At 31.4% G+C, this 109755-nt stretch overlaps 3 protein-coding genes across 15 annotated transcripts; 2 read left to right on the forward strand and 1 right to left on the reverse strand.

Moving 5' to 3' along the window:
• Positions 1–1650: 1650 nt before the first annotated feature.
• On the reverse strand, positions 1651–9032 carry LOC139500239 (uncharacterized). Its single transcript, XM_071288983.1, has 5 exons — positions 8851–9032; positions 5458–5605; positions 4784–4978; positions 2932–3014; positions 1651–2247 (listed from the first exon to the last, which is right to left on the reverse strand). Exons 2-5 carry the CDS (start codon positions 5594–5596, stop codon positions 2209–2211), a joined length of 456 nt encoding a protein of 151 aa, XP_071145084.1. The 5' UTR covers positions 5597–5605; positions 8851–9032; the 3' UTR covers positions 1651–2208.
• Positions 9033–9111: 79 nt separating this feature from the next.
• On the forward strand, positions 9112–32711 carry LOC139500225 (ATP-dependent RNA helicase DDX24-like). Of its 2 annotated transcripts, none has more exons than XM_071288968.1 (17): positions 9112–9474; positions 13263–13584; positions 13856–14002; positions 14351–14499; positions 15294–15617; positions 17417–17590; positions 17810–17920; positions 19449–19567; positions 22205–22329; positions 22558–22676; positions 25681–25858; positions 28436–28539; positions 29144–29261; positions 29426–29522; positions 30876–30956; positions 31685–31848; positions 32532–32711. In XM_071288968.1, exons 1-17 carry the CDS (start codon positions 9307–9309, stop codon positions 32705–32707), a joined length of 2676 nt encoding a protein of 891 aa, XP_071145069.1. In that variant the 5' UTR covers positions 9112–9306; the 3' UTR covers positions 32708–32711. The 2 variants fall into 2 exon arrangements, with proteins under 2 accessions (XP_071145069.1, XP_071145074.1); XM_071288973.1 differs by having other exon boundaries at positions 9289–9474; positions 13269–13584.
• A 7344-nt stretch (positions 32712–40055) lies between these two features.
• On the forward strand, positions 40056–106953 carry LOC139500484 (adhesion G protein-coupled receptor L3-like). Of its 12 annotated transcripts, XM_071289225.1 has the most exons (31): positions 40056–40073; positions 43696–43768; positions 48764–48857; positions 50689–50823; positions 67883–68065; positions 74739–74985; positions 78795–78898; positions 82563–82667; positions 86255–86383; positions 86822–86956; positions 87587–87802; positions 87997–88091; positions 88456–88527; positions 89478–89672; positions 90101–90281; positions 91284–91421; positions 91977–92203; positions 92747–92799; positions 93309–93429; positions 93976–94079; positions 94488–94590; positions 94836–94989; positions 96317–96383; positions 96855–96921; positions 97219–97325; positions 97889–97963; positions 99028–99196; positions 100876–101001; positions 101627–101699; positions 103763–106036; positions 106589–106953. In XM_071289225.1, the coding sequence occupies exons 5-30, from the start codon at positions 67996–67998 to the stop codon at positions 104521–104523; spliced, it is 3894 nt and encodes a 1297-aa protein (XP_071145326.1). In that variant the 5' UTR covers positions 40056–40073; positions 43696–43768; positions 48764–48857; positions 50689–50823; positions 67883–67995; the 3' UTR covers positions 104524–106036; positions 106589–106953. The 12 variants fall into 12 exon arrangements, with proteins under 12 accessions (XP_071145326.1, XP_071145364.1, XP_071145387.1 ...); XM_071289263.1 differs by lacking the exons at positions 40056–40073; positions 78795–78898; positions 88456–88527 and adding exons at positions 40083–40268; positions 80602–80711; XM_071289232.1 differs by lacking the exons at positions 40056–40073; positions 43696–43768; positions 48764–48857; positions 50689–50823; positions 78795–78898 and adding exons at positions 50853–50993; positions 80602–80711.
• Positions 106954–109755: the final 2802 nt, after the last annotated feature.

A 109755-nucleotide genomic window follows, 5' to 3' on the forward strand; every position in this document is an offset into this window, starting at 1 on the left:
TTATCTAATTTGGCATTAAAATTAGAAAGATCATATCGTAAGCAACAAGTGTACTAAGTTTCAAGTTGATTGGACTTCAGCTTCATCAAAAACTACCTTGAACAAAAACTTTAACCTGAAACTCCCACTTTCATTTTCTATGTTCAGTGGACTGTGAAATTGGGGTCAAAAGTATAATTTGGCTTAAAAATTAGAAAGATCATCTCATAAGCAACAAGTGTACAAAGTTTCAAGTTGATTGGACTTCAGCTTCATCAAAAACTACCTTGACCAAAAACTTTAACCTGGACGGTCGGACGGACGAACAGAGCCACAGACCAGAAAACATAATGCCCCTCTACTATCGTAGGTGGGGCATAAAAATGTGGTGCACACTGAATAACGTGCGAAGCGGGTTATTTAACAGTGTGCACCACAATTTTTATGTTATTTCGAATAGACAGAAAAAATATTACAGTCATTCCTTAAATGAATTAAAATACCCAGCCATGAAAGATGAGACAATTATCAAAATATAATTAATTGATAAAAGTTATTTATCAGCCAACTATTGTACAAATAAATTCTCTTGTTTTTCTCCTTCCATATTGAGTATACAGAATATATTTCGGTGTGCATACATAAAAAATAGAAGATGTGGTATGATTACCAATGAGACAACTCTTCACAACACACCAAATGACACAGAAATTAACAACTATAGGTCCCCATATGGGGTTCAATCTGCCCGCCACGATTCAACTATAGTTTGGTGTTTTTTTTTGGGGGGGGGGGGGAAATCAGAGACAACTATTTGGATTTTTACAACTTAAAATCTTAAGTCCTGGGTATAAATTAATGGATAAAAAGATATATGTACATTGTCCAAAATAAAAATTTATTTGTATTTGTACTCACTTCTAAACAGGAGAAAAGCTTATACAACTGTACAAATAAATTTTCTATTTTCCAACAATGTACAGATATTGTATATGTAAAAAGATTATAAACTGCTTTACATAGAGATACATTCAACCAATTTGACAACAAATATATATACATGTATATTGAGACAACAGTAGTTTATATAAAAGAAGACAAAAAACAAGGTAACATATAAAATCTTAGGAAATTATTAACATAAAAAATTAAGGAATGTTTTGGAAAAATTTGATTTTACATTGACGTGACTTCTTATTTAATTACAGACACTTTTGTATAGTACAATAACTTAAATACATAAAACTACAACTTGATGAAAATATAAAAATATATAACATAGTAGCCAGCTAGATAATAACAATGGTAAGTATTTCAGCATTTTTTGGGTAGACCACAAATCTAGGGTGCTCGCATAATGCAGATTAACTGCATAAAAACATAATATAATATCCTGTTCACCTTTTAAAAATGAAAAAAGCACCTTTCCCTTGGCAAGGATTTGAGCAATTAAGACAATAATAATTATTATTGAATCATAAATTTGGTTTGAGCTATTAAAGTAGAAAAAAGTTAAGTAGGTAAATGTTTTGATATGCAAATCTTTAAGAAAAAAATCTGTGTTCAGTGTAATATAAGTTAACAGATTCTGATAAACATTCCCACAGTCTTTCAAAATCAATATCACAAATAACAAATGTACAATATCATTGTGCCATATCAGTTGCATAATTTTTTCCCCAGCATAAAGCCATTTTGATATTTATCATATCACAATATTTAAAACAACAACAATATCATCACATGTGTAGTCAACTCTTTTCATAAAAAAGTAATTAAAACTTTATAAAATGACTTCATAGTTAAATATAAAAATATTTCAATATCATGTGATCCACTTGTAAAACTGTTTTCATCATAAAATAAATGAGCATGTCTTCATGATTCTTTTAAAATTAAACATGTAAAAAACAGTCACCAAATGAAGTGCCACCATGAACTGTAAAAATTAAACATTACAAAATTCTTATATCAATAAAAGTTTGCGTAAACTGCCACTATTATTAAGTTTTTAAGTAAGCAAAATGTACATTAAAAAGTCATAGCACAGCTCTTTACATCTTCTGTAAGCACAGCAAGGTGCTCCACATCATTTTTATATATAAAACAAAATATGAAACATCTTCCAGTCACTGTACAGCTATTTAGATGATAGATAAACACATTATTAGGCTCCAGAATGGACACACAACTGCACATTTAAAGCTGCCACAGAGAGACTTAAACATTTCAACTTGTGTACAGATGATTGATAACAACTGAAAAATCCTACAAGACAAAAACGTTTCATCTATGTATTCTAATTATGAACAAAAACCTAACGAAAAAAAGTTCAACTACTGTATTCAATAAAATTATTGTGTCACTTATTGAGCACAAGAATATTTACTTTCAATTCAATTCAAATTCTAATCATTTAATAAATTTTACTAACAAACTTTACAAATTGTTTTGTGCTGCAAAAGTTTTTTTATTATAGTGAAAGTGCAACCAATTCTCAGTAATACATCAAGACATACATACATGGACAAATTCAGAAGCAACTTATGTTACAGGTAATTGAATATACATGGCCCACAGAAAAGGTAAATATCCAAATTGTTTTATCCTTAAAGGCTATTTCCCTGAGAGCACAGCCCAAAGTAAACTAATTTTTAATGGTTAACATTTTGAATATTCATTGAAGTCACAATTGTTTTATAATACCTTGCTAACAGTAGAAGTGCCTTTTGGACCATTAAATAAGCATTTACCTGATTGTAGTAATAGATTAACAGAAAAATTATGTTAGAAAATTATTTTGTGGCTAAAAATTTCTCTTATGTAGAACTAAGGTTGACTATTCTGTAAAATATTGATGGACCTGATTTTGTTGCCTTACTTTACATAAAAGAAAATAAGACAGCATATAGTTTGTTGATACTAATATTTAGATCAATAGTATGTACAAACCTGTGGACTTGTAAACAAGAAAGATTCTGCAACAAAGTAGTCTTTCTCTGACATGCAATATTTCCATAGGTGTAAAACTTTACCTGAAATAAGAAGATTACACTACAAGATATTTTTTTCTTCTTAAAGCTAAAAAAAAAATTACAAGCTCCACGTCTGCAGGCATTACAGAAAAAAACCCCACCAAACCAAGAACAATTTGAAGGTCCAAGGCCTGTACTTCTACCAAAATGCAGTGAAGAGGAATGAAAAGCAGACTTGATATTTAAGTCATATACCAAAATATAAAATCAGTTTTAACAAAATAATAAACACTGACTGGCAGGGGCATACAATTCTAAACATATACACAATGTATTTTCCCCATTGTTGGCACATTCAATACATTTATAGTTAATAAGAAAACATCTACAGTAAGTCTTTTAATGAAGAAATTATAGTAAGCAACCAATAATAAGGCCTATTGCAGTAGAAAAAATTAAAAAAAAAAAAAAGATAATAAAAAAGGGAAAATCTCCAGAAGTTTTTTGTCACGTTTTTTAATTCCTGCATTTGCGAAGACTGCAGAAATCTACTTCCTTCTTCTGGTCTTGTTGTCATGCGACTTTGAGTAGTCTAGTAAAATATAGGAACTCAAGGAACATAAAAAAAATTCATAAGGGTTCCACGGAACCCAGTGTCTCGCCTACTTTTGCTGTTAATCGCAGACTCAACAAAAATGAGGAAAAACATCAATAAAAATTTCCCTCTCGATACTGTCTTTTGATTGAAAGAAGCTTCCAAGTTTGGTAAAAAAATCCAGGATAGTTTATGAATCTAATAAATGTTTTATAAACTTTAACTGCAGACTGTATGTAATGTTAACTGGAAGAAAAACTAAGTCTATTTATAAGTAAAATACGGAAAAAGTGAATTTTTTTTTTACAAAATTTACTTCTGAATAATATCTTATGATCAGAAACAAGCTTTTGTCTAAGTTTGGTAGAAATCAAGGATAGTTTAAGAACATTATAAAAATTTTAAAAACTTAAACCACAGAGTGAATGTTTTGTTTCTGGCAAAAAAACTAAGTCCATTTATAAGGAAAATACGGAAAAGTGGAAATTTATTTTTACAAAATTTTCTTCTTGATACTATCTTATGATCATAAACAAGCTTCTGTCCAAGTTTGGTACAAATCAAGGATAGTTTATGAAAGTTATTAAAATTTTAAAAACTTTAACCACAGAGTGAATGTAATGTTTCCTCGCAGAAAAACTAAGTCCATTTATAAGTAAAATACGGAAAAAATGGAATTTTATTTTTACAAAATTTACTTCTGGATACTTTCTTATGATCATAAACAAGCTTCTGTCCAAGTTTAGTAGAAATTCAGTATAGTTTAAGAAAGTTATTAAAATTTCAAAAACTTTAACCACAGAGTGAATATTTGTGGACGCCGCCGCCGCCGACACCGACGACGACGGAATGTAGGATCGCTTAGTCTCGCTTTTTCGACTAAAGTCGAAGGCTCGACAAAAAACAATTTCATTTTTAATAATTCTTTGTCTTTGTTATGAATAAACGTTAACTGATGATCGCGTTTCTTTGTTTACATTGAACATGAGGTCATAACTTTAATGATGTCACAAGTAAAATCCCTAACAATAGATTCAAAGTCGGAAACGTTACGGTATTTCGGTTTCTTTTTTAACAGATTTTAAAGTTATAAAAAATAATTCTTGCAGACTTTGTCCCCTTCACAGGTAATGACTGCCTCATATTAATTGATTCAATCAACAACGAAATATTTTCCATGGACATTATGACCTACATGTGCAATTCTAACATAGTTATCTTCCTTCACCCATACCTGTAACAGATCTTGAGTAATTTCCTGCATCGTCTGCAATGAAGTAGCTTCCGTCAGCAACTGTTATCTGTTCATATTTTTGTAGATTGACAAATGTGTCCCCTTTCAATGGAAGGAATAATGAGGTTCCAGTGAGTTTCCAATCTGTTGTGACATAGGTACTGCTGTTCCTTGGAAGTAAAACAAACTGTCTTCCTGAAAATTATAGGCATTTTCCTTTCATATCATTTATTGCAAAAACAATTATAAACTATAATCTATACTAACTTATAGTGAAATAAGAAGAAAAATTAACAATTTCATCTATTTCACTAAATAGCAATGCAAGACTCAGGGAACATGTTGAATATAATGATTTTTTGTATTATAAAGTTATCAAATTCTCAACTTTTTCTCCACATCCGAGACTATTGTACCTATTGGTGGTCTTAGGCTGCTGATAACTCTTTGGTCAGGTTGTTTTCTCTTTGACACATTCCCCATTTTTGGTCAGGTTGTTTTCTCATGGACACATTCCCCATTTCCATTCTCAATTTTATGATTTGTATTCTATTTTGTCTTCAGTTGTAGATTAATTGATTTGAAGTAAGCATGTAAAACTAACTTTTCATCTTTTGTCGACTCTTACTGAGATCTTTCTTTATAAGTGTGTTCAAATTGATGATTTTACAAACCTGACATGATAGCTGATGTCACATTTTCTGTTGTCATTTCAAATTTTCTCTTCTTTGTTTGTATTTCCATATTAGCACAAAAATCCATGTCAATTGTGTTGTTATTATCAAAATGATAATCAGTGTCACTTGACTGCATCTCTTCTATCTGAAGATAAAAAATATAACTACAGTCGCATTCATGATTGATATAGAGTTTTAATTCCAATTCCTTCCTTTTTATCTTAACTTTTTGCTATTTGAAAAATTGACTAGGACTCAGTACTAATTTGGAACAAAAAGTCTAACAACTTAATACAGAGTTCACTTTCCATGCCCCATTATCATAAAGAATTCTGAATCTTGCTTGTTGAAAATTTAGTGTTATCCTTGAAAGTATCTTTCTTTATATCATTTTGACACTACTTTTATGCTGATTCTCATTAATTAGTGTTAACTATACCAAGAAAGATAACACCAGAATGAAATGTGATGAACTAACAAAATTATTATTCAATTTTTTTTTATTGTATTATTTCATGAAGGTATGTCATAATCAGATGATATCGGACATTTTACGAGTGTTAAAAAGTTTTCATGCAAAATAAAGAACATTTTAAAAATGTAACTAAATGACTGTTAAAGAAAGAAGTTAATAAATTATTATGAAGGAAGGAAAATTTTAACAACTGCAGTATATTATCTAGATAAAAGAACTTAGATTACAGGTGTTATAATAAACAACGGCATGCAGGATGTTCCAATTTGCAGGTATAATATATCATGTATCAATGATAAGCTAATTTGTCTCTGGTCTTACATACTTTTAAGATGTTAAAAATTAATAATGTCGAGCTCACCTGTTAATTAATGCTAAATTATGCAGAGATGCAATAAATTTTCTAATTAGAAACAGTTCAAACTTTCCCACATTCGCATTTTATTTATTTTAACACCAAAGGAATACTTTTGCGGCCTATAGACTACTGCTCTGGGAGAAAAAGGAAGGAACAGTTTTGCTGTTTCGTATGGTAATTTGCGGCAACGCTTTATAATGGCAAACTGCATTCTAAACAACGATTTAGTATCTAAAGCAGCATTTGACAAAAAAACTTGAAATGCATAACATCGTACATGGTATATTAAGGCACAATAAATCCCAATCGTGTGTCTTTTATATATATCTTGTCTGTTATTTCAAACAAAATGGCGTCAATGTGAAATATAAACATGGGATTTTGAAAAATCATAGCTAATTCGTTTTTATCACCATTTTCATAAAATGAACACTATGCGATAGAAAAAAGACTAAGCTTTTAAATTATATGTCAATGTCACATCTATTTCAAGTAGTTATTTAACTTATACCAAAATACAAAGTGTCGATGTATTTGTTGACGCACAACTTCAAATTTTCAACATGTTTCGAAATAAAATCATATATATTGTACCAATTACATTTAGCATTCGTAATTTAGATCAAACTGTAGAAAAATATTCCTTCTTTAAAATGATATCTCATTTTCTCACTTTTTTCTTTCTACTTTCCAATATAATAAAGAAATCGTAGTGCACTCCCAGATTGATAGACATATTTTGACAGAATATTGAAACTCAAAACTGAAATTTCGAAAAATCGTAGAAAATTCTTAAAAGTTACAAGAAACTTCAAAAAGAGCCTAAGCGATAGAATAAGGTTTCAGCTTCATAATGATATCAACTGTTTTGTTTTGCACTTCGCAGTTTTCAAGTTTTTAGAAAAAAATCAAAACACAGTATTTTTTGTTTAGTAATCCGGATGAAACTCCCTCAATTTTCAAGACCGAGGTCTATTCTAATGAGAATTTACTCAATACAATATTACAAACGTATGTTTGATGAGGCATTAAAATGATACCCAAGGCCTTACTTTTTGCTAGGAATAAAAGTTTATTCTTGATTTCGGGTTTCTCTCTCATTTATATCGTCTCAAGCAAGATGACCCCGTGAATTAAAAGACCGATTTATATGACAGGAAATGGAACTCCGTCATGATTTTTTATATTATTCATCATACTTCCGCCTGAGCCAGACATGGTTTATAACTCTGCGGGTGCGCTGTTGGTATCCCGATTGATCTCGAGCCGCGTTTCCATTCCTTTTAAATATACAATTCCTTGCTGAAACTAATGAAGAGAAGAAACTATTGAAAAAGTAAGTCGTTCTGGTTGAAAAGTACTCCAATTTTATGATGACTGACTGTTCAAAAAGGGTCATGGCACAATTAATAAGCAAATATTTTTCTATATTTTATGAACATTGATAAAATCAACAACTCCTGTGGTCAATAATTTCAGGTAACTTGAAACTTTGATTTGGGTATTGACCAAATCCTTGTTTTCTTTTCATGAATGAGTAACACTGGTTGACTCAGGGTCAGCCAGCATAGATGATGTCGTTTAGCAATTGATAACTTTCCAATTTCAGTTTTAAGGATGAACAAGGCTGTTCCTGTTGATTTGGGTTCTGGTTCATTTGGGGAAAAACTTAGTCGTCGGACATCACAACTAAAAGATTTTTTTTTTGTAACATCAATGCATGTTTTTTGTGAAAAGTCCACTAATTTAATTAAAAGGTTGTGTATAGACTCTCACTTTGACGAATTGATAAAAGCAATATGACAGGAAAAGGTTGAAATGTGAGAGTCGTCTATAACTGTTACATTCAACAAAATTAAGTTTCTCATTTGAAGAACTATTTAAACATTTAAACTTAATTCAATTAATGAAGCTTGGCACAGGCACTTGTTTCTATATATTTACGTTGATAGTGGGTCTTCCCATGGATAGAAACAAGTGCCTGTGAAGCTAGGCCTGAGTTAATCAAAATAATTATGACATATTGTAAGGCGTCAAAGCAAAAAAGCATAGTCGCCTTAATTTGTGTTTTCTTTATTGAGTTAAGCCTTCCAATTGATATTTTATAGTGTTTTTTTATGTTGTGATGTTATACTATTGTTTTAGAAAAGGGAGGAGGTTTGGTACCATTAAAATGTTTGCACCTGTTTAAGTCAGGAATCTGATGTACAGTAGTTGTCGTATGTTAATGTATAGTTCATACGTGTTTCTCGTTTTTCAATTTTATATACATTAGACCATTGGTTTTTTTTGTCGAAAGGTTTTACACTGGTAATTTTTTGGGCCCTTTATCAGTCTTATAGCTTGCTGTTTGGTGTGAGCTAAGGCTCCATGTTGAAGGCCGTATCTTGACCTATAATGGTTTACTTTTATAATTGTCATTTGGATGGAGAGTTGTCTCATTGGCACTCATACCACATCTCCCTATATCTATTTCAAGACCTCAAAATAATTTAATATTTGGACTGGATAAAGTCAAAGACAACTTTGGGAAGTTTCATTGTCAAATTGTCATCACCTTCTCTGCTATTTTCTATGTGTATTGGGATGCTTAGGTGTAAAATATCTTCTTTTTCCTACACCAGTGTTACATTTTATTGGAATGTCACTGATTTTGTTTCCTATGGTGTAAAACGAAAGAAGACAAAAAACGTCAACAATAAATAATCTGGAACCTACAACTGTCAACTAAAGCTTTATAAGAATGTTTGTGTTATTGTAACCAGTTGTAATATTTTTAACCTGGGTTCCTGTTTAAATTCAATCTCTACTATACGTCCAGACCTTGAATAATGGGAACCCAGACTATACTTTTAATCTCAAAACAATACAAAATAGGAATGAATAAGCTGTATGGAATAGATAGATAAATAAAAAAAGATGATAAAAATAATTCTATTTTAAAACAGATAGTTTTCATATTTTATTTGTCTTGATGACTTTATGAGATTTGTTTACATTTAGAGAGTAAAAAATGGCGACTTCCATGCACGTGAAAACCAAAGGAAAGTGGAAACCAGTGAAAATTGACTATAATCTTTTATCTCAAAATGATTTCGATTCTTTAATTTCAATAGAAGAACTTACGGATTACGAACTTATCAAAGATTATACCTCTGGAAACCCTGGAAAATCAAAAAAGGTAATAAAGTGTGGTCCATAAATCAATGGCATGGGCAATTTTAGGCACCCAGTTCTCACGGCAGTAGTCAAATCGGCACCTGGTTAAGGATGTTCGCTCCTCTACATTTTGAATTTTTGCTAGATTTTCGAAATCCTCTGGTTTTATCCATGTATCAACATTAAAAAAAATTGCCCAATAACCCCTACTTTTCTTTTCATATTTTTATTACATATTATTTAAAAAGCCATATTTCAAAATCTTATGAAATCCTTGTTATTTTTCCATAGTTTTTAAAACAAAAAAGGTGACAATGTTAAGTGAAAGAAAAATCTAGAGAGAATTATTTCCCGCCAAATTTTCAATGGCTTATATCTCGAAAACAAACACACGGACCCTCCATTTTTTTCTGCTTTTTTAGTTTCTTTATATATATACTTTCAATGTATAACAGTTTTTTAAAAAGCTTGTTATTTTTCAACAGAGTAGCGAACATCCTTAAATCGGCACCCAGTAGTCAAATCGACACTTGGTTAAATCGGCACCACTACTGGATATCACACAGGTTCACGTAAAATTTTGACGTCATAAAACAAAATATCTGACGCCACAATGGAAAAGTGATTGTTGTATGCGTCAAAAGTTCAAGCGGCATGGTCAGCCGGGATTAGCGATAAGGTATATTTGTTGCTGACGAGATTTTCACTTTAATATGTAACTTTTGCGTTTGACTGATAAGCGATCTATAAACAGATAAATATGTGGACATTATCGAGTGCAAATTAACATACCTTTTTGCTTATAACTGTGTTAACACATGCGAAAGAAGATCTCATGAATGTTTTGCGGCAATCTCCCATGCAGATTTATCGGTCCTTACTCACTCTCTCAGAGCAAGGAGCGATAACTCTGCATGGGAGATTGGTTTAGCAGGAAAATTGAATGCCTACTCAAATCCAATCTATTAATAAAATCCATTTTTCACAGAAGAGCGTCTGTCATGCACTTGCACTGCACTATTATTAATATATTAGAAGGAAGCAGGACAAATCGCCCCACTGGCAAAACCGCCCCACACCAAATCGCCCCACTTTTTCACCAACCTGCCCCACTATTAAAAAAAATAAAAAAATCGCCCCAACCTGGTTAACCAACTCGCCCCACTTTTTAAAAAAATGATTAATCGCCTCACTTTTGAAAAGGGTTAAATCCAGTTAATTTTTCCCCTGTCAACTCGCCCCACTTATTGAAAAAAGGAAAAATCTACTTCTATTATATGTAATTTTCAGGTCTACCAACTAGCCGCACTTAAATGAAAACTTATTTTGATTTTTGTGATCTACACAGAATACAAAAAAAAAAAAATTGAAATCAGTTTATTAAACTTTTTTAACATTCTTAAAATATAATTGCAAAGACATTTTTGTATCATTATTGGAGAATAACTTTATACTTGTAAGCTTAGTTATTTGTATAACAATTGAAAAGAAACCTGTTAATTGTATCATAATCACACAATTAATTGATGCGTGATTAACATTTATATATAACTTTATTGCAAAAACAGAGTTTTTAACAGCAATTTGATGTTATAGCACTTCACTTAGGTTTTCAAAGGTATTGACGTGGGCAGGGACAAAGATATACAACGGGATTGCATCTTTTTTATAAGTGGTTTATCTATTTGTCATGAGTGGGGCCAGTTGACAGCTGACCGTATTTCAGCGGGATTTTAACCCTTTTCATAAGGGGGGCATGTTATCATACCTATTTGCAATGGGAGTTTACCCTTTTCATAATGGGGCGAGTTGGTAAACAAGAGTGGGGCGTTTTTTTTAGAAAGTGGGGCGAGTTTGTGAAAGAGTGGGGCGATTTGCCAGTGGGGCGATTTGTCATGGATTCTATTAGAATAGAATGATATTCAAATGGGTGAGAATTATATATAGAAAAGTAAGTAAGTAAGTAAATTTTATTTATAGTCCGGCATGATATGTACAATTTAACAAGGTAAACATGAGCTCTGTAGAGCTCTTAACCGACTTGATACTTAAAACAAATAACAAATTATCAGCACAGACTACACATACAAATAAAACACATGCATAATATAATAGCAAAGCAAACATGCATAAATCAAAGCAAGCAAGCTAAAAGAAAGGAAAAGCAAATTTTGCTTTAACTGGCACAATGACATACATTGTAAGCTAAGCAAATAAATAAAATAAAAGCAAACAATAAACAGAACACAGGGCCAGAAGATCCAGCTCTGAGAACAGCAAAGTTAATATCTACATGAGCTACAGAAGCAGTTTTCTGAAGAGCACCATGAAGAAATAAAATGTTTGAACTTTACCAAAGTTGAGGGGCTCCATGCATGGTTAGGCAGGGAGTTCCACAACTTTGCTGCCGACAAAGCTAAAACTCCTTTTGCCATACCTTGTAGTTCTTGGTTGTGGTAAATCAACTGTGAGTTTATATCTAAAATTATATGAGTTATCTTTAAAATTTAATATATTGTGTAAAAACTCAGGACTGGATTTTGTTAAAATTTTGTAAGTTTCTAATGCCATGCTTCTCATGCGACTGATTTTAAGAATTGGTAATTTAGATTGTTCAAGTAGTTGTTCATATGATTTATTGTAGTCATTGTAGATGAATCTGAGCGCTCGTTCTTGCATACATATATACATGTAACTGTTATACTTAGGCCAAATAAAATAATATGTGTGCTTCCTATCTATGATATCTTGAAAAAAATAGGGTAGGTAGCTAGGTACTTCTTTTTATTTTATAATTTTATTTTTTCATTGAGTCAATGGGAGAGAGATTCTGACTTTAAAGGGGCACTAGCTGTCAAATTCATGTTCACCGATTTTAATCAAATTCTCATATTTGATTTACATGTATAACAATGTAAAACTTTTATTAAAACTATTAAAAGACTGAAATAAGCAACAGGGCACTGGCATGAAAATATGTAGCTTAGCTTCGAGTGTATTTGAGTCTAGACGCAATCTAATTAGCTATCGAGTTGACCCCTAAAGTCATCCGATGACCATTTAAGCAATGTAAACTTAAATATAGATATAAATAGATTAAACAAACTCGTGCTGTTGGATTTTTCTAGGTCCATTTCATTTCATATTATAGATAATGATGAAAAATTAATGTTAATCATTATTTTTACCTGTATAAGAAAGTTTTATGTAAATCGAATTAGTCAAATGATTTACCTTTGTTTCACATTCAATATTGATATTCTTATTCTTTAAATAACTACGCATACAATTCATGTGTTAACCACCTCAAGCTTAGGGGTTAATATAAAGTTCACATGAATACAGATTCAATGAGGTCGAATTATTCACTTGCAAGTGAATAATTCATAATCAATGTTTTAAGCTTATTTTGACAAAATTGAATCATACTGGCTGCTAAAAGCAAATTAGTATGTCACTTTTTGCATTTCATTAATTCATGTAATTACACTGTATAATGATTGAGAAAAAAAATTATATATTAGATTTTTTATATATTTTGTATCTAGTGCCCCTCTAACAAGTGCTTAATGAAAAATGACAAAAAAAACGTTAAGGTAGGCTATTTTTAAGCTTAAAATATCACTTATATCAGGAAGGTAGGGAAATAGAAAACATACTATAATTTAATTTGGCCTTATATGAAAATATAACAGCAAGCGAAAGTATACTGATGTTTACTTTTACTTATTATGGGTACTGATTTGAAGATGGAATTGTTACGTATACTGATCAGCTGAAATATCTAATATATATGGTCTTTTTTTTTAGAAACAGAAACCTGAAGAAAAGGAAACCAGTTCCAAGAAACAGAATGAAGCAAAAGCTGCCAAGAAAGAAAAGAAAAAGAAAGGAAAAAAAGAAGTGTCCTTGACTAATGAACAAAATTTGAAAGGAAATAGTAAGGAATCTCATGTAGAACTAGACACAAAAAAGAAGAAAAAAGGAGAGTTAAAGAAGAATAAAAAGGGTAAATTAGTACAAATGGACTCTCAGATAGTAGATGTGAATCAACAGATTGAAGAAGAGGATAAGATAGAAAACAGTAACAAACAGGGAAAGAAAGGACAGAAGAGAAAGAAGACAACTGAAGGTAGGCAAAAAAGGAGTCAAATGTTCTTTCACATTTTACATAGTTATATCAGATGGATGATTAAATGTTTTAACATCACCTCGGGTCCATTGTAGGTTACAATCATCTGTTTTCTGCCTGTGGCTAGCATATATCATGTATATATCTTAACACATTAGGCCTTTATGACCAATCTAGGCCATTCAAACCATACTTGCCCCAAAAAATATATATTTTATTTTGCTTTATTAAAATTTCTTTTTTTTCTAATAAAACTATTTTTACATTTCAGATAACTCTCCAAGTAAGAAATTAAAACAAAGCATACCAGATATGGCATCTGAAGATACTGGTACCGATAACGCAGCTTCTGAAGAAATAAACCCTGAGAACACAGATTCTGCAATACCAGTAAATAATAAGAAAGATGTTATGAAAGGTAAAAAATTCAATAAACTTGAATAGATGATTTCATATAATTTTAAAAAGAAAAATGTTCAATTACAAAGTTAATAAAATTCCCATTGAAAGGGAAATCAAGGAAAATGAAGTCTGTTGGTTGCAGTGAAGACTCCATTTTTACAGAAAGTGACATTTACCCCAAATTCTTTACAAATTCTTTGCAAAGATGTACTTGGTAAACACATGCACTCCCTTTTCTATTTTTTTATTCAGACAATTTTCATTTTTATTTCACGCACCCTGTCAATTTTTTTTTAAAGATTTATACAAAAAAATATAATTTTAAAAAAGTTTTACTGTTATGTATTCATATTGACAATTTTAGAAATGGTACAATGGAAAGATTTATATGTACCAGAAGAGGTCCTACTGGCTTTACTTGATAGTAAATTTATCACTCCTACACACATACAGTCACTGACACTACCCCATGCCATCAGAGACAGATTAGATATAGTTGGTGCTGCAGAAACAGTGAGTAAATCCCTTGTATTATATCTTTATGAGTTGATTTTATGGAGAACACAACATACTTACATGTTTGAATGAGTAATTGAGTAACAGTGAATTCACAGAATTTAATCAACATTGTACAAACAGATGACAACTGTCAAAAATATTAAGATTCTCACTCTGTTGAAGTTTAACCAAAGAGTTACACTATTACTTTATTTGAATAAGCTTTATTTGTATTTTGAATAATCAACTTACAAACTTTGAAAAGTGTTAATATTTGTTTATCAAGTTTGAAGACAAAATGTACCCCAAAAGTATCAGTATAACTTTGTTTTTTTTTGTTAGTAGTACCCAATTTCATATCTCAAAGACTTGTAAAAGTAGTTAAAGGGTAGTTGTGTCACCTTATATTTTGCTATGTAAGCTGAAAGTAATGTAATATTTAAAAATGAATTATTGCCTTTCACATCTTATGAAATTTAAAAAAAAAAAAATTGCATGCTGACAAAGTTATAAAAAAATTCCAAGGACAGACACTCATGTACCTACAAATGGCAGAAGATTATCTACTAACTTACTTAAGAACTGCAAAGTGTTCTAGTCATTTACTATTATCATATGGGCATTTTAAACTGACATAAACAAGAGTTTTTGTTACACTGGTTTTTAAGTAAGTCATTTAAATAGATTTACCTGTACTTTTACTGACCCTTACAGTTTTGGAGTATTTTAAAAAAAAAGTCCCCTGCAGTTTTTCAATTGTTAAGTTTCTTTTGTTGTCCATGTTTGTAGCAGTTTTCTTCTGATTACAGGGAAGTGGTAAGACATTAGCCTTTGGAATACCTGTCATTCATAAAATATTGAAATATAAAAAGGAAAAATTAAACAAGGAATTACAAACTGATGGCGAGGAAGAAGATAATGAGACAGAGGAAATAATTAAAAATGAAAGTTTAGAGGAAGGTGTTGAGGGAGATGAAAGTAATGAAGACTACCATAGTGATAGTGAAGATGAACTTGAGTGGGAAAGTGATGAGGAAAATGAAGATAGTAATTCTGATGAGAGTCTGACTGACGAAAATGAAGATAGTGAATTCGAAGATGAAGAAATGCAGGAGAGTTCAGATGGACAGCAGGTTATTGAATATTTTAAGAAGGAATATTGAAATGAACCTTTTTCTTACAAATTTTGATAAATATTTTCTGAGGACTAAATGGTCATCATCAAAATAAATGACAAAATTATGTCCTCAAATTCAATATACTAATAACACCCAAATCACAGCTAAATAATCACTGCTTGGGTATCTAAAGCAGATTTCATGTGGGTACATATATTTCAAACGAACCTTTACCTTCACTTTTGACAGTATTTATGGAACATTGACAAATACATGTACAAATGTTTTCTTGAACAAAAACTTTTAAAAGCTATTTCAGAGTTCAAGTTACCGGACGTTGGCAGTATTTTATTTATACCCCATGGCAAACACCTATTATATAAAATGTTCAATTTACAAATATTTATTACAAAGTTCCAAGGAAAATGCAACCACCCACAGGTAATTAATTTGAGTGCCTCCAATCCTCCTCCCCACTTAATTTTAGATCTGCCTAAATGGGAACAAAAGAAGTCAAAAGGGTTACAGGACTCACGCTACCAGGCGACTTGGGCGAAGAAGTCGCCTTCCCGACCGTCACTTCGCTTTCTTCAACCCCCAAAAGCGAAATCAAGTCGCCCTGTTCTTGACGATACCCGCTTTCAGTCGCTTCCGTCATCGGACATAATAATTTTTCAATTTTTACCAAGTTGATGAAACATCAATTTTTTATTGATAATTAAAGAAATTCAGACATAAACGATTCATTATCTTTAGAAAAGAGGTTGAAGCATTGTCTTCGCAGTGTGTAGCAGGTTATTTGATAAAAATACAACTTTTTATCACTTCATGCATTTTCGCAAGTTCCGGTGCTTGTTACTCGAAAACGTACATCAACCTAAATTTCGGCGGCAAAATAAGTTTGTTACTTCATTTAAACGTGATAAAAGTTGCCTCCAGTAAATGTTTAATCCATTTATTGCATTAAAAACGTCATGTTCCTTTTCAAATAACTTGTCAAACATCGTTTATTTTTGTAAATTTTCTTGCATTCGTCCGCCATTGACCGATTTTTAAACTACGGATCGGAACCGGACCAGCTATGACCGAAATCCGTACTTTTACAATAATTACTACGGACGGAACAGCTGACAGAAGAATATTGAGCCCAAAGGGAAAAATTACGCATTCCACACACATTAAGAGACTTTTGGTTACATCTAATTGATTGTTGTATATAATTCCCTATATTTTTTATGGATTGTTTCAAACTATTGATTAAAGTTGCTTAACTCTGAGACTATTATACTAATTTCAATATATTATGGCCCAGCTTAATAACTTTTATATTTTTTTATGAGAAACACTGAATTTCATACACAAGATAATTTTTAATTAAATTGTAATAATGATATATTATAATTTCTTTACATCTTTTAAAATAATTTTTTTTTTTAGTGCTAGATATTTAGTTGGAATAAGTTTCTCACAAGAACCTTAGTAAAACTTAAACAACTTTTAATTTCAACTGTTACTTTAATTGTATTTTTTTTACTCAGATATGAATTGAACAATATAAAAAGAACATTATTTACATATGGCCCTTTATACTATTGTAAAATCCAAACATTGTAGCACACCGCGCGAATGAGCACTTCTCTTTCAAATCTCACCACTTCTCCCTATCAGTTTCAAAAAGAGAAGTCACTTCTCCCTATAATTCTGAAGTAGTGTGAGCCCTGGGTTAAGTAAAAGTTTTTGTGCATAAAATATATATCAAATCTATAACAACCATCCTGTCTTTCTAACTTTATGGTATAATTATATTTTGACAGGAGATGGGATGTGTGACTGTGGTAGATGATGCAGATTTTTCATCATTAGGTATTACAGAGATTAAACCATCGACAAATGACCATCCATTTGCACTAATTTTGGAACCAACAAGAGAACTGGCAGTTCAAGTCAGAAACCATTTACTGGCTGTTCTTAAATATACAGATATACAGGTAAATGTGGCAAACCTTTATAGTTGTATATGGTAATTAAGTAACTCCTTTATAGTACAATAGTTTTAAGGTAAATCAGAGTCCTCTAACTGAATTTTTTGGAAGAAGTCAACATGGAAATTACTGAATAATGACGGAGAAGCATTTATTTTTGTCCTATTGTTCTTTTGTAATTAGTAGTTCTGGGATAAAATATTAGCAAATTGATTTTTATTGTAGGTGGCAACTCTAGTTGGTGGAATGTCATTACAGAAACAACAGCGAGTTTTGAAAAGGCGGCCAGAGATTTTAGTGGCTACACCAGGAAGATTGTGGGAACTGTTTCAAATGGTATGTTTACACATTAGATTACTGTAAGCAGGGAAATTTTCGCGGCAGTTTTATTTTCGCTATTTTCACTCTAACAATTGAAACGCGAAAATAAAACGATTCTGAAAATATCAAGGAAACTCTTTTTATTACATTTACTTAGACTACAAGTTGTGACTTGGATGGAGAGTTACCTTATTGACACTCATACCACATCTTCATATATCTATGTATATGAATAGAATATATATATAGGACTACTGTACGTATAAGACTGATTTTATAGACGACACATATATAACTGAAATCATAACTGTACATCGTACTGAAAAGCAATGCTAGAAGTAATGAATTTAATGCAAATCAATACACCATAAACACTGAAGCAAACATTACGGATATTGTTATTTAAACAACACTCATTACAATTATGTTAATGATACATGTCAATCAGTAATAAAAGTATCACCTTGTTGAATCTACTACACAGTTTAATCAAATCAAAAGATCGATTAATTAGCATTAATCCTGACAACATTTTATTTTAATTCAATCCTAATTAGGTGTACTTTTCTGTATTGTGTATGTGTTTTTACAAGCAAACATGACAAACTTAGCACATACTTACAACTTCTCGTCCAATCAAAGCCCCTCGCTCTAATTTTCATAGTATATACCTTTCTATACAATAACCGAGACTTATAATCTTCTTTAACATTAATGAACCGAAAACTAAAGATTTCTGATTGATTTTATCACTTGGTTTTTATATATATATGTAAAGCTCATCACTTTCCAAATCATTTATGAAAATAGTTATATGGGCCAATTGACAATCGCGAATTCAAAATGGCGCAAATTTGGATTGTGTTAGTAAAAATTTCCCGGTTTTCTGTGATGTTTATATCACATTCCAGTGAAGTAAACAATTTATTTTTTCAAAAAATCAGAATGTTTGATGTACCCTTTAAAAAAAAACAGAAATATTTAGCTTGTCTTTGAATTTTTTTACTGATAAACTTCTTTGCCGATTCCCCTGGTAGTGTGAATCCTGAATGTGTGTCCATCTTTTAGTCAGTCTCGTACCAGGCTAAAGATTTTGTTCTAGGCAGTCAACTTTGAATTGTGGTGAAACAGAATCATTATGGTGCAAACTTTCTAAATCATATGCCAAATTACAATTTTGACTCTGATTTCATGTTAAGTGAACATGGCTCATGATAGTGCAAGCAAGACACGATGTTCTATGTAGTATTGAATATAACAGGTAAACAACTAATGCTTGATTGGTTATTGCTCTATTAACAACTTTATTGTAACAAGAGCCCCATATCATTATTTAAGAGACAAGTACATTTTTTAAATCAGTGAAAAGGGCTTTTTGTTAGAACTGGTGTTAGAACAATATTGCTTATAAATATATAAATGAAAAATCTTAGTAGTTATTATGTCCACAGACAATATAATTTTGATCGGATATATTATTATTATGATCTAACATATAAATTGAATACAACCTTGTGATTGAGTGGTTAATTTGTTATTTCAGGGAGATCCATATTTGGTAAACATTGATCAAATCCACAGCTTGGTGATTGATGAAGCTGACAGAATGGTAGAAAAGGGCCATTTTGAGGAATTGGAGAAGCTATGTCAACATATTAATAAGTAAATACATGTATAAACATAGTTAGTCAGTAACCAAATCATAGTTTGATTGATTTTTATACGACCGCAAAAATATTTTTTGATCGTATAATGGTATGATGTTGTTGTCTGCATTGTCTGTGTTTTCCGGACAATAGCTTTAGTTTAAATAAATGGATCTCTATGAAATTTAATAAGAAGGTTCAATACCACAAAAGGAAGGTTGGGATTGATTTTGAAGGTTATGGTCCAAAAGGTTTAGGAAAAAGGGGCCAAAAAAGGGGCCCAAATAAGTGCTTTTGTAGTTACCAGTCAATAACTTGTGTTAAAGTGTATTCAATCTCTCTGAAATTATACCTCAAGTTTCCACACTACAACGGAATGTTGGGTGGGAGGGGGGAGGGGGTTATGGCTCAAATCATTTAGCAACTAGGGGCAAAAACAAGGGTTTTTCTATTCAAAGGACATTTTAAACAATTTAAAAGCAGTGTAAGGGAGAGAACTCAATTCCATTTTAAAGAATACTGTTTAATATATATATTTATATCAGACTTGGGGTAATTGTAATCGTTAATCAGCTGTAATTGATTACTTTTTTTTCAAGTAATCAGTGTAATCATTAATCAGCCAAAAAATCTGATTACATGTAATTTAATTTAATCAATTACTTTTCAAAATACCCTGTAATCATGATTACTTTTTGATTACATTCTGATTACAATGAAAAAAATCTAAATTGTGTTTTTGGTCATTAAATGAATCTCTTTGTTATTCATATATGATAAATTTTTTGTCAACTTTGAATTGACAGGTAGGAGACTAATTAATGTTTGTTTTTATTGCAATTACCAATTGAGTATAGCTGATGGGGAATATAAATGATAAAAGATAAATCAGACATGAAAATTTATCTAATTAGCACAGATTAAATTAAAAGTTGGACAAATGTGTTGTTTAATTTTTTTTGTATTTGGACTGGACATGTAAAATGCAATGATTTTTAGTACTTACATATTGTTTACAATTTGATTAAACATTTCTATTAAAATTTAACATAGTTTTAACTGGTAACTTTATTTCATCCACTTTTAAACTTCCATAAACTGCAACTTGGAATACATATACATTATGAAAGAGGTCAGAAGACAAACAAAAAAACTCTTGATTATGAAATATCGTTATTAAATTTAATTCAAAATAATTCAGAGATCATTGGTGATGAAGTGTAATGTATATATATGTAGTGAAATTTGGTGTTTATTTAAATAAATGAAGTTTAATTTGAAGTTATCATTTTATAATTGAACCAAATAAAATACTTTCTCAAAAATGCTATAGTTATATTGAACGTTTATTCATTCAAATCATTCAAAATGTTTTGTTTTTAAATTCATTGTAATCAGATGTAATCATGATTACTTTGCCAATGTAATCATTAATTTAATCAGATACTTTCAGAAATGATGTAATCATTAATTTAATTTAATCGTACAAATGACAAAGTAATTGTAATTTAATCAATTACTTTGAAAGTAATCGGACCCATCTCTGATTTATATACAACTTGTCTAAACATCAACCCAACAATGTTAGATCTGAAAATTTTTGTTCTTCCCTCGCCGGGATTCGGACCCATGCTACTGAAATATTGTGACACCAAATCGCCTGCACTGTAACTGGCGCGCTAGACCACACGACCAATATGTATGTATGTTTGGTTACCTCCCTTACACTGCTTGAAATTATGTATTAAGAAATGATGATTGTCTTGAGATTATTGATAAGCTGTAAAACATTTTTTAGAAGTTACTATTAATTAATAGTTTGACCATGACTGTATGTCATTTCATATTTTTATATTTTATGTATTTAAATGAGTGGTTATTGTTGCAAACTCCATTAGAAATTTGAATTGAGATTATTTTTGGAATAAGGGAAAGGCGGATGTGGAAAAAATGGGGGGGGGGGGGGGGGGGTGAATAAGAATTTGTGGGTGGGAACACAATTTTTCTCATTCCAGATTTCAGAAATCAAAAAGAAAACTTTTTTCAAATATTTTTTTTGAGGGGATCAATATTCAACAGCATAGTGTATTGCTCAAAAGCAAAAAGAAAATTTTAAGTTCATTAGACCACATTCATTTTGTGTCAGGAACCTATGCTGTGTCAACACTATTTAATCAAAATCCAAATTCAGAGCTATATCCAGCTTGAATTTTATGTCCATACTTGCCCCAACTATTCAGGGTTCGACCTCTGTGGTCGTATAAAGCTGTGCCCTGCGGAGCACCTGGTTTTATTATTATTATATCCTTACCCAATTATGATTTTGGAGGAGGATGTGTGGATTTCATATATTCATTTATTTATTTTCTGTCTGTCCTTGTAAAGTTTTGCCAATTTTTTTTCAAAATTTAAAAAACGTGAAGTCACAATTCAAAAGTGATTGTTGCTTGACACTTCACAATTCAAAAGTGATTGTTGCTTGACATCAAAAGGTTGCTCAGAGACAAAATTCAGTCAAATACTAAAATGTTTATGATTGCTGACAAACATAAATTTCATTTCAAAATTACATGAGGAGTTCTTTTATATGTCTTAAATGAGCTAATACATTAACTTGTTTAAATTATTTCAAAGTATATGTTTTATTTTATAGGGACGAGCAAAAGAGAAAAAAAAGACAAAATTTTGTATATTCTGCAACTTTGACCATGATTCATGTTGGATCATACCGACCTACAAAGAAAAAGAGAGTCAAAATGACAGAGACAGAAAAATTAGGTATAAATTGTGCTGATAATTTTGTTACAGAAAAAAATTTTGTAGCATCGTTTTTGATTGGACAAGATATATTTTGTTTCCAGCAATGACAAATAAGGAATTAAGTTTACATTTTGACCATACCATTGGAATGAATATAATAGAGTTTGAAATCCATCAGATATTTGACTGATATTTTAAATAACATGATATAAACCTGTTGCCTCTATATTATTATTTATTTTATAGAATCTCTGATGGAAAGAATAGGATTGAGACATAAACCTAAAGTGATTGATTTATCAAGAAAGACGGGCACTGTAGAAACTTTAACAGAGGCTAGGATTAACTGTACAAAGGAAGAAAAGGTATTCTTTCTACATCTACACAAGTGCACATTCTCTGTATTCTATGTTCCATAAGTTTACACATGACATTTAATGAGCAAGTAGTCTGCAATGTGACAAATAAAACTGCTTAGTTTACAGCACTTCTATAAAAGCATGCAAAACAAATCATTGATTAACTTGCTTGCTATATTTGTTTGGATATTTGTAGAGAGTCTTATTACAACAACATTTTGGGGACTGCTGCAGAAATTTATTGATCGACATGTTTCGGTGCAAAATCGGAAACAACCCGATTTTGTACTTCAACAGGATTTTATGTATTGTTTTTATCCTGATGACGGTGCCCTAGGTACTGAAACATGTCGATCAATAAATTTCTGCAGCAGTCCCTAAGTGTTGTTGTTATAAGACTCTCTACATTTTATGTTTTTTATCATAACGACCCTGCATACCGTCGGGTATCCACTTTATGGACTCTACCGTACTACAGACTCACCAGGCGTTGGTTCACTTTCGTTTGTAATTGTTTGGATATTTGTTTACTATTTACTGGAATTTGATTGGAAAATAAACATTAAATTCATTTCATGTTAATTCTCATTGTCCAATCAAATCCCAGTATATATAAAAACTGACCGAAACTCTGCCTACCTATTGTTTGCAAACAACCAAGCAAACAAAGCAAGCAAGTTGATCAATGTTTTGTTTTGCATGCTTTTTTAGAAGAACTGTAATCAGCATCCTCATTTTGCTTGTTATTGGTGACATGTGCATGTGTCAGGTTTTTTTTCAGTATCTCTAAACCTCTGGTAAGTTTAAATAAAAAAGTAAACACTGAAAGAATATTTCTGATGAGAACTATATCTGAAGACCCTGGTTGCCATTTTAATATACATGAATATGATATATCTATCAATAATATAGATTTTACAAGTATGATTTTTCAAGAAATGTATGGTATATTTTTATACGACAGCAAAAATTTTAATTTTTTGGTCGTATATTGCTATCACGTTGGCGTCGTCGTCGTCGTTGTCGTCCTGCGTCGTCATCGTCGTCCGAATACTTTGAGTTTTTGCACTCTAACTTGAGTAAAAGTGAATAGAAATCAATGAAATTTTAACACAAGGTTTATGACCACAAAAAGAAGGTTGGGATTGATTTTGGGAGTTTTGGTTTCAACAGTTTAGGAATTAAGGGCCAAAAAAGGGCCCAAATAAGCATTATTCTTGGTTTTCGCACAATAAATTTAGTATAAGTAAATAGAAATCAATGAAATTTAAACACAAGGTTTATGACCACAAAAGGAAGGTTGGGATTGATTTTTGGAGTTGAGGTCACAACAGTTTATGAATTAGGGGCCAAAAAGGGGCCCAAATAAGCATTATTTTTGGTTTTTGCACCATAACTTTAGTATAAGTAAATAGAAATCTATGAAATTTAAACACAAGGTTTATGACCATAAAAGGAAGGTTGGGTTTGATTTTGGGAGTTTTGGTCCCCATAAAAGGAAGGTTGGGTTTGATTTTGGGAGTTTTGGTCCCCATAAAAGGAAGGTTGGGTTTGATTTTGGGAGTTTTGGTCCCAACAGTTTAGGAATAAGGGGCCCAAAGGGTCCAAAATTGAACTTTGTGTGATTTCATCAAAAATTGAATAATTGGGGTTCTTTGATATGCCGAATCTAACTATGTATGTAGATTCTTAATTTTTGGTCCCGTTTTCAAATTGGTCTACATTAAGGTCCAAAGGGTCCAAAATTAAACTTAGTTTGATTTTAACAAAAATTGAATCCTTGGGGTTCTTTGATATGCTGAATTTAAAAATGTACTTAGATTTTTAATTATTGGCCTTGTTTTCAAGTTGGTCCAAATGGGGGTCCAAAATTAAACTTTGTTTGATTTTATCATAAATTGAATAAATGGGTTCTTTGATATGCCAAATCTAACTGTGTATGTAGATTCTTAATTTTTGGTCCAGTTTTCAAATTGGTCTACATTAAGGTCCAAAGGGTCCAAAATTAAACTAAGTTTGATTTTAACAAAAATTAGATTATTGGGCTTATTTGATATGCTTTATCTAAACATGTACTTTGATTTTTGATTATGGGCCCAGTTTTTAAGTTGGTCCAAATCAGGATTCCATATCAAGTATTGTGCAATAGCAAGAAATTTTCAATTGCACAGTATTGCACAATAGCAAGAAATATCTAATTGCACAATATTGTGCAATAGCAATTAATTGTCAATTAGAGTTATCTTTCTTTGTATAGAATAGTAGTTGATAATATATGTTGCCAATAACTTTATGTAAATAACTTCATTGGAAATTTGCCAATATAAAATGTTGCTGATGAAGCTTTTTTTCCTTATCTTATCTAAAATGTTTTTAGATAATGTATGTTGGACATTTGCCAGACATGACTATGATGTCATTTTCTATTTTTATATGCCAATAACTTTATGTAAATGACTTCATTGGAAATTTGCCAATATAAAATATTGCTGATGAAGTTTTTTTTTCCTTATCTTATCTTAAATATTTTTAGCTTAAAAGTTGTGCCCATACTTGTTCTCATTTCAGATTTCATAAATAAAAAGAAAATTTCTTCAAACATTTTTTTGACAGGATTAATATTCAACAGCATAGTGAATTGCTCAAAGGCAAAAACATTTTTAAGTTCATTAGACCACATTCATTTTGTGTCAGAAACCTATGCTGTGTCAACTATTTGATTTTAGATTTAAATAAGTTTGAAGAAGAAATCTTTAATTGATTTGTAAAATCTTGACATTTGTTTTGTGTAAAAAACCCATATAATGTCAAAAATTTGATCACAATCCAAATTCAGAGCTGTATCACGCTAAATGTTTTGTCCATACCTGCCCCAACTGTTCAGGGATCGACCTATGCGGTCGTATAAAGCTGCGCCCTGCAGAGCACCTAGTTGTAGAATCTTATTTTATTTACCTGTCCATACTATAAATGTTGGAAACATTATGTTCAATAATTTCTATAATTTCAGGATCTTTTTCTCTACTACTTCCTGCAGCAATTTCCTGGTAGAACTTTAGTGTTTGCAAACAGTAAAGATTGTATCCGAAGATTGGTGTCTATTTTCACTCTCTTACAAACTAAACCACTACCACTACATGCTGATATGCACCAGAAACAAAGGTTAAAAAATCTGGAGAAGTTCACAGGTAATTTACCATCCATCTTTTAGCTTTTAATGAGATCCTTGCTGTGTAATTGACTGGCTCACTGATATGGATTTTTTAAGCTCACAAGGAAACTGTCCCCCAAAAAAACATTTTGCTCTACATCAACACAATACCCTGAATCTGAGCTGTCCAGTCATAGTTCTAATAATGTTTAATGCTGGTTGCTTGGTAGAACAGCAAAACACACCAATTTGAAAACTATGATATATTTTGATAGGTAATTAATTCATTTGAATTTTTTCAGTAAAGCCTATATAACAGTTCTTTTTGGCATCGGATTAAGAAGTAATAGTAATAGTTAACTTTACCTTTTCAGCTAATTTTAATAGTTTGTTTTAGCATCATATGTAGTAGTTAAGGCCGTTTTTATTAAATAAGTTGGTTTACGGATCCGCCGACCCGAATTTTCGCTAATTCAAATAAAAATAAACGCACATTTGCCCTTAAAAATTATTTCCGCCGACCTCATATTTATCGATTTACTAAGAAAATTTTAAACGGTATTTTTGTGTTTACGTTTCGTAATTCTGGTTCCTATTACTGCATTAAAAAATCGTGAACCAGTGCACCGGAAACGTGACTGGTTAGCTGTTCACGTGTTTGCGCATCCTTAAACCCTGACTTCCGTTTAGGAACCAGACGATATCAGGGCATGGTTTGTTTACTATGAATGAACCAGTGTACATCCATCTGGATGTGGACATCCTAAACAATTCAATATTATCAGACAAAAAAAATTTGTGAAATGCCTTCGTCATGAAACCATAGGTCAAGTCATTATAATGAACAATTAGAAAACTTTAATGTTGTGATTGAAGAAATAAGGGCCGGCAGTAGTGACCACGGCAAAAAAAATGACAATGGAACCGTTACATCTGAAACTACACCGGTGGACGTTCTTATCAACTTTAATACCAAGTACCTTATGATAAAATGCCGGGAAATTCAAGAAACACCGGATAAATAAAAAGTCCTTAATCCTCCAGCCCAGGATGCATTCCATATTCTTATTTTGGTCTTTTGTGGATAGTTGTCTCATTGGCAACCATACCACATCTTCTTTTTTATATTTGTTTGTTTGGTTCTATTGTCTTGAATGGTTAGCACCAAATAGTGATTCAGTGTCTGTCCATTGATACAAAAGTTTTCTATGTCATCATGGTCATAGGATAAAAAAAATTCTTTGAACATTTTTACAATATTGTAAAAAAAGAACACTTGTTTGCCAATGAGATGATTTTTCATAAAGAGACCAAATGACACAGAAATTAATAACTATAGATCACTGTACAGCCTTCTTCAATGAGCAAAGCCCATACCGCATAAGCTATAAAAGGCCCCAAAATGACAAATGTAAAACAATTTACGTGAGAAAACAAACAGCCTAATTAAATGTAAAAAAATGTACTAAAAAAAATTAACAAATATGTAACACACCAACAAACAATATTAAACCACTGAATTACAGGCTCCTGACAGTAAATTTCTGTTTATACTTTTAAATACTGTCTGATATGCTCTGTCCTTATAGGTGTTGACATGCAATATGCTCTTAGATTTGCCTTTGTCTTTTAATATTGACTTTCTCTATGTGATGTGTTTTTGTTGTCGCATTTATTAATTCCACAAAACCTACAAAAGATGCTGAATAAAAGGTATTATCAAAAGGCTTTTCAAGTTTTACAGAACTATAAATAAGTCTTTTCAATCAAGTTTAAATTATTTTTTTTTTTCCTCCTACCCTATTTTTTTGTGGCTGATATCCGTAAACCAAGTAAAAAAACAAAAACTGGAAAGATCTAGTTTAAATTTATTTTTTTCCCCTCCTCCTACCCGAAGTTTTTTGGGCTGATGTCCGTAAACCAACTTATTAAAAAAAAACGGCCTAAGTTATCTCCACTTTTTTCAGCAAGGTGTTAACATTTTGTTATAAGAGATGTTTTTTAGACTGATCGTAACAGTTTGTTATTTAGCATCAGATGTAGCATGTAGAGTTATCTCCACTTGTTTTTTTCAGCTGATCCTAACAATTTGTTATTAGCATCAGATGTAGTATTAGAGTTATCTCCACTTGTTTTTCCAGCAGTGCCTAACAGATTGTTACTAGCATCAGATGTAGTTTTTAGAGTTATCTCCACCTATATTTTTAGCTGATCCTAACAGTTTGTTACTAGCATCAGATGTAGTATTTAGAGTTATCTTCACTTGTTTATTTCAGCAGTGCCTAACAGATTGTTACTAGCATCAGATGTAGTTTTTAGAGTTATCTCCACCTATATTTTTAGCTGATCATAACAGTTTGTTACTAGCATCAGATGTAGTTTTTAGAGTTATCTTCACTTGTTTATTTCAGCTGATCCTAACAGTTTGTTATTAGCATCAGATGTAGTATTTAGAGTTATCTTCACTTGTTTATTTCAGCTGATCCTAACAGATTGTTACTAGCATCAGATGTAGTTTTTAGAGTTATCTCCACCTATATTTTTAACTGATCCTAACAGTTTGTTACTAGCATCAGATGAAGTATTTAGAGTTATCTTCACTTGTTTATTTCAGCTGATCCTAACAGTTTGTTATTAGCATCAGATGTAGCAGCTAGAGGATTAGATATACCAAATGTTCAGCATGTCTTTCACTATCAAGTTCCATTAACAGTTGAGGTGAGAATATTATCAAATTCTTATATGTTGTTGAAATTCTAGCAAGATGTAATTAAAATCCTCTCTTGACCCTTTCCTCTAATGGATGTTTTTTTTAAAAGTTATTTTGCTAAAGGATATTTAAACAGAATTTTAGAAATAAAACTTTTTTTGTTAAATTTTTTCGCTTATGATATTTTGATAGAATGTCAGAAATAAGATTACTGTGTGAAATAGAAACTGCCAAAAACAATTTGTGACAGATTATCAATGGATGCCAAAATCAATTTATTTCAATATCTAAATGCAGGTCAGATATTCCAGATTAGATACTTTTTATATTGAATACAAATTGGATAAAGTCTGATAAACTGTTCCCTGAAGGCCAGACACATTTAAAGAAGAGTGATTTTTTAAAGATGTTATCCTAATGCTAGTAAGTTAAAGGTTAGGTTGACTTTAGTACTTTCTTGTGTTATTCCCCTACTGACGAAGTTGAAGGGACTTTAGGTTTGCACTCCATCTGTCTGTCTGTCCATCCGTCAGTCCTTTAAATCAGTTTTCCATACTTCTTTTACTAGTTGCAAGCATCAGATTGTATTTATAGCTGTTTTATTTATTTCAGAATTATGTACATAGAAGTGGTAGAACAGCTCGGGCCAGTAAGGAAGGAATTAGTGTTATGTTGATTGGACCAGATGATGTTAAAAACTACAGGAAAATTATACACACTCTCAATAGAAGTAAGTGTTTGATCATTTGAAGAACATTTACTGCCTCAATAAAGCTCATATAGTTTAGATAATATGATTTTAAAAGAATACTTTTGACATGCAGACACCTTTTTAAACTGCATGTAATTTTCATTATTACCTAATTTCTTAATTTATATGTTTTTTTGTTGTAGATGAAGACCTACCCATGATTCCAGTGGATTATCAAATGCTTCCTTCTTTGAAACAAAGATTAAGTTTGGCTTTAAAGATAGATGTCACTGATTATAGGTAAAACTTCAAAATGCATTTTTTTTGTTGAATTTCTAGCTACCAAAGATAAATTCTTTGTCACACAGAAAAGTCATTGTTTCATTTGTTCTTGATTTCAAGGTTACATCATTGCTTTTTTTCAGTTTCAGAATTTTTGCATTTAACCCCCACAAAATGTAAAACAACAACAAATAATATCAATAACCCAGAAATACAAAAATGAAAGAAAAAATAAGGAGATCTGTACAAAAAAGATAGCATTTTTGGGTGATATTAGTCACATGTTATTTTAACCTCCAAACAGATCTAGTAACTGCTGGACTTCATCTGTCATTCCATCAATCCATCCAAAATTCCTTTGGTAGAAAACTTCCATTTAAAGTGTTCTTGGCTTTTATATTTCATATTTGGATAATGTTGAGTTGTATTGTATTATCAATTTTAACATTTGCTGTGTAGCAACTTCCTCTTTGCTGATGGTTTGAAAGTTGCATTACTTATTGTGCAATGAAAATTTTCTTCAAATTTTTCTTGGCTTCTATGAAAGGGAATGATTTTATATTTCGTCTCAAGCTTGGTAATATTAAGCTACTTGATGTAAATCTCAGTTCAGACTATGCATGAATTTATTTCCCAAAAGATTCATGTCAGTTTTATATACAATATAAATAACCAATACCCTTGATATGTGTGCATATTACCTTAATACATCCTGTTGGAAAGATACGTGGTTCCGTCTTCAGGTGAATCCTCCTTCCTCGGCTGTTTCGGCGCTGTCCACTACAACTTCCAGAGGTGCGCCGACTGGGGTGATCAAGTCCCAGCCCGAAACCACATGGCTATCCATCCCTGCCTCTACACTTTACTGCTTCCACTGTTTTGACCTTTTTCTCCATAACCACAGTGATGCTGCCTCTGCCTCTTTACACAAGTTACCAATCAGCTTAACTTCTTTCCCCTCCAACAATACCAAGTGCTCTCAATGCTCGCCACATAGACTGTCCAACAAACCCTCTGCTTCCCACTTCCACTGGAAATAACCAAACCCTCCATCCATTGTCTCTACATTCTGCCAGTAGGTCTTGATACTTCAATCTCTTTCTTTCGTTGGCATCTTCTATTCTTTCTTCCCATGGCACGGTTAGTTCCAGCAGGATTGCCTGTTTTGTTGAGGCGGACCAAATGACGATGTCAGGTCTCTGGTTTGTTACTGCAATCTGTGGCGGGAATTGTAACTTCTGCTTCAGATCCACCAACATTTGCCAAATCAGTTGCTGTTACCAGTAAACAACTGTATAACTATGTTATAAGATAATAATTTAAAAAAAATAAAATACACTACATTAAATTTATGCAAATCAACTTTTTCAGATTTGAGAAGAAAAAAAGACAGAATAACTGGTTTATAAAAGCAGCAAATGAAATGGACATTGAACTAGATGATCGACATTTGTATCCTATTTTTAAATCAGAAAAAAATAATACTTCTGGGGTTGGTTTCACAAAAAAAACTTCGGACTAAGATTGGTCTTAAGTCATGAACAAATCAGTATACTTACGATTAATCTTAGTCTTAATTTTTTTTGTGAAATTGACTTCTGAACATTAAGCATCAATTTTTAAATACAATGCTCAACTTTTGCTATGTATATGAAACAAAGCCATGTTTTATTCCAATAGTACATAGGGGGCACATCATTTTTATTTTGAACAGAGTTGGAGATCAATATGGACATTTTTGTTAGTGTTGCATGTGTAGGAAGTTAGATTAAATCATTATAAAAGAAAGTTTAATCACTCTTGCAGAAATGTAGGTCAAAGTAACCCAAAAGAAGTTAAAATGTGTTTTATTTTGTCAAAGGATGATTGTAGTGAAATATTAAAGAACAAAAGAACTGAATTTTCCTATAAGAATTGAAATGATTATCATGCCATGCTGTCTACTTTATACTGAGCATAAGCAAGGTTTCAAATATTGACAAATAAAATATAATGCCTTTCTATTTTAAGACGAGCATAGAGCATGGCATAAAATTTCTTAAATAATCAACAAATTTAAAGTCTTAAAATGAATAGGGAGACACTGTGCTACTTTAATGAAAGTTAAAGAAAAGGTGTACCTAGCTTAGATTTGATTAAAAATATAATTGTTCTGTTAAAACCTTAACCACTAATAACAGATTGAATGATATAGGGGACAGTCAGGAGCAATCTCAACATAAACATCATATGAAACAACTGAAACAGGAATTGAATTCACTACTGCATTCAACCTTGACCTCCAAGACATTTTCTGGCAAATACCCAACAAAAACTGGGAAGCTTATGATGCCTGAGGAGTCCAGTAAGTATCTTTAAATTCAGAAATTATTGCGATGTTTTTATTAATGCGAAAAATGCGACAGGTTTATAATTGCAATAATTTAAGCTCATATTTTTCAATTTTATGAATAATAAAACAGAATTTTTCTCAATATCGCAAAAATTAAAATTGCATTTTAGTCTAAATGACAAAATTGCAATAATAATAGCACGCATTAATTTCAATATTTACAGTGTGTAATCCTTATCATCTTTACAGACTGGTACTTTTTTCACATTTGAGGTAATTTAGAGATATTCGAAACTTTGAGAACTTTAGTCAAAGACCAAGCTGCTATCAAACATGGATGCCAGTACTTAAAATAGAAACAAGAATGTCGTCGTAACTTGCATAGGTATTGCTATCAAACTGTGGTAAAGACCAATCCAATTTAAATAAATGCACAGTACTGTATTAATACTATAGTATAGAAACCAGCCTGGTATGCCAATGATTAATTAGACATAAGACAGGTGCAAACAAATGCAGGCGCCAACCTTCACACCACTATACCAGTTTTACAGTTAGCAAATATTAGCAACAGCCTTGTAACCATAACTTTCATTTTATGATTATTTTACTAGTACTTTTAAAAATCTTATGACAAAATTTTCAATATATCATGAATTAACAGTTAAAAAAATGATATTGTGTTTATTTTACAGAAAAAGGAAGCGATGCTATCTCATCTGTGAAGAAAGATAAGAAATCACAAGAGAAGCTCATACAACAGATACAGAAGGAAAGAATATTAATGTCAAAGGCATTGGACAATAAAAAGAAAGAAAAACAATCTAAAAGACAACAAAAGAAAAACAAAAGAAAAAATAAAGAGTCTTAAACAATTTTTTTTCTATGAATATTATTTCTCACATAGTTTACATTTTAAAGTTGTCGCATAACTATTGCAACAAAGATGAGCATGTATCATAATGTAAATGCTCACTTCTAATTTTAGAGTTAATATGAAAATAAGGGGATAAAGTATGATTGCTAATGAAACAACTATCCACCAAAGATCAAATGAAGAAGATAAAAGCAATTTGTAAAAAAAATCCTTTTTCTAAAATTAAAGGTGATTCAATCATTGTTTATCTAACTGGTGCATGTTTGCCTTGATACAGAGTTCGAGAACTTGCAAAGGATTCTTATATTGTTGATACTGGTACATATTTTAAGAACACACATTTGTCTAAAATTTGTTGTTTTCCTTATAAGCCTATTAATTATGTATGAAGAGGGCATTGTAGTGATTAAACTGGCATTTGGACAGTAGTATTGACTTGAACTTTGTAAATGACGTTTGTCTGTATCTTAGGGATCATTGTATGGTCAGGTCCTGATCAGTGGTGGATCCAGAAATCTTTACAAGTGGGGGCCCACTGACTGCCTAAGAGGGGGCCCTCTCCAGTCATGCTTCACTGATTCCCTATATAAGCAACCAAATTTTCCCCAGAAAAGGGGGGGGTAGGCCTCCTGAAAAACCCTATAAATCCACTTCTGCTGATAATGCTACTTTCCTAGTCGTATAAGTTACTATCATGTTATTCATAATATTCAAAAGGCTAAAGTTCCAACCAATAAGTCTTTGAAGTACACAACTCAAACTTTAATTGCTCCTAATGATATGAATATGAACAAATCAGTTAAAGGGGTACTAGCTACAAGATATATGAAAATTCTAATATATTAATTTTTTTGGCTTAATCATTAATAAGGTAAATAGTGAAATAACAATTCCCTTTTAGCAGCCAATATGGTTCAATTTTGTTAAAATCATCCAAAAACATTGATTACGAAATTATTCACTTGCAAGTGAATAATTCAACCTCATTGAATCTGTATTCATGTGAACTTCAATTTAACCCCTTACCTTGAGATGGACAACACATGAATTGTATGTGTAAAGAGAATGTCAACATTGAAAGTGAAACAAAAAAAATCATTTGATTGACTGATTCGATCCACAAAAAAAATATTCTTATGCAGGTAAAAAAGATGATAAACATTTATTTGCTATCTATAATATGAAATTAAATATACCTAGAATAATTAAACAGCACGAATTTGCTTAATCTATTTATATCTATATTTATATTTATGTTTACATCGCTTATATGGTCATCGTATGACTTAAGAGGTAATTTGATAATTAATTAGATGGCATATAGACTAAAATACACATGAAAGGAAGCTACCTATTATCATGCCCGTGCCTTGTAAATTGTTTGATTTAGACTTTTAATAGTTTTGATAAATGTTTTACATCGTTATAAATCAATTATGAGAATTTGATTAAAATCGGTGAACATGAATTTGACAGCTAGTGCCCCTACTCAAATTACTTCAATATAAAAGAATGCCATTATTTTTTTACTGAAAATTCAGAAATTATCGTGTCATATATTACTGTGATTTTTAGAGAGTGATAAAAAAATTCCAGATTATTTATTTGATCGAGAAAAATTTTATGGCATCTGAAGGTCACTGCATATATATGCTTGTTAGATTCAGGCAAGTTCAAGATTGATCTAGGATAGCACATTAAAGGATAATAGCATATACATGTACCAGAAATATTGGGCCATGCACACCAATCATAAACACTGACAAGGACAACAAAAAAAGCATTGCATGGCCCAACTTGGTACAGGCATAAAATGTGATAGGGTTGATCCTGTTTTACATGTACACAAACCTCCCCATTTGCCTATCTAGGCCATATTATGTAGTAGTGAAACATACGATAAAAAACCTACACAGTCTAGCTACCAACAGATCACTAACTAGGAGAAGAATAAATGATGACATATTGTTGGGAAGGCATGGTCTTGGCTTACTACTGTATGAAGCTAGCCTAGGTAGCATCTAGCATGTCAAGTGATTGTGTAAGAAGAGATTGAAACTAGTCAAATACTAAAACTAATTAGAAACAAAGTGACTAAAAAACAAAATTCACAACATAATTTTAATTTGTAAGATCATCATCCGATGACGATTAACAGCAAAGGGTAAACAGTCAACATCAGAATAGAAATTAGATCTGTATCTATAATGGGGAAACTTTATAGCTCCCAATAACCATATGTTGTTAAGGTCAAGGAACAGTAAATAGGCAATGTCGCAGATTTTTCTAAAATTTTGCATACAACCATGACTTGTTGAAATGCATTTTTTTTTTTTTTATCTGAAATATTACAGATTGATTTTTTTTCAATATGAGTGAATAATTGAATAGATAGCATATAAAATTGGAGAAAAATCTTCTAAAATGTTAATCTCTAAATCTACTCCATAGATTTTTTTCTTAAAGAACTATATTGTGTTGACAAATACATTTCTGTTTTATTGATTTGAAATAATGATATGGTCACCAACTTCCTTTTTTGTCTATTAATCAATTTGTTACCTTGTTGGTAGTAAAAAACCTCAAAAATCAACATTTTATGGACTGTAACAAATGACGTTACAATTTTTTCGACGCTTTGAGGCCTTTTTTCACCAGGAACACGACTGTGAATGATGTATACCATAAAAACAAAGTCGGTAACCCTATCTTTATTTTGCACCATTCAAACGGAAATTTATGTATCAACAACATATAGTTTTTTAAGAAAAATCTATGAAGTAGATTTGATGATTTAAAGACAAATTCTCGAAGGGTTTTTGCCGCTTTTATGTGCTTTCTTTACAAATGTTCACCCATTTTGAAAGAATTAAATCAGTAAAAATTCAAATGATAAATGAGATAAATGCATTATTTTTACAATTTTCGGTTGTAGTTCAAAGAGCCAAAGTTTTACGTAAATCAGTGACATTTACTGTATCTTGACCTTAAGGAATAAGTATTTTGTTTAATCCTGTCCAAAATGTTTTGAAGTAAACTGTAGCTGAAGTTTTACATTTCGTTAATTTCTATAATTAAAATTCAGGATATTCGGAAATATTTTTTGATGCTCATACCACATCTAAGCTCACTGTTTTGAATGCAGGAAACATACTTTGTCTTGATCCAATTTAAAGAATCAAAGAATAAAAATGCAAATAAACAACAAAAGAAACATTTAAATATTTGAAAATTGAAGAAAGAAAGGTCTAGTACATAGCAGGGTATTATCAGCTATCATTGGTAAACGTTGTCAAGCTAAATTTGCCACTTAATGTTGCCAATCAAATGATCCTTATTTACCAATTCATTTAATTATAGACCAATAAAGGAACCCTGTGGTACTCCTTTAAAGTCTTCTATCACACAACTTTTTTCCTTTCAGCAAGCCAATGAATTCATGACCTATCTAACCTCAAATGTGGGGCAGTTCATTACATATATATGTTACAGTGAATTTGTATAATCAGTGATTATGTAGAATCCCTGATTTTTCAGGGATTATGTAGAATCACTAAAATCATTAGTGATTATACAGATTCCCTGAAAATTACCAGTGATTTCACATAATCACTGATAATTTTAATTAGTATTCTACAAATTCCCTAATTATGATTTCAGTGATTATCAATAATTAAAAGCTCCAAAGATGATGAAACAAATTATCATAGACAAATTATCATTTTTTTCTTATTCCTTGAAAGTTTAAGTAAACATGGAGTTTTCCTTCCTGATCTACTATTTGATTCTTAAGTGATGAGTTTTTTCCTTTATATTTTGTCCAAGTGTTGAACCTCATTATGCTGCTAACAAATAAGCTTGGCACAGGCACAGGTGTTGCTTGGGTTGAAGAAAAACGTATGCTCAAAAGTTAATGCAAATTGCAGAGGAAAAACAACATATATCTCAAACCAATTCCACAAGTGGTTCCAGGAAAGGGAGATCCTTGCCATATAGCAATGGACTCCTGCTCGGATCTTTAATACAAGACATCAGTTTGACGTTGCTGATTTCCCTTCATTGGTACCTTCAGATGTTTGTGCTGAAAACTCTATTTCTCTGAGACGTGCCGTAAAATATGATTGGACATGGAGGACAAGGTTTTTTAAATGTTGATATTGTGGTAAAAACAAATATGAATTTAATAGATATACATGTAAAAAGACAGGACAAATGTGTAATAGTCGATGCCATCCAAATCTAGTTTGTAAATAAAATGTTTATTTTTAAAATATTGTGCATAAAATTAACATTTATCAAAAAGATTGTACGCGTAAAAATAGTTTTGATGACAATTTCAGTTTAATCCATATCTCAACGTAAAAACAATTGCTAAAACAATACGATAAAAAAAATAATCATTATGCCATTTAATCATGTTAATATTTTAATACTAACTTCATCAACCCACCCTTGTGGGCTCGCTTGATATTATTAATACTGATACAGTAAATATCAAAAAGGGCTCGCTTGATATTATTGCTGATAAAGTCAGCTAGTATTAAAAACAAAACATCAATTATTCAATATATATTTTGCTTATCATTTAATTATATTGTGCTTATCATTTAATTATATTGTGCTTATCATTTAATTATATTGTGTTTATCATTTAAATATTTTTGTGTCTTTCATATTAATATATTACCGGTATGCCTAACGTTATACAATATTAAGGGTATTAGTCTGATATGATCCAGTCCATGAGAAAAGGTACACAAACGAAAATTTTACGAAATTCTAAAAAGTGTGCATAATTATTGGTAGTAGACTTGTGATTTATAAAACACATTTACTTTTCCTCATATCCTTAAGCTGTGAGCTACACACACCTGCAAGTGTTGAGATAGATATAGGAAGATGTGGTGTGAGTGCCAATGAGACAACTCTCCATACAAATAACAATTTAAAAAGTAAACCATTATAGGTTAAAGTACGGCCTTCAACACGGAGCCTTGGCTCACACAGACCCCCCTTTAGTTTTATCAAGATTTTTAATGACTTATTTCATATATTTCAATCATTTTCAAAGTACAGTTTAAATGGCTTGATTTGCCAATGTTAACCCCGGTAGCAGTGGGGATAAGGCTCTCACTAACGATGCAGGTATCAATGCAATCAGACCGGGCAATGGTACGAGTCCGGTGCAACGACGGTTGATTTATATAATGTTAAATAACTTAGCTTAACTTAACTTCGGTTGATTTATATAATATTAAATAACTTGACTTAAGTTAAGTTAAATTTCAATTTCTAAAACACAAGAGGTCATAGTTTTTGTATTCTCCCTCATGTTTTAATATTGTCTTACTTTCCTTAAACCGGTAAAACTGAAGAAAATTATTGACTTTTGTCTCTCTAGTGACTCTAGTGTCATAAAATGTTAAGTTTCTGGTCGGTATAGCAATAGTCTGGGGAACAAATGATTTCACACTTGCTCAAATACCAAAACATTCAGATATTTCTACGCCTTTTGCTGTTTTAATTGACAAATTTGGGATAGAATTGACAATCTTATGAATGTTTACATTAATGTAATATATATATATATTTTAAATAATATAAAACATACAGGAACAAATTTACTGTCAAATTTTAGAAAGACACCTTATTATTACTAAACAAACAACCCAATAATTAACAAAAATAAAAAAAAATTAAAAGTTGGATAAATGGGAAGACACCGTTATATATCTTAGTATCATTTCAGTTATTCTGTATAATCCCTGACGTTTTTTCTAGTGATTATACATAATCCCTGAAAATTATAGTGATTATATATAATCCCTAACTAACCAGTGATTATACATAATCCCTGAAAATTTTAGGCCCTAAAATTTTCAGGGATTATGTAATCCCTGATTATACAAATTCACTGTAACATATATAGATATTGGATATGTGCCAATGACACAGAAAAAAAACATGGAAAAAAAAAGAAAAAGGTTGACACCAAGCTTGTCTTCAGCAATATATATATAGTCAAGTATCTGTTCCACAAGTCTAGCCCTTAGTGTTGATAAAAAGATATGTGAATATTTCAAGATACTTCAAAATATCTGCCATCAACACCAACTTTTTAGAAGGACTATCAATACTAAGATGTGATACTTGTAACACCTTTTTATGCCCCACCTACAATAGTAGAGGGGCATTATGTTTTCTGGTCTGTGGCTCCGTTCGTCCGTCCGTCAAGTTAAAGTTTTTGGTCAAGGTAGTTTTTGATGAAGTTGAAGTCCAATCTACTTGAAACTTAGTACACTTGTTAATTATGATATGATCTTTCTAATTTTAAAGCCAAATTAGACTTTTGACCCCAATTTCACGGTCCAATAAACATAGAAAATGAAAGTGGAAGTTTCAGGTTAAAGTTTTTGGTCATGGTAGTTTTTGATGTAGTTGAAGTCCAAACAACTTGAAACTTAGTACACATATTCCCTATGGTATGATCTTTCTAATTTTAATGCCAAATTAGATTTTATACCCAATTTTACGGTCCATTAAACATGAAAAATGATAGTGCGAGTGGGGCATCCGTGTACTTAGGACACATTCTTGTTACCTATACTTTCAAAATATTAAAAATCAATCATAGTCAGTGATTTTAGAAGAAGGGGCATTTCCGTGTATGCACTCTTGTTCATTTTAAAGTTTGAACAAGAGTGCATACATTGAAATGCCCCTTTTTCCATGTTTTTATTTTCTGTGTTACAAGTATCACATAAACTTAACATTATCAATGATCCCTAAAAATGAGGTCAAGGTCAGATATACACTGACAGACAGACATGCACTATCATTCCATTCATCAAATATAGTACAGTAACACATTGCTAATAATATCCATGAAATAGACAAAACCATGAAAAATTAATACAGACCAATGAACTTAGTATAAAAATGAGGTCATGGTCACTGAGCATATGATACATACCAGACATGTAGACCTTACAATATTTCCCTACACGTAACAAAAAAAAAAATGGTTGACCTATCGCTTAATATGAACAATAAACAATGAATCTAAAGCTTAAATAAATCCTGGCAGACAGACATGTACACATTTTATAATCATTCCGACACCAAATATAGTTGACCTATTGTAGTATCTGAAAAGAGGACCAAACTATTGACAAATGAACAAAATATGTTGCTGAACATTAAATGTAGATTACATATAAATACAATAAACTGTAAACAGCTATCATGATCATTTTATCACAAAAATGTGAAAAACCGAAAAAAAGTATTGCCGGAATTCCTCACGGCGTCTTCTCCGGGTTTGTACAGCATTTATTAAGTTCCCGCGAAAATTGCGCAGGTAAGTTGAAGTAAGGTAAACACTAAAACATGATGTTGTAGTTTAAAATCATTTCAATCGAGATACAAGATGTGTTTTCATGATAAACTCCTTTCTTTTCAATTATGTCACATGTATATTATGAAATATTGAGAACGACACCCGTTTTCTGTCGCATGAACAGCCACAGGAGTTTGAAATCCTTTCAATAAGGGGGTAAAAATATACCAAAGGTGTGATGTTAAAACCCTCCCCAAGAAGGGGGAGGGCCCTTTACCATTGCATTGTATGAAACATTACAATATGTCTGCTGTAATGTTTTTAATGAACAGTTGTATTATGGGAATGAATCAAACAACATCTCCATATTAATAATAATTAAGGTTGGTTTAATCAAGATGCTGTTTAAAATGGTTTGACAATGTCTTGAGATAAATAGTAAAATCGTTTATGTATCTGTTCACTATTTGACAGATCATCACAAGGCCGTAGCTAGGCATCTTATGTTAGTGAGGCAAAATAATTGAGCCGAGCGAAGCGATGCGAATTTTTTTTTTAGAGGGTATGAAATGAATGGTGCAAAATCCTGCATTCTAGGCATTTTTAGAGAGTTTGATAATGTTTTGAATTTGGACACTTTTTATATATTTTTTTTTATATTTTAAGACTTTTACTAACACCAAATTTTTAACAACTTTATTTAAATTTATATGTAAGATAATCATCCAAATATCACTGATTTGAGTCTGCTGCCAGAACATAGAACAAACATCGATTCAGTAGAGTTTGCCAAATTTTTCTATGGCCGGTTCAGTCAACTCGTTTCAGAATCATAATTTGGTCTGCTGATATCCTTATCGCGATGAACATGGCAAGCCCACACAATCTCTCGCCACTCATGCATGCTCTTTTCCAAGTTTTCAGTCGTTTCAGGGCAGTTTGTGTTTCTAAAGGAAGCACATTATCATCAACACAATGATCAATGTCTTCTTCCAATTCCTTCTCCATCAGCAATTAGGTAGCAGCATCGGTAGTAACAGTTTTGTTTGCAAAAGGGAATTAAGCTTTCCTGTAAGCACCATCATACAGTTGCAGTTACAAAATATTAAACTCGCTTTTATGCTGACAAAGAGTAGACAAACTAGGGATAGAATGAGATAAGATAAATGTATATGATTCTATCTATAGAGTATATATGATATGGGTACAGGGGAATTGGAATGGAGTTTTTGACGTTTACATGTAGGTCTATAATTTCAAATTATTCCTGGAAATAGTTGGTGGTATTTTAGTTCCAGATTCTATAAATTTAGGGGTTAGAGGTATGGGGTGTCCGATTCCGAAACCCAGAATATAAAGAAATTAAATTCCGTAGTCCCGAATAAGTAAAGACAAAATCCTGTGTTAAAGGTTCTACCATTCCTCAATAATATCAAATTGGAATATGGGATATTCTTTCAATTTTTAAGGTTTTTAAGGACTGCCCCCTTGCGATGACTTGATTTGTCAAAAGTTGGTTAAACGAAGAAATGAATACGCAGACAGAACTTCCCCCTTCCGAATACCAGTACTTGATTTGTCAGTCTACTTATCGTTTTTGGATTGTTCTAATGAAGTTATATACAATACTCAGACTCTGTTCACAAAAAACTAGTTTACTAGAATTATTCCTTCTTTACCTTCAGTGTCGCTTTTCCTTTTCTGCAAGAGCCTGTTTTTAACTAGAGATCCATGATGATTATCATTACTAGGTTAATGTTATCGAGAAACATCACCCGTTGAGATGCTGAGTTATATCCAGGAAGAATAGTTTAAAAGGAATGATGACAAGTTATATAGAAATTAAGGTTGAGACAGAACAACAAATGACTATTATATTGATATGTATAAAAAAAATAATCAGTGTCGAAATTTTAGTTAGACAATTGCCTCACTTGCCTCAAGGGTAGCTACGGCCTTGTCATCAGATAAAACACATTAAAATAACATGTTCATTTATGAAGCAGAACCCAATAGGATTTGTGATTTTCAATCTTTATTTTTCCATTTCACCTGTTCTTATACACCTTATCGCTATTTATTCCATCCCGGATAAGTTCTAAAATTACACAACTTTTTCATCCAGTTGAAGCTATCTGGGACCCTGTTTAAACAATTCACCATGCATGATACTTTTTAATGAGACCTGTTTAAACTACCGTAAATGCTTCAAACAAAATATTTTTTTACTTTAATTTTAATTTCGAAAAAAGTGGATCATATTCTATCAAAGTTTCTTGATGATCACTTTCTAAAGTTTTTCCTCCCTCATCTCACTTCTGATGACCTCTATTTTCGGCGGCATGACCCAAACAGGAAGTTGTATAAATGACTGTTTTTCACTGATTGGACTAAATAGCGATAAGGTGTATTTGAACCTCCCCTAAACTTCAACAATGGTGTAACTGAACAAAATAAGAACAAACTGTAAAAATCAGTTGGAAATGGCTATACTGATCAGCACAGCATGAAACATAAAAAATTTTTTTTTACCTAAAGACAAAACGGCACCAAGTACAAATCTTAAGAGTACTCACAGTTGCTGAAACCTTTTTCAAAGCCAATAACAGCTAATAAATAAACCATGTTTGCCCAGCCTAAAGTGTCATTCAGCAAACAGCCAATTGATTAAATTAAGTGTAAAGACGTCAGAACAGTCTCAGAAAAGCATTTCCTTGTGTAATGCTAAAATATAAGTACATTATAAGTCTCAGCATCACCAACAAACGCTTGATTAGTTTATTCTTAATGTATTATCCTGTGTGGTTATACACTTGTAAAAGCACATTTCCCTGTGATGACTGAACTTCTGGCTGTTTACTATTACCTTTATGTTTCAAAAGTGTTCAATAATTTACTGTCACAATACTTTGTGTGTCTTTCAAATTTTTATTTACTTTAATAAAAGTAAAGGGGTATATAAGGACAATAAAACAGCAACCCAATAAAGTAAAACTTAAAAACTGTTTATTTAAATTTGGATGTTCTTGCAATAGTCATATCTTAAAGATTGCATTAAAATTCTGTGCAACTTTAACAATTATATTTTTAGTGAATATTTTTAGTGAAAATTTATAGTGAATTCTGCCTACCAACCATGAGAAAAAGTTACCTAGAAATGAATGCTAAGTTTTATAGATTTCAACTTGTTTGATTAATAATCGAAAATGTATTTTTTTTTATTATCTCCCTTTAGTCATTGATCTGGATTATATATTTTACAAAGATTAAACAAACGATGTCAGATTAATTGAATTAAACAGAACCTTTTGTTGACCTTTTGATAATTGTACATTTACATTAATAGTTTCGATTGTTTGTATAAGGAGGGCTAATGATTAGAGTGTCACATCCACTGTGAACTGGCCAGCTGTTTCCTGTATTATGATATTAGATATAAAAACATGAGTATTGATTAATTGTCTACCTTGTGTAGATTTGATTGTAATCCAGTTATCAAGGTATGGGTTACTATTAGCTTTGTATTCAAATGGACAACAGCTCCATATGTCTCCATATTTGAATACATGAAAGGTTTATAAATTTTCATATCATAAACTCTCATTTTGTGATCAGATCTATATTCATACAAATTTTTTTATAGATATGTAAAGTAAAATCTCAAAGCAGTTCAACAGCAAACAACAGAGTTTTTCATTTATTGGAGATAAAAAAATGTAAGCATCTTATTTTAAGTTTATATTTGTAAGGTACTAGTAGTTGGTCAGGTGATATATTCCGAATTACTTGCTCCCATGTTATGACAGAATCAAAATAATTAAGGAACACTCAACCAAAAAATATGCATTCAGTGCACAAAAGTCCAGAATGGCATCTCTCCTCACAAGAGTATTTTGAATGGGCAGACAGAATTGTTACACTGTTACTTTCGAGCATTTGTTGGTACAAGGGATTAATGTATAAACAAAACTTGAAACAGGCTATTATTTGAACTTGGATTTATTTTTGATTATGGAATTTGCATATTTATTTCTTGTGCTTGAAATTTTTTAATAAATTCCATGTTTATTCTGTTTAGTAACTTTAATGTTCTGTGTGCACAACACTTTCTATTACAAAGAAGATAGTACATTTCCAATAGAATGTACTGTGCTGGCACAACACTATCTATTCAAAATACATAGTATGGAAAGTGTTATGAAGTGCTCAAAACATTATGATACTAATAAACATGGAACATCAAGAATATGGCTGATATAACAAAACAAAAAAAGAGTTTAGTAATACACCTTATCGCTATTTGTCCGCCATTACTGGATATCACACAGGTTCCCGTAAAATTTTGACGTCATAAAGCAAAATATCTGACGCCACAATGGAAAAGTGATTGTTGTTGACGTCAAAAGTTCAAGCGGATGGGTCAGCCGGGATTAGCGATAAGGTGTATACTGACTCTGCTTCCGTAGAACATCTAGTTCATGTCCTTGAATCAATTAAACATTCTAGGTGATGCTGCTAGTTCCAAAGTACTTTATTAATGACCTTTAATGCACCTTTTTTATTGGTCGATGTTCTTGTCCAGCTGTCATTAGATGAAAGACTTTACACTTAAAAGTCCTTGTATGGTAGATAGACAACCTAACAATTACAACGGATGATTGTAATCAGATTATATAGTACATGGTATCATTTGGCAGCATATCTGATTTAACCCACCAGTTAACAGCATGGTATCATTTGGCAGCATATCTGATTTGAACCCACCAGTTATCAATTCATTTACAAATTATATCAAAGTTTATTATATAAGTTATATAAGTAAGTCTTTAGGAGGTTCAATACTCAGTTTCAAAATTATAAGCTTTTCATAACACTAGTTAAGGAGGCTATCGAGGGTATAACAATTTTGGAAAAAAATTAAACAGTTATTTTTCATTACAAATTTTATTTATTACCTTTATTAGATGTTACTTTATCATATAGTACAAAAATCATTCAAAAATATCAATTTATGTTGGCCCCAGATGACTTAAAATGTATATAGCATTGAAAACGCTCCAAATTATCTCCCTCTGGTGCAAAATTGCTATTTTGTGGCATTAAAATTGAAATATCTTTTTTAACTCATCGGTGACCTATATTTTTTATTATCATTTTCAAATAAGCTGTACTTAAACTCAACTTTTGTAAAATTTGAGCGATTTCTGTAATTAAGTTCTTTTTTAATTTCGATATTACGGTACCTTTTTTTTCTCCTATTCAACAGAAAAAAAAGTAACTTTACAAAAATGTATGCTTCTTTCGAAGGCAGATTGTGAGATAAATAAATGGTGACCCCATCTTTTTATTTTATTTTTCTATTAAGTATAAGATAAAGTTCAATTGTAGAAAAATATAGCGAAATCCTATATAAAAATAAAATTTTGACTTAGACCCGCGAGCCACCTTAAAGGAACCAAGAGAGCAAAAAAAAAAATATAGGTCAATGTGCTTTTTATGTCCCACCTACGATAATAGAGAGGCATTATGTTTTCTGGTCTGTGCCACCGTTCGTCCGTCTGTGCGTCCGTTCGTCAGTCTGTGCGTTCGTTCGTCCGTCTGTGCGTCCGTTCGCTTCAGGTTAAAGTTTTTGGTCAAGGTAGTTTTTGAAGAAGTTGAAGTCTAATCAACTTGAAACTTAGTACACATTTTCCCTATGATATGATCTTTCTAATTTTAAATCCAAATTAAAGTTTTAACCCCAATTTCACGGTCCACTGAACATAGAAAATGATAGTGCCAGTGGGGCATCAGTGTACTTGGGACACATTCTTGTTCATATGAGACTTCAGTAGCTATAAAAGGTCCTTTAGCAAAATTTAAGCAGATTCTTGATTTTGTTTCTTTTGATTTAAGACCCAAATAATACCAATGCAAATATAAGGTAAAAGACATGGTCAAACTTTTCCTGCCATATTTTTTAAATCGAATATCTTGAAAAGGAGCTCCATGACCTATCAATATTTTGAGTTTATTTTGATCCATAACAAATGCTCTTTCAGCTTATAGTATCAATTTTAAATTCTTGGTTTATTTTATTTCAATGAAGTACATCCTTAAATGTGGATAATTTTATTTCATATAATGAAGGCTCATCATCATTATGTGGCTGATAAGTACCGATTATCAGGTTGTCTGCATGTTGATATCGTAAAATATCAGCTGCAAGACATAATATGAAGCTTTTTGTCGAGTAAGCGCATCGAACGAGATCAAAAAGCCTTCATATTATGTCGAGCAGCTGATATTTTACAATATTAATATGCTGATAACCTGATAATCGATTTATGTGGCTGTATTTGCGTCTTTTGGAAGTATTGTCTTAGTTTCACCAGCAACCGGAAGTTGACTTGATAAGTTCGGGTCAAACTTATCAACGTCGGTTCAAACATTATGACGTCGCTGATATGTCCGGGTCAAAGTTATTAAGGCCAGGTCAACGTATTTGACGTCACAAAGCCGTGATATGGAGTTTTATTAAGAGCTGAGCAGATTGATATAGACAGTTGGACGACCGATAATAAGTTTTGTTAGGCAGTGTTGTGTTGATAATTTTCAACCATTTTACAAGTTAAGTTTTGGATATGATTGTGGCTTCATATACCAGTAATCCTTTCTTGCTAAATAAGATGTGCAGTGTTTAGTATATTGCAATCTAGACAGAACATTACTATAAAACTATGTTATTATACCCCACGCAACGAAGTTGCGGAGGGTATAATGTTTTTGACCCGTCCGTTAGTCCGTCCGTCCGTCAGTCCCGTTTCTTGTCATCGCAACTCCTCTCAAACCACACAACAGAATTTTACGAAACCTTTTCAGATAATAAGGACATATTATGTAGTTAACTTGTGCATATCGACGGGAAATTGCAATTCAATTTTTTTTCTAGGAGTTACGCCCCTTTGAACTTATTTACTTCAATGTACTACTGCAACAGTTTGTCATCGCAACTCCTCTGAAACTACACAACAGAATTTCATGAAATTTTGTAGATAATAAGGACATACTATGTAGATGTGTATATTGACAGGAAATTATTATTCAGTATTTTTATGCCCCACCTACGATAGTAGAGGGGCATTATGTTTTCTGGTCTGTGCGTCCGTCCATCCGTTCGTCCGTCCGTCTGTCTGTCTGTCCCGCTCCAGGTTAAAGTTTTTGGTCAAGGTAGTTTTTGATGAAGTTGAAGTCCAATCGACTTCAAACTTAGTACACATGTTCCCTATGATATGATCGTTCTAATTTTAATGCCAAATTAGAGTTTTTACCCCAATTTCACGGTCCATTGAACATGGAAAATGATAGTGCGAGTGGGGCATTCGTGTACTGAGGACACATTCTTGTTTCTTATACAATTTTTTTTTCTTATACTTATTTAATTTCTCCAATGACAATGTGATGACGTGGGGTTTGTGAGCGTGCTCACTAAGGTTCTTTAATTTTATACACAGTATTGACATGTTGAATAGACACTTGTCTCATATTGAAAACTTCTAGATGCCTTTTGATCATCTGTGTTGTTAGGATGCTGTCTCATTCCTTTATTCGTGTTTAACAACACATAGAAAAGTCTCATGATGGTGCAGAGTTGATTTTTTCAATGGTGGCCTAGTGGTGTAAGAAGTTAAACTATGTAGGTTTTGAATTTGATTCTGTACCGAAGGTTTGGTTGTTCTCTTAGGGCACTCAGTGTTCCTTCGCCATAAAAAAAATCATTGCTACAAAATAGCACAACAGTGCTTAAAGTGGTGTTAAACACCTATCAATCAATAGAGGGAAATTGCATCAAAGATACTGTAAGGAGATCCTAATTCTTTGTTCTCTTATACTTTAGAGTGGAATGTTTTTTAAACTCTTTAACAAGTATGGCAGAGTAGAATTAGAATAGCATGTTTCTTTGTATTTCTATTGAACATTAGCTAGTCTAAATATGGACTGGAAAAAAGAACATTTATTACATTCAATTGTAATGTTATACAAATGATTATTATAAAAGAACCAAAATCTTTTGTTGCATCCCAGTCTGTATTGTCTTTTAAATGAACACAGATGAATCTATGTTATTTTGAGATCTGGCCATTTTGATAAAAAAGTTCTTTGTTATTCTTTAATATTTTATTTAAATCAAGTAAAAATTGAATTGTTTTTAAAGTCAACATTGGTGTATTGATTAAATTTATACTAGAATATGAAAGATAATAATGCTGCTTAAATTTGTTGTTAATTCTAATTTGGCATTATTGATATTCCTATAAAGTTTTGAATGAGTTATTAAGATAAATTTGGAATTGTACATTAAAATATAAAAACTTCCTCATCATTATAGATTAAACGGTAAATCATCAGATGAGGCTTCAATTTCAAAGCGTCCATTAAAAATTCAAAATACAAGTATTAATTCTGTATCAAGTTTCAGGAATTCATATTTCATTATTGGCAGGTAATTTTAATGTGACTTTTCATGTTAATTGTTTACAAATATTGATACAACATGAAGTCTAATTAGGGTGATTTTAAACTATTAGTTTCATTGAAAAAGCATTGTATAGATGAGCATGAGCTGATGAATCATTCTTATTTAAAAACCATTATCTAACCTATTGTAAATCTCAATATTCTGCCTTTCCATTGCTTTCAGAATTGTTTACAAATTATTTCTTTTTTTTCAGAATACGAAGAACAAAGATGAAGTTTCTGTGTTAAAAAGCTTAGATCTACATCCTCTCTAAATTGTTAAATTGTATCTGATCAAAAGGTTTTCTGGTAGGTTCTGAATCATATGACCTCAGAACATGCACAAGCAACCTAAAATTTTCTCTGAAAAAAATATTACAAGGAGTAAATAAAACTCAAGACACTCCAAATTTTTTTTTTTAAATTCGTGTAAACCCTACAAATACTAAGGGATAAACATGGATGCTGTGTAAGGGTCATTAGTTTCTGTTCTGTTAGTGACGCCTGCTGTTTTGTTGATGTTAGAATGATTTGATGAGCAAATTCACCTATTAAAGCTGCGTTGCACCTTGGACCAATATGCCTCAGAGTGCATTTGTTTCTAACCCGAAATTTTGTCATCGATGACTATCGGTTAGTAAACGTTAGGCTGCTAGAAACAAATACATCGTTTAATACACTTTATAGACCCGATGTAGTCAGACAGAAATAGATTACACTCACGCACTGTAAACAAACAGGTAAAAGTGTGGGAAATAAATAACCAGGACTTTGCGAAAACAACACCGCTCGTAATTATTTAAACGACAGATGCAGAAACAAATTTATCGTTTACACGTCCCAACGATAAACAATCAACGACTACGCGACTATGTTGCGCGTACATCGTTTATGTGAACGATGTCGACATTGACCAAAAAATGTAAGAAACAAATGGACTAAACGACTAAGCGCGTAATCGTTTACATCGTTTAGGTTAGAAACAAATGTGCTCTAAGTCCTAGGTAACGCTGACCATTTCTGTCAGTTAACAATGTTTAAAACACATTCAATATTGTAAGTTATTATGAGGTTATAGAAAGACAAAATATGAGCAATTCACTTCTGAAGAGTAAAGCAACATCTTCATGTTTATATCTATAACAATAAATGAAGAAAAATATTGTAAAGAGTAACCAATGACAACCAATGGATTACAAGGTCCTAAATTGGGACATGTAATGAAGAATGTGGAGAGGTGAAACATTTTGGTGAACTTTGAACCCTCCCTTAACCTAGGACATTAGTGTTACAACACAAAATAAGAGCAAACTGTAAACTCATTTGAAAGGGCTTTGCTTACCAGATCTGTTTCAGTACATACATTTTGATAAGAGTATTCATAGTAGATGGAAGGTACTTCAAAGTCCGGATGAAGGACCACAAGTATTGATAACTGGATAGCAATATAATTATAATTAATGATGATCGCACAATAAGACAATTTTAAAAGATCTGACTACAAGAAGAAAATGTGATATTTTCAGATTGAATTTATTCATAGACCAATAAGTTTGTATGGGTCATTTCTTAAATTATGAGCTCTATAAACAACATCACCTTTAGAATTAGGATCTGATTTTCCATTAAAATCAGATTGGTGCAGGTACAGCCAAACTTTCAAGCCAACTTATATGTATGAAAGAATATAGGGGATGTTTTAAGTTAATTGTGGTAATGAAACCCCTAACTTATCAGTCAATTTTAGCATGAAACAGTTTGTAAATTAAATAAACAGTTGAACACCAAATTCCTAATTGACAAATGATATGAATTATGAGAGACTACATTTGTATACTCAAGACTCCTGGTATTTTAAAATTTCATTTGTTCTATTTTTTGTAAGCAGTCAGTTTATCTTTAGAAAAAGATTATTTATAATTGGTTGTCAAACATGATTAAAATGTCTGTTTTATGAATTTATTAGCCTTGATACTTTTGTTTGATGACAAAAAAGCACACCTTAATGTACCAATGATATTTTATGTATTTACTGTCTGAAATATTTACATAGTTTCTACCCATCATGGGTAAATATTTTGTGTATTGAACCATATCATTTTGACTGCATGCATTATTAATTTACGCATTTATGTTTCAGGTAAACAATTGGACAGGTGAACTTTCACAGACTACAACTTAAGAAGTTATCCTTCAACAATAACACAGGAAAATTAATCTTTATTGATGAATGACATGAAGTGACTGACCATTGGCTAAGGATTAGGAAATCAAGGTACGTGATAATTGTTACCTGTGGGTTTTATTGATAGAATTTCGATAGGTGATTCATTACAGGTAAATTTAACAGGAACACCTACACCTAACTATGAATGTAAAGAAAACAGTTGTGTTGTGAAATTTACGACTATAATTTTGGATATAATTATTAACTGAAATAGTTGGGTAAGTGTTTATATATTTTTGTACAATGAATAATGAATTCTAATTAAGGTCAAGTGTACACAAAGTAAATAAACTCTGAAACTTTTTAAGGTGAGAAACAGCAATGTCATGGTTACTTTTTTCTTCAATGACATTGAGAAGTTCAGAAAATAGTAAAAAATGGTATTTATCAACACTAAATATTGTTGAATTTAAAAAAGGGTCTTATTCACAAATTATTCCATCATTATTATTAAAAAACATCAAGTGGAGGAAGTAAAATTCATAAAATCAAATTACTTTTATGCTAATAATGCTATAAAGGACAGATTTTACTGTATGATCCTGTATGGTAAAAGATCAATTATTAAGAATATATTATAACTATAAAAATAACTTTTATAGGATTAACCATATGTTGCCTGAAAATTACATTTTTGAGTTTGTACATCTATCTGATTAAATTTTTACTAGTAACAGTAGCATGTCAAATAAAAATTTGTTTTTTGAGCAGATAGAATTTATCTTTTTTTTCAATGAAATGAGGATTCTGAATAATTGTGATTTTACTGAACTTTTCAAACAAAAAATTGAAAGGTCAGTTTTGTAATACATTTGTAACTTTATTTAATAGTCACTGCTTAAGAATCTTCTTGTTTCTTCTTATCAGATTTTCAGTGTCTGACTCCAAATCTAGCTTATAGTACATGAAATACTGTACTAATTCAACATAAAAAGGGAGAGAATAGAGCAAAGAGGTTGTTTAAAAAGGGAGGACCTTATTCAGTCTATAGCTTAAAAAAATATCGATAATCATAATCGCCAAGGAAGAAAGCTTTCTGAATTATTTCATATGTCTGATTAATATGCCAACCAGTGTTTCCCTTACCCTACCAATACAAAGCTTTAAACAAATACTATACACAGACTGTATTGACAAAAGATAAAGTAAGATTGAGAGCATGTTGTAAGGTTGAAGGTCAGGTCACAATTTATGTAAAGTAGATTTGTCATTGTATATTTTTGGAACTGATTAGAGTTTTCTATGTCATCATGTACCATAACTGCAGCTGTCCAATATGTTCAATGTTTTTCATTTTACATTTGTTTAAAAAAATCTTTAAAAAACTAAGCAAACAATATTTTTGAGTCTCTTGGAAGCCATTATAGGTGATAGTTGCACACAAAGCTTAAGTTGTGACATTTACACTGGAGTATATATCGGTAATGACCATTTTTCTTTGATTTCATTTTAAATTACTGGTACCTCGCTTATTCATCAAATAAACGGAATAGGACAGAAAGACTAAACACTGGTGCAAGAGTCCACATTTTTTTCTCAATTGAACTGTTGTACATAAAAAGAAGTTACAGGAATCATAAAAATATGACTCAGTACAACAGGCAATATCAACCACAAACACCTCTGAAAATAGACATTTGCAAAACATGCAAAGACAAATTATAACATGTTATACAGATATCTGGACTTAAAATTACAGGCTTAAATTATAGTAATGTTAAAGCAGGTTTAAGAGTTCACAAACCTCTACATTTCCTGTCTTTACCATATATGTCATATAAACTAAAACACAATAAAAAAAAACATGCACAGTGCAACTTCCAACAGAATTACCACTAACTTAAACATGAAAATAAATAACATGCACAGTGCAACTACTAACAGAATCAGCACTAACTTGAACATAGAAATATAAAAACTGACATACACGTCAAAAAAGGAGGAAGAAGTCATTTAGACACAAGAAGACAGCATTAAATTTGATAGCATTTCTTTCATGCATGTATTAGGACATTTGTAATTTTTTTTAAATAATAAAACATCTTAAAAGAGAAGCTCATTTCTTAATATTCATGGTAAGATCTGAAAGAGGCAGTTTTTGCTGTGTTTCCTTAAATGCATTAAGTTGAAAGTCCAAAAACAAATATTGAAGACATTTTCCAAAACATAAATACTGATTTTTGACAGACTATGTGGTTAGAACAACTAGAGAATGCAATATCATAGATTTATCCTTTTAATATTGGCAATTTTTTAATTTTGATGAGAAAATTTGTCTATTAAATCAAAAATATTCTCCTTTTCATTGTTTTTCCTACTTTGATGTAGCATCCTGGTATTTACAGATTGGATGCAATATAGGACTGACCACATGGTATTAACAGATTGGATGCAATACAGGACTGACCACATTTTCATTGAATAAATAATAGTTAATTTGAGGTGATGATATATACTTTTGAATATTTGCTTAAAATTTAGGTAAAAAAATTACTTTGCCAAAATAACTATTGGGAATATGGAAACTTTTTGCCCTCTGATAACCACAAAGTTATTATATCAAGTTTTGAATAGTATATTGGTTTGTGGTCTTGTACATGGTTGTCATTCCCCATTTCCATTCTCAATTTTATCAATTTTATTGTCATGTTTTTGACTAAATATGGACTTTGATACTTAAAATTATCCTTAAACGAAAACCTTTATAATCTCAAAAGTGCAGAACACACCCCTCCAGACAGATTGATACATTAGACAATAAGAGTGCATGAGGTACACATATCTACCAAGGAGAGCAAGAAGTCAGTTAAAATGCATTATTATGTAAAAGTACCTTTTGCACTTTGTTATATGAATCAAATGTGGACAAATGACGGACGGTTTTAGAGTAATTTATCTGTACAAGGTTTGTGTCTCGTTCTGTGGTTGTGTGGGAATATTGACATTGATATTGATTGTGAATATATTTATTATAGGATTATAGGGATGGGGAATTAGCTGTTCACTTTAAATGATCAAATGTGTCGAGGTTGCACGGATATATATTGTCATTCTACCTACATAACTATGTGGCATCTTTTAGATTAGATGGTGTTTCATGAATTAAAGTTGACCTAGTTTTCCCTGTCATTGCTCTCGTTACATGTAAAAAACTTGAACTTTATAAATCTGATATGATGTAAAAGGAAAAATTATGTTATTTAGCAAGAAAAAAAGATTGACATACACAGCCATAGTATAACAAATTATAAATTCATATAAATCTGTCATAGAATATTGTTTTTTTGATTGGATAACTCATATGACATCAAATACAAATTTCCTCATTGAAAATAATGAAAAACAAATCACAATAAAAAAAAACCAGCAGCAACTGTCTATATTCTGCATAGTGAGCTGTTTTAAACACACATTTGATGTTTTTTACAACAGCATACAAAGTTGCTTATAGTTCAAATGACTGAAATGTAAAATTCTAATTTCTGCTAAAATTCCGTGTCATCAATGCATAAATGCAGTAAAAAAGATAAAAGTTTTGCTTAAAATACAAATTTAGAGTTTTAAAATTGGCCTTTAAGGAATATAAAAATGGTTTAAATTTGAAATACAAATCCATTTAGTGAATAAGCTGGCTGACAATTTGAGAGTTGATATTTAATTGGATTTTATTTTATGACTCCAGGGACTTAGAGATATAACCGAACGACTGAATCCACAACTTAACAGAAGTAACCATGACATTGACGAACGACGGATACAGCAAGTGATGACTTATTCATTGTTAAGTCTGTTATCTATTTTCTGTGGTTCATTGATAATGATTCATGTACTTTGTTTAGCTGGTTGCCTCTTGTTTAGGTGTTCCTCATGATTCAGTAAACTGTGACCTTTTGAGAACTCCTCTTTTTAAGAGGTGTTCTGGGTGATTATTTTATACCCTGTATTTGTAGCTCTCTTGTTTAGGTGTTCTCTGGTGTTCTTTTATACCCTGTACTGTAACTTATTTCTTAACATACTCCTGAAGTGTTGACAAACTGACATTTAATGTGACCTTCAGACATAGACATCCCTATAAGATTGAAACCGAGAATCTAGTAAGACCAAACATTATATCAGTGAGTTTGCTGCTGACAACAAGATTATTTAATTTCTATTTTTTATTAATAAAACATATAAATAATTTGGCCCTTGGGAGTCAAGTACTCAGCTAAGGGAAATTTAGCTCCAGGCCCTGTCGACGACACTTGGTGTAGATGGACCAAGCCCCATGGACATGGACACTCCGTCAACCAACCGGAACCAGATGAGTTCCTATAAGGGTATGAAGCGTTGCTCCATCTCATAGCAGGTGGCTACGATAAAGGGGGTTAGATTGACGGTGGAGAGAGAAATAAATGTAGATGTATTACATTTAATGACTTGGGGGAAATGAGAAATTAGACCAGTGGTCAATTTCGAAAGGGAGTTTTGAAATTGAAGAAAACCACTGGTTTGCTGAGACTGCTCCCATATACAGTGAGTAGTTGAAGTTGATTAAAGGGAGGTGGGTGGGTATTTTGTAACTTTATGACAACTTATGTTTGACTTTCCCTGTCAGCAGCAAAACTCAAAATGACCAACTACCTAGCATCCTTGTGAAATTTGAGAATGGAATGTATCACTCCTTGCCTTATAACCAAATAAGGAGTGATCATGTAGACTGTAGTCCAAGGGGATTATCAGTACCAAAACCTGTGCTACACCCATGCAGATTATGATGTCATTAAATAAACAGCGCTTATATTTACATAATATAAGCTTCTATTTATTTTATGACTCCAGGGACTTAGAGATATAACCGAACGACTGAATCCACAACTTAACAGAAGTAACCATGACATTGACGAACGACGGATACAGCAAGTGATGACTTATTCATTGTTAAGTCTGTTATCTATTTTCTGTGGTTCATTGATAATGATTCATGTACTTTGTTTAGCTGGTTGCCTCTTGTTTAGGTGTTCCTCATGATTCAGTAAACTGTGACCTTTTGAGAACTCCTCTTTTTAAGAGGTGTTCTGGGTGATTATTTTATACCCTGTATTTGTAGCTCTCTTGTTTAGGTGTTCTCTGGTGTTCTTTTATACCCTGTACTGTAACTTATTTCTTAACATACTCCTGAAGTGTTGACAAACTGACATTTAATGTGACCTTCAGACATAGACATCCCTATAAGATTGAAACCGAGAATCTAGTAAGACCAAACATTATATCAGTGAGTTTGCTGCTGACAACAAGATTATTTAATTTCTATTTTTTATTAATAAAACATATAAATAATTTGGCCCTTGGGAGTCAAGTACTCAGCTAAGGGAAATTTAGCTCCAGGCCCTGTCGACGACACTTGGTGTAGATGGACCAAGCCCCATGGACATGGACTAATTAATGAAAGGATATCACGGTCACGGAGACTCCAATCCACTTTAACACGTTTCTCTCTCAAAAGAGCTGCAGCTTTAGCAGAAAATATTTTATGGTAATCATAAAATTTTAGGCCATGGAAATTATGGATGTTAATTATGTCGGCTTCATAAGCATCTAGTTCCTCCCTACGTTCTGGATATGCATTACACATAATTCTTTTGAATTTCCCAAAAGCTTGGATGAATTCTTGGATGGAAAGATGCCTATTTAATCTCGGATCGGGTTTGTTGGCCATGTTTACGTGTAACCCATCGGCAATTATTGAATGGGTCAGAGGAGCTTCAAAATTAGGAATGAGGAGAGTACCTAAATTAACGTCCTTACCCTCAATTATATTCCTCTGTACTGATGGTGCCACAATATCTACATTGGAGTATGAATCCGATCGCACACCTGTTGTACCCGGTGTAATGGACGAGTATCCTAATGAGGGTGGTGTTAGCCGGCTTTGTATGGCTCCATTCCCGATGAGTGGTGCGTCCTCGGCGTTTCTGTTGTGGTACCACTGAGCGAGATCAAATTTCTTGGAAGTACTGATTTCTGAGCATTTTTGATTAGCAATAAGGCTAACTGTTTGTTGGAGACCGGACGCGCATTGTGCGACGGACTGCGAAACAATGCTGAAGGACTGCATGATTGCAGCCATGTTGTTGCCACCGACGCTGTCGAAATGTGCACTTCCGGTTGCTTCATTGCTCCGCGAACTACTTTCATCAGCTGTTGGATTACGCAATTCGTCGATCACATTTGCGGAACTGTCTGGGGCACTCGCTGAGGCTAAAGGATTCGGTACGGCGCGTTCTGGATCACTAACTTCCTCGGTCTGGGCAATAATAGCATTGCCAATCTGGCGATCTTTATTTTCCAAATAAAATTGTTTAAGAACACTCTTAGCAATATTCTTGGGTACAACAATCCCCAGCTGCTGTAATTTTATCCTCAGTTGCTGTGACGTCCAATTGTCTGGGTTATTTAGGTCCAAATGTCTATTTGAATACGGCTGATTCCTTGAATTACGTCTGGAAGCCATAATTATAAAGTTCAGTATATTTGTATTAACGGGAAAGTTCTTTCAAATTGCTGTACAGTACGTGAACGGAATGTTAAATTTTCAACAATATTAAAACACTAAGTTCCTTTAAGTAAAATAATCGCAACGATCCAAAAGAAAGATAATAAGCAGTGTAGTTCGTACTCACATATATATGAAGATAAACACAAATGTCCAATTGCAATATTGCAATAATATACGGATATTAACACCTAGTTAATATTATGGTTAACAAAACGATATTTTGTAACTTTATGACAACTTATGTTTGACTTTCCCTGTCAGCAGCAAAACTCAAAATGACCAACTACCTAGCATCCTTGTGAAATTTGAGAATGGAATGTATCACTCCTTGCCTTATAACCAAATAAGGAGTGATCATGTAGACTGTAGTCCAAGGGGATTATCAGTACCAAAACCTGTGCTACACCCATGCAGATTATGATGTCATTAAATAAACAGCGCTTATATTTACATAATATAAGCTTCTAATAACCTAGTCAGAAGCTGTCATTAAATCGTATAAACTGCTAATTTTAAGCTGTGTGGCTTCCCAGTGAGACTTGTAAACTAAAGATGGGCAACCAAATTGAACATAGTTGTTTGAATAAAAAAAATCAATGAAAAGTTCAACCCTCAGGGTATTTCTAGAAAATACATCCTATGTTACCTTGGATTTGGATTAATGAAGAAAATGATTTATCAATTCATGGAACTACAATATCCTTGTTCTGTTATGAGATATAGCTATCACAACAGGTTTTAACGCACAAGTCAAAACAAAGATAAATTGTTGTTTTAAATTTAGGTCTTATTTGCGTGAGAAATTAGATATGAACATTAATTATTTAACATAATTCAGTCAGCAAGCTTCTATTTCCAAAGAAATTTTTAGACGGATTAAATTTCAAAGAGATACAAATAAAATGCACTTGGTGGCAAAAACAAATAATCGTTTCATGAGAATTCTTTGAAGCAAGAGCTGATGGATTTTTCTATTTTCAAAGCTAAAATATTGAGTTACTTATTTGGATATCCTTGTGAAGAAGCATAGACAGTATGTTTTAAGACTGTCAGAAATAATTATGATAGAAGAGCAGTGAGTTAGATAATTTACAGATGAACTACATAAAGATTTCCTACCATCCTTAATATTGCTTTATTAAAATAACCTAAGGTACATGGAAAATGATGTATGATTGTCTAAGATTTTGATAATATAATTGACAACAAAAATGGTCATGAATTACTCAAATTTAAAAAAAAAAAACACCACTTAAATCAGTTATGGGAAATTTTTTGAGATCTTTCTTTTATAGCAAGTGAATAATTATTTTACCAGTTCAGCAACATTAATTACCATGGGAATTTTCATACTTTTCTTGTGAATTATTTTAGAGGCTTGAAAATTAAAGTAATTTAAATTTTAAGCTAAGTTTTGACACATTTATTGAAAAGGTCCAAACCTTCAAAATACATTTTGTGAATTCCCTGTAGTTCTGTGTCTACTATATTTTGCACTTTAGGACATTTATGCTTCTGTTTATAACAGTATTATTGACATGCACTACACAGCCATCAGACAATAGGACTACCGGGTATACCCTGTGGGTAACAAGTCACCCCTTTGTGGAAGTGCAAAATAATTACGATATATAATGTAATTATAGAGTATATGAATCTTTTCAAACAGAATCTATAGGCATTCAGTGTTGTGAAGCAATACTTCATTAAAATATGCTAATACCTCAGCAGTCGTGTGGTATTGGTTTAAATAAGATTAAAAGACATTTTATCAGGTGGTGTGGAGACTTTTTCTGCTTAATTAATTGATGGATATTGATATTTTGAGTTTGAGGATTATGTTGTTATATCATTTGAACATTTTGTACTAAACAAGGTAAGAACCATCCTTTAATGACTAAAATTCACTAAATATTAAAAAGTTTTATTCATATTTTACACAGAAATATTTGTAATAGAAATATATTTAGCTTCCTCAATATCATTAATTCAAATAAATTTAAAAAAATCAGTTAATTGTTACGGGAGGAGAATTTAAAAATTTGAAAGAAAAGAAGTCAATTTACAAAACATGCTATAAAAATCTGTATTTGAATATTTTTACAAAATTATTATTTTAAATAATTCTCTCGTCCTTTTAATGATGCTCATAATTATTTTTTAACAAGAGATGAAATGAAATACACAGCCATATATATATATATATATATATGTATATAATTGTAGAGAATTTAGCACTTAAAGATCAAGTCTGATCAATTCAGAAGATAAAAAAATATCATAACACTCAAATGACAATTTATAGGCCATAAAAGATCCAGAAATTGGGATAAAATGCAAACAATTTCTGACCATTGGTCAGCATTGGCTGTTATCACATCTATAATATTGAATTAAATTTCCCTAATGTATTCTAAAAAGTGGACAAAGCTAAACATTGATATTATATTATAATAATGTAGTAGTGGGGAGCTGTTAATAGCACTTTATACCGTGGAAATGCTATTAAAGGACAAATTATGTGCTTCCAATTTACGTTGCAGGAATGGAATTAATTGAATAACTCAACAATATCAGTACAAATATGGCCTTAGATTTGTCATCAAATTAGATGGTGAACGACAGGATACAGCTTTGTGAAATTAGCAGAAAGACATCAATATTAGCTTAGTTAAATAATGACCACTAATTTTTTCTGTCATTTTAAGCATGATACCTTATACTTAATATTACCTGCGATATTGATAATCGATGTCTTTTGCCTATTAATTACGTTCTCTCGTGGGTTGAGAGATTATTACACGCCATTAGTTATCTGGACATTGTTATCATGTAAATATCCTATAAGGTCGAGTGTCCATTTGAGTATCAGATTTTACTAACGACAATTTAATATGACCGTACTCAGTATAAAAGAGATTATGGTGAAAGGATTTATAAAGGCAAGAGAAGTCAAAAGTTTTTTTTGTACCACACACTAGGTTTGTTGGCATAATTAATGTAGGTGTTGCTGTAGTAGCCCAAATATCAAATAGAAAAAAAGTAAAGTGGTAAAGCTCAACCTTAGAAAAAGACAGGATTACATTTTGTTATGTTTTTTTTTACTAGGAAACTTCCAAAATGCAAAATAAAAATCATAAGAAGTTTGCACCTACCTTGACTTGTTAACTGCATGATAAACATTATACAAGAGGAAGAAATAAAGCAAGTGGCAAGTGCAAATCAGGGATTTAAAAAGGGGGGTCCACTGTGACAAACCAATATTTGCAGTGGTGCTTGTAAAAATTCTTTGCATTTATCATATATGAAGCTCAGTGAGGGGGGTCAGGGACCTTTAACCCTTCTTTCCCATTAATGCCTCCTCTTAATATGCATGTAAAATGTCTAGTTCTAAATCTGAGTTACTATTACACTGATATTCATGCAAGTTTATTAATCATCCTTGGGTATGAAGATACCTTGAAAGGCTTTCACTGTAAAGGTTTAATAACCATAATCATTTATACACACAGATATAATAATGTATTGAGCAACGAAATAGTGTAAATTATTCAAATGTTGTTTACCAGCCAGGGGGCATAAGTCATCTATGTAACCTTTAGTTTTATATAAATGCACTTATTTTTGGGATTACATAATTTACATGGATTCTTTTTAAATTGAAACCTAAAAGAGCAGTTATTGAGTTATTATTATGCCTTTGTTTTTTTTTCTCTTTTGATGAGCTCTTATAAAATCAACATTAATGCTACCAATTTTACAATTTTAATTAAAAGCTGTAGAGTTATGTCCCTTTGATTTTGCTTCACTATAAAATATTAATTAATAGTTAATTAACACCATCATCAATTTACATCATCTCTCATCTTTAGTATGAAAATATGTTAAATAAAATAGAAACAGGGAAAAACTTGACTTAAATATTATCCTTTCACTCAGATGTTGCACTTAAATACCATCAATATAAAACCTTTAGATTGTGATATTGGCAAGTATCCAAGAATCAAAAATCAAAGGAATGCTAATAGGCTCTTGATCAAGTGTTGTCTCAAAGGGGAATATTTTAAGTCAGACATATATGGAACTTGTTCTTAGGTGTCTGAACCTTCCAGTCTAATCTGTGGAAATAAAGTATGGCAGGAAATAGGTAAAAAACTGGCATGATCTTGAGGTTTTCTATATGCTGTTGTTTGGTCACATTGGCACGTCATTCATTTACTTGGTACCTTATTTGTTAAGATGTAAGTTTTGAGGAGTTGAGACCATAATATATGTACTGTAGTAAGGATAAGAAATGTCAAAATCAACAATATTTCATTTTGATATATAAAATAATGTGTAATGGTTTATATTGCATATTGTAGCACAAACAGTAGCCCTTTTGCTTTATGGTGTTTGTTTTCTGTGTCTTTCCAAAGTATGATGGTGTCATGTTTGTTTTTGGTGTTGGGTTGCTATTGTATGTTCTCATGCCCTACATCTATTTTTATTTCATGTGTATGTCCTTGAAATTATATAAGATAAGATAACTTCATTAGCACTAACGCATTGACAATAATAGGTTACAATGTACCAAATAAAATTACATTGGGCGCAGCCATTTTATGAAGGGAACATGACATAGAGATAAAAATAGATGGCTCTCTGTGATTGGTTGTTATATCTTTTATATATTTTTCTTCTGGAAAGCATTATGAATGAAGTTTCATGCAAGCACAAATTTGTCCTTAAATGTATAGTATGAAGGGCCGAAAATATTTTTTTTATGTTGCTCAAAATTAGGGAAATTTTTCTGCGAAATCGTCAGGTATCGTGAAAACCCCCCAAATTCACCAAGAAAAGCCATGGGACCATATATATTTGAGTGCGGTAAAATCGCAAATAGATATCGAGCTTCAATTAGACAACAGCAGTTTTTCCATAATTAGTTTATTAAAAGCGCCTTTTAAGGAGATAATTGCTAAAAATAGCATTGCCGGCAATGGGGCCACCATTTAGTACTTTATATCCATAACATATATACAACGAAGGAGTGACAGTGGATAATTATGAGAGAAATATATAAAAATAAAAGAGAAGCATATACATTATTACAGAAATCAAGTACCTTTTAATAATGAGTTTCTCACCAACAAGCATTCATTCAAATAGTTGACAACAATTTTTAATATGTAGCTTACAGTTCACATACCAGGTTTTACTCTATCAGTAGTTTCATCTAAATTAGAATTTAGAGAATTTATTACAATGGAAATGTAGATACTTCATGTAGATACTTCATGTTATATGTATACAAATGTTGAGATATTTATATGAATAGGATTAATACCAAAAACGTGTTTCCTAATCAATATGTATTCGTTCTTTCATATTATGTATGCATTAGCATGTTTCTTTGAGGGTTTTATAAAAGGATAAGTTATGCTGTATGGTGGTCAATAGCTATTAAAGGAGGTCGTCTGATAGAAAAATAACATTGACGCCATGTAGGATGTTTCAGTTTGAACAATATTTACTACTGTTTATCCATATATATTTGAAGTTAGACAGGTAGTGAAGGGATTTATTTGTATATACAGGATAAAAAGTTTACACACAGAAAAGTTATCATATAAACACTATGCCATAATAATAGGATACTTTATTTTGTTATACTTTATAATACAACTAGTTCAAATAGTTATATACTGGTTACCTAGTTTTTCTGTGTACCTACTTTTCTTGGAAAGATTTTTTTTCTATGAAGAGTAAACATTTCTTGTCAATCTTGTGGGATAATTGATGGGGAGGTGGTGTACAAATTTCAATTTAGAACCAGTTACTTTTAGTTGTGATGGGAAGTCATCTACATTTATACTGACTTCATTTGCTTCTTCAAAAGGACAACATTTAAATGGTGAAACAGAAAAGAACATTTGTTTAGAAGGAAAAAAACATTTTGTGGTATTGAAAGTATAAATATTTATGATGAAGAAAATAAAATTGAGAAAGTAGGCAAAGTAATTCTTATAGGCTTTACCATTAAAGATAATATTATATAAGAAGTTTAAACATCTTAAATCTTGAAGTTTTTTTTTCTGCTGTTTCAAAGTTCTTTGGGAAACATAGAAAAACAAGAAGAAGTACATGTAATTACAATCTGAATACTATTGACTGTTAGATGTTTATTTTTTTCATGTACATTTTAATTATATTACATTACTCAAACAGAATTATACTTGAAAACAGTTTGAAATCAGATTATATGCTACAAGTAGGATTTTAATCAAGTTTTATATATCAGACATTAAATCTAAAATGTAATAGAAAATGTATGCAATGTGAATGCAGCATACCGCATGATATTACCATAACCTCTTCAAACAATTAACTTACCCAAAATTGGACAAATTTTTAAATTTAAAGCCTTGACCTCTTAATCTATAAAAATACTTTTCTTTGTCAAAAGTTAATACAATTCTACTTGCATTATAGTAATTTATATAGAAGTTTTCTAACAAATTGATCTGAATGAAATTTCGTTGTAAACACCTTATTTGGTTTACTCAGCTGTGAAATTTTATGAATAAATTATTTGGAGCCTCATTTATATAACATCATTGCACATGTTGCAACAATTGATTGTTTACTATTTTCAGAATAGTTCAATTTTGATTTTACTTTATATTGAAAACGTCTTTGAAGTTTTGTGACCTATGAATTTGTCAATTTTACATGATTTCACATGAATTGACATAATTTTCTGTGTCATTGGATTAACTGATTTAAAAAATCTAAAAATCATTGACTATTTTTTGTCATAAAAATTGTCTCAAACTTGGTAATTGAGTACGTTTTAATTACGATTGGTAAAAAAGTATATATAAGAGTTGAAGAACTTAGTCATGATATTTTCACATTATAATAGGTACTGCAGAAATAAGTCAATAATATAAAAGATTTTAGACGTGGCACTGTATCATAAAGCATGTATAGTAAAATTATGAGAGATCGGTAATACAGTAGAATATTGATAAGATGTTTACAACAGATAACAAGGATGGTAGAAATCATTTACTGTATAATTATTCCATTTAAGTCATGGAGAATGTACCGAATGACGTTTACATTTTAATTAAGTGATAACGATGCAAGGACAGAACAAATATGAATCATGTATTTCCTGTCAATCATGACACGGTAGATGACCATTGGATGTCAACAGGATTTGACAGTATTTACCTTTAGAAGTCAGATCGGCCAGTGATAAGTTTTATCTATTGTACTGTTGTATGGTATATGTAAAAAAGGATTATTACACATTTAAAATTTGACCTAGACTGAGGCAATGTTCAAATAGTAACTTCATTCATTGAGGGACATTGTTTACATGAAATTCTTGTCAAAGTGGTCAGTTAAAGAGATTTTTAAAGATATACATTTGATGGAAGTATAGACCAGAAGGATTGTTTACTTTTGATATAAATTTATTATATAGAATTACTGTTTATCAGTGGTAAATATTCTGGATTAAGTCAGTAAAACTTTAATGAATTTTAACTGTAAGTATGACTATGAATAACTTGACAAAAAAATAAGAAAACTTAAATTAATGTCAAAATTGAACATAAATTTTACTGTAGAAAAAATCAACTTCAAATTAATTTATGTTTTTGCAATGCATGTACAAGTACCTTAAATTTTTTTGTATATCTTACATTAAGTAAATTGCACATTGAATACTAAAAGTTATGGGTGTAACTACTTTTTTTTGCAACTAATGATTCTCATGGAATATTTCTTATATTGTGCATACAGAATAGAATGTATTCTATCACTTACAGAATGACATGGGAATTAAATTTATTATTAATTAATCGATCAAGGAGTCGTTGAAACAGTTTAAAAAAGATTAGAATTTGTCACTATTACAAAAAGTAACATTAATTTTTCATTCTGAAAATATGTTTTGAAACAGAACTAATTTCTGAAATTGGTCACTTATCGGATAGTTAAAATACTTTTTAATGTGGCAGAATTCAGATTATTCGAATAGTATGAATGGCAAATACCAATGCACAAAAAAAATATATTTAACCTCAAATTCAGTAAAGACAAAACATAACTCAAATATTTGACTATTGGTTATTAAGCAAAATGATAAAATGTATTGCTTTTCTTCTGTATTTAGGTTATAGTTGGATAATTCTACGCATTTCATTGTACACATGTCAGTTATGTTGGATATGAAGCTGGAAATGACATTTAATTTGTTATAAGTGTCAAAACTCAGTATAATGATACATTATATACAGATTTTCTGTAAACTGCGGAAACTATACCACTTTTTAAGTTCTTTGAACTTGTCATCACTAATATACACGATAGGTTTGGGTATAAAAGATGTACAAAATTGTATCTATTCTTTGAAAGCATAGTTTTAAAAAAAAGATTTTTTACCACGCATTTATAAGAGTATATCAGAATTTGCAACACTTTTTCATGATTTAAGGAAAATATTAGGCGACTTCCTTATTTATAGATCTTGTGGGCTGGATGTGGTTTTTTAATATGTATACTTATCATTCGTGTTTGATCTATGTGAGATTTTAGGAAGTTACCAAGGATATAAAAAAAATCCCACATAAACTTTTAACAGTAGGTTTTGCTATACAAATAAGTATATAATATAAGGAAAGTTTTGGATCTGTGAAAGCTTTAAAGGACAACTGAAGCACGGTAAGATGGCAAAATGTTTCATTATACTGTGGATTCATTAATATTCGTTGAATACCAATTTTCGTGGGTTCAGGGGAACCACAAGTTTAAATGTTCAACGGAATACAGATTTTCTAAAGGAATGTATGCAGAATTTGCCAAAACAACGATTTGAAATATCCATGAATATGCAAGTTTTTATCAATCCACCAAAATTGGTACCCACGAAAATAAATGAATCCACATTACATAATTGGAGGAAGAATACAGGGAATTCAGGAACGTGAAATGTTGACACAAAATATTATAAAAGTTCTTGCCATAGGTGGCACATCTTGGATATGTAAACAGGATTTCACTATTTTCATAAGTTTGGACCCATTTATTGTTCTAACTTTTAAATCACATTGGGATACTCTTGGAGACACATTGTGTTGCTACGTACTCCATCCTTAAGCTATATGTGTTAACTGAAAAAGAAAGGAAAGAAAAGAATTGCCATAATAGGGAAAATGAATAGTTTTATGATAACCTGTAATCTATGACAGAGTACAGAATAGTACATGTGCATAGGAATAATTGTTTAATATATGATAACAGTCAAGGATTGTGGTATATCCTGGAGATTAGCTGGAGACATTGTCAATGTTTATTACAGCATTATCTTGTACAAATAAATAGCTTCCTGTTCAATTCATTAATTTCTTTAACTATGAAAAAAAGCTTTTATGTCCTGAATTTAGGAAAATTTTTGGTTTTTATTTTATTAACATCAAGATGTTGTACAGAAAAATTGTTGAATACATTGCATTTATTATGCTTTTAAATAACATATGATCAATTCAAATCGTTGAAAGACCCCTCCCCCCCCTCCTAAATTATTTAGAAATGTCATTATTCATTGGCAATAAAACCTTGGTGTAAATTAGGTACACCAATTTTGGCTATTGTCCCTAATATGTATCTAATACATGTAGTTTATTCATGTAGTAATAAGGTGTGCTTGAATTGCATCCAACCAATAATTGACAAAATTGACTAAACAGGTACAGTGAGTATCACCTACCTATATCTTCCTTTTATCTGGTTCACTAACAATGATAACTATCCCTGTGTTAACCAATAACCAGTATTGGTTAGTTTAAAAAAAGATTAATTACTATTATTTTAAGTTATATTGGACTGATTTTTAGACTACTTCTAATTAAGGGGTGTGTAGCTGCAGCTTAATCATGGAAGTTTTTAACCACCTTGACCTTGACCACACTGTAGGCTGTTGCAGCTTATTTTACTGTGACTGCATTTTAAATTTAAAAAAACGACAAATTCTAGATGATATACAAATCAAACAGACCCTTATTTTTTATCTGTGTTTTATTGGCTAGTCTGTGAAGCAGTTACACTTTGATATGCTAATTGACAGCATAATTTTAATTGATCACAAGTGAAATATGTATTTAGTTATTCATGACTGCATATAACATAAATAAAATGTCTATAACATGGCAAATGATATTTGTATTCTTTTTTGTCTAAATGTATATAAATTTTCACTTTTGTCTGCAGTCATATACTTGATTACTGTGCAGGTAATTATTTTCCCTTTAGATAGATCATATAAACAGGATATATAGGATATTTCCACAGAAGGTTCTTAAATTATATTGAATATAAAATTGTGGTGAATGGTTTTAATGTGGTGTTTTATATGAGGTTTATTAGAAGCAGGTGTGACGGTAATGTATTAGATCATAACATTGTCAGGACAGTTTCACATCATCTCTTTTCTGTTGTTATTTTGTAGCCTATCTGTCATCAGCCCTTCTATATCATTTATTGTTATATAACATATTCATAATTGTTATTTTACAGGACAGAGTTCAGCCTGACTCATAGAGAGAAGTTTTGTGTAACCTTGTATTTATATTTTACTGATGAGGAGAAGTGCAGGAATTACCTAATATTCAACAGGATTTATTCCAAAAATGAGTCTTTTATTTCGGAGGAATTTTACTTTCGTGTTTTTGTTAATGGTACTACCTATAGATGTTATTGGTAAGTTTTTTTATGACAATTATGTTTTACCTTTGAATTTTTTTTTGAGATACATGAGTCTATTTTGACATGTCTAAATGTTTAAGGTCCAACTGATTGCATGCCTAATGAAATATCTATCACATGTTGTTTAAACTTTAAGAGTCAGTTTATATGGAGAAATAAGTGATACATATATATATAAGGGTAGTTGAATGCAGGCCATGCAAGTTTAGGTAGTGTCAATTCAGAACATCTTTCCTGCAAGGTTAAAGTTCAGCTAAAAATTCAAATATTCAAAAATCGTACATATATAACTTTTCAAATACATAAAACTAATATAATAATCAAATATTTGGAGAGAAAAAAGCATCTTTTGTTTAATTTTTCCTATCACATATATATCACTTTCTTTGTAAAGTAGATCTCTTTCTCAAATTAGGTGACCTCTACTCTATACAGTGCCCTTGTGATTTAATGGTTATAAAGATGTAACTTGACAGCTATGGCATCCCTTAGATACTATCATAAAAAACTTATAAATGTAACATATACGTTTGTACCTCTGTTAATGCTCATGTCCCTGAGTTAGATTGACACTACAAAGAACATGCGTAAAAAACATGTAAACAAAAAGCATGTCGAACATGGTGACATCATATACTTGATTTATGTAAAGCAATAAATTTAAAAATAGTTGTTAGTCATTGGAAAAAAAGTAATTGGAATTTTAGACTTTATTGAAACCAAAACGAAAGCATAATGATTGATTGATTGTTGGTTGATAAATGTCCAGTAGCAAATATTTCATGCATGTTCAGGATGATATAATCATGAAATGTCTGACACAAGGGCGCCAATCCATTAGTGATGATGCCCGTAGACCTAGGTAAGCAACACGGGCTCTTTATAGCCTCTAGTTTGTACCCTATAAAAGTTTAAGTTGAAGATAAATTGAAATTCTATAGAAACAAAAATGTAATAGCTGAGTAAAATATCCTAATATGTTTGTGTATAAATGATATCAAACCTAGGTTTCATTTTGTCAAAAAAATAATTTAGAAAATAATCCTCTCATTGTATAAATTAGTTCATATAATCTATGATAGAATAAGATGTATTTTGTCACTGACAGAATGTATATTGTATTATATTTCTAGACATTTTATTGTGTTAGCTGATGAATGAAAAAATATAAACATAAAAATTGTTCACATTCTCTGGCTTCTGTTCAAAATAGCCAAATAGTAAAATTATTCATCAAGTTTTCACACTTGCAAGTACATGGTCAAAAGCAGTATCTCAACTAAAAGACAAATCTGCAGTTGCACTGAAAATATTTTTTTTGATTGAAAGCTTAGGATTTAAACTTGATTTATTATCTTGTATAAATAACCTTAAGATACTTAAAACCCAAATAGGTTTAAATATTTCAAAACCAATTAAATTTGTGATAGAATCTGAAACCCTTCAAACCCTATAAAATCTGTCCTGGGATCTAATAACTTGGTTATCCATGTTATATTTTTGTAGGATATACTATAGGATTTAAGTTGACCTCAAAACCTTTCTCGTAAATAGTCTTGACAGGGTAGGATGGAAAACATACACACTAAAGGTTATTCTGTGTGCATATTTACTTCTTTTTGATCAATTTAGTGCTAGACTTTCATTAATAATTCACATATACAATACATGGGAAATTTGTCTGTCCAGACACAATACAGGTCATTACTAAGAAAATCATTATCAGATTAAGACCGTTTATGACCATACAAGTAATTACTGGACTTTATTGATCATGTGTCCAATTACACTGTTAATTAACATTTACTGTTATAATTATTTTCTTTTCATTATAATTTGTCAGATTCTGACATTGCTATTTGTAACACACCCTAGTTGGTATAAGTTGGAATGAGAAGAAACATATTCATATTCTCTAGCTATTGCTGACATTCATGATTAATAAATTATATGTGAATTAAAAGTGCAATGATAAAATTGAAAAAGTTGTCTGACCTCATATTGTTGTATCACTGGTTAATATATGAATGATGTGAACATTTAGTTGCATTTAATTAGTTGATACTTGCTTTGATATAGAAAAAAAAAGATGTTTTGAAATTGTGGTTTATGAAAACGAGGCAAAAGGGACATTCAAACTAATAAGTAGAAAATAAACTGACCCCCATGGCAAAAAAACACACAAACCCAAAGACAAACAACAAAACACAATTAAAAAGAAATTTCAAGACTCAGCAAATATAGAAAAATCATGTTTTATTAGATAAAGAAGAATTAGGGCATGGAAAATATCAAAATCTGCATATGTATATGTTAAAATTGATAAACAAGGAACAAAGTAATAACTGGGAAAGTATTTTTTAGCCAAGTCGCCTAGTCACATGGGAGTCCTGTATTGCTTTTCCTGTTCAGTATCTTAATTAAGATTCATTTAGACAAGTATTGAAACTAAATAGTTCATAATGAAATACGGCCATAAATTGAGACTGGACACAAGAAATACAAATTTGATAATTTGATAATTTAAAATGAATTAACAATGTTGAACATGTCAGCCGACACAACAGTGATTATTAACTTGAGTACTTCAGTCCAGTGAAGAAGCATAATAAAATGTGAGGTTATCTTCACACTGGCGTGGGGTCTATTGTCCACTAGTCACCTGTCAGGGAATTAATCATAATTTACAGGTGTATAAACTGACCAGGTACAATGATTTCAGACAAATAACTCCTTTGTTCATTATGTTTAGAGCACTTAAAATAATATTTATTACTTTTAGTTGTTTTCTTTAAAAGTTCTTGTTTTTACAAAACCATTCTCTTGACCACTGTACCATCAATCAACATATTAAAAAGGATTAATTTAATAAAATTCTCAAATCTACTTTTTATGATGCTTCATAGGATTTTTGTCTTCTGCTGAAGCCTGTAACAAAGGGTTTAAAATGCTGTCTGCTCCAGATGTTTTTTGCTATTTAAAGGGACCAATGCAGAATTAGGCTGCATTATTGAAATATTTTATACATTGTATTTCAAACAAAGTTTACTCATGAAAGTTGAAATAGACAATTGACATTGGAAAAGAATGTTTATGACATGAGACAAAAATGTCAAGAAATCTTCTGTATATTTTTTTATTACCAATAGATGAAAGGAACAATAGTTCCATTTCTATTTTTATTTGATAATTACTAGAAGACCTAAAGAGATGAATTTGAAAGCTAAAAGTTTTAACTTAGTATCAGTATGGCCTTTAGTTTCGACTAGTATCATTTCAACATATGATCTTGGATGGACAAAGTAGTAATCCATTATTTGTTAGACTGGTGATACCCTCAAGAGAAAAATATGTACTTGGTTGCCCATCAAAAACCTCCCCATACCGTTTCATTATCAAAATCTGTATATGAAAACATGACAAAGGGAAGTAGCATGGATTAAATGGGCAATAAAACAATTGACTTTTATCCAATTCTTAAATGAAGTACTTGCTGCCATGGAACAGAAGTATTAGTTGTTTACTTTTAAGATTTGTAGAAACACATGGATCACAATCTGTCCACTTACACTCACTTCACCGTAATTGTATAATATATATTTGTTTGTATATAAATTACATGCTATTATGTAATTCTGTAATATGTTTTGAGGCTGTCATCAAATTGTATGCCACTTTAGTAATTAAGTTTTCAATTTTCTCCATAGAAAAAATTCCTTTTATTGAATTTTCAAGTGTTAGCTTTTACAACATTTGAATAACAGCATACGTTAATCTAATTATAATTTTCCATTTGCCATTCATCTGTCTGCTTTGTAATTTACTCTTTATTTTGTTAAAATAAACTATAAGAAGACAATACCCCTGAAGTTATGACCTAGATATGAAGGTAGTATATGTCCTTCCATTAATTAGATTTCTCTCACCTGAAGCTACAGGTGTACATCAAAGTCTTGTATTACCTTTTTACCCCATCTTTGTAAGAATACATTTCAATGTTTTAACACCTTCTTTAGATTTACACTACAGTATAAGCAGCCAAAGGACATAATGGCTTTAATTCTTCACCTTACAAACTTATATTGACTTTAAATGGAGAAATTATACCTTTATATCTGTCCTTTGTTAAACATTACAGATTATTGTGTGAAAAAGGAATAAAAACTCCTGATCAAGTCCAGTTTATATGTGAAGGTATCATTTGAAAAAGAATAAACGTCCTGAGTATTTTGGCAATATCTGTTAACATTTATACATTGTAAAACTCAGAAATAAAAAGGCCAAGAGAACAGTGCTTGATATAATATTTCTAAAACTGTATACATGAATAATACTGTTAATTCAGATATATCTGTGAAAATTGTTTTGCAAAAATGAAAAATCACATTTTAAATTTTGATATGATCACTTTATTCATTGTTTTCTGAAATCTATTGATTGATATCACATTTGTGTATATTGTTCATGTTTTTTAACTGTCACAATCTAAAAATTTCTGATTTAACGATTATAAAGTTTCACTTTCAGTGACATATTTCATTTGATTACGTATCCACAGGGCCTTCTCGGAAATCTACCCCCATTTTAACAAAAGGATGATATGGCTGATAAGTAGATTTCCTAAATAATAGTTGGTTTGCAGGTCTATCATTACACACATTATTAATAAGTCATTCTTAAGATCCTCCACGGATATAACTGATCAACCAGAATAATGAGTGGAATTACTGAAAGTTTTCTATAGAGTATGGGTTTTGCTCATTGTTGAGGTGACCTTTAACAGTTGTTACATACTCAACCTTTTTGGTCTTTTATGGATCTGGTGCCATTGTAGTCGTACCATATTTTGTTATTCTTATATTAACTGTCAATCAATGAAGTAGTATTTGATTATTTTATTTGACAACCCTGCATACCTTCTGGTATCCACTTAAGGGAACTCTACCAGCAAGGCTTTGGTTCAGAAGCTCTTTATTTGTATTGACTGTGTAAAACATGTTTGTTGGACTTTCAATTGAAGCATGTGTGGGTTTATTTTGGTTGTATTAGATTTTAAATAATTTCAATCCAAAGTCAAATGCAAAAGAACAGAAACTGACATATACTTTTGATTACAAAAACTTCTTGTGAATAAAGCTTCACAGTATAAAGGAAATGAGATGTTTTATGCATTTAATTCTTGATAATTATAATTCCAGCATATACTTTACATATAACAGAAAACTAAATTATATCCTTGTGAAGATTTTCAAGAGGAAATTGATGAAGTTTGAACAAGTTTGCATGTTTAAATCAATAATTAAGAACTCATTGGCAAAGTTATAACGTAAACACTCAATGAAATAACGTAACATTATGAAGTGTTTTATTTGATCTAAGGGTGTTGTTACATATTAAGTCTTTTGATTTCCTTCTGTCATTAACATCCTACAAAATGGCAAACTTTGAATGGACTGATTTACGGGAAGTGTTATATGCAGTTTCAATCAGATTTTGCTTTAGGACAACTTATTTGTGTGGCTTGGAACATTTAACATGTTGTTGATGCAGATTCTTAAAATTTTCCCCTTAATGATACTAAAATCCTGCCAAAATACTTTTATTTGTTTGTATCAATAGAACTTAAGCAGTCAGACAGTATGAACAGAAAGATCTAAGCTGTTTTATATTATGTTATGTTTACTAATTAATATTGCATGCAGTCACCTCCCTAAACTTGGGTGATTGAGTTATCTAAGAGTGCAGCATAACAATGCTGTAAGGTACAGATACTTCAGCTGAAGACATTCCAAAAACTGTGGAGATAAACATAGAGTTATAAGTTGTATTTCACGAATATTTTCTATTATTTCATGGGATAAATGTCAAAACTTCATCCAAAATCAATTTTCTTTCTTTTTTGAAATGTGTATTTTCGTGTTTAAAGGCATTTCATTTCAGTAATGTGGTTTGATAGAAGAAAAGTTTAGATGATTACAAACAGAAATATGATTTTTTGATGATTGAAAATAGAAGTGTTTGAGCTATGTCTTGGTTTCTGTTGTGTGTTTTTAAGTACCCATTTTGGTCTTGTGTCTGTTATTAATGTCTGATATGTATCCAGCAGCTGCAACAGCGTAAACTTTTATGCCCCTGCTGTAGCCGTTTCAAACTTGATATGTGGTAATAAGCATTGTACACAGTTTCATAACATTTAGTTGAGGCTGCATACTAAAGTTAGATAGCAAAAATCAATTTTGGGACATACGAACATTGTATTTGGTGTCTGTAATGCTTTCAAGGTGTACAAGTCTGTCTGGAAAGGTTCATTTTGGCCTCATTTTCATGAATAATTGATATTAAATGTCATAAGTTATTATGTAGTTAAATCTTCATCTTAAAGACTTGAAACATAAATTGTATTATGATCAGTAAAGCCAGTTAACATTAAACCATGCCTCTTTTGTTTGGAAAAAAGGAGAGTATAAATATTTTATCACAGTTGCTCTATGTTGTTTTTTAAAAACTCATCGATTTCTGAACAAAAGAGTTAATAATGGTACATGCATGTAGAATCTAGCTTGAACCATTGAAGAAACAACAAAGAACATTGCTCACCTGGAATAAGAAGTACAAGTATAAATATTTCAAATGAGAATGAACTATGACAAATATTTTCTACTTTTAGGTGTAAGTTTTAGCCGTCATCGTTACAGTAGGAGAGGTGACCGTGATGATTCTAGGGACACCAGGATAGCTTATGCTTGTGAGAACAGTACAATGCATTTAAACTGTACAACATATAATGGTGTGATTAGAGTAATTCGTGCTAATTATGGACGATTTGTGTTATCTACTTGTAATCCTTGGTCAGTGACCTCAGGATGGAATTTACAATGTTCAGCCAAAGATTCATTTAACATAGTGGCAGCAAGGTAAAGTATAATGATTAATGTGAGATAGAACTCCTGGATTGGGAACTATAAATGATTATAGACCTGTAAACATGAACCATTGAATAGTCTGGTTGGTGTTTGGTTAGAGTAAGATGTTAACAAATGTTAATTTTTAGCAACCCATTCTCTGCAACTTTACATTTTAACTAAATTTGGTCTATGATACATACCAGATTTTTAGCCTAAGGTCTGTACTAGAATAAATAGTTTGCTAAGTTGTCCATAGAAGTGAGATATACATTGTATATCATTCTTGTTTGGAGTGGCTTGGTGGTTGGTAGAAATGAAATTTCATTCTTGATTTCAGTAACTCATTTGTTGGGGTGTCTCAGTAGAGGATAGACTTTATTCTTGTTTATTAACTTGTTTGTTGGGTACATTCTTGATTTGAGAATTTTGTCTGCTGAATTGTCAGTGGCAGTGAGATATCATTCCTGTTTTGAGAATTGTGTCTGCTGAATTGTCAGTGGCAGTGAGATATCATTCTTGTTTTGAGAATTGTGTCTGCTGAATTGTCAGTGGCAGTGAGATATCATTCTTGTTTTGAGACTTTTGTCTGCTGAATTGTCAGTGGCAGTGAGATATCATTCCTGTTTTGAGAATTGTGTCTGCTGAATTGTCAGTGGCAGTGAGATATCATTCCTGTTTTGAGACTTTTGTCTGCTGAATTGTCAGTGGCAGTGAGATATCATTCTTGTTTTGAGACTTTTGTCTGCTGAATTGTCAGTGGCAGTGAGATATCATTCCTGTTTTGAGACTTTTGTCTGCTGAATTGTCAGTGGCAGTGAGATATAATTCCTGTTTTGAGACTTTTGTCTGCTGAATTGTCAGTGGCAGTGAGATATCATTCCTGTTTTGAGACTTTTGTCTGCTGAATTGTCAGTGGCAGTGAGATATCATTCCTGTTTTGAGACTTGTGTCTGCTGAATTGTCAGTGGCAGTGAGATATCATTCTTGTTTTGAGAATTGTGTCTGCTGAATTGTCAGTGGCAGTGAGATATCATTCTTGTTTTGAGACTTTTGTCTGCTGAATTGTCAGTGGCAGTGAGATATCATTCTTGTTTTGAGACTTTTGTCTGCTGAATTGTCAGTGGCAGTGAGATATCATTCCTGTTTTGAGACTTTTGTCTGCTGAATTGTCAGTGGCAGTGAGATATCATTCCTGTTTTGAGACTTTTGTCTGCTGAATTGTCAGTGGCAGTGAGATATCATTCCTGTTTTGAGAATTGTGTCTGCTGAATTGTCAGTGGCAGTGAGATATCATTCCTGTTTTGAGAATTGTGTCTGCTGAATTGTCAGTGGCAGTGAGATATCATTCCTGTTTTGAGAATTGTGTCTGCTGAATTGTCAGTGGCAGTGAGATATCATTCTTGTTTTGAGACTTTTTTCTGCTGAATTGTCAGTGGCAGTGAGATATCATTCTTGTTTTGAGAATTGTGTCTGCTGAATTGTCAGTGGCAGTGAGATATCATTCTTGTTTTGAGAATTGTGTCTGCTGAATTGTCAGTGGCAGTGAGATATCATTCTTGTTTTGAGAATTGTGTCTGCTGAATTGTCAGTGGCAGTGAGATATCATTCTTGTTTTGAGACTTTTGTCTGCTGAATTGTCAGTGGCAGTGAGATATCATTCCTGTTTTGAGACTTTTGTCTGCTGAATTGTCAGTGGCAGTGAGATATCATTCTTGTTTTGAGAATTGTGTCTGCTGAATTGTCAGTGGCAGTGAGATATCATTCCTGTTTTGAGACTTGTGTCTGCTGAATTGTCAGTGGCAGTGAGATATCATTCTTGTTTTGAGAATTGTGTCTGCTGAATTGTCAGTGGCAGTGAGATATCATTCCTGTTTTGAGAATTGTGTCTGCTGAATTGTCAGTGGCAGTGAGATATCATTCCTGTTTTGAGAATTGTGTCTGCTGAATTGTCAGTGGCAGTGAGATATCATTCTTGTTTTGAGACTTTTGTCTGCTGAATTGTCAGTGGCAGTGAGATATCATTCCTGTTTTGAGAATTTTGTCTGCTGAATTGTCAGTGGCAGTGAGATATCATTCTTGTTTTGAGTAACATGTTTGCTGGGTTGTCCGTGATAGTGAGATTTCAGTCTTGTTTTTAGTTAATTGTTTTCCCGATTCATGCATTAATCCCTTTTATCGTAACTGCTGCTCCTCTTTTGAGACAAGTATATGTCATAGATAAAAAGGATCCATGTTTGTTATGTTGAAGATAACTACTTCACTTAACCAAAAGTTTTTCAAGTATTATTACCACAGAGATAATTGTATTTATTCTGTACCCCAAATATAATGTCATAGTTATAATTTATAGATGATAATCAATGGTAAACATCCTGATATATTTACCCAGTTCTGTAAACAATATTTAATATACATACTCTGATTTGTTTTGGTTCAATGATGTTACATTATCTGTAATAACCACATTTTTTCCAAAGGTTTGTTATTTAGCTTGTTTACGTTTATTGGTGAATAGGACCTATTGGAGTTGTCATTGTTTTGATAGGAAGAAAACACTGGTATTATTCCGTAATTAAACCTCTGATGGATATAGTTCAAGCATCTTGATTTGTGTTTTTTTTTATGACCTGTTTTAAATTGTTTACGAAACTTATGCAAGCTTTGAAGTGTATTTTCTAAAAAAACCTAAAAAAAAATATCTAAAGTACATTTCAATGATTTGATCTAACCAGCATTTACATCATTTTATGAGAACATTGATATTATGTGCTGCTATATAATGTTCTGTTTTTTAGACATTTGAGTTCCTGGAATCACTGCTATTATTGTTGTTAGGTGTTTGTTGCATATACATTTGGTCTATCTGAATATACTTAAAAGTGAATGACCTTGGATGTTGTACAAGGAAATACTCAACTGTTAAGGTCAAAGATGTATCATGAGTACTATCATACCAAAATAGATAGTCTGGATACTTATTAAGAAGAAATAAGTACTTATACAATGATTAGTCATTGGGTGTAGTGTCAGTCTCCAATTAGTTCCCACTTGATCTTTTATCATATTTCTGATATGATTACGCTACTTGTGAAAGGCTATCTATAGATTTATATGACGGTATGGAAAGAAGCAATACAAAATTGTGGATATTTCTAGTGGGTCTCATTGGGGGGTTCTGATCCCTGATCCTGCTTACTGTTTTGTCAGATTCCCGTATCCCGCTTACACTATGGACATAAGCAATTCTCATTTTTTGGTAATTTCCTGTGTCTCGCCAGACTTCATTTCTTGTTTTCACGGCACAATAATTAGAATATTATGTGTAACGCTTACAAAAAAATTGGCAATCCTGCATCATCGCAATGAGACCCATTTTCTACCATTTAAAGATGGCAGACTATGAAATATCATCTTGTGCAGTTATTTATATGAAAATAGAGAGTTAAGTGTCTGTCTGGAGCTAAGACTGTAACAGTCATTTCCAATTTGTTCAAATGTGGAAGGTGCCCCCCATACTCCTAGAGAAGTTATTGGTAATATGCTCAAATATTTATACAAATATGGTTAAAATATCAACTAAATGTTATATATTGCCGATGATTTAACCTGTAGCTAATGTGGGAAGGCTATTGTAAAATACAAAACAAATGAACTGCAAAATAAATGAAAATTCAGAAGGGCATTATTTGAGAAATTGTTAATTTCCAAAAGGCAAATTATAAAATGGGAGACAACTCTTGTGAAAAGACAGAATGTTCTAATTGGTGGTATATGTTGAATGGATATTAATATAACACTATGGTATTGGTTATATATAGGTGTGATTGGCAACCTCAGTGCACATTAGTTGTAACATCTAAGGTGTTTGGTGATCCCTGTAAGACTACACCTAAATATCTTCAGGTGACATGGAATTGTGTAGGTAAGAACCATGCATGTATACCATGCATGGAGCAGGAAGATGACCAACCAAATTTATTGACATGTCTCATTCATACAATAAAACCTGTATATATATGCATGTACTTTGTATTTATTCATCAAACAATAGAACTGCATGCCATCATGGTGGTGTTAAGTTTCATGTTTAATATTTTTATAAGTCCACAAAAGGGCATCTCAGATTGCAAAAAATATGAAATACTATTCATCTAACTCAGCACTTTGACAGAGGCTTGAGACGTGATTTGTTATTAATTATAAGCATCAGACAGCTGACAAAAATGTCCTTTTATATGTGTGGACACAAATTTATAATCAAAATCAGATATTTTGTTTTGCTCATTTCCTGGGGGGACCTACTGCAGCAACAGAAAATAATTATAAGGTTATTAACTGTTACCAGAGGCATTTGTCTAGAATCTATTTATATGGACTCAGCTGGTGTTGTCTTTTGGCTTTTGTTAAAGTCCAAGGGCTAGTAAATGAATTGTCGATATCTGAACAATAAGACTTGTTCATTTCCGTCATTGCCATTGGATTGAACTGCAGAAAAGTGTCAATTCTAATCATGGGTAGAAATCTAGCAAGACTAGTTACAACAGAAAAAAATCCCATTATAGGTCATCTTGGTCATTAGTTCTTGTAAGTCTTACCGTAACAGCCGATCAATCGTGTAATATATGAATAATCGTGGAAAAGTTTAATTGTAATTGCAAGAACGATTTTAATTTTTACTTCATTTGTATGATCTTATGTAGCATCATGTTTTTATGTGCTGCTTTATATTTTATTAACTGAAAGGCAAGAAATTCGTTGATACAATTCTCCAATTTTTATCAAAATTTCTGAAAATTATAAGATTTTATTTTACATTTAGGCTAATAGTTTCATTAAAGGTCTTGAGAAGATCTGACTTTTAAAAGTTTCTGGGGTGTAGAATCATCTTGATTTTTACAAGTCATCATTATTGGTTTTAAGTGAAAATATACAAGCTTTTAAGTTTCTAGGTCTACAAAGACACAAAAGAATTGGTTATTAACTTTTGGAATAAATCCAGATTGAAGTAATATGATGATACAATTTACTTATCATTTTCCCATTCCTGTTTGTACATCATGATTCAGCATTTCTTACAACACAAAAAAAAATTAAAGACATCCAAGTCAACTTTGATTTTCTCATTTCTTTGTGAAGTATTTTAATTATGTTCAATAAATAACCAACTCTGTAACATCTGTTACCCTTACTTCTGATCCATTTAGTTATTTTTTCTATAAAATGTGTCAATATCTTAAATAAAAATGTTCATAAATACAATTTTTAACTGGGGATTCCTTCAGAAATTTATTTTGAAACTATCTTACATAATTGACATTATTTTTGTACCTTAAAAAACACAATTACTTCAATTTGTTTCCTAAGGCATTGTTCTTGGAAAAGATCAATAAATATTTTTTCTGAGACATTTCTTCATTTGGAAAATACATTTAGAAATGCATTAAATACTGTGTCTGTTGATAGAATTAATTGTATTGGAATGGCTTTATTAAACGTTCTTGTCATCTGCAAACCTCCTTATCAGATACCATATTTATGTTTCTGTCATCTGTGTATGAGATACCATAGTATAGTCACATTTCTAATACTTCTTTCCATGTAACTGCATGTAGCCTTTCCTTACAGATGTGATGGCAGACCGGAATGCAGCGTCATGGCATCCAATCGGGTATTCCCAGATCCATGTACAACAACTCATAAATATTTAGAAGTTTATTATTATTGCCAAAAATCAGGTAAATATACCATTGAAAAAAACCAATGGACTTTAGGTGCAAATATACCATTGAAAATAAAACCAAAAACCAATAGACTTGAGGTAAATGCCTAACATTGTTAACAACAGATCTAAATGATGATAATTACATATGAAGAAGCTTTATTTTCACTTCAGTTTAGATTGGTTTTGAATTCCAAAAGAAAGATGTTCATTTTGTGGAATCAGATATTATTGTCAATTAGACACTTGTGTGACCAGTTTAAACATGACTTCTTAATCAGCTTATAAGATTCTTTAGGCAGCATCATATATCTTGAATGTTATCCTTTATTTTACTTTTTACTTTTTTAATTTTTGTTAAGCATAGTGCATCTTTCTGTAATATGCATGTATTGAAATATTTCATTTATCGGCCATGTCTGACAAAATATAATTTGATTTTTATTATACAGTGTTCCAATTAATTTTTTCATATTTTTTCATAGCTAAAGCTGACGCAATCAGATCATGCAAATCATTTGTAACAATTTCAAATTAGACCTGACCATTCCTAAGAAAACCTGTTACAACTGTTAGTAAGAGTGATAAAGTAATTAAACCCTATTACTAAGCTTTTAAAAAGCTGTTCTGAGATGTTTCCTTAAAATATATTTATTTTTTCATGTTGTTTGAATAAATCCAACTAAAATACCAGCTGTATTTGTTTAAACTTCACTTATCTTTTGTTCCTCAGCTTTTTAACTTTGGTTACTTAAGTTATATTTGTTAAATAGAGGTTTTGGTTTTTGATGTTATCAAGCTTTTACAGCACATGAACAAATTTTAATTTGTGTCAATTTGATCAGTGGTTATACTAGTTGTCATAAGCTCTTATGTAAGGATACAATTTTGCATAATGCTAGTTTCAGAGTTTGACAATTATTTTAACAACATCAATTTGTAAATATAATGGGGATAAATATGATATATTAATCTCTGACGCTGTCATCATGATTACAACTATATTTTGTTTATTTTTTCAACCCACCAAACTTTAATCACTTGACTTTGTAGACTGATAGTCTATATAGACTTGATACTTAGATTTTTTTCTGTGAGAAAGTAAATAAAAAATCAAACAAAAAACATTTCATTTTCTATTGTTTGTGGATTTTCAAATAAATAAAAGGAAGGATGTTTAGATAGGTAACAATGTTCACAGTAACACAGTGTTCCAATTAATGTTTCCATGTTTTTTCATAGTTAAAGCTGACGAATGGTAAAGCAATCAGATCATGCAAATCATTTGAAAATTTTGTATTTCAAAAGCTAACCATTTCTGTAACAATTTCAAATTAGACCTGACCATTCCCTAGAAAACCTGTTAAAGTTAGTAAGAGTGATCAAGTAATTTAAAAATCCCTATTACTAAGCTTTTAAAAAGCTGTTCTGAGATGTTTCCTTAAATATTTATTTTTTCGTGTTGTTTGTATAAATCCAACTAATTTCTCACTTAAACAATACCCACCCTGTTAATGAATTGGCTGATAATTGAATGATTTGTAAGCAGGTGTCTTCCTGAATGCATTAACTATCTATCATAGGTAAGATAATGATTCATTGATAATGTATTGACTTGTCTTTTATTGTAATTATAAGTCAGATCTTTGTAAAAGTTCTTTCCCAGATTTTTGCCTTCAGCAAAAAAACAGTCAATGTTACAAAATTTATATTGATCTTAAAATTGTGAAATATTTCCATTATAAAATGATTAGGGAAAGTTAAAAGCTTAAAGCATACATTGCTACTAACATTTTGTTCTTTACAATAATATAACATATAAACATATAAATTTTATAAGTGTGTTATAAGTATAGTCATTTTTCAGAACCTACTGTACCATATCCAACTACCAAGAAACCCACCACCACCACAACAAAAGCAACAACAACGAAGGAACCCACCACAAAATCTACAGAAGTCTCAACAACAGGTACATAATCTTCATAGGGGTTTCATTTGTGTCATTATGGTATAAAAATGAAGATATGTGGTTGGTTATTTTTGTAAGATAAATGGAATTTCTTTCCTTAAATTTGCCTCTATATATACTAGTCTGTAATAATAATCTTAGACACATCACTGCAGAGAAATAAAAATTCTTATTCAGATCATATGAAGAGACATACATATGAACAACTGTGTAGTTTGTTTCTACCAAATATCACTATATTAAGAGGAGATATTTGTGTTATTTTAACCCTCCCAATGTTGGTGAGTCTGTCCCATACAGAAATTTGTATAAGAGGGAACCTACTCCAGTCATGATTCAATGATTTCCTATATAATCAACCAAATTTTTCCCTCAAAAGGAGTCCCAGGGCCCCTGGCCCCCATATTAGTCCGCCTCTGTCATGTTAGAAAGCCCAACAGAGGTTGTAGCTGTAATCTTTATGTTTCTATCAAATTAGAAATAAGATGTTTGTATGGCAGGTCTTTGTTTGCAGGCGCGGATTCAGAGGGGGGGGTTCCGGGGGTTGGAACCCCCCCTTTTTTTTGGCCGATCAATGCATTTGAATGGGAGCATATAGCTGGAACCCCCCCTTTACTCTGCGTTGGGACCCCCCCCCCCCCCCTTTTTAAAATGGCTGGATCTGCCCCTGGTTTGTCTAGACTATGAGTGATTGTGTTTGCCCACCTGCCTAGCAGTGAAAGCTGAATATAAGAGTAAGAAGATAAAATATGATTGTCAATGAAACAACTATGGATAAGGGACCGAAGGACAAGTACCTGTAATGTGTTTATTTTTGTAATGATGTGATATGTGAACAACCCATACTTGAGTTACACAATAAAAGAAGATATCAAATATAGACTTGATTTTAAATTCAAGTGCTGCATAAATAACAATGAAAATTATAATTTGGTTGGATAAATTAAGCAGCATTTGTTGACTTGACTTCAGACATCAGCTGTTATTACAATAATTAACTAAGTGATAATACATGTATGTGGTCCATCAGCCTATGGGTATATGAAAGTTTTATCCTTTTTAACCACAGTTAAATCTTCATGAATGCATCAAGGTCAGTTATTATAGTCCGTTTATAAGTATTACCTGGTGATAAAGTCATTTTGTCTTGCGATGTGACAGGATGAATTAATCACAATAAAAATTTGACCAAGAGTCTGATAGAGAGAGGAGGCCTATCTTTTTTGTGGTCACAGTTGGTATCAGTTTGAGTGGAGCATGTGATTTCTTTTGTCCTTTCTTTCAAGGTACGGTTACCAGCTGTATTTGTTTAAACTTCACTTCTTTTGTCCTGGCTTTTTAACTTGGGTTACTTAAGTTATATTTGTTAAATAGAGGTTTGGGTTTTTGATGTTTACAAGCTTTTACAGCACAGGAACAAATTAAATTTATGTCAAGTTGGGCAGTGGTAAATAGTTTTCATTAACTTTTACATGTAGATACAATTTTGCATTAATGCTACATCACTGTTTATTAAGTATTTCCCATTTCAGAATTTGACACATATCTTATAAAACATTAACTTGTTGATATAATCATGATAATAGCATACATGTCAAGTGACATGATATTCGCGTGTAATACACGCTTTTTCGACGGTTTACACGCGAGGATTTTGTCACATGGCGTGTACACGCTTTTCATCACTTTACACGCAATTACACGCTTTTTCGTTCTTTTCATTTTTTGGTCGTTAGTGATATCGCTATTCTCGGGTTTTTTCCTTATTCGGCGATAAATACCGAAAAATTCGAAGTAATTGTTTTGGCTGACATATTGTTTATTTTTCTATATGGACAAACTGTAAAAGGTAAGTAGTTTGTGATTAGTTTTAACGATTTTGTGACTTTCTTTCAAATTCACTTTATAGGGGAAATGTGCACAGAAAGAGGTCACTTTCAGGGCCTGTACTGTCGTCTAAAGTGCCGATTGTTAAGCCAAAACGATGTGTACGGCAAGATTCATGATTTATAAATTATATTTTGGAGTTCGAGTTTAAATGATCGAGTGACAAGTAACGCATAATTTGTGCATTCTATGTTGCAATGATAAAAAACAATACATGTGAGAGGAGAAATATAATTTAGCTATTTGAATAAGCATTTAACATGTTTATCTAATGGAAATCAATTTTAGAAAACATTTTTCTTTTTCAATTTCAGTTTCAAATCTAGCCAACACGGCAACAGATTTCTACAGGCCATGGGGATAAAAATATCACAGAACTGTTGGATCAGCTCTCATAGTACCAGCTTTCTTCTGATGAACTACCCAGTTTTAACCAGGCAATAGCAATGGGTGCAATGGCAGAGAATAGATGACATTTTACATTGCCAAAAAAAATAATATTATGACATTCTTTCAAATCTTGATGAAGCTAATTCAGTCAAATATCAATTCCTACTGTGGGAGAGCCTTTTCAATTATAAAGAAATTGACACTGAATTCTGATCAGAACTTGACTATGTTACATTTGTATTGTATGCTGTTATCAAATAAATGTAACTAAACTTGAAACTGGCAGTTGTTTTGAATATGTGCCTAGTGGTGGTGCTTTAAAAGCAACACAACAGACCACTGTTTAATACAATAGAAGTTCACAGAAGAATATATATCGTTTTTTTATATTCACAAATTTGTTTGAAATTATAAACATTACCACATTCATATTAATAAGTCCGCATCTACGTCACGCGTTTTCACACGCTTTTTGACATATCATGTCATGTCATGACATGATTTCCCATTGTCAGAGGTTGACATGTATGGATAATAGGGATAAATATATATTAATCACTGATGCTTACATCTATATTTGGTTTATCGTATCAACCCACCAAACTTAAATCACTTGACTTTGTAGACTGATAGTTGATGTAGACTTGATACTTAGATTTTTTCTGTGAGAAACAAACAGGAAACATTTGATTTTCTATTGTTTGTTGATGATCATTTGATGGATCATTTTGTTAATCGATAATTTATTATATATATCTCATAATCAGCAGTTATCTGAAAATGAAACAAAAGGAGGAAAGAACATTTAATTATTACCGGTAATTGTAAATATGTTAAAAATAAAAACCAGTTTTAAATTTTTACTTGAATTTTGCAATAAAATCCATTGGTTAATATTTTATAGACATTTTTTTTTCTTATAGAAAAACAATAAAAATTGGTATGCCTTGAAAATCAAACAAAGTTTAGCCATTTATTATTATAGGTGGCTTATAAGACAATAGCCATACAAATTGCTCGATATTTTTTGGTAGAAAATCAAATTTATACTTTCTTTCTACTTCAAAATTCAAGTGAATATTCATGATATATGTATTTAAAACTCAGTATTGTTTAAACTTGGTACATAAACATATATCAATATGTTTAATAACAAATCACATCATATTTAAGTTGAAATTGAACTTTGTTTTACAAGTTACGAATCGGGTAATTTTATTCTCTTATCCAATAGGGTACTGGTAGACAGATTTTAGATTTGCCAGTCTTCATAGTTTAGTTAATGATAGTTAATGTTTGTATATTATCAGGTTGCGATTGTGATGTACGTGGAACTAAAACATGTATGCCTACCAAAGAGTGTATTTGCAGAGAAAACTTCACTGGAACCAAATGTGACCAGTGTACTGCTGGGTACTATAACTTCCCAGCCTGCATAGGTAGGTATTCTGTTAGGTCTTTCATTGCATTTACAGGTAGGTGTTCTTCTAGATACTGTACTTTTTTTGCCTTTACCGGTTTCGTTTTTGTTCTGCTAGGTGCTATTTATTATGTGCATGTACAGGTCCATGTTCTGCAGGATGAAAAAATACTTCATCAAACCTCTGCAGGTAGATGTTTTAAAAAAGATGAATACTATCAAATGAAATATTCTTGGAATTTATTTTTTATATGTTTTGGTGTTTGAATTTTCCAAAAAAAGGGGAGAAATGCATAGGTATTTCTATGTCCTTATTTTTCTAATTCAATATTCATGCAATGGTCAATTATTAAGTAATTAAAGTATGGAGGGACATTGAAACATTTTCAAAGCAACAATTCACTCAATAAGGCCTGTTGTTAATATGATTTTAATTTATTTAATTCTCTTTTTCTAGCATGTGATTGTGATAACCGTGCTACATTACCAGGGATATGTTCTAAAGAGACGGGGAAATGTCTGTGTGGACAAAGATTGACACTATCATGTGACGCTTGCCTGCCAGGATTTGTTAATTATCCTTATTGTCAAGGTAAGGGAAATGTGCCACTACCTTGCCATGTTTGAGATCATGGATTTATTTTGCCTACTGTCAGTAGGAGAAAATGTGAATCAAAGTTGCCACTACCTTGCCATGTTTGAAGACATGAATTTATTACCCCTACTGTCAGTATGAGGAAAAGTTGAACCAAACATGAAACCAGTATGTGATTCTTGTCTGGCCAGTTTACAGTTCTCATAGATAGAGTACAGAACCAAACTTATTAGAATGTTCACACAAATTTTATACATTAACTAAATTTCTGTGATTTTTTTTTTTCAATCAGTCAACACCTATACCTAACTATAGTGACCCAGTAACATGAATAATGACAGTAGTAAGTGTCTCTATTAACATTATATTTTGACACAATTGTTTAACATCAAGTATTTAACAAAGAAGTTGTGTCATAAATATACTTATATTTGTAATCCCTATGACAATGTCATTGATAGCATCTAGGAAGTTAGTAAGTGGCTTAATGTATCACTCTATTTGATCTTTTAAAACAACTACCGGTTTATTTTCTGTTTAACTTTGTTCTTAAGATCAGTTATATCTTTTATGTGGTTTGATTGATATTGAAAATGAAAGTATATGTATTGATTATGCTGTTTGCAGTTGATATAGTGACGACAAAAGCTCCAAGTACACCTACACCGAAACCGACAGAGTCCAGTCCAATGCCAATCAAAAAGACCACACCAGGAAGGACCAAGTCAACAACAACTGAGAAGAGTAGCAGATACACATGTAAAAGTACAGAGTCTGAAGGGGTGTGGTGGCCTGTCTCTGTCACAGGGATAGTTGTAAGAGACTGCCCAGGGGATTTAAAAGGTAATTGTTTTAATAATTCTGGGATTAATATTTAGTCTGAAGCAATCAACAATCTGTCAATCAGTAAGTCCAATTTAATGTGATTTGATGACAATAGGGGAAAATGAATGTAAAAACTGGCAGATAAACATGATAAAAGAGCTGTTATTTTGGACTGTTGGGTCTATTGTAATGAAGGTTTATTATCTTTGTAGGTAAAATGACCTGGGAATGTGGTGTAAGAGGATGGAAGAGAAAACCAAACCTGTCAAACTGTGTGTCACCATGGCTAGATAACTTTGAAGATTTGGTAGGTCCTATTAAAGATTTATATTTCTTTACGCGGAAGTCACTTCATTTTTGGCCATATAATGCCATTAAAGCATTTAGGCATTTTCAATTTTAATTTAATATAAAAAACTGCTTTAATTACAAAATATTCTACAGACAAAAAGGTTTATTAACGTCCTCAGTTTTGAAAATTCTGTTAGTGTCAATTATTGAAGATTCATTGTTCAAACATTTTGTTGCCATACAAGGTATTGACATCAGTATCTTTTGTTTATACCCTCATTGCGAAGGTAAATGTTATATCATCCCAAATAGACTATTGTTTTCTGATAGAACACAATTCCAGAACAGATTTGTAATTGCTATAATTTCTGTTATACCAGATTCATAGGAGAAAGTGTAAAAAATGTCTCCATGGTTTCAAATGTAAAAAACACAAAGTTTGTAAACCAACAGTAAGTTTGAGCATGACATATTTTTAAAATATCTTTCTTTTACCTAAAATCCAAATGCTATGTTATGTTTATTTATAATTTGTGTTCATCACACTGGATTGTTATATTTTGTTTGTGACTTCATTCCATCTTATTCAATTTATATAGAGCCTTTTTATATTCATTTAAATATGTTTTATACTTCATACCTTTCTACTGTTAACCATATTAGCCAGTAATTAAATACTATTCGGCCTGGAAAAATTCTTCTATCTGCATAATCCCTATATTGGAATTCATTGGAAGCTTTTAAATAGGTCATGGATGGTTGATCATTTTCTAATCTGCTATTGAAAGACTTTTTACTCTTCTCCTGTTGAAAGACCAACTACCAGACTTTTTACTCTTCTCCTGTTGAAAGACCAACTACCAGACTTTTTACTCTTCTCCTGTTGAAAGACCAACTACCAGACTTTTTACTCTTCTCCTGTTGAAAGACCAACTACCAGACTTTTTACTCTTCTCCTGTTGAAAGACCAACTACCAGACTTTTTTTAATCCTTTTTTTCTGTGAACTTGCTATAAATAAATTATGTTCCTTTATCTTAATTGTGTTTAAACCTTAAGATCATTGTTGTCTTTTCAAATGACTAAAACTCATACAGATTATAAGTAATGCTGAATTCATCATGTGAAAGAAAGGTTGTCAAGCTTCATATGCAATATACAATTGTATATAACAGGATACACCATTTTCAAATTGGCCTCTTATTTAAAAATTCAATGCAGTGGATATATAAACTGAACATTTCAATTCAACAGTATGATGTAAAAAAAAATTGGGTTGTCCAAAGAAGCGACATAACACCATGTTTATTTACATAAATGATGAAAAAATATAATGCATTGAAAATAAATTTCATCAAGTCATCTTTAGATATTCAGGTAATTGTTTGTTTATTTGATTACAGATAGAGGCTGGCTCAGATAATGTAGAAGAGGTGGCTACAACACTCAACGAGAGGACTGCTAATAATAAGTTTGGTCCGGGTGATTTGAAGAAAACAACACTTGATCTTTTCCCCAAACTTAATGAACAGTTAATCACCCAGACTCGTGGTATGACAAAACGACAAAAAAGAAACAAAGTTAAAAAGTTTGCCAAGGTATGTATAGATTTGCTCCTCAATTTCTTAAAAATTTATTTCGCATTTGATGTAAATTTGATTATTCTTGTAACATTGCTGTTTTTACCAATTAATAATACCAACACCTGAAAATCAAGTCTCTGAAAATAACCTTTGGTAAGTTTCAGGTAAATTCTTCATGAACCTCAACTCAATTCTTTACCAGTATAACTTTTCACTTAAGTTACCTAGTCTTTGTAATCTGCAACTTCATTATTATTCTATCATTTAATTAGGGGCTATAATGGGAAAATTTTATGCCATGCCTAAAATAGTGTAGGGGCAATTTATGATCCGGGGTGTGCATCTTTCCCATATCAGGTTATATAAGACAGTATGTAGTCACATTAGCTTGATACTTAGAACACCAATATATGAATTAAGAGTATCATATTTTGTGATTTTAGTCAATACTGAAGACTGGCAGTAACCTCTTGACTGATTCTAACTCCTGGAAAGGGTTGCCTAAAAGGGAGAGAACTCGTGTAGCTACATCACTGGTTGTCAATATGGAAGAAACAGGGTACCAGATAGCTGACAGTTTAGAAGTAGGCGACCCTCCTGTCATCACTAGGGATCTCAATATATGTAAGTGTTATTAAATGATAGATAGATAAGTTGTAGATAGCTGTTATTTTATAACTAAGTATACTGAATTAATATTGTGAGATTTGATGGACAGTTTAAGTATATGGTACCCTTCTATCATCTCTGTGAAGTATAACACATGTATGAGGGGGGTTGGAGGGGTCCTGATCCCGAGATCTGAGGCTTAAAAACATGAAATCCTGAGGTCCTGAATTTAAAGTTTTTTAAATCCTGACATCCCGAAATGCAAAAAAGAATTCCTGGATCCTGAAATCCTGCGTCCCGATAAAAGTCCTCCCCCCTCATGTAATTGCAATCTTCATAAGCCTTTTGGGTGAATGTGAAAATTAAAAAAAAATAAGTCTATGGTGCTGTACAAGTTGTAATGTGAATAGATGTACAAAGTTGAATACATTTTTAAATTCAATTTTGGTTTATTCATCAAAATCTGCTTCAATTCTTGCATAGATCCATATTACAAATTTTTTTTCCATTTCTTGATTTCTTACTGTTTTTAAAAGAACAGTTTAAGGCAATTAAAGCATACCTGTGCAATTATTTATTTATTTCAATCTTTTTAACATACTTTTGGAAAAAACACAAACATGATGAAATTTTGTGAAAAATGTATTGGAATATTTTTTTTAAATTTGCAACATAAATTATAAAACAAGAGCTGTATATCTCATTTTGCAGGAATTTAATAAGAAATGAACATTTTGGTTCTTTATTTTAGATTAATTATACACACTAAAAACATCTGCAATTTAAATTTACTCAAATAGAAAGTATAATACAATAATACCATAAAAAAAATAAAAAAAAAGAGTGATTAGCTTAGTGAAAAAATCAAAACATGTTTCAATACTTGGCATGTAAATCTTCAATTGTTATAGACGGAGATATGCTTACACCTGTCTATTATAAAGCTGCAGTATGTTTACATTTGGGCGTTTATAAATGAGTTTAATCCATGTAATTTTTAATTTTTTTCTGTTTCAGTTATGGAAGTGAATGCCATTAGTACTGAAGATCAAACAACCAAAAGACTGAGTTTCCCTTCTTCTGTTGATGATAGAGAGGATGCTGACGATTTTGTTACTATTCCTGTAGAAAGTCTTGTCAACTCTTCTAATAATGGTAAGTATTTAATCCCTGCTTTAAAAAAAAAATGGGGGTATACTGTATTACCTCTGTCTGTCCATCCATTCATCCCAGTAATGATTTTCACAGCATCTTTTTCAGGAACTACATCATCAGGATTTCTGAAATTTTGTTTCAGGTTTCAGACCGTCTGCTGTTGTTTTTTATTTGGTCGGGTTGTTGTCTCTTTGACACATTCCCCATTTCCATTCTCAATTTTATTTATATAAGTCAGCTATACCATTATCGTCCATGTGATACATTTTCAGATGCATCCCTTAACAACCTGTAACATGGTTGAAAATCAGGATATTTTTTTAGGTTTTATAATGAATGGTTCAATGTTTTTAGGTTTTATAATGAATGGTTCAATGAATATTATATTGAAAGTTTAAGACAGCAGAAAAAAATAAGTATTTTACGAAATGTGCACTTGAATATGTATGTGTGTCGTGTCTTAGTTCAGTTGTATTGATATCTTTGGGAATTCTCTTACTGTGTGTTGACAAAAATAAATATAAAAAATAAAACAAAATAATCCATATTTTACAGGTGAGGTTAGGATAGTGTTTCTCGTCTACAAAAGTCTGAGTGAGTTCATGAGTCCACCTAAAGAGGAAGATACTGGGGCTGAAAATAACAAGGATGATGAAGATGAAACTGCCAACAACGATACTCAACCTTTCATTGGAACTAATATTTTCTCAACTTCAGTTAACGGCAGGAAAACTAAATTTGCGCTGTCAAAGCCTTTGACATTTACCTTGAAACATAAACAGGTATCAACAGTTTTATTTGTTTATTATCTTTTAAAATTGATGGAACGAGTTCAATATGAAAAACTAAGGAATAAACTGTAATATAAGGCTGATTTCATGTAGTATGGTCTGGTGCCATATGGCTCTTGCCTTATTGATTGTTCTAAGATGAAATGAAGATGGAAAATAACATTAGCCAAAACTGAATTGTAGATGTACAAATAGGTATTGATATTTAGATAGACCAATATGATTCAAATATGTCACCATGGCAAGAACAAATACCTAACTCTTTTTTCTGTTGAGTGACATTGATGAAACCATATCATATTTTAAATTCAGGTCAACTCTTGGGTTGAACTAGAATCAAAAAGAAGTTTTAGTTTTTGAGTTTAATGCTTCAAAGAGAAATCAGATTTCCTTAATCGGTGTAGATACTTTTTTTCACTATCGAGATCGAATATTAAAGAGAATATTTTATAACTGAATTTAAACCACTTGATTTGTTTGATGATTTTTTTCATTTTAGATGTAGTACATTACATGTTATCTTTTATTTTCCAGGCCCCTCAACCAGGATTTCATGCTGTATGTTCTTACTGGCAATTCAATGAAAGGTGATTTATAATCATGCTTATAAATTAAGAGAATTAAAAATCACATTATATTTTAGATAATGTATGAAATTTACTATTTTGATAAGAAAATGAAATAAAGTATCAGGACAAAAATTGATACACATAGACTATATTGTGATTTAAAAAGATTCAGAGTCTCCTATGATCAGGATGAAAGTCAAAAATCAAGACTTTATTTATTTAAGGTATATGAAAAACTGTAGTAACACTTCATCCTGAGTTAATTTATATGACTGATTTAATGAATTTTTGTCTATCACATTTATCCAAAATTTTTATAACTAGAAGTTTGAGTTATTGTTTTTGTTAAAGATAATGAATATTATTGTTACATTGATGACGGTTGGGATACTTTAAAATTGACCATACAATGCATACTGAAATTATAATCAAATACACATTTAAATAAGACTTTTCCTTGAAAGAATTATTCAAACATTAAAATAGCTGAAAACCGGAATTTTAAGATTTTATATTTTTAATTTCAGTTTGTCAGGACAGTGGTCTGATGATGGTTGTAGTTTAGTGAAAACTAACAATTCCCACACAACATGTCAGTGTGATCACATGACAAACTTTGCCATCTTGATGGATACTGTTGGCACAAAGGTATATGATTTCACATGCAAAACAAAACTTGAGTAAATATCTCAAGATAAAAGATACTCTTGTTCATATATTTCAATTTTAGTATGACTGATTTCAATTTCTCGAGCGTTATTGTGTTTGTAAAACTATCATTTTTCAAATGGCTTAACAAATTCAGTATTTTCTTTCAGTGTAAAAAAAGTATAGATTTTATATTTATAAACATTTTTAACATCATAGTAACAGTTCTGAAACGGGAAAGAAAAAGATCTTGACTGTTCAAATATTTACAGTGGGTCACTGGCATGGTTTGGGCATCTGATTAACATCAACATGTGAAGAACTAGAGTTTCTAGTTCTAGTCATTTGCAGAAATATGATAATGCAAAAGTATCAAAATTGTGAAAACTAGGTCAAACTTTGTAATAGTGGGTGATTACTTTGGACCAAAGTCACTAAGACCAGGTCAAACAGATATGTAGTTGAAAAGTGTTGGCCTGGGATTATGATATTTGTGCAGAGTTGAAGATTGTCCATTGTATAACATTTAATATTATTTACTTCCAGTTGTCCCTTGAGCACCAGATCACACTGACAGCTATAACCTACTTAGGATGTATTGTGTCCATCACTTGTCTGTTGTGTTGTATCTTTACATTCTGTTTCTTCAAGTAAGTAGCGGTAGTTCTGTCTTGTTCAAAAGAAAATTTATCAAATATTTATTTATAGATTTTTTAGACCTTCCTCTTTAAATTATGTAGAATGTTCTTTACATCAGGTATAAAGTGTATACCAATGTCCATGCAGTGAAACCATATTCAGATTGGTAAACATAATTGTAAATTAGTATTTAAGCAATTATTTTTCTACCCTATTTCATCTTAGATTAAGTTATAAATACTTTTAATTGAAAAGTGATTTATAGTTATAGTTTACACCATTGTAGAACATACTGAAGAAAGTAATGATCATAACTTTGATGTATAAAACTTGTAGTTTTAAACTGAAATCAGCTGGTATGTAATGTTTTAGCCATATTGTAGTATTCAGTAACTTTTCAAATTGGTTTTTTTTTCCAGAAATCTTCAGTGTGATAGAAACACAATACACAAGAATTTATGTTTGTCCCTAATGATGGCTGAGATTGTGTTTTTAGTGGGTATCAACCTAACTCAGTATAAGGTTAGTAACAACTAAAAATATATGTGTTCTTTTGATAGATAAGCAAATAATATACTACACACAAAACATATTGGTACATACTACACACAAAACATATTGGTACAGTCTATAGATAGCATTTCACACTGTCCATTATACTTAGGGAGAAAAAACTCAGTAAGTTCACCTCTATAATTAAACAAAGCTGTAAGTTCAGATTAGTGCTTAATAAAATGGTTTGATGATCTATTGTTATGTTGTTTTAGATTGTATGTGGTATTGTGGCTGGGTTACTACACTTCTGGTTTCTAGCTGCGTTTAGTTGGATGTGTCTAGAGGGTGTCCAGTTATATGTCATGCTAATAGAAGTGTTTGAAGCAGAGAGGTCCAGAAGACTTTGGTACTATTTGTTTGGATATGGTGAGTGAATAATGTAAATTCAGAAATTATTGCATTCATTTTTGTTGAGCCTGCGACAAAAGTCGCAGAAAGCTCGACATAGGGATAGTGATCTGGCAGCTACGGTGGCAGCAGTGTCAGCTCACTTCTTAAAAGTTTTATATTTTAGAAGGTGGAAGACCTGGATGCTTCATACTTTGTATATAATGCCTTATGTTACAAAGTTTCCGTCAGTCACATGTCCAATGTCTTTGACCTCATTTTCATGGTTCAGTGACTACTTGGAAAAAAAGTGTTAAATTTTCTCTTATTATAAGTAATAGGATAACTATATTTGGTATGTGCATACCTTACAAGGTCCTCATGCCCGTCAGACAGTTTTCACTTGACCTTGACCTCATTTCATAGTCCTCATGCCTGTCAGACAATTTTCACTTGACCTTGACTTCATTTCATGGATCAGTGAACAAGGTTAAGCTTTGGTGGTCAAGTCCATATCTCAGATGCTTTAAGCAATAGGTCTAGTATATTCGGTGTATGGAAGCACTATTAGGTGTACATGTCCAACTGGCAGGTGTCATCTGACCTTGACCTCATTTTCATGGTTCAGTGGTTATAGTTTAGTTTTTGTGTTTTGGTCTGTTTTTCTTATACTGTATGCAATAGGTCTACTATATATGGTGTATGGAAATATTTTATGATCTATATGTCAGTCGCTCAGGTTTTATTTGACCTTGACCTCATTTTTACGGTTCATTGCTCAGTGTTAAGTTTTTGTGTTTTGGTCTGTTTTTCTTAAACTACAAGCAATAGGTCAATTATATTTGTTATATGGAAGAATTGCTAGCTGTACATGCCTGTCTGGCTTGGTTCATCTGACCTTGACCTCATTTTCATGGTTTAGAGGTCAATGTTTAGTTCTCTTGGTTTATGTTAGGTTTATGTGACAGTTGTAATAAAGCTTTATATTAAGGACTATCAATATCAATGATTAGTAGAGAAGGTGAGACATTTCAGTGTGTGCAGTCTTGTTATTCTGATTTTGACATTCAAGAGTAAAGTACTATTTTAAGTTTTGCAATATTGAGAAAATTCCTATTTGATTCTTATTAAAGATTTCAAAATGTGAGTTTGAATTATTGCGATTATAACCCTGTCACATTTTTGCAATAATAAAAACTGCTTTTGCAAATTTAAATTGAATATTATGAGAATACGTTCACTGCTAGTACAGAAAGTATTAATGGAATATGTTTTCTTCGGTGAAATCAATATCTTTTATTCTGGTGATCTGACAGATATGAAATTCCTAAACAATATAGATTGATATAATATTTTTATTTTGCAGGAGTACCCACTATAATAGTTGGTGTTTCAGCAGCAGTCAACCATGAAGGTTATGGAACTGAATTACAGTGAGTTATTCTATGTTATACAGGTGTACTGAGTTCACCAAGGGAGACAAGGCAGGAGGGATTATCTCCCATTACAACAGGTGGTATGGGATCTGCTCATTGCCCTCTGAAGCTCCAATTTAAACAAAATATTTATTCAAGCAGTGTTTAATGATTGTTAATGTGGTGTTTCTACAAACTCCAAAATCCCAAACCTGTCTTGTAGTACCTGAATTCCCTATGTCAGGTATAATTAACAAAGAAAAAGGGGATGTGATGTAGAACAATGATTTATAAATTCTTTGTTGCAAATTATTTATTTTAAGTCTAAATTTTTAAGTTTAGATTAAACAAAGTGTACCAAATTTAAACATAGCTGTGATATTGTTCAACCTGTGAAATTAGTTTTATAATAATTGCATGCAATGAAAGATTAACTAGAAGAACTTTCGAGAAATTTTAGATTTTCATAGCATAATCCTTCTATTTCAGTTGTTGGTTGAAGACAGAGAATTATTTCATTTGGAGTTTTGTAGGACCAGTGTGTGCTGTTATATTGGTGAGTTAAATCACTTTAAGAATTTAACTGACAGGACTAGATGTTAGATTTGAATAGATTATACATCTGAAGAGGGAATATATATATCCCTTGATTGATTGCTTTATATGATTGATTTAAATGGAAAAAGTTCTAACAATTATGCGATTTAACATTTGTGTATTTATATTTCTCTTTAAATAATGATTATTCACAGATATGCTAATATGGGAAACTTTCAACAGTATTGTGAAACAACAATACAGTGAATGATAATATATAATAACCTTTGTAATTTGATTTTTCTCTCTTTTTCAGATAAATATAATCATGCTGGGTATTGCCATCTACATGATGTGTCGCCATTCTAACACCCTAGCTTCATCATTAAGAACCAAAGAAAAAACAAGACTACAGAAAATAAAGTATGTAGCCTGTTCAATGATAGAAATAATTTAATACAATGTAAAAAAATTTCAGCTAGTAAAGTATATATCTCTTTTTAATCGTATAAACAGTTTGAGTATGTATTATTTAATGATTGTTTTCAACTTCAAGACTTTCAAACCTACTGTTAATTCATTTATCTTCTATATCAGCATCAATTATTATGTTTCATCTAGTATTTTTTGTGGTCCAATCAATACAGTGGTACAAATAATATCAGTTAGAAATAACATTCAGAAAATGTTTCTGGATACTTATAAAATCAGTATTTGTTAGGTGGTGTGTATTCAAGCAGTTTTAGGCTAGATCATAATGTATCTTTGTTCTAAACTTATGTATATGTTGCAAAATAACATGCAGCTTTCTTATACACATATCTTTTATGGTTAAGATTTTTCAATAAATTAATACGAGAAAACTAAAAATTATTAAGAGCTAGAGTAAACCTTTGGTAAAAATAAAAGAGAGTTAACAAAGATAAAAACCAAAGAAAGTTGTAAATGTGGCTGCCTTTATAAAATAGAATAATGTTTTTACACAGTGGTGAACCTAACTCAGGGAGTAGTTCTGGAAGTACCAATATCAATGATAAATCTCATCTGAGTCCTGAACTTCCGTAAGATATTGTTGTCCGTGCTCTATTAGCTTGCTGTGCTTGGCTGCTGTAAAATCATCATTATATTCTTGGATTAATAGTTTTCCTGCTTTTTGAACTCAAAGTAAACAAACAAAAAATAATTAACCATGAGAACTAGTGTCCAAGAATATAATACATGTGTTTTTACAGTTTATAAAGTAGCTGTGCTATTGCTATTTGTGTTGTTAGTAGCCTGGGTTGTTGCTTTTTGTTTTTTAATTCTTTAATTTGTTTAATAATCTTTTTTTTATTTAATTTTATGTTGGGTTAATAAAGTTATTGATACTTTTTTGCAGCTTAATAAATTTGTTATGATTTTTTTTAGACTTTAAATATGATCAGTTTTTCTTTAATATATTTATGTTATGATATAATCGTGACAATTTAAACCTTGAAATATAATCAAATGGAATTGTAGGACTTCAAAAAATTCAATTTCCGTTTATTTTGGTATAGAATTTTGCATGAACTGCATTTGGCCTATATATAACTAAATCAATATTTTCAAAGAAGTAATGTTGTTTTTTTTAACCAGATGTAGTTACAGTATAATTAATCTTCCTACTTAGTATTTAATGTAATGCTTACATATTATCCTCTAGTATATGTTGCTTGCGTTTGTATTATGCATGTGAAGCTTTCTGATTCATTTAAAATAGATCTGTTTACTGACAGAATATTCATGTTGTAGTTTCTCCATAGTTACGTAGTATGGATAGTTAATATATCATATTTGAATTGCATTATGATCATTGTTTTGCTTTCATATGATTTTAGTAGAATTATCAGAACCGAATTAAAATTAATGTAGTGTTAATGTGATAGGAATGTGCATTTTAACAGGTGAAATCACAGTACATATATTTGCAATTAAACTCACAATAATATGTTAATTACTTATTACAGAATACATTATCTAATTCTAGTCTTCTTTCAGATTTCACATAGCAAACTTATCTAATCTGAACACATTTATAAATTTGATACCATTTTTACTTTTATATCTTGACATTTATTTTTATTTTTTTTCTCCATCATTTCAGATCTTGGTTAAAAGGAGCAATAGTGCTAGTGGTCCTGTTGGGCTTGACATGGTCCTTTGGAGTTTTATATATCAGCAAGGAGTCTGTGGTGATGGCCTATCTCTTCACCATACTCAACACCTTACAGGGAGTCTTTATTTTTGTGTTCCATTGTGTCATGAATGAAAAGGTATGGCATAGTTCTAAATGGAATTTATACATTTTTATGCCCCACCTACGATAGTAGGGGAGAGATCCTTTTGCGCCAAAAATGCGTCCTTTTGCGCCACAACTTTTTTTCTCTAATGCTATGTTTGCGCCACCTGTTTAAAAATTACATGGTATCATTTGCGCCAAAAATAGAATATACGATTGCGCCAATTTAAAGAAAAACATTCCTTAAACAAAGAAACAGTTTCCTGATTTGGAAGGCAAAAGGCAATCTAAAAGTGGAATATAAATTAAATGTCCATTCCTGAATCCATGTATTGTATACAATTGCTGGAAATACTTCGGACAACCCTTAAATGTTCCATCAGCAAAAACATCATCTGCCCCGCATACAAAGAAATTTCAAGTTAGCTTCACAACCGAGAATACCAATGCCACTTTCAATATAATTTACTAAAACAAACTCTTCTTCTTTATTTGTGATCACTCTTCCTCACTTAAAATTTCTTGAAATTCTACTGAACTTTTTGGTTGGGCAAGATACAGTTATCTTCTCTCTCTGTACATAGACTGTCATATGCACTTCAAGTCATTTTTCTGTAGATGTTTCTCTTCGTGGTGGAATAGCTCCGAACATATGCATGCTGTTCGTAGTATTTGACGCTCTAACTTTTGTGGGTCTGTCTCATGTATATGTGTAAGATTTCCACTCAGACAAAAATGATACTAAATATATATTAATCTTTAATATGTACGATCAATATGTGTTCAGGTAAATTGGCGCAAATGAGTTCCGAAAACTGGCGCAATTGATACATATGGAAAAAAAAATTTGCCGCAAATGATACCCCTGAAAAACAGTAATTGGCGCAAAAGGAGTGTTGCCGATAGTAGAGGGGCATTATGTTTTCTGGTCTGTGCCTCCGTTTGTCCGTCCGTCTGTGCGTCCGTTCGCTTCAGGTTAAAGTTTTTGGTCAAGGTAGTTTTTGAAGAAGTTGAAGTCTAATCAACTTGAAACTTAGTACACATGTTTCCTATGATATGATCTTTCTAATTTTAAATCCAAATTAAAGTTTTGACCCTAATTTCACAGTCCACTGAACATAGAAAATGATAGTGCGAGTGGGGCATCCGTGTACTTGGGACACATTCTTGTTCTATATGTTATTGTAGAATGTTTATATACAGAAAGTTTTATAAATTCAAATATGAAAAAAAATATAACAGTTCACACAAGAACCTTAATCAATTCAGGGGAAAATGTGAAAATTTAAACATATTCTATTATGGATTGACAGTTTGTAGTATAAAATAGGTACACATTACAATAGTTTTCAATTAAAATAAAGAAGTAAGGAGTTGTTGAAGTTATGAATAGAATTACAGCTTATAAATTTGTTTTGAAACTTGAATAAAGAAAAGAACAATCTCTTTTCATATTTCTTCTTATAGAATACTGTATAAGAAAATAATTGCTTTCAGAAATAAGAAAAAAAAAGAGTATAAAATTGTACAAGTAAAAAATTATTAAATAATTAAATTTTGATTATGTCATCATGAATTGTTATAGAAGTTTTTTGTTATAGGTACCGGTAACAATAACAGATTGGCCATCAAACTCTCACAATTTATAAAACATGAAAAAAGCAGCAAATGGCAAGTAAATGTTCAATAAAATATCTTACTTGTATCATTCAGGTAAAAAAAGAATACAAGAAGTTTGCCTACAGAGCAACATGGCTGCCAGGTTGTATAAGGAGTCTATTTGTGGGTTATTCAGGAAGTCTTGGTTCTACATCACCCAACTCGACATCATCTGGTGGAGTAAGTCAATTATATATATATGAAATAAGAAGATGTGGTATGAATGCCAATGAGACAACTCTCCACAAGAGACCAAAATGACACAGAAATTAACAACTATAGGTCACTGTACAGCCTTCAACAATGATCAAAACCCATACTGCATAGTCAGCTATAAAAGGCCCCGAAATGACAATGTAAAACCATTCAAACGAGAAAACTAACGGCCTTATTGTTGTATGTTTGTTTAGTTAGTGTAGATGTTGAAACTGGTTCACAAGGTCGATTAACAATTTCTATTGAAAAAAATATATATGAACCAAAATGAAATATCAATTGGTCAAGAATAGGCAGAAGAAACCAAGAAAATATTGAAAACACACAAGAGAAACTGACAACCCCATGGCAAAAAACAAAAGTCCACTAAACATCCAAGAGAAAACTACAGATTAAGCAACACAAGATGTTGTTAAACATACAAAAATAAGGATATATTATGCATATATTTCTAAGGGCCATTTAACGGGACTACTGATTAATAACTTGATCTATTTCATTCTTACAACAAGGAAGGGCAAATCATGCACTCCTAGTGCAGCAGCAGTTTATTGTTTGGTCAAATGTAAATTTGAAACTTCTGTTTCAGCATTTACTAAAGTTCTGGAGTGGGAAACGGAGGAGGAAGTCTTCAGGCTCTACATTAGAAAAATCGTCAAAAGGTAAATATGATAGCCTGTTTCATTCTTATTAAAAAAAATACTTTAATATGTTCAATTGTTTGTTTGTTGTATGTCAGTTAGGCTATATTCACTACCCCAGGAAATTGTATTAAACCTTAAGTTTAGGTACATTACACTATCTAAAGAATTCGAAATTTACAGACAAAAAGTATCATTTAAATCATTTCAAAAACAGTGATTCATATGTAACAAGTCTTAAGAATTGAAAGCATTTTTTATAATTAATTTATTTAAACAATTGTTTGAATACCAACTAGATGAGTAACTGCAATATTTTTTTATGTTATATTAGTGTAATTCAGGAACAGTATATATGAAGGTGTAGTATTTAGAACAAAACATTCTACAACTAATCTATTGACAGCCTACTATTCATCCAGAAATTCTGAGTGTATTCTTACTGTATCCCTTATTGGTCATTCATAGTCAAGAGGAACAAGCTGGTCTGATAATAACAAAATATTCCAACAGCAAAACCACATTTGTTGGTAGTCTTTATCTAATTATATGTAATTAATACCTTTCAACAAACAAAGAAGCATGACTTTATTTTCTGTTGCAATAAAATATAAATGATCCACACCACAAGTTTTTATGTTTTCTGGTCTGTGGTTTCGTTTGTCCGTCCGTTGGTTCTCTCATCCGTTCGTTGTCCGTTTGTCCCGCTTCAGGTTAAAGTTTTTGGTCAAGGTAGTTTTGGATGAAGTTGAAGTCTAATCAACTTGAAACTTAGTACACATGTTCCTTATGATATGATATTTCTAATTTTAATGCCAAACTAGACTTTTGACCCCAATTTCATGGTTCACTGAACATAGAAAAAGATAGTGCAAGCTTCAGGTTAAAGTTTTTGGTCAAGGTAGTTTGTGATGAAGTTGAAGTCCAATCAACTTAACTTAGTACACATGTTCCTTATGATATGATCTTTCTAATTTTAATTTGTAATTTGAGTTTTTACCCCAATTTCACGGTCCACTGAACATAGAAAATGATAGTGTGAGTGGGGCATCTGTGTACTGGGGACACATTCTTGTTTCTTATTAGACTGTTCCATTTAAATATGATTGATGGATTAAGTAATCCAGCAGAATAAATTAATGAATTTTCTGAATGTTCATTATTTATTTGTTGAAATACTCGATTGATAAATTCAATCAATGCATGAAATTCACAAATTAATTTGTTATAATTAGCATGAGGAAGAATTGTTTAATCTGATATACTTTATTATAAAAAATTATTAATGGTTATATTCTGGGAAATCTGAAACGAGAATGAAAGTCAACATGGAAATGGGTTTCATAACTATTACTCACAAAAAATAACCAAGTATAAACACACAGAGATGATAATCTTAATGGTACAATAGTTCAAAATGATCATATTTATATGAGTTTGGTAGTTAAAGAGGCTTAACAGTTTGCGAAATGTGTAGGCAGTTAACACCTATTTCCTGTTTCTTACAAATGTTCATAACTGAAGGGAAAAAGCTAGGGTACATTATTATAAAGCAAAATTACTTAATTTGCTTGTCATGTAAAGTGGTAGGAAATGTAAAAGTATTACAAAAATATTCAATGGTGTCCAGTTTTGAAATTTCTAAATCCCGAGATTTTTTCATGACATCTTAACCTGATTCAGATAGTAAGAATTAATTTAAAAAGGTACAACTAATTATATAACTATTGTAAATTTATAAACCATGGATATTATTAAGAAATTAAAGATATTTTAAGTACAATCAAAACCTCAATATTTCTCACCACATAGAGAATTAAACACCACAAAACAAAAAATGTAATGTTTTGATAAAAGTGGTATTTAATGGCATTTTTAAGGATTTTTAAAGAAACAGCATTTTTTTCGACAGTTTGGAATTCCATTTCAAAACCAGCTCTTAGGACTTGCCAGTAAGTGCAATAGGAAAGACACAAAGAATTTTTGAAAAAGTTGAAGTTGATTTGGTTAATTATTACTTTACATGTTGAATTTGGTTTCAAGCAATCAAATAAAAACTGCATGATTTTGTTTGTATTTTTCAGGAAAGAAGAGAAGAAGTGACATAAAAAGTAGTGAAGTAGAAAGTTTCTCTCATAGCATCTCTAATCATGGAAATATTGATAGTCAATATCGACCACCTAGTAATAATTATGATAATGGATATACACATGGCTACATGTACGCCAACACTGGGGTATCTGATGGGGGAATAGTAGGAGATCTCTCAGTAGCCGATTGTTCTGTTATCGATAGTGAATATGTGAGTGAATTCTGCCATAATAAAATGCAAGTTTCCATGGAGAAAAGACGATATTCATCGGGATCTGAAGAAGAAGGTAACAATGAAAATAATGACAATAAAAATCGATTGTCAGTTTTATCCGAGGATTCAGCAGTGAAAAATTCAGACTTTGTATCAACAGAAGCTGAAATGAGCTATTCAGAAATGAGTGATGATGACAGTGAAAAATCGAAAGATTTAAAAAAGGAAGAGGAACCTCTTTTTCCTAACACAAACTCTGAAAAAAATTTATTGAACAATTTAGTGACTATAGATGGAGGACAGACAAAAAGTCCATCGTCAAACGAGTTAAGGATAATAGACCCATCAGACAGTCTTAGTAGAAGCACACCAAACATGAAACTAATCCAGGGCTATGAAGCAATATTAAACAATAAGTCTGATCTATTAATAGACACAGGGGAAACCCAGAATGGTAGAAAACCAGTGACAAGACTTAATTCAGATTGTCCTGGTAAATTTGACCCTCACCGATATGTTTTGGATCATAGTGAGTGCTAGTTATTATGTTTCATGATGGAAATTGATTAAAATGAATTGGGAGGGGAAGAGACATTCTAGTGGCATTAATTAGTTAATAGATATTTACATTGTGCATAATGATTACTGTTCATTTAACATCTATACATTTCAAAGTGACAAGTTTTGTTGAAAGATTGGCTAGTGATGTACATTAGCCATTGTACATTGCTTCGCTTTCTAGATATGATTATGATTGTCACTAGAATGTCATACTTGGTGCTTTGACCTTAGGAAATCTGACAATCTGTTGTATTAAGTGCCTGAGAACAGAAACTGTTTTATAGTGCCTTCAATTATTAAAGTGTTCTTATATTTAGTTCATTGTAAATATCATATTTTATTGTTTAATTTGTATTTTATACAATGATAAAATCATTTCTATATATTTTGTACATAAATTTACATGTCTTTGTTCATTTGTTTGTGTACATGTGTATTTTATTGTTATCTCAAGATCTGGAGTTTACAAATCCCTGCTTACATCGCATCCAACTTTTGGTTGAATCTTTTATTTTTAAAAATGTTTGATAACAGAACAAATAGGAATAAATAAGTTAATAACTGAGTGGTATTACAAGGGACCATTTAGTTAAGAATGTAGTACAAGAAATCTATAACCATTATTATGGTCTTTGTGTGATAGTAGCTGTCACTGTCTATATCACCTCAGTGAAGTCTTTTTCAGTGCTTAACTCAGATGTTTTACTTTTATGTTTTTATATCAAAATGTGACCGAAAACTTCTGTTTTGTTTGATATTTCCAATTTTAGATTGTGATTTCTTCATTTTAAATAGGATTTGTGATCCCATAAGAAACCAAAGATATAATTTTGAATTACTTTCATTGTATTAAGACATTCCATGAGTTATATCACAGAGGTATGGTATTCAATATTTACAGATATATATATATGTATATTATCAGGAGTTGTGATAACTTTAAATCATTTATTTTGTAATTGCAGAGGTTTTCCTTTTCATTTCACAGTATTTATCTTTAAAGTATTGAAGGGTGACAAAAAATCTTACTTTAATGCATCATTAAAACATTTCCTCCCAAAGCCAGTAAACTTTATACATTTATTAATGTCAGTATCATCAATGAGTCAGTATGGTGCTTTAATGTTTACAATATTTTTAATCATGCAGTGATACTTTTAAAAGAGTGTAGGAATGGCCCTGATTGTGTGTCATAGATGGATACCCCATATCCTTTCTTTTCCATTAAATAATTCAGAATCATACTGTTTTCTCTCCTAGTGTTCAATTGAGGCAAATATTGAAGTGGCATTAGTCACATTTTAAATTTTTAAGCCACTGTTAGCTTAAAGTGAGTATATATTTTTTTTTTATCTTTAATGCAATTATAACAAAATTTTAACAGGGGCCTTATATACCAATAGTAAAAAGATTTACAAGCTTAGGTAGTCCAATTTTTTTTTTCATGATTATATGCCAAAAATAATTTTTCATAGCAACAGGCTTTAAGGGGGCTCCTGGGTATAAATCAATTTTTTTTTCTAATATAGGATTTCACTATATTTTTTTATAAATGAACTTTATCATATACTTAAGAGAAAAATGAAATAAAAAAATGGGGTCACCATTCATTTAAGCTAAAATCTGCCTCTGGAAGAAGCATACATTTTTGTTAATGTCCTTTTTTTCTGTTAAACTAATAGGAGAAAAAGAAGAAATATCAAAATAAAAAAATAACCTAATTACAGAAATTGCTTAAATTTTACAATTATTTAGTTTATGTAAAGCTTATTTGAAAACAATAATAAAAAATATAGGTCACCGATGAGTTAAAAAAGATATTTCAAATTTAATGCCAAAAAATGGCATTTTTGCTCCAAAGGGAGATAATTTGGATCTTTTTCAATTTTTAAAGTCATCTGGGGCCAAACCAAATCAATTATTTGGGTTGTTTTTTGTACCATATCATAAAGTAACAACTAATAGTGTAATAAATAAAATTTGTAATGAAAAAATAAAGGTTTAATTTTTTTCTGAAATTTTTGTACCCAGGAGCCACCTTAAGCTCCCTGAATATGCCACTGTTTCACCTTTTCCTCTTGCTGGGTACTAATTCCCACCCTATTCAAACATACAGGGTAAATTGTAATCTCAGAAAATATTTCAAGTCTAAGATTAAGTCCCATTCATAAATGCCAGTTTAAAGCCCAAGGTTTGTATTGTTGGTTATGATGTATAACCATTTTGCAAGTTGTTAAAATTAAAATTTAGCAAATGACAATAAAAAGTTTGCATCAAGTTGATATAAAAGTGTGTTTTAATGTTTAAGTATATATCTTGTTTTTATTGGTATTAAATCAGCTACAAAAATGGTTAAAGCTGACAATGTTTTGATCAGAGTTTGAAAAATAAAAGAGTGAAAAAACACTTGATTTTTGTTTTGTTTTTTGTGTCGTTATGCAGTATATATTTTATTGTCCTGGTTGGACAAAATCAAAACTTACTTATAGAATGGTGATGTTGGACAGGCATGGGAAAGTAGGTACCTAAATTTTGTGTACAGCTCCTCCTGGTCAGTTAAATCTGGTTCTCAGCAACTATACAAGGTCAATATAAAAAGAAGATGTGGTATGATTGCCAATAAGACAACTATCCACACGAGACCAAATGACACAGAAATTAACAACTATAGGTCACTGTACGGCCTTCAACAATGAGCAAAGCATATACCACATAGCCAGCTATAAATGGCCCGAAATGACGAACGTAAAACAATTTTGCTGATTAAAATTCATCATTTGCGAAAGAATTTGGCAAAAGAAATAGGAATAATAATTTAATATCATGCATCTTGTTTTTTTGTTTTTTTTATGGTTTCTCGAACTTTAAATGATCAGACAATATTTGGAATTCACCATTGAAGTCGTTCAGATTTTGACAGAAAATCAATAATCATCTGATTACATTTTATAGCTGTAGGCAACAAAGGACTAATTAATAAAGGTGTTGATTGTATTGTTTGACAAAATGATATGGTAAAATGGCGACTGTAACATGTCACATAAAAGATTTATTAACCACTTTGTTACACACATGTTTGAAGCAAACTTTTGATGTCTCCTCTCCTTCTTTTAACGATGGGTTGGATAGGAAAACTTGTTAGGACGAAAAATGTTCAAATGAAAAATATATGAAAAAATAAATGAAAAATATACTTAAGTTATATATGACAAAAAGAAATAATAAAGTGGCTAAAATTAAAAAAATAAATTGTTTTGGAGAAAGAGGTGGCGGAAAAAATAATTGACCCAGAGGAAACCCTGCCAACAACAAATAGACAATAGGTACTGACCTGAGAGTACTTGCAGTTACTGACAGCTAGTTCAAAGCCTATTAAAAAAAATCATACGTCTAAGACTAAATGTTTGATAAGTGAGTTTGTTATTTGAAGTCCACAACTGGAAATAAAGTTTTCATTTAAGTTTCACATGATGGCTAAGTCGGATTAACCATGACAGACAGACATGTCTAACTTACAACATTCCACACACATCAAATATAGTTGACTCATTGCTTATAGATTCTGTGAAATTGACCCAACCACAAATACTAAATATTGACCAGCAAACCTTGAAAAATAAAGTCAAAATCAGATAAAACTTGCAAGAAAGACATCTTACAATCATTCCATACATCAGTTTATTTGACCTTTTTGCACCAAAAAACCCTCACAAACTTAAAATTCACCAATGGACAATGAAAATTAAGCCAAGGCCAGATGAAACCTGCCATACACTATTACCAGTGTTACGTTACTGTTGACACACATGTACACCTGACAATGCTGACCAAATATTGTTGACCTTTAACCAGTGTTACTGTCAGACATACATTTCCACCTCAGAATATTGACCAAATATTGTTGACCTTTTACCAGTGTTTCTGACAGACAGACAAGCACACTTTAGAAAACTGACCAAATATTGTTGATCAATTACCATTGTTACTGTTAGACAGACATGTACTCCTGAGAGTATTGACCAAATAGTGTTGACCTTTCAACAGTGTAACTATCAGACAGGCAAATACACCTGAGAGTTTTGACCCAATATTACCAACCTTTTACTAGTGTTACTGTCAGACAGTTATGTACACATTAGAAGATTGACCAAATATTGTTGACCTTTTAACACTGTCAGACAGACAAGTACACCTGAGAGTATTGACCAAATATTGTTCGCCTTTTTACAGTGTAACTCTAAGACAGACATATATACCTAAGAGTATTGACCAAATTTTGTTGACCTTTAACAGTGTTACTGTCAGACAGACATGTACACCTAAGAGTGTTGACCAAATATAGTTGACTTATTACCAGTGTTACTGTCAGACAGACATGTACATCTAAGAGTATTGACCAAATCTTATTTATCTTTTACCAGTGACAAACATGTACACCTAAGAGTGTTGACCAAATATTGTTGACCTATTACCAGTGTTACTGTCAGACAGACATGTACACCTTGAATATTGACCAAATATAGTTCGACTTATTACCAGTGTTACTGTCAGACAGACATGTACACCTTAGAATATTGACCAAATATAGTTCGACTTATTACCAGTGTTACTGTCAGACAGATATGTACACCTTATAATATTGACCAAATATAGTTGACTTATTACCAGTGTTACTGTCAGACAGACAAGTACACCTAAGGTAGCAATACACAGTTAGAAGTTTAGTTTCGCATTATGGCCCCTGTGAATTTTTTAAATATGAAAGTTTTTGTACAATAAAATTGATTTTTAGATAATTGAAGAATAATATAGCCTTCTTAGTGGGTTTATATGAACATTAAGATTGTTTTTAACATGTTTTATAGGCCATTTGTATGATTGACAGTCCGTATTTTCATATCCGTACCGTTCATAGGTCCATACATTATTGTAGTGTTTATCAACAAAGATTTTGCGCTCGATCTTTTCAATTCAATTTTATGGAAAAACGAGCAGATAAGCATATGATTTTTTTGTGACCACTTGATAGATATAAACCTATGGATTCAGGAAAGGTATTACTGTAATTGATTGAAATTTTCCTTTAGACCAAATTTTGGAGACTTTTGTGACATGTTCACCCCCCTTTTTTGCTATATTTTGTATCTAAGAAATGCAGATTGTTGTCATGGTTACACCCAAGAGGGATTATATTTCACCCTTATGACCATT

The sequence above is a fragment of the Mytilus edulis genome, chromosome 1 (genome assembly GCF_963676685.1).
Source record: "Mytilus edulis chromosome 1, xbMytEdul2.2, whole genome shotgun sequence".
NCBI lineage: Eukaryota > Metazoa > Mollusca > Bivalvia > Mytilida > Mytilidae > Mytilus > Mytilus edulis.

Coding starts and splice junctions, on each gene's coding strand:
- LOC139500239 (XM_071288983.1), bottom strand. CDS start 5,596: ATGCAGTCAAGTGACACTGATTATCATTTTGATAATAACAACACAATT. Junction 4,979..5,457: donor GACATCAGCTATCATGTCAG/GTTTGTAAAATC, acceptor TATAATTTTCAG/GAAGACAGTTTGTTTTACTT. Junction 2,248..2,931: donor TCTTGTTTACAAGTCCACAG/GTTTGTACATAC, acceptor TTTGTCTTGTAG/GATTTTTCAGTTGTTATCAA.
- LOC139500225 (XM_071288968.1), top strand. CDS start 9,307: ATGGCGACTTCCATGCACGTGAAAACCAAAGGAAAGTGGAAACCAGTG. Junction 19,568..22,204: donor CTATGTCAACATATTAATAA/GTAAATACATGT, acceptor TTTATTTTATAG/GGACGAGCAAAAGAGAAAAA. Junction 22,330..22,557: donor GACAGAGACAGAAAAATTAG/GTATAAATTGTG, acceptor TTTATTTTATAG/AATCTCTGATGGAAAGAATA.
- LOC139500484 (XM_071289232.1), top strand. CDS start 67,996: ATGAGTCTTTTATTTCGGAGGAATTTTACTTTCGTGTTTTTGTTAATG. Junction 91,422..91,976: donor TGTCAACTCTTCTAATAATG/GTAAGTATTTAA, acceptor CATATTTTACAG/GTGAGGTTAGGATAGTGTTT. Junction 94,990..96,316: donor GTACTATTTGTTTGGATATG/GTGAGTGAATAA, acceptor TTTATTTTGCAG/GAGTACCCACTATAATAGTT.